This window comes from Schistosoma haematobium, chromosome 3 (assembly GCF_000699445.3).
Source record: "Schistosoma haematobium chromosome 3, whole genome shotgun sequence".
Taxonomy (NCBI): Eukaryota; Metazoa; Platyhelminthes; class Trematoda; order Strigeidida; family Schistosomatidae; genus Schistosoma; species Schistosoma haematobium.
In genome coordinates this window covers 45,717,348-45,856,655 of record NC_067198.1, presented here as the reverse complement: position 1 = coordinate 45,856,655, position 139,308 = coordinate 45,717,348, and the positions used below count along the sequence as shown (strand labels likewise).

The 139,308-nt window shown below is 35.3% G+C and overlaps 2 protein-coding genes across 4 annotated transcripts; both read right to left on the bottom strand.

Annotated features, from left to right (window-relative positions):
* Window positions 1–312: 312 nt before the first annotated feature.
* Window positions 313–26,127, bottom strand: MS3_00005888 (uncharacterized protein). 2 transcript variants are annotated; one of them, XM_051213981.1, is made up of 2 exons: window positions 25,151–26,127; window positions 313–1,987 (listed from the first exon to the last, which is right to left on the bottom strand). In XM_051213981.1, the coding sequence occupies exons 1-2, from the start codon at window positions 25,374–25,376 to the stop codon at window positions 1,857–1,859; spliced, it is 357 nt and encodes a 118-aa protein (XP_051070002.1). In that variant the 5' UTR covers window positions 25,377–26,127; the 3' UTR covers window positions 313–1,856. The 2 variants fall into 2 exon arrangements, with proteins under 2 accessions (XP_051070002.1, XP_051070003.1); XM_051213982.1 differs by lacking the exon at window positions 25,151–26,127 and adding an exon at window positions 2,056–4,139.
* A 9,134-nt stretch (window positions 26,128–35,261) lies between these two features.
* Window positions 35,262–120,149, bottom strand: FAT1 (long-chain fatty acid transporter fat1; the record flags this gene model as incomplete). Of its 2 annotated transcripts, XM_051213979.1 has the most annotated exons (11): window positions 119,099–120,149; window positions 76,481–76,838; window positions 73,902–74,942; window positions 66,177–66,287; window positions 63,719–63,906; window positions 60,112–60,290; window positions 51,385–51,695; window positions 50,097–50,327; window positions 41,642–43,030; window positions 37,802–37,865; window positions 35,262–35,941 (listed from the first exon to the last, which is right to left on the bottom strand). In XM_051213979.1, coding segments are annotated over exons 1-11 (5,538 nt in total), but the record flags the coding sequence as incomplete, so codon positions are not given. The 2 variants fall into 2 exon arrangements, with proteins under 2 accessions (XP_051070000.1, XP_051070001.1); XM_051213980.1 differs by lacking the exons at window positions 41,642–43,030; window positions 50,097–50,327; window positions 51,385–51,695; ... (4 more) ...; window positions 76,481–76,838; window positions 119,099–120,149 and adding an exon at window positions 38,123–38,359 and having other exon boundaries at window positions 37,802–38,086.
* Between the last annotated feature and the right edge of the window lie 19,159 nt (window positions 120,150–139,308).

The window sequence follows — 139,308 nt, the reverse complement described above, 5'->3', positions numbered from 1 at the left end:
CTTCGGAAGTCACGAGACTTTAATATCATTAAGAAATATTCGTCAACTATGAATGACCCAATGAATCTTCGTATTCTATACAGGAGAATACAGTGATTTAGCCCAATAAAATGTATCCCTATTTTTTTTGGATCGTTTTCTGTTTTCAGATCGAAATATTTGGATCTTAGACGTCACAATTTTTGATTTTTCATTGTTGGAAAAGTGGTTGGTCGACAATATCTAACTTATAAAACATCGTGAAAAAATCGCGAATTTCATACACAGAGTTCCTTTAAAGAGAGCAAGAACGAAGATTGGTGCAGAAGCTTTACCGCTTGGATTTAAATTCCATATCCCTAAAATACATTCCGACAAAATCGACACGGAAACTCAAATTGAAGTTAGTGAAGAGAAGAGAGGCTGGTTTAAGTCTAAATTAGTTGATATCACAAACCAATATCTCGTTTCACCCATACAACAGTCTAAACTTTTATCCAAAGACCACCTAACAGCATTACGGAATATTAAGCGAAATGATAATATAATGATATTATGGTCAGATAAAGGTTCAACTATTGTTCTAATGAACAAAATAGATTATGTCTCTAAGATGAAGTCCATTTTATGTGACCACATGAAATTCAAGTTTGATAAAATTAACAATCACTTAACTGATTCAACTGAAAAAAGAATCACAAAAATATTCAGGGATCTCCTGAAGAAGATTATGATCGATGATTCCACTTACAATAATCTACAACTTCGTGGATCTCGTTTACCAAAAATACATAAACAAACTGTACCAATCTTCGTTCTTGCTCTCTTTTTGAAATCTCAAATTGTTGATTGTTTGAAGTCAGCTCAATAGCATCTACACTGAAGCCTAGTAAGTTAATTATTCACCTTTAGTAACACAATGCTAATGAAGATATATATAGTTAATCTACAGATTTTCTCTATTATTTACTATCTTATTACTTAAACTTTCCAAAATATCTTAATTATTTTTTAAACATCATTAAAAATGATCACAGTCATTTCTCAACCAAGTAATCAAATCAAAAATGGATTTTTCTGGATATTATAGTAAGATAATAGTTGAATTCGTGATTCCATTGAAGCTAGACAATCATGGAAAACCTCAAAGTACTGGATAGCCGTTTCGTTCTACTATGGGACTCTTCATCAGTGCTCACTCACGATACCGCCTCACGAGATTCGAACCCAGGATTGTGAATGTGCACTGCTGAAGAGTCTCATACTAGAACGAAACGGCCGTCCAGTACTTTGAGGTTTTCCATGGTGGTCCAGCTTCAATGGACTCATGAATTCAACTATTAAATTAATCAAATAACAATGAATTATTCAATTGATTAACCTCAATGACAATAATAATAATAATAATAATAATAACAGTAATCGTTAATTATGTATATGCATTACATGTTCAACTGAAGAAAAGAAATCCCAATTCCAGTAATTCAACAATCAATATATAGATTTTATATGTGCATTTGAATTACTTTTTCTAGTTTACGCTTTTTTTACCGAGTTGGAAAATGTTGGCCGGTGGCCTATGCTCCATTGGGAGTAACAGGCATAAGTAAGTAAGTAAGTAAGCAAGTAAACAAGTAGGAGGTAGGTAAGTAGGTAAGTTAGTAGGTAAGTAGGTAGGTAAGCAGATAAGTAAGTAGGTAGGTAACTAGGTAGCTAGATAGGTAAGTAGGTAGGTAGGTAGGTAAGCAGGTAAGTAAGTAAGTAAGTAAGTAAGTAAGTAAGTAAGTAAGTAGGTAGGTAGGTAAGTAAGTAAGCAAGTAAGTAGTATGTTCATTTGTTATAATAAATGCTTTCTTCCAAATAAATATCTCACTTTATTATCTTCTTGTGAAACAACCACATAATTTACTAGAAGTTTTATATGAAGATGATTGATTTTTAATAAAATTCTTTTGATTATCCATACCATTGATACTGAATTCATCAAATGATGCGTATATATTTTGATCTATTGATGAATAGAAAACAAATTAAAGAAAAAAATAAATAATAAACTTCAAAAAATCAATAAATTACATAATCTTGTAGTGACTGTGCATCGTTGACCAATTACCCTCGTAAACGTTATCATATAATCCTCAACGGTGTTTGAAATCAGAAGGTAAAGAGAAACAGCGACTACAGTTTTATTAGCAGATAACTCAGATCACAGCAGAGAGGCAAATGAATGAGTCAGCGAACCGAGGGTGCAGAGGGTGTAGAGTGTAAATGCACATGTATATATATAGGGAAATGAATGGATCATCGAATCGATTAAGCCGTTAATAATAAAGCTAGCACAATGAACATATGCGTAGGCGGTAAACAATGTTCAAGCATACATATTTCATACAAGCACAACAATAATAAAGGCACAATAAGTTGTTATAGTACGAATGACTTTGTCCTCTAAATAAGTTAACAAAAGGTCTTGAGTTAAATGAGAACAAACTCAATTGCACATGAGTTGCTATAATCTAAACAAACGGTAATTGAGATCATGAGTTAATTGAAGTTAGATCATCATGGAATACCTGGAAGTATTGGATAGATATTTTGTTCTATTTTAGGACTCTTTAATTGATTTTGATAGAGTTTTTTTCTCTGATTTGGATGGTTTGGTTGTGAAGTTTTCATCATTCTTCTAAACGATATCATCAGTAGTACAAACTTTATCAAAATTATCCACCTGAACTAATAAATCTTCTCCATTCCTTAACTGGCTCATGATTTCAACTATTAATATCCACTATAATATCCACATTTAGAAAAAAATCCCTTCTGAAATGATAGTCGATTTAAAGTAGTGAAATTAATGAATGAATTATTGATGAAATAATAATAACTGTCGTTTAATTACAAGAAAAGGTTGATAGTGTTGATGATGGCAACAGATTTTAAGGTGATTAAGGTACCAGATATTTTCTAGGTTAAATTTATCAATGATCATTATTAGTTATTATGATTCTACATCTATATATATATACAATAATAAAATAGTACTCATCGACTGGATACGTTACGCGTTTTTTTAGCGAGTTAGTTTCCTACGGGATGGGGTCGCTAACCCCATGCCCAACCCTCCTCCTTTATCCAGGCTTAGGACCGGCAGTAGCCCCCGGAGGGACTCCAGGCGGACTTCGCAGACGATCTGGCCCTCTTATCGCAATCACAACAACAAATGCAAGAGAAAACGACCAGTGTAGCAGCAGCCTCAACAGAAGTAGGTCTAAATTATCACACAAAGGGAAAAGCAAGATTCTCCGATACAACACAGCACGCACCAATCCAGTCACAATTGACGGAGAAGATTTGGAAAATGTAAAAACATTTACATATATAGGCAGCATCATTGATGAACAAGGTGGATCTGATACAGATGTGAAGGCGCGGATCAGTAAAACAAGAGCAGCATATTTACAACTGAAGAACATATAGAAATCAAAATAGTTGACTGTCAAACAACACCAAGGTCAGAATTTTCAATACAAATGTCAAGACATTTCTACTGTATGGGGCAGAAACTTGGAGAACTACAAAAGTCATCATCCAGAAGTCACAAGTGTTTATTAACAGTCGTTCACGTAAGATACTTCGGACCCGTTGACCAGACACTGTCAACAACAATCTACTATGGGAAAGAACAAACCAGATTCCAGAGGAGGAAGAAATCAGGAAGAAGCGCTGGAAGTGGATAGGACACACATTGAGGAAAGCACGCAACTGCATCACAAGACAAGCCCTCACATGGAATCGTCAAGGCCAAAGGAAAAGAGGAAGATCAAAGAACACATTACACCGGGAAATGGAGATAGACATGAGACAAATGAACAAGAATTGGATGGAACTAGAAAAGAATACCCAGGACAGAGTGTGTTGTAGAATGCTGATCGGCGGCCTATGCTCCATTAGGAGTAACAGGCCTAAGTAAGTAAGTAAGGATACGTTACGCAATAATGACATAATGACATATCGGTTATAAATTACTATTGAGTAAGTGGAAGAAAGAGGATTAATAATAATCAAAGTAATTATTGAAAAATCGAGCAGTTGCTATGTTTCATAATATATGAAAAAGAGAAGGAACTGAGTATTTTAATGAATTGTCAGTAGAATAGTAGTTATGTAAGCATCAACAGATGAATGTTGAAAAAAAATACAAAATTCAAAAAACAAACAAAAAATGGAAGAAGTGCAAAAACGGTTCTGCTATAAACGCCCCTATACCGATGGTCAAGGTAGTGAAAGTGGTTGTACAAACTTCTTATGGATGCAAAGGTTAGGTTTATGAACTTGGATTGCGATGGCTTCAGCAATATGCAAAAGACGCACCCATAAACCATGTGGCAAGTTTGATTGAATATGGTGTATAACCTTAAAAGCTGTATTCAGTTCAACTTGATGATCTGCGTCAACCAAGTGAGCGAGAATAGAACTCTTAATCACTCTTACCTGTCCTTTACTCAACCACGATGGATAGTGCTCTGTTATACGATGACGAACTTGCCGAATTGTACGCCCTATATAACTAGCTCCATAGGAGCAGTTGAATCGATAAATACACATGGATTTGGCGAATTCAGGCAACTTTTCTTTATTGGCCGTTCTTGTTGTGGGGTGGTTGCAGAAGATAGCACTTAGTCAGGCTGCCATAAATGTTTTTTGTACCGCTTTTCTTAGTCTCTAAGTCGCAATTTCCTCAATAGTGTCCTTTAGGAATTGTAATTTTATGAACAATACTTTCTTAGAAACGGTAGGTATCTTTGTACTTCTTTTCATCTCCTCCATGTGTTTGTCGATGAATTTCATCGGGTACCCACATTGCCATGATGATAAACTAATTGAAAAGAAATTTCTTCTCTCGATTCGTTTCTTCTTTATTTACCAAATGTCAAAATGGAAGTTTTCACTATTATGATTCTAATTAAGCATCTTATAATTTAAAATTAAACTTCTTGAAGATAGACCCGATGCAACCATATTGAAGTTTTCTAATGTCGAAGAGTCACTTAGTGAAGTTACGCATTATCAATAAAAGACTAACTGTATAGGATCATAGGTTAGGAAAAAGATTATAAGCTTAAAATTAGTTAACTCGGTGACCATAACATACTCATGTTTAAGAACAACAGAGAAAGTTCTAGAAAACTGGAACAAAGAAAAAAAACGCAAAATCATAAAATGGTGGGTCATATGTACGGAAAAAAATGGAGATCTGTTTACCTCACGACTCTCTTTAAGTTCTGATTTTTTGATTTGAAGTAAATTCGATTCATTGAGCATGTTGTATTCACGAATTTATGCCTCGTCACGTAACAATTATGGATAGAAATGTTAATTACCTCAAGGATTTGTGTACTTATTCAAAACATAGAGAGTATCAATCATTGTTAGACCGCCATTGAAAACCTGGGAGTACTGGATGGCTATTTCGTCCTAGTATTGGACTTCTCAACAGTGCTCATCCACGATCCCACGCTCACTACTTGAATATAGTACTTTCTGTTCCGCATGTGAATACCTGACCTCTAGACTGCTGAGCCAATATCCAATTGTATTAATGTTAAAAAAACAGGATTTCAACATTCTTTATCCATTTGGCTAAATAGCGTCTTGGCATTTTAGCTGACGTCAGTTCGTGATGAAAACCCTTAGTCTAATCCGTATCCCTAAACATAAAATGTAAATCATAATCCTTATCCTTTACACAGGTTTAAAACCCTCATTTAACCATAGTTCGTGGGTGGACATTCTCAAGGTCACTTAGGCTTCGCTCTAAGGATGTCCATAAATAATAGTCTCACCACTACAAGTTTCAAAATGACTACTAATAACATTAACTAATGAATATTATTCAGTAGTATAATGTAAAATACATAAGAAAGAAAGAACATGAAAGGAATTAAGCTAAAAAGTATAAAACGATAGCGACCGATGGTTAGAGACCTTGAATGAAATCGCTCAGGTGACGCAGGTGCATCCACTCTTTGTGTTCTCCCAAATTCTAATCTTCTGAATTCTTCATGCCTCTTTTTTCCATACCTATCAGTCTTGCTCACGAGCGCTTAACCACTAGACCATTGAGCCGGCCGGCATCCAATACTGTTAATGTCTAAACTCAACCAATATAAGAAGTTGCGACATCGTCCATCATTATCATTAGTGAATTGCCATCTCACAAAAGACCCGGTTTAACTCCACTGGTGGACTGGTTGAAATTAGACATTAACACCGTTGGATGCCGACCAGCTCAATGGTCAAGAGGTTAAGCGCTCGCGCGTGAGACTAATACGTCCTGGGTTCGAATCACGCGGGGATCAAGGTTGTGGATGCGCACTACCGAAGAGTCTCATACTAGGACGAAACGGCCAACCAGTGCTTCCGGGTTTTCCATGGTGGTATAATTTCATTTGACTAATGATCTCAACTATTGAAATATCCCCATATTATTTCATTCTTACATATTACTAGCGTTTGTTCACTATGTAATCACTTGTTCCTAGCTCACTGGTGTGAAGTTAATATCCATATTGTACAGTGTTCTTGCACATCACATATATATTTGCAATATTTTTATTTAGTATCTTAAATAAATTTACATCTACTTAACACTATTTAAAGTTGTAATCATAATAATTACCATGAATATTTGTTTATGTAAGCATGTTATTTCTAAATTTTGGTCTAGTCCTAATAAGGCACTTCATTTTGAAAACAAATTAGATCGGACGATTATGTTATCGATGGGGTTTCGATTAGCTCATCAACCTAGGTGACCCGGTATCTGAGTCCAGTTGGATTGTGTGAATGATTATTATCGTGATATACATTCGGACTACCCTCGTACATAACTATCAAATTCACTTCTGTTAATGAATAATGGAATTAAATAAGTTAAATACGAGAATGGATTTCGAATAAGTATATTTCATACAATCGTTGATCCGGACAGACGATCAGAGAAATGAAGAGAAGAGGAGAGAGCGAAGCGAACTGACACGCAGTGGAGAAGGCGAGTGAGTCAATTGAATATGATCAAGCATTACTCAATATTTATATTCAGACACATAATGAATTAGGTAAGTAATTAACACGCATACGATCATATAAGAGTCAGGATTAATAAGCGAATAAGTGACGAAAACGAAACTTCAATTCACACACAAATGTTTATTCATAAATTACAAGTAGCCAAACTAAATAGATTGTTCTCATAATATTTATAACGATTACATAACAAATCCCCTTTTTTTTGATTTTCAGAGTAAAACGGTTAAAATACCAAACCAAAACTGTTTGAGGTCAGATTTATAAACAAACAATTTCAAAATTTGAGTAAAACAAATCGAGTTCAACCCATGTCGTATGGAGATAGTTATCCACTTCAGACAATGGATATAGGGTTGCATACGATTATGGCTTGATCGAAGTTAGACATTGACACCGTCGGATGTTGGCTCAGTGATCTAGAATTTAAACGTTCGCGCGCGAGACTGAAGGTCCTGTGTTCGAGTTCCGTGTGCGAGACCATGAATACGCACTGTTGAGGAGTCCCATACTTGAACGAGATGGCCGTTCAGTGCTTCTAAGTTCTCATTGGTGATCTAGCTTACATAAATTCATGGATTCAACCAATAAAAGTAAAGCAAATGTAACCGAAACACAGTGAAATTAATGATATTCAATAGAACAGTTATTTATCAGTCAAATACTTTCGGGTTTCTGTGTAACAAACATTCTTAATGCTTCTTGCAACCAGGATTTCTAAATACTGAACGTTGTAAGTAGCTGTTAAGAACCCTTTGAAATAAAATAAATTCATTCTATACTATTCAAACTTTTATTCTTCTTCGTTACAAGTTAACACAGAAAACTATGTGAGTGAAACGTTTAACAAGCCATCAATGTTTGATAACTTCAGCACAGATAGTTGTTTTTAAGTGGCTTATATGCATAGTGAAGAAGAATAAAACTACATCAGGATTCCTGAATACAACACTACTACTAATAGAATAACAAATAAATCTTCTATCTGCAGTAGTGTGCACTTGTCGCCTTATATTTGGTCGAACTATGGATACTTATGTTTTTATGTGGGAAAGTAGTGAGTCCAGATTTCTTAATTGTTCACATTTGAGATATCTGACTTATGCAATGTACCTTACTGATATTTTATATATATTCTGTACTGTAGGTTGTCCAATTCTCAATGGGAAATAGCTTAGTTCACCTGTTATTTAATGCAATAGAGAATTTTTCAATTCAGAATTTTATTCATACTAAATAGTCACCCAAGCAACGCAATAAATTGAATTATTCTGTTATTAAATACATTAAGGTGAAGTATTCAACAATTTTTGTAGAGTCAATTTGGTTTGGTTAGTGATGTATATGACAAGTTGTATGTTTGTTGAATAATAATAATAATAATAATCTACTTCGTTTACATTGGATAGGACACACATTGAGGAAAGCGCCCAACTGCGTCACAAAGTAAGCCCTCGGTTAGAATCCTCACAGCCAAAGGAGAAGAGGAAGGCGAAAGAATATATCACTCAGAGAAATGGAAACAGACATGAGAAAAATGAACAACAAAGGGATAGAAATGGAAAGAAAGTCCCAGGACAGAGTGTGTTGGACAGTGTTGGTTGGAGGCCTGTGCTCCACTCGGAGTTACAGACGTAAGTAAGTAAGTAAGTAAGTAAGTAAGTAAGTAAGTAAGTAAGTAAGTATCATCATTTACACCTGTTACTCCTCGTGAAGGAGCATAGGCCGCTCACCAGCATTCTCCATACAACCCTGTCCTGGGCAATCCTTTCCAACTCCTTCCAGTTGTAATTCATCCTTTTCATATCTGCTTCTATTATCCGACGTAATGTAATCTTTGGCCTTCCTCTTTTCCGCTTCCCTTCAGGATTCCAAGTTAGGGCTTGCCTCGTGATGCAGTTTGACGATTTGCGTAATGTATGTCCTATCCATTTCCATCGTCTTTTACTAATTTCCTCTTCAGCTGGAAGTTGGTTTGTTCTCTCCCACAGAAGGCAATTGCTGATGGTATCCGGCCAATGGATGTTGAGTATCTTGCGTAGACAGCTATTTATAAATACTTGTACTTTCTTGATTGTGGTTGTTGTAGTTCTCCAAGTTTCAGCTCCATACAGTAGAATTGCCTTGACGTTCGTATTGAAGATTCTCACTTTGATATTGGTTGAAAGTTGTTTTGAGTTCCATATGTTCTTCAATTGTAGGAATGCGACCCTTGCTTTGCCGATCCTCGCCTTTACGTCTGCATCGGATCCTCCTTGTTCATCGATGATGCTTCCCAGGTATGTGAAGGACTTTACATCTTCCAGAGTTTCGCCATCAAGAGTGATTGGATTTTTGTTCTTCGTTTTGAATTTGAGGACCTTAGTTTTCCCTTTGTGTATGCTGAGGCCTACTGATGCAGAGACTGCTGCTACACTGGCTGTCTTTATCTGCATCTGTTCGTGTGTACGTGATAGGAGGGCTAGGTCATGTGCGAAGTCGAAATCATCTAATTGGTTCTGAGCTGTCCATTGTATTCCGTGTTTTCCCTCAGATGTCGAGGTCTTCATAATCCAGTCGACCACCAGAAGAAAGAGGAAGGGAGAGAGTAAACAGCCTTGTCTGACTCCGGTCCTTACTTGGAATGCATCTGTCAGCTGTCCTCCATGCACTACTTTGCACTGTAGTCCGTCGTATGAGTTCCGGATAATATTGACAATCTTCTCAGGAACTCCGTAGTGTCGAAGAAGTTTCCATAATGTCCTCCTATCTACACTATCGAATGCCTTTTCATAATCAATGAAGTTGATGTATAGTGATGAGTTCCACTCAACTGATTGTTCTACGATGATCCGTAGTGTTGCAATTTGGTCTGTGCACGACCGATCCTTACGGAATCCAGCTTGTTGATCTCGAAGTTGGGCGTCTACTGCATCCTTCATCCGGTTCAGCAACAATCTGTTGAAGACTTTCCCTGGTGTTGACAGTAGTGTAATGCCTCTGTAGTTTTCACATTTGCTCAGATCTCCTTTCTTTGGAATCTTGACGAGGTGTCCTTCTTTCCAGTCCATCGGCACTTGTTCCTCCTCCCAAATCTTTTTGAATAGACGATAAAGCATGCTTGTGGTTGCTTCGATGTCTGATTTCAGTGCTTCAGCTGGTATGTTGTCGGGTCCTGCTGCTTTCCCGTTCTTGATTTGTCTGACGGCCATTCTAATTTCTTCCGTCGTTGGTGGGTTGACATCTATAGGAAGATCTATGTGTGCTGCTTCGATGTCCGGTGGATTCATTGGAGCCGGCCTATTCAGGAGTTCCTCGAAGTATTCTACCCATCTGTTTCGCTGTTGTTGAATTTCAGTGATTGGCTTGCCTTCTTTGTCTTTGACCGGCCTCTCTGGTTTACTGTATTTCCCTGATAGTTTCTTCGTTGTATCGTAGAGCTGTTTCATATTTCCTTCTCTAGCAGCTTTTTCTGCCGTCGTTGCTAATTCTTCCACGTATTTCTTCCTGTCGGCTCTAATGCTCCTCTTCACTTGCTTGTTTGCTTCTATGTATTCAGCTTGTGCTTGGACTTTCTCTGCTCGTGTCCGGCTGTTGTTAATTGCTGTCTTCTTGTTCTTCCTTTCTTTGATCTTGTCCAGTGTTTCTATAGAGATCCATTCCTTATGATGGTGTTTCTTTAGGCCCAGAACCTCTTGACACGTTGAAGTCAATGTTTCTTTGATACCTTTCCAGTTGTCCTCCATGGTGGTTTCTTCTTCCTTCAGTAGATCTTGAAAGGCTTGGAACCTGTTGTTGAGAGCTATCTTGAATTCATTGAGTTTGTCAGTATCTCGAAGGAAGGCTGTATTGAACCTTTGTATTGCTGTTTGTCCACTTGTCCAGTTCTTTTTAGCTTCAGTTTTAAATTGGCTACAACTAGGTGGTGATCTGAAGCTACGTCAGCTCCTCTCCTGGTTCTCACATCTTCCATTGTCCTTCGGAATTTTTTTTTATGCAAATATGGTCTATCTGGTTCTCTGTAGTGTGGTCCGGTGAGATCCATGTAGCCTTGTGTATACGTTTGTGTGGAAATATTGTGCCTCCTATGACCGATTTGCTGAATGCACATAGATTTGCAAATCTTTCTCCATTTTCGTTTCTCTGTCCCAGTCCATGTTGTCCCATAATATCTTCATATCCAGTGTTGTCTATTCCGACCTTGGCATTTAGATCTCCCATCAGAATGGTGAGGTCCTTTCTTGAGCATTTCTCTATGATTGACTGCAGCCGCTCGTAGAATTGATCTTTAATGTCGTCGTTGCTATCATTGGTGGGTGCATAACATTGGATAATATTCATTAAGATCCCCTCCTTCTTTGTTTTGAATGATGCTTTGATGATTCTGGATCCGTGGGATTCCCATCCTACAAGTGCATTTCGTGCTACTTTGGACAGCATTAGAGCAACTCCCTGTGTGTGTGGAGCATTTTCCTCTTCGTGACCGGAGTATAGCAGCATCTCTCCCGTAGCTAGCCTTTTCTGTCCAGCTTGAGTCCAGTGGGTTTCGCTGATTCCCAGTACTGCCAAGTTGTATCTCCTCATTTCCGTTGCTATTTGGCTGGTCTTCCCGGTTTCCCACATTGTTCGAACGTTCCATGTACCTATAAAAATTTTTGCTCTGGTTGTTAGAAGGGGCATCGGCCTCGTGGCTTCCGAAGGAATTCGGCTTTCACCATGAAGCGTCATAATTCTTCTAAATGAAGACTTCTAACTCTCAGGGCAGAGTTAAAATGGTTTGAATTATTTTTTCTGGTAAGCGTTTTTTTAGCGAGTTAGTTTTCTACGGGATGGGGACGCTAACCCCATGCCCAACCCTCCTCCTTTACCCGGGCTTGGGACCGGCAGTAACTCTAGAAGAGCTACAGGCGGAGTTAAGTAAGTAAGTAAGTAAGTAAGCAAGTAAGTAAGTATGTAAGTAAGTAAGTAAGTAAGTATGTAAGTAAGTAAGTTCGTTAACAGGTCAAGTGTTGATTTCTAACATACTTGAATCTTAGTGAATCATAAGATACTATGTTGAGAAGCTGACCACTAATTTAGCTCATTATTACTACATAGTGAATTCTCTTAATTCCATAGTATAAATTCACTTCAGCATATCAGACCATAAAATGAATGAAACGTATATTCTCTTATACCATAATATTCGTTCACGTTTATCTTAAACGAAATTACATTCTACATGGCATTGTTACAATCTAATAATTAATCTTAAGACTTAATTAATCATCTTTTCTTTTTCAAAAAAAAAGATTTAATTTCTCATTGAATTCATAATTAACATGTTTATATTCATGATTAGTTTTTATATTTCCCTTTGGTGCAAAAAAAAATTTTTTTAAGAATTGTCATGGTAACAATAATCTTAACTTTAATTTTATTGGTTAATTAAAATTGCTTTTTTCTGATTGGTTGAATTTCAATCCACCAATAACTTTATTCTTTTTTATAGTAGTCTATTTGAATAACAGTAGTAATCTTTTGAATAAATTAAATGAATGTGATATAAAACTTGATTTTATTATTATTATTATTATTATTATTATTATGATAATCAAATGAAATCATTATATGAATAAACAATTGAGTGAATGTTTATTCATTTAACTTAATAAGAAGAAAAGCAATTGATGTTAATCATGCAATAGAAAGTTATGATTTTAACCGATTAAACAAAAGAAATTATTACTCGATATTTGATTTGAATCATTTTCAAGATTATGAGAAATATAAGAAATGTAAGAAGATCAATCAGTTAGTTACTATTTAGGATCAGGTAAATAGATGCATCGATTCAAGTTGTCATTCCTCATTAGTACAACAAGATGAATACCAGATTCATAGAAGTAGTTAATTCAATGGTGGTAATATATAAAGGGAAGATTGCATATAAGGATATAAGGATACAGGAAGAAAGAATTAGTTAGTAGAAAGGAACATATAAAGTAATGTTGATCTCATAATTTAAGGGAAGACAGAGAGTGTATATATATCGATGTCATTGTGATCGATTCTCAGTCATGTCACACAGAGTCTCCAACCATTGGTTACAATACTTACTCGAAACACAACCAAGTAGTCTGCATCTACCAACACGACTGAGACTAGAAGACAGTGATTTCGTGGACTGATGTCACATTTCGGTTTGACCACCCATAAGTTACTTTCAACCTTCTCCAACACTAATGAGCATTGCGCGTCGTGGTTATCGGTGTTCAGGCATACGCAACACGTGGTCCAACCATCTCAGTCGATGAAGATTTACAACCTCATCGACCGATTTACCGTCATTACCTAATGCCCTGTGTCTAACCTCACTATTACTTGCCCTATGATCACAGAAGTTGCTGACAATATTTCTTAGACATCTGTGATTAAATATTAGTAACTTTCGAGTATCTTCTACTCTTAATAGCCACGTTTCGCGGCCGTAAAGTAGAACAGAACGAACTGCCGCACAGTATACTCGTCTCTTAATTGACAGACGAATATCTGACCTTTGCCATAAGTGTCGTGTAGAGATTTCGTCAGATGCCAACCCATTGGGACCGATCAGACTTCCAAGATAAGTGAGGTTGTCGATGTGTTCGACTACTTCATCCATTGAATAGAATCAATTCATTTGAAACAGTTGAATGGTGGGTCACATAGATCAAATTATTACGTTTTGTCTCATCCCTGTATGAATTGGACATTACTAAGGATATCAAATAGATAGGGATAGAGAATATACTTTGAAAGGAATTAATGAACTTGAGAAATGAAAAGTATAGAATAGTATCATGATGAACGATTTTTTGGGAGGGAGAGGGCAAATGAAGAAATGCATGAATATCATTGATAACTTTAAACATGGACTAAAATATTCTCACAAGCTGTATCTATGGGGTGTTTTGATGTTTATTACGCTTCATATGAATAGTTATTAACTTTGTTATCCTGACATTCGCTGATCCGTATCACGTGTCAAGTTACCAGTTGGAATCCTACATACAATTTGATCTATCTATCTATCTATCTATCTATCTATCTATCTATCTATCTATCTATCTATCTATCTATCTATCCACACATCTAACTATCTATCTAACTATCTATCTATCTATCTATCCACACATCTATCTATCTATCTATCTATCTATCTATCTATCTATCTATCTATCTATCTAACTATCTATCTATCTATCTATCTATCTATCTATCTATCTATCTATCTATCTATCTATCTATCTATCTATCTATCTATCTATCTATCTATCCACACATCTAACTATCTATCTAACTATCTATCTATCTATCTATCCACACATCTATCTATCTATCTATCTATCTATCTATCTATCTATCTATCTGTCTATCTATCTATCTATCTATCCACACATCTATCTATCTATCTATCTATCTATCTATCTATCTATCTATCTATCTATCTATCTATCTATCCACACATCTATCTATCTATCTATCTATCTATCTATCTATCTATCTATCTATCTATCCACACATCTAACTATCTATCTAACTATCTATCTATCTATCTATCCACACATCTATCTATCTATCTATCTATCTATCTATCTATCTATCTATCTATCTATCTGTCTATCTATCTATCTATCTATCCACACATCTATCTATCTATCTATCTATCTATCTATCTATCTATCTATCTATCTATCTATCTATCTATCTAACTATCTATCTATCTATCTATCTATCTATCTATCTATCTATCTATCTATCCACACATCTAACTATCTATCTAACTATCTATCTATCTATCTATCCACACATCTATCTATCTATCTATCTATCTATCTATCTATCTATCTATCTGTCTATCTATCTATCTATCTATCTATCTATCTATCTATCAACACATCTATCTCTTTATCTCTCTTTCTTTCTCCCTTTCTCTCTCTCTCTCTCTCTCTCTATATATATATATATATATATATATATATATATATGATCACGAGCCTACTCAAATGATAAGTTTTATTGAGTGTAGGGACTGAATATAAACACTACATATACTTTATTTATCTCTGTCAATGAAGGCTTTAAATTCAATCATTCAGTCAGTTACAACGTAGGAATAGGCATATACATCCATCGGTCCACGTTGCTTTAAATTATATTAACCTTGTTTAATCATTTCATATAGTACTTTACTCTTAATTATATTATCATTCAGTAGATGGCTCCATCAAATGAAAACAATGCTTAAAGGTTATTTATGTATTCAAAAACTATGTGAAGAAAATGGCGTCAGTTTAATATGAATAAATTAAGCATATAGTTATGTAGTAGCACTAATACTATTGATTGTAGTTGAAAGTTTCTAAAACTTGTTAATAATTTTGTTATTATGAGAATGAGAGTTTGTGGAGATTGTAGTGAATCTAATAAGTGAATTCATGATTCGATGTACGCTAGACGAACATTGAAAACCTGCAAGTATTGGATGGCCGTTTCGTCCTAGTATAGAACTCTTCAGCAGTGCACAAGATCATGGATCGATTGAAGTTAAAAAATTAACACCGTTGATTGACAGCTCAGTGGTCTAGAGTTTAAGCGTTTATACGTGAGATCGGAGGTCCTGGGTTCGAGTCCCTGTATAGAATCGTAGTTGTGCACTACTGAGGAGCCTCATGCTAGAACGAAATGATAATCCAGTGCTTCTAGGCTTTCATTAGTGGTCTAGCTTATATTGGTTCATAAATCGAACTATTAAAATGATCTTATCATAAAAACGAACGATATATCTTAAATGGTGCAGAATCAAAGCATTTCACAGAATCTTACTTTATGGTTTGTTAACATGTGTCGTGAACTTCTATTACCTGACTAGATATTCTGCTGTTTAAGAGAATAATCTCCAGTATTTCACTTTGACCTATCCTAGAGATGTAAGATATGCTTATACTCTGTATATTTTCTAATGGTAGGTTGCTGTAGTACAAACGTTGAGCAAAGTTAGATTCAGATGTAGTATTCAAAGTTAAGGGAGTCATCTGATCGAACGTAACATTAAATATCAATAAACTCATGTCATTGCAGACGCTGAACTCTAATATTAGGTCAGAAAGTATTAAATACAAGTGAAGGCTATGACTTTAGTTCTAAGTCGCTTAACAGAAGTACTGATGTCATTCTTAACCGTTGCTGCTACCCTGAAATGGTGGTACGGCTTGCTTATCCTGATGAACCAATAGACCTACCAAAATTAGTAATTAATTTGGCATCGCTCTAATCAGATTAAGGAAACATCTAAAGATATTTTTCCAATTTTCTTCAGTACTTTGCATAAATAACGAGCAGCCGAAAGTGATTTAGTTCTATTTGAAGGCTTTTATGGAGATTCTCGATATTATACACGTTCAATAATAGAAGTAAGAATTCATAAGATGTTGGTGTTACATAATCTCCACCAATGGGTTTCAATGTAACAGTTCAGTAGTAACTTGCTGACTAGTTTTTGAAGTCGTTCGTCGAAGAGTTAAAGTTAAGTAGTGTTCATTTAAGTTTTCATGAGATAGGAATTCCGTAAAACGTTACTGAAAACCTTTTGACCGAATCGTCCAATTTAAAATACATGTGTGTGAATAATGTTTAGTGTCAAATGAATATACCAGTGAACGATATCATGAGACAAGTCAATGGAAATTTACTTAAATAATATAATTATTATTATGGACATGTATTAGTTAGACAAACATTGAAAACTAGGAAGCACTGGACAACTACAATCAAATCTTGAGATTGATGAGGAGCCGTGACTAGAAGAGTCCAAATATGTTGGATGGAAATAGTTATCCACAACAGGCGATAGATGACAGCTCAATATTGCGAATCGAATGAAGTTAAACACGCATACCGTTGAATGCCAGAAAAGCCGTATAAATGTGAATCGATCGACGCGTAACCGAGTTCCATCTCCAGTCCCGACCGTTGTTGCTACATTGACATGGTGGTCGGGCTTGCCTATCGTGATGAACCAATCAAAATACACTGGCCAGAACAACCGTTCCTGAAGGTCATACCATGCCAGATAGGTCGGTTGAAGAGCGGTAAGAGTAAAAGCAGTAAACCCAAGGTCTGAAGACGAAGTCGTACTGCTGACTTTAAAGAGGTGTGACAACCGTAAGGTGTTTCCTTCAGACAACCAGCATAACAGCGATGCTGCCTTCTCACAAGGAAAGGTGGGGTTAGAAAATGTCGACCCTAGAAATGCACACCTCACCTTATCCCATGGATATCCGTCTCCGGCGATAAGGTCTCAACAAGTACGGAGCTAACACAAAAACTAATCCTTAAAAGTTCTTGTAAAACTGATATCAAGCAGCTGTCCCTTGGGCACTGCAGTCACACTCTCAGGTCATTAAGGCCACCTCTAACCCAATCTCTTTTTCATGTACTTCCAGAAGATTGTTTCCACGGTGCGGCCAACCGGGAAGTGATAACCGCCTTCATACCTCTAACAACACTCAAGATCATAGTATTCATAAACAATCACTCTTCTCTGACTGACTAATATCACTAGATTAACTTCTTGATATGATTTAAAAACTATTCAAAACATGACTTAATTATCGGTCATAATTAGTTGTTTTTTTTAAAAAAATGATCGTTTACTAATGAGCTATAACTTATTCAATAGAAAACATCTCTTCTTATTTACCTATACAATAAACAACAACAACAACAGAAAAACAAATAAACGCCCTATAACTTACTTCATTTCAACAATTTCAAGTTCAATATGTAATATACACTATTTTATCATTAAAATGACCACATTCATGTAACTAATTAGTATACTGATGATGATGATGATGGTGGTGGTGGTGGTGTTGTTTCTAAGTAATGAGTTGTATACTACTTAAATAACTAACAATAGTAATCATATTGTATTATTAAATAGGTTGTCATCAAAATTTTTTTAAAAAAAGGCCTCATTAAAAAAGGTAGTTTATTGTTTAAATACACATTAGTAATTACCTTGATTGACCTTGATTAATAAGTGATACATATCTTAAATGATAAATCTATTTATTTATTATTTATAAGGATTTAAAAAGGAATTAAAGAAGATAGGTAACATGATGATGATGATAATGATAAGTTCAGGTGACCCTGATGGGAAGGTGGTGATGATGGCGATGAAGGAGGGGGGGGGAAGAGAAGATGAAGTAAATATATATATATATATACAATAGATGATTTATGTAAAGAAAGATGGAATAGTTGAATGGAACATTTTTTTTTAATGATATGATCTATATAATTGTATATAGAATATAATTATTTTAGGGATATATATATATATATATATATATATATATATATATATATGACATTTACCCTGATCATTACTATACATGGTGATTATGACTTATTCACTAAGAATCCATTAGCGTTAGTAATTAATTAATTATTTATTTGTTTTATATATATATATATATATATATATATATATATATATATATATCTTCTCACAATAATAATAAATGTTATTTATTTACTGTGTGTTAAAGAGCTATATTATTATTATTACTAATAGTTTAGGGCAATTCACTTATTAATAGTTAATGATTATCATTGAACATAATCTAACTATTATTATATTATATTATGAAAAGAGTTAAATAAACAAACGATCAAAATACATCTATCCCATATATATATGTATATAAACACACACACACACAAAGAGAGAGAGAGAGAGAGTGAAACAGATTTAATTACAAAATAGGATGATAAATTGCACAACCAAATGGTTATCAGGACTTAGTAGTTAAGTGAATAATTTTGATGGTGTTTGAAACGAAAATTTGAATAGATAATAATAATTTCAAAGATTGAAATCATGAGTCAGTTGAAGCTGGATCATCATGGAAAACCTGGAAGCACTGGACAACCTTTTCGTCCTAGTATGGGACTCCTCAGCAGTGCGCATCCACGACTTCATCCACAAACCCCTTCTGATAATAATCATCTGCTCACTAGTGACTGACTTCAAGAGATACTCCTGGAGTTCTGGTGAAAAGCCGTTACCAGTGGAGTTCAACCAGGTCTGTTGTGAGATATCAGCTCACTGAAGACAATGGTATACGATAGTGCAACTTCATGGATTGTTTGAAATTAGACATGAATACCATTGGATGCCGGCTCAGTGGTCTAATAGTTAAGTGCTCGCGCGCGAAACCCGTAGGTCCTGAGTTCGAATCTCGCGGGGTGGCGGGATCTTGGATGCGCACTGCTGAGGATTCCCACAATAGGACGGAGCGGCCATTCAGTACTTCCAGGTTTTCATGGTGGTCTAGCTTCAATTGACTCATGATCTCAACTATTTAAATTTAAATTTTTGTAGAAATTTATTTATTATTCACTCGGCGTTGTTTTTACTTGTATCTTCTCATTGATGTTAAGTCTCTTATTAACATATGTGAATCCTGTGTGAATCGCCTTCATGTAGGCATTAGTCACAAGTTTTTTAAACAAAAACGGATAGTAGCTAGCAATGAGATCCAGTTTGACACATGTTTCATCCTATTTGGGACTCGTCAGTTACATGTACCTGCATCTCAGAGTTGATACTCATTTGAGGACTTGAACTTAGTAGTGTTCACTTCAAACACTGTCGCGTTATCCACTTAGCTACTGAGTCTTGACAGCCACTTGCTTGTGCAATGTGGTGAAGTTTAAATTCACTTGGTGTTATTTTACTTGTATCTTACCATTGTTATTTAAGACTGCATTACTATTAATATTATTATTATTATGTAATTAACATTTAACGTTGACAAGTTGGACTTATTTTATCAACTCAGAAAGTGTTGTGCTTATAATGACATAAAGTATATTTATTCATTAATTAACTTCTTTTTTTATATAACGTAATATTATGCTGTGTGCTACTTATATCGATATGAGTAGTATATAACATTAGTCAAGATTAGAATGTCTGGCAGTAGAAGGTCGAGAAGGAAAGAACTGAAACAGAAAGCAATTAGTATGAAAATGCAGAAACAATGAAGTCTGCGACAATTGATTGACATTTACAAATTAAGTATTTACTGTATGGTTCTCAGATTTTACTAAGATGTTCTATAATTTCATGTGTTCAAATACATTTTGACTGTCTCCATTTGTATTGTCTTTCACTACACTACAACGGCTTACATAGAGGTAGGTTAGAGAAAGGTTGTGGATGCAGAGTATAATATTTATATGGGTAAACTACATTAATAGTCCCTGGAAAAAAGGTGTAGGAAGTTGTATACTTTTTCGTTGACATTTCGTGAGTTAATTATCATATGTCTGTAGAAATTTTGAGTGATATATGCTGAAGTTTGTGCAAATGCACTGTGAATGAAATATAGTAGCACTGTTATCTGATCAACTACTGAGTCCATATAATCATTAACATGTTTAACCGGTACTGGATTCAACTTTCAGTATGATAATCGACAGTAGAGTACAAGTCTACCGATGTGATGAGTCCTAAAAGGAATGAAATAGACATTCTAGATTACATTACTAACCTCAATCTGTATACTAAGAAAAAAATTTGTAACGAAATGGTAATATCAAACCTTTTTTCCTCTCGTAATGAACATATGCTAATAGAATGTGATCATTTGCAGTCCTTAATGTCAACAGCTGAAAACGAATAATGTCTATAAATTACTAATGAGAGTCATTATATCCTGAAGATACCACAGGTATTTTGAGTTTAATAACACTTTAACCAGTAACACCTACTACTATAAATCATACCCACCTAGTGAAATTAAAAGTCAGACGTGAAGAGGTTTGAAGATATATTTAATAGGCTATCAATATATCGAGAATCAAATGATCTAGGCTAGCTAGCGATTGTAGAGGATGTTGAGCATAGCATTCCCACTCATGATCTGGTGTGAATGCATGACCGAGCGCCATCTGCTAGATGAGTCCATTAAAACTAACGTGATAAGCATCCAAATGTCGAAGAATTATAGATCTGATTGAAATCATGAGACAATTGAAACTAGACCACCATGGAAAACCTGGAAGTGCTGGACGGCCGTTTCGTCTCAGTATGACACTCCTCAGCAGTGTGCACACACGATCCCGCCTTGCGAGATTCGAACCCAGGGCCTATCAGTCTCGCGCCAGCCGCTTAACCAACTAGACTACTGAGCCGGCTGGCATCCAATTGTGGTAATGTCTAACTTCAAACAATCCACGAAGTTGCGCTACCGTATACCATTGTTTTCAGTGAGCTGATATCTCACAACAGACCTGGTTGAACTCCACTGGTAACGGCTTCTCACTAGAACTCCAGGAGTATCTTCTGAAATCAGTCACTAGTGAGTAGATGATTATTATCAGAAGAGGTTTGTGGAGATTTTAGAAATTTCACAGATTGAAATCATTAGTCAATTGAAGCTAGACCACCATGGAAAACGTGGAAGTACTGGACGGCCGTTTCATCCTAGTATGGGAATCCTCAGCAGATCTGGATCTATTGATTCTGGGGATTTATTAACCTCTACATTACATACGTGAAGAGGGTTCATGTGATTGATATCTTGTTAATCATTTTGAATGTATTACCTTTTTAATGTAAGAACTGCATGTTTCTATTCATGATCATATGTCATTGAACATATCATCAAATAACTTCTAGTCATTTTCATAGATTATACATTTTATTAATTAACAATAATTAGGATAAAATGAAACGAAGAATTACAAAAAAGCCATGTGATTGTCAGTTGTGTATTTCATAAGTGTTTGAGTACTATACAAGTCAATGATTTAGGATATTTGATTTATTCATATTCAATGTACTAGTTATAGGCATAGATACACATGACTAATCATGAGTTTCCGTTTTAGATATTATCGACAAATATTTCTGGTATTGAGTTTTCTGAGTTTTTAATTGAATAATGATAGATGGAAGGAAACCCTTTTCGATCTAAATTTCGGGTTGTTTCAAACATTTGTCAATAAGTTGTACTTACAGTCTTGGAGAGACTGATAATCCCTGTGGAATTCGATCCCATGTCGCATGACTCTATAGACGAAGATTACTTACTTACTTACTTATGCCTGTTACTCCTCGTGGAGGAGCATAGGCTGCTCATCAGCATTCTCCAACCAACCCTGTCCTGGGCAAACCTTTCTAGCTCCTTCCAGTTGTAATTCATCCTTTTCATATCTGCTTCTATTATCCGACGTAATGTGTTCTTTGGCCTTCCTCTTTTTCGCTTCCCTTCAGGATTCCAAGTTAGGGCTTGCCTCGTGATGCAGTTTGACGATTTGCGTAATGTATGTCCTATCCATTTCCATCGTCTTTTCCTAATTTCTTCTTCAGCTGAAAGCTGGTTTGTTCTCTCCCACAAAAGGCTGTTGCTGATGGTATCCGGCCAATGGATGTTGAGTATCTTGCGTAGACAGCTATTTATAAATACTTGTACATGTTTGATGATGGTCGTTGTAGTTCTCCAAGTTTCAGGTTCGTACAGTGGACAGACTAAGATGCTAGCGCTAAAACCTCCGATGTGCGATTGACCACTTGCAAGACTAAAGCATTTATGCCTTGTTAGCACATCCCAACCAGCTATCACTGATATTTACGACACTATCATCATTGTCTGCATTATATAAAGATGATTGTTCAGTCATTATATGTACGTATATGTCAAGTTATTTGAATCAGATAGCCTTATCCATGACTGACTTTCCAAGTAATTTTTATTTCCTTCATTCTTGTTAGTTGTCTTTTACTGTTTATGAAATGAATGAAGAATTTTGACTCTAAGTATAGTAGGCTTTAGTGATGCTATTCAGAATAGAATCAGAAAAACATTTTACTCATTGAACACAGCACTACAGAAAGTATCTCTCATTAAAACAAAAAGCTTTGATGGTTTTTAAATGCATGATATTTATAAAATCTGCTGTCTATCTGAATTCTAATAAATGTAATTTCCTGGAATTCTAGTGAAAAGCAGTGACCAGTGAAGTTCAATCAGGTCTATTGTGAGATATCAGCTCACTGAATACAATGGTGGATGTATCGCTCAATTTGGTGGATTAGTTGAAGTTAGACATTATTACCATTGGATGCCGGTCAACTCAATAGTCTAGAGGTTAGTCGATCTGATTTCGAATCTCATCAAGCGGGATCATGGATATACACTGTTGAGGAATCCCACAATAGGACGAAACGGCCATCCAATACTTCCAAGTATTAGATGATGGTCTAGCTCATAATCTCAACTATTGAAATTACTAATAATATCCACAAAAACCGCTTCTGATATTAATCAACATATGCTCACTAGTGACGGGTTTCAAGATGCATATCCTGGAGTTCTAGTGAGAAGCACTTACCAGTGGAGTTCAACTGGGGCTATTATGAGATAGTAACTCACTGAAAGCAATGGTAGATGTGTTGCTCAATTTGGTGGATTAGTTGAAGTTAGACATTAACACCACTGAATGCCGACCAACTCGATGGTCTAGAGGTTAAACGTTCGTGTGCGACACCGATAGATCCTAGGTTCGAATCTTGCGAAACGGGATCATGAATGTGCACTACTAAGGAGTCTCACAATAAGAAGAAACGGGCGTTTTAAATGGTGGGCCAACTTCAATTGACTCATGATTTCAACTGTTGAAATTATTAAAATCTTCATAAAAGCCCTTCTGATTCAATATGTGTTGTCTTAGATATGCTGTTCAAATTAATTAGGTGAAACATTTAATTGATGATGTCTGGAAGTATCATGCTTATCAATGGATAAAACAAAGTTATATCGGCTCAAGTTGCATACAAGTCCACTATAAGAAACTATAAACAGTACATAGATAGATCAAAGATAATAATATAAGGCGAACAGTTGTTGTTAACAGTTATACAAATATAAGAACTCGACTAAAGTTTACAATGTCTAAACAATATCACTTTGTAACTTGATTGTCTAATAGTATTATAATTCCTAGAAGAGAAAAAAAACAAATAACCTCTGACTTGTGAGTTTTGAGCTCATTTTGTTTAACCCAATCAATTTTGATTATTTCAGGAATTTCCAGTTTCATTTATAATCTACAATCTTATCTAACTCACTATAGAACATCTTGAAGCATTGAACAACCATCTTATTCTAATATAAGATACACCAGAAGTAGTGTTTATGTACAAACTTAAACACAGAAATCAATATATAAACACTTCATTTACACTTGTGAATACTTAATCACTAAAAGATCCTATAAGGTAGGATCATGGATGCTTAATATTGATGAATCTCATAATAGGATGAATTGACCATCTAGTACTCATATATCCTGGGACCATCAACTAAGTAATGCAGTTGTCAGGAAACGGGTACTAGGTAAGGATGGCAAATCAATTGATGACGTAGTGAAACTTCATCGGTTGAGATGGCTGGGACACGTGTTACGTATGCCCAACGACCGACTGCCTCGACGTGCGATGTTCAATGGTATAGGAATAGGTTGGAAGAAAGCTAGGGGTGGCCAGACCAAAACATGGCACAAGTCCATGAAGTCACTGACAAGTAGACTGAGTCATGTTGGTAGGTGTAGACTACTTGGTTGGGGACCGCGAGATGATAGCAACCGATGGTTAGAGACCCTGAATGACACGGCTCAAAATCGTTTTCAATGGCGCAAGTGCATACACTCTTTGTGTTCTCCCAAATTTTGATCTCCTTATTCCTCCTTATCTCTTTTTTTTCTCTTCCCACATTTATTTCACTGTATTATACTCTTTAAATAACATCTCCAAACACTTATCTTCCCGATTACTGCTTATACTCTTATTACCTCTACCATTACGGTATTTCAATCGACCACTGCATCTCTGTGCTAATGTGGTGTGGCAACTCGAACTGATGTACGTACTTACGTACGAAGTTCTACGTTGTTACTGACTGACTGACTTTCTGGTTTTCAATAACGTTATCAATTAGATTCATGATCTCAATGAATAAAAAAGAAAAAGAAAATAAAAGGAAAAAAGTTAATATTGATCACTTACATTGATCATTTTGATACATTTCATCAATAAATGGTAATTGATCTAATCGATAAAAATAATTTTTTAATTTTTCTATTGAAATTGATTTCACATTGATATATTGATTATTAATGATCCCATAATTTGTTGTACTTTTATATAATTTTTTATATGATGATGATGATGATGATGAACATAAACTAACAAATGCTGACATCATAAAAATATTATAACTAATATCAATCATTGAAAATATAATAGATCTGCTTAAAGATCCAAGATAATGATGTTCAACACGAAGAAATGGATCACTTTCTTGATCAACTATATTAGGTGTCTCTATATGTAGATCTAGATATATCAATTACTGAAGATCAAATCACAAATAGAGTAGAGTATAATTTGAATTGGGATTGTATACTATTAGGATCAAAATTATACAGTTAAACAAATCATTCAATGATTCAATGAATGAATGAATGAATAAAAGAAGGAAGTAGTGTTTACACTAGGAAAAATTTAAATTTTATAGATCATGTGTTCAGTGAATTGATTTTTTTTTGTTGGTTGATTGATTATTGATTTTATGCACTCAAATAATTTATATTGATATTAATAGAAATAAATAAATAATCAATAATTATGTAATTTTGGATAAGCGGCCTGTTTGAGCATCTGGGCTACATGTTCCTGCCAAACGAGATCCTTCAACAAGTTATCTATTTTTTGTTTGTTTTAATATATGTCATGATGTCTATTCATTGCATAACACTATTCTGGTGCATTTTTGAAAAGTGTACAACTTTTCATTGTCAAAGTTACAAAAAGCCCAATAACAGATAATGTGGTTGCTGGCAATATGCAGAGAAAAGAATGTACATTATTCAGATGTTCATTTAGTGAACTGATAACATCTAACTGGCGATCATTCAATATGTTATCATCAGGATCGACCAAGAAGTAAGAAACGGAAAATTGTTGAAATAATTTGTGCTGAGAATTCTATATTGTAACAAAAATATAATATTGAATAAAGCATATAATAATAATAATAATCACAATAACTGCTTCTCACTAGAACTCCAGGATATACATCTTGAAGCCTGTCACTAGTTAGCATATGTTGATTAATATCAGAAGCGGTTTTTGTGGATGGTATAGTTAAGATTATGAGTTAATTAAAACTAGACCATCATGGATAACCTGGAAGCATTGGACGTTCGTTTCGTCCTATTGTGAGATTCCTCAACAGTGTGTATCCATGATCCCGCTTCGCAAGATTTCATTAATATTTTATAATAATATTTATTATAAATAATTATAAAATAAATGTAAGTTAATTATTTTATTTTTCACAGGTTGAAATCATGAGTCAGTTGAAGCTAGACCACCATGGAAAACCTGGAAGCACTGAACGGCCGTCTCGTCCTAGTATGGGACTACCCAGCAGTGTGCATCCACGAACCCACCCCCCGCGGGACTCGAACCTAGGACCTACTGGCTTCGCGCGCGAGCACTTAACCACTAGACACTGAGCCGACAACCAATAGTGTTAATGTCTAACTTCAACCAATCCACGAAGTTGCGCCACCGTACACCATTGTCTTCAGTGAGTTCTTATCTCACAACAGACCGGTTGAACTCCACTGGTAACGGCTTCTCACTAGAACTCCAGGAGTTTTTCCTGAATTGGCAAGTTGGTTCATATTTAGTCAAGGCATGAATGGTTTAATTTGTTTATTCTGGCTAGTGATTTGTATTTTTTAGTAAGGTTATTTTCTATGGGATAAAGTTGTCAACTTCATGTCTAACCCTTCTTCTTTATCCGGGATTTGAATTGTGACAGTAACCCTAGAAGAGCTATGAAGCGGTATTAATAATATATAAACATACTGTTGGTTATTAAAGAATAATTAAATTATATTATTAAGGAAAAATAATATTTTGACAGAGAGGGGTTTTCTGGATATTATGGTAATTTAGTAATTGAATTCATGAGTCCATTGAAGCTAGACCACCATGGATGCTGGTTCAGTGGTCTACAGGTTAAGAGTTTGTGAGCGAGACCAATAGATCCTGAGATCGAATCTCAAGAGGCGAGATCATGAATGCACACTGTTGACGAGTCCCATATTAGGACCAAACGGCTTTCTAGTGCTTCCAGGTTTTCCATCGTGGTTTAGCACCAATTGACTCATGAATTCTACTAATAAACTAGATATCTAATTGTTTTTATAGAAAAGATGTATATTAGTCAACAATGGAACTCATATAATCTATCAATATTTTACTTACTTACTTACTTACTTACGCCTGTAACTCCTAATAGAGCATAGGCCGCCGACCAGCATTCTACAACACACTCTGTCCTGGGCCTTCCTTTCTAATTCCATCCAATTCTTGTTCATTTTTCCCATGTATGTCTCCATTTCTCAGAGTAATGTGTTCATTAGTCTTCCTCTTTTCCCTTGGCCTTGAGGATTCCATGTGAGGGCTTGTCTTGTGATGCAGTTGGGTGCTTTCCTCAATGTGTGTCCTATCCACTTCCAGTGCTTCTTCCTGATTTCTTCCTCCACTGGGATGTGATTTGTTCTCTCTCATAGTAGGTTGTTGCTAAAATATTGAAAACGCTAACCAGAAATCAATATTTTATAACAAGTTAATCTATAATAACTACTTAAATAATTTTTTTAACGATATTTATGATACACATATCCATCAGTTAATATATTTTCGTTAATAAGTATTGTCTATTTAGTAAATACAAACTTCAATGTGGAGTAGGTTGTTACTAACGAAGAGCAAATATTCCAGATGATGAGACCATTAAGAAACATTCAACAAGAAATACAGATAAGAAGCAAAAATCCACAGTTTGGTAGGATTAAAATACACTAATTCGTTGAAGGCAAACAAACTTTTGAAATAAAATAATAGTTACTTATAAGTAATATGATGTAGTAATATTGAATTCGATGATGTAACGAATAATCATCGGATCGATGTTGATGGGTTCATTGTCAGTAAATTGGTTGCAGCTTCTGTAGCCGCTAAATATAAAGCCGAGTTAGGTTCAAGTGTAGCTACTATCCCACCGAGAAGTATATATGAGCATTGGTTGCAATTACATAACGCCATGAAAATGATGAACAAAGTCGCTTGCGAAATGTCCCGCTGAATTTCTTCAGGCTCCTTATAACTTATTGAAGCCCGTCGGTCTACACCTGAAGACCACAAGTTTGACTATAAACAAAGATTGTTACGCAATGAAATTGGGCAAAGACCGAGAAGCCTGGTGGTTGGAGTGTGCCAATGAGTTGGGAGCAGTAGCTGCCTCTGGTAACTGCCGGAAGCTCTTTCAATTCATCTGAGGCACTGGTAGCAAGAAGTCTGGTGTGAGCGGAACAATCTGAAAAAATGACGAGATGATAATCACTAACATCTGTCGACGTCTTGGACGATGGGCAGAGTTTTTCGAGGAGCAGTTCAACTGGCCTGCTGCCCCAACAACATCGATCAGACTGTCCTGCCCCCCATGGCCTGTGACGACTGATTCACCTAATGAGGTAGAAATCGTCAAGAAACTTCAACTCTTGAAGCGCTGCAAATCACCAGGTTCATAAAACTTACCTCCTGTCCTTTTTAAAGATAATGGTGACTTTCTGGTCAAGGAACTGTTTGAGTTGTTTACAAAGGTTTGGAAGTTAAACAGTGTTCCAACATCATGAAATGAGTCGATAGTTGTCCTTATCTTTATAAAGGGTTTACGTCTTTTCTGTAACAACTGTCGAGGGATAGGTCTACCCACAATTGCGTCCAAACTATTGGCTTCCTTCATAATTGATAGACTGTTCGAAACCCGAGAAAGATTGACTTTCAAGGAACAGGCTAGTTTTTGTTCTGGACGAGTATGTATTGATCATATCTTCATCCTCCGTTAAATGTTAAAAATCATTTGGAATAAAATGAATCAAACCAAATCTTCCTATCAGTTCAATAAGTTATTGATTTTTGGATGAAATTGTGTTAATAGGTGTATACTCAAAAAAGGAGGTTACAGTTGCACAGATATATTCATTCTATAAATTTTTTAAATACTGAGTCTCCACTTATATTTGAATCTCCTTTAAAAATCCCAATTCTTATGGTTGGTCTTATTAAAAAGATAGGCATTACTATCGATTCCATATATTTTGTGTATACATTGTTCAGATGTACATTTCTAACATAGTTTATATCGTTTTGACAAATTAACTTGTTATTTATGTAATTAATCTGGGAACTATTAAATACACATAAAGTAGATACAAATTTTGTGATTCAATATATCAGTAGTTGAAATCATGAGTCAATTGAAGCTAGATCATCATGGAAAACCTGGAAGCACTGGATAGTCGTGAGCAGTGGCGTTCAACCTGGTCTGTTGTGAGATATCACCTCACCGAATATAATGGTGAACGGTGGCGAAATTTCGTGAAGTGGTTGAAGTTTGACATAAACACCATTGAATACCGACCAACTCAATGGTCTAAAGATTAAGCGTTCGCGCGCAACACCGATAGATCCTGGGTTCGAATCTGGCGAGCGGGATCATGAATGTGCACTACTGAGGAGTCTCACAATAGGACGAAATGGGCGTCTAATAATCCCGAGTTTTAAATGGTGGTCCGACTTCAATTGACTCATGATTTCAACTGTTGAAATTAATAAAATCTTCACAATGGTCCTTCTGATTCAATATGTGTTGTCATAGATATGCTGTTGAAATTAATCATATGAAACATTTAATTTATGATGTTTGGAATTATCATGCTTATCAATGGATAAAATAAAGTTATATTTTATGGAACTATGAAATTTTTCTGTACAATCAGTATGATAACATTTAATGCTTAATCGTTCATAACTTAACTACTTACGCATGTTACCGCTCCACGAGGAGCATAAGCGGCCCATCAGCATTCTTCATACAACACTGTCGTGGACAATCCTTTCCAGTTATTTTCAGTCGCTGTTCATTCTTTTCATGTCTGCTTACATTTCCGGACTCAGTGTGTTCATTTGCCTTCCTCGTTTCCTTTTCCATTCAGGGTTATAAGTTATCGCTTGCCTCGTGATGCAGTTTGATGATTCCCGTAATGTGTGTTCTAACCATTTTTTCAATGTCTATCTCTAATTTCTTCTTCAGCTGAAAGTTGATTTGTCCTCTCCCATAGTAGGCTGTCGCTAATAGTATCCGATAAACGGACAATGAGTATCTTACGTGCACAATTGTTTATAAATACTTGTACTTTCTTAATGATTGTTGTGGTAGTTCTCGAAGTTTCAGCTCCATACAGTAGACCTGTCTTGGCGTTTGTATTGAAGATTGTGACTTTGATATTGGTTGAAAGTTGTGTTTAGTCACATACATTCTAAAATTGAAAGAATGCGGTCGTTGCTTTGCCATTCCTTGCCATTACATCTGTATCAGATCCTTGTTATTTATTGAAGATTCTTCCCAGGAACGTGAACGTTTCCATCTCTCTTGGTATGTGATTATTAAACGGAAAAGTAATAGTAGTAGTAGTAGTAGTAGTAGTAGTAGTAGTAGTAGTAGCAGTAGTAGTAGTAGTAGTAGTAGTAGTAGTAGTAGTAGTAGTAGTAGTAGTAGTAGTAGTAGTAGTAGTATACCTTCATGAATATATCACAATATCTTTAGATGTGTTGTTGTTTGTTTGTTTTCATTCATCAAATGACTCACTAATGAGCAATTGTTTTGTTGTTTTTCTCTTTTTCAAATAAACAATGAACTTCATTGAAGATTCATTAAAGGTCACGGTCAACAATATGAATCATTCAATTAATGATAAATCACAGTTTGACTAGATAGTGATGACCCATTTATTTATTTATTTTCAATTAATAAAATCATTTTCTGTTTATTTGAATAGTTTAATTATGATTAACCTTAAAATTCCTTTTTTGGGGGGTGGGGGGGGTGGTTGGGGTAGTGAAGAGTTGTAGGACAATCACTTATTCAACTGGCGTCGATAGGACAATCACAGTAGTTGATAACTTGAATGATCAATATTCCCTATTGCGTTATTGATGAAATTGACTTTTGACCTTTCTATTTTTTATTTTGAGTGGATTTTCATGTTAATGAATAACGGATGGTTGAATATACTTAAACATGTAGTTAAAAAGTAATTGAAATGGAAGTGAATAAAAGATCGATAATCTATGTTGAATGATTGGAGGCCTACTTGAATTAGACGAGAACGGTGTGACAAACTAGCTAAATTCGAAGTCACATTTTAAGGTCAACATCTGATGTGGATTACTCCATCGACGTATCAGAGTACTATGGCTTCTATAAAGACCGTATAACACGGAAGACGTTTTTAAAGAAATATATTAATAAGATAGTGAGACCACCACCGTATGCGCCAGTCTATGACATTCAATCAACTGATGCGCGTTGGTTGTCCTTGACTTTGATTAGGATCGATGATCTGTTCGATATCCAGTGACACAAACTGCTGGATGATTTGGTTAGGCCTCAGTGACAATTCACTTTCTCTATAATAGCAATACAAACTACTTGTAAGATCCTTTTTTGAAGGTCTTGTGTGTGTGTGTGTGAAAATCCTTCCATGCCTACACTTGTAATTTGTTCCAATTGATTTCTCCAGTATTACATGTTGTTAGTATTTTTGATTCCATTTCAGCTGGTAATATTTGTATTTTATTACTTACTCACTTACTTACGTCTGTTACTCCGAATGGAGCATAGACCACAGACCAGCATTCTACAACACACTCTGTCCTGGGCCTTCCTTTCTAATTTCATCCAATTCTTGTTCATTTTTCCCATGTATGTCTCCATTTCTCAGCGTAATGTGTTCATTGCTCTTCTTCTTTTCCTTTGACCTTGAGGATTCCATGTGAGGGCTTGTCTTGTGATGCAGTTGGGTGCTTTCCTCAATGTGTGTCCTATCCACTTCCAACACTTCTTCCTGATTTCTTCCTCCACTGTGATCTGGTTTGTTCTTTTCCATAGTAGGTTGTTATTGATAGTGTCTGGTCAATGGATCCGAAGTATTTTGAGTGAATGACTGTTAATAAATATTTGAATCTTCTGTATAATGGTTTTCGTAGTTCTCCAAGTTTCCGCCTCATACAATAGAACTGTCTTGACATTTATATTGAAAATCCTGACCTTGATGTTGATTGACAAATAACTGTTTTGATTTCCAGATGTTCTTCACTTGTAGATATGCTGGTACTGCTTTGTGGATCCGCACCTTCACACCTGTATCAGATCCATCGTGTTCATCAATGATGTTGCACAGATATGTGATGGTTTTTGCATATTCCAAAGTTCCTCCGTCAAGTGTGATTCGATTGGTGCATTCTGTGTTGTATCAGAGAATCTTGCTATTCATGCACCTACTAATTAGAATTAAATGAGAGTTATAAATCAATGTGAGGAATTAGAATTATGATTTACAGTTGATGGGTTAAGGTTAAGAATTAGATTTAGGGTTTTTATCTTGAACTGATACCAGCTAAAATGCCAAAAGTCTTGCGAAATCTTCTCAGTCAAGTGTGATTCGATTGTCGCTTGCTTTGTTGTATCGGAGAATCTTGCTTTTCCCTTTGTGTATGTTGAAACTTACTGCTGATTTGTATTTTATTATAGTTTTTAATATTTTCTTCCACTTTCACTGAGTCTCTATGTTTCTTCTTGAACTGTATTTATGTTGTTTTAGTTAATTCGTAGTCTTGGCGGCAGCCATATGTGTTTGTTCCAACCTTTTGATTGTGTTACTTGCATTGACTGGAATTGTGCATTTTTTGATTATGAGTTGAAGCACTCTTCTAGAATTGGAAATACTCTCTGCGTTATAAAGCAACGAAATATTATCTTTCGAACGAATCTGTATGTGATCTATCCAGAATAACATTTATTTGTTTCGATTGGTAATTTTCTTACATCCTTTATCTGCTGATGAAGCCTACAATAGGACGAAACGGCCATCCAATGCTTCCAGGTTTCCCATGCTTGTGATCTAGCTTCAATTAACTCATGATTTCAACTACTGAAATTACTTTATCAAATTATTGATTTGTTAATATCAGATGGGTTTTGTGGATATTATAGTAATTTCAATGGTTAAGATCATGAGTCCGTTGAAGCTAGACCACCATGGAAAACCTGGAAGCATTGGACGAGCGTCTCGTCCTATTGTGGGACTCCTCAGCAGTGCGCATCCATGACCTCGCCCCCTGCGACATTCGAACCCAGGATCTAGTGGTTTTGTGCGCGAGCACTTAACCACTAGACCACTGAGCCGGCATCCAACGGTTGTAATTTAGATTTGGTTAATAATTGAACAATTATTAGTTGGTAATAATTGTTTAGGTAATCATGTACATCTATGATTATAATAAAATTCAGAATCATCATTTACTTAATCAACTTGTTTTGGTTTTGATATGATGGAAAGAAAAAGTCAATTTTCGATTGATTTACTCATTATGAGTATCTTTTCTACGAGAATCGTTTTCATCGTCGTCGTGTTTTGGGGTTAATAAATCATCACTTATACCAGTCTTTATGTTCTTACTTTCGCGTCGTACGAATTGCAGAGGTCCCTCGTTCTGAGTATAAGTGATAAGCGTTTCTGACATAACAATCAGCGACGATCAGATACAAAAAATTAGCATTAAACGAGCCAAGACAATAAACATTCAAACAACAAGTTCTAACAGGTTTCAATTAGTCAATAGTACTTATCTAAACTGCCTAGACATTTATTCTTTAGTCCAAATCTTAGTTTGGATTCTATATTACTATTTCGTTTTATTACAGTTATTTATGTGAACGTTCAATTCAATATTATTATTATCATTATTGTATATTGGCAAGCTATTCGGGTAATAAAAATGAAACTGTAATAAAATGCGGGAATAATTGTATAATTGATTCATTAAATGTATATAAGAATAAAATGATGGGAAATCTATGATTATGTTTTTCTCCCAACATTTGGTGTAAGTTGAAGATTATTCTCACTGTATTTAAAAATGGTATTAATAGTAGTAATAACAGTAGTAGTGAGTTATGTTGTTAGGATTGTTACAAATTAAATATTCTCAAGCTTTCTTAATGATTCCTTAAAATAACTTACTTACTTATGCCTGTTACTCCTCGTGAAGGAGCATAGACCACTCACCATCATTCTCCATCCAACCCTGTCCTAAGCAATTCTTTCAAACTCTTTCCAATTGTTATTCATCCTTTTCATATCTGATTCTATTTTCCAACGTAATGTGTTCTTTGACCCCCCTATTTTCCGCTTCTCTTCAGCATTCCAAGTTACGGCTTGCCTCGTGATATAGTATGGTGATTTCCATAATGTATGTCCTATCCATTTCCATCGTCTTTTCCTAATGTCGTCTTCAGCTGGAAGTTGATTTGTTCTCTCCCACAGTAGACTGTTGCTGATAGTATCCAACCAATGGATGTTGAGTATCTTGCATAGACAACTATTCATAAATACTTGTACTTTATTGATGATTGTTGTTGTAGTTCTCCAAGTTTCAGCTCCATACAGTAGAACTGTTTTGACGTTCGTATTAAAGATTGTTTGACAGACATTTGTTTTGAATTCCATATATTCTTCAATTATAAGAATGCTGTCCTTGCTTTCTCAATCCACGCCTTTACGTCTAACGGTTACAATTCCTGGCTCTCAGCCAGGCGACTTGGTGTTTAACTCCCTGCGCGGCTTAGTTTTAACTCTGCCTATAACTTTTCTAGAGTTACTACCGGTTTCAAGCCAGGATAAAGAAGGAGGGTTGTGCATGAGGTTATCAACCTTCCCTCCCTCCATAGAAAACTAACTCGCCCTCCCCCCCAAAAAAAAACCACTAAACAATTCAAATTTATTATTAGTAATATTATTATATAATCTAATGAAATGAGTTATTTTATCAAAACAAAAATGTACAACTATACAATTGTTTATTTTGATCGTCTATAAGAAAAGAAGAAAAGAAAAGAAGAAAAGAAGAAAAGAGGAGAAAACAAAGAAACCAACAAACAAACAAAAAATCAATAATCGGACGAATTTCTCTAAACAAAATCAGTAGAAACTGATGAAATATTATCATGATTTGAATCATAATGTGAAGAATTCGATTGTTGTTGTTGTTGATTGTTTATCATATACATAACTGTATTAGCATTATTATCATCCATTGAATCCTTAGAATCATTTATTATTGAATTATCTATTATTATATCATATTTAAAAGATTTTTTATCATTTAATTGTTTATCAATAAAATCAATTAAATTAATTGGTGTTATTGATTGATTACCATTTTCTATTGATTTATTGATTTGTTTATGATTAAATTCATTTAATAATAAAGATTGATTATAATGATCAATAATATTTGTTGAATGATTTAAATAGAATACAGATAAATTATCATTATTATTAGATTGTTTATTAAATGTTTGTAATGTATTAGGATATTGGTTAATAATAGTATAATCAGAACAGTTTGATGATGTAGCAGCAGTAGTAGTAGTAGTATTAGTACTAGTACTAGTACTAGTAGTAGCAGTGGAAGTAGTCGAGATAACAGAAGGTGTAGAAGATGTAGTAGTAGTAGAAGGATTAGAAGTCATCATAAAAGATTGATTATCTGAAAGACAATTACCTATTTTATGTTGAATTGTATGTTGTGGTGATAAAATTGTTGTTGATTTACTTGATGGAATACTTGTTTGAATATTAGAAGTCAATGAAACTAAATGAATAAAATAGAAATAAATGAATTGAATACAATTAATAATTCAAAAGTATCACGTATGGAATGTTTACAAATGCGTTTTCTAACGGGTTCTAGGAGACTTGTCAGCCACTTTGCTATAGAATGGTAAGGGGATCCTGACATATCGTGAATTGGTCTAAGAGGTAGGCTAAGTTTGTGTATTTTTGGCAAACCTTATAATCGCGGTATTACTGATGCTGTTGGTTGTTGATCTCAAAACCAATCAATGAGAAAAACAAGACTGAAATTATAGAAAACCAACTGATTGAAGTTCTTAAGAGAATGAAGAATGAGCAGTTAATCAACGAACAGGTCTTTGAGCGCATAAAACTAACAGCATCAATAATATCGCGATTATACGGTTTGCCAAAAATACACAAACTTAGCCTACCTCTTAGACCAATTCTCGATATGTCAGGATCCCCTTACCACTCTATAGCAAAGTGGCTGGCAAATCTTCTAGAACCCGTTAGAAAACGCATTTGTAAACATTCCGTACGGGATACTTTTGAATTTATCGAGCACATAAAAGAAGTGAATGTATGTGACAAAATTATTCTATCTCTGGATGTCGAATCATTATTCACTATTGTTCCACTCACAGAGACCATTAATTTTATCTACAACTAATTATTGTCTATTTTTAATAATGGGGATATGTGGAGATTGTAATATTTTCACAATTGAAATCATAAGTCGATCTAAGCTAGATCATCACTGAAAATCTGAAAGGACTCTTCAGTAGTGCATACCTATAATTTTACAAGTAGGATTCGAGCTCAAGACTTTCGGTTTCGTGCATGAGCGCTTAACCTCTAGACTAATGAGCCAGTTTCCAACGGTGTTAATGTCTTTGATTTAGATCATGAACCGATTGATGTTAGACCACCGTTGGAAACCTGGAAGCACTGGACGGCCGTTTCGTCAAATTGTGCGACTCCTCAGAAGTGCGCGTCCACGACCCCGCTCGCAGGATTTGAACACAGGGTCTTCGGTCTCGTGCGCGAATGTCTAACCTACTGGACTACTGAGCTCACTAGTGACTAGCTTCGTGGGAGAATTCTCGGAGTTCTAGTGAGTAGCCGTGACCAGTGGAGCTAATCCATGTCGGGTAGAGACAGGTATCTGCCTCAGTACAATGGAAGATGGTCACGCAATTTCGTGGATTGGTTGATGTTAGATACTATCACCATTGGATACCGGCTCAATGGTCAAGTAGGTTAAGCGTTCGCATGCGAGACCTAAGGCCTTGTGTTCGAATTCCGCGAACGGGATCGTGGGTGCGCACTGCTGAGGAGTCCCACAATAGGATGAAACGGCCGTTTTTAACCTCGTTTAAGTTTCTTTAAAAGTGAACACCTATGAAATGGTTTTCCGCAAATGATTCAACTTAATGAGAAGTTATAGATAAGGAAGAATTAATTCATTTTTGTATTAGTTGTTTAGATCCTCCTCCTCCTCTATTGTTGGCATATGTACATCCTCTGCAGATTGACTAGATATTGCCTTAAGTCACAAGGATTATAAGCAAAGATGGATGATGGAGTACCAACTCTCGAATGCAAGTATATCCATCTAATGAGTCCCATATAGGACGAAATATGAATGCTGAATTCCATTGCTAAATGCTAACATCTCTGCTTATAAAGGTAAATAAGGTTCTTATTGAATACTCATTTCATATCGATTTACTAAATACTCTCTTTTTATAAATGAAATCTATTCTGAGAATAGAATAATGAAGCATATATATTCTATATAAGTTAAATTTTACACAACTATACTGTAATAATATTGAATGCTTTCTATAAAACTAAATAAAAATTCAAAACTAACCTTGATATTGCTGTTCTTGTGGTTTGTTATGTTCTTCTTTATTTGATGATAAAGGAAATAATGACTTGAAGTAACAGAATAAAACAATAGAAAGTAAGAGAAGATTGGTTCAATATTCAGAAGAAGAAAGAACATTTATAACTAGTTGAAATCATGAGTCAATTGAAGCTAGATCATCATAAAAACCTGGAAGCACTAGATGACCGTTTCGTCCTATTGTGTGACTCCTAATCAGTGCACATCCATGCTCCCGCCTCGCGAGACTCGAAACCAAAACCTATCAATCTTGCACGCAAACGCTTAACCTCTAGACCACTATACCTGCTAGCATCCATTGGTGTTAATGTCTAACTTTAACAAATCCACTATGTTGCGCCACCGTCCATCATTGTCATCAATGAGTTACTATCTCACAACAAATCTGGTTGAACTTCATTGATCACAACTTTACACTACAATTCCAAGAAATATCCCTTGAAGGGGTATATTAATAATCTCAATAGTTGATTGGTTGAAGAACAACAAGATGAATCAACCAATAAGATTGTTCGGATAATCTAGACAAGATTTATTTTTTCAAGCTACCTCCTTTTAACTGTGAATAGTTTAGATCTAAATGGTAACTTTTCTGTTTTTAAGGAAATATATCTAAAATGAAAAGTATCATTTTGATTGACATAAATGATATAACCGGAAATATTGAGATAAGATATTCTATTGTCAGTCATTATATAAAACATTTGTTAACTATTGAATAAGAATTGATCAATATCAACTTCCATTGTAATGAATAAGAACAACAATAGTAGGGATAATCCAATGTATTTTAATACAAACGTATTGAATCACTTAGTTAAAACTGAGTATTCTATAGTAAATAATTCATTTACAATATCACTGGTTGAAATAATGAGTCAATTGAAGTTAGACCACAACCATGGAAAACCTAGAAGCACTGGATGGCTGTTTCGTCCTCGTATGGGATTTCTCAGTAGTGCGCATTCACGATCCCGTCCCCCCGTGAGATTCGAACTCAGGACCTACCAATTTTGCGTCAGGCGCTTAATCAACTAGACCACTGAGCTAGCATCCAAGCCCTCACGCGTGAGATTGATAGGTCCTGGGTTCAAATCTCGCGAGGTGAAGTCGTGTATGCGCACTGCTGAGGAGTCGCATACTAGGACGAAACGACCGTCCAGTGCTTCTAGGTTTTTCATAGCTGTCTAGCTTCAATTGACTCATGATTTCAGCCAGTGAACTTTCTAAAATCTCCACAAAACGCTTTCTGATAATCATTTACAATATGTCAATCAGTTGTTTTAGACTTGATTGTTCTTTTGTTTACACAGCAATTATTCTCTGTTCTCATCCTGTTTTCTTCGATCTTATTAACCTTCTGCTACTGGACATTTCACTCTTGATTGATGATATATATTACTTATATCTGTCGATATCAGTAGCATATATTACATACTAAGTATATTTTCATTATGTATTACACTAATATTATGAATAAGAACTAGTGATGTATTGAATAATCTTCAATTTGTTTTACTAGTGATTATTCAAGTAACGAATATTATTATTTGTGATAGGATTAAATTGAAGGAATGAGTTTAGATCGCCTAATCGATATATCTTCGATCCACATAGTTCTAAGCCTTTAGACTGAACCAATAATGGAGAGGTATAGAATTCGTACTTAAGTAAATAATTCAAGTACTCAGCTTTCAACAATTGAACACTACTTAATCCAATCTGTACAATTAAGTAGTAATAATCAGCATATATTTGCGACCTTAAATTGCAATAAGAATAAATTGCCTACCTCACAATGGTTTGTAATTTACTTTGGCTGAAATTTAAGATTGAGTGAGAGTATAATTTATGGACAACCTTTGGGCGACGCTGAAATGGTCTTGAGAATGTCCACCTACTGATTAGGGTTGAATGAGGGTTTTAAACCTGCGTGAAAGATAAGGATTGTGATTTATAGTTGATGGCTAGGGATAGGGATTAGATTTAGGGTTTTCATCACGAACTGACTTCAGCTAAAATGCCAAGACTCTATTTAGCCAAATGGATACAGAATTTCGCACCGACATTCAAGACCTGTTATCGTAATTCTGATTGGTTTGTTCACACATTATGGTCTTGTCTAAGACTGTTATGCCATGCATTCAACTTTAGTGGATGACATCAATTTAGCCTTTATCATTAATAATCACAGTCCGAATGTTTTGAAACTTATGACTAAATGGGTTTAATCAGGTAAATCATTCAGAATGCACATGAAGTGATAGAGGCTGATTAATCTCAATCTTGAATTTCAACAACAGGAAATTAAAAACTATTCGTCACACTTTCATTCCTATTGAACAAGTGAGTTATTACCTGATCTGAATGTATTAGTAATTAACGTGATTGCGTTTGAGACATTTGGTATCAAGTTCGAGTTCCATTGTGAACTTAACACTAAGATGGAGATTTATCCACATGAAAAGTTTCATATAAGATGATACGTCCACTTTGGCCCTTATTGTCAGGTATAATCTAATTATGTAAAAATACATTATCTGTTTCGGTAAATTACTACAATTTTCAATACAAATGTCAAGATAGTTCTACTGTATGGAGAAGAAACCTGGAGAACTACGAAAGCAATCATCCAGAAGATACAAGTGCTCATTAACAGCTGTCTAGCAAAATACTTCGAATCCGTTGACCAGACACTGTCAGCAACAACCTACCACGGGAGAGAACAAACCAGATCCCAGTGGAGGAAGAAATCAGGAAGAAGTTTTGGAGGTGGATAGGACACAGATTGAGGAAAGCACCCAACTGCATCACAAGGTAAGCCCTCATTTGGAACCCTCAAGATCAAAGGGGGTGATGAGGAAGATCAAAGAACAGAATACGCTGAGAAATGGAGACATACATGAGAAGAATGAACAAGAAATGGATAGAACTGGAAAGGAATGCCGAGGATCGAGTGTGTTGTAGAATGCTGGTCTGTTGCCTATGCTTTTGAGTCACAGTAAAATGATCTTGAGGATGTCCACCTATTTACTAGGACTAAATGATGAGAGTTATAAAGCTGTGCGACGAATTAGAATTATAATTTACTGGTGATGGTTAAGGTTAGGAATTAGAATTAGAGTTTTCATCACGAACTAACATTAGCTATAATACTGAAATGGTATTTGTTATATCCTAGTGAAGATCTTATTACGAGTAACTTCTGAGGCCTATTAATAGACTAATATTATATATATATTCCAACTGTATAACTGTTCAGTAACTAGATTATGTATATTTATATCTCTCTTATCATAAGCTTCATTTTGAACTATAGACTATTTCGATGATACGATTTAATGTCTCTAAGTTATGTTCAGCTTATTTATTACCGCCTCCCCCTCCCCATAATCACAGGCACTTTTGGGCTTGATCATGTACAAAGGTTATTTCCTATTTTATGGTATGACGTGGTCTGTTCAGCCGGTATATGAACTAAGTATATCTGAAATAAATGATTCGCATAGAGGAAGGTGCAATCGGTATTCTAAACTCAACTGGACGGGCTAGGCAAACAAACGACCATTAATGACGCTAGACTATTCATATCGGTTGAACGTCATTGACTGAATAAAGTAAAAGAGTGAATAAGTCATATTTTGATTGGTCAATAAATTATATGATAACTAACCGAATATAAAATCGTAACAGAATTTAACTAAATGATTATATATATGAATCTCGCGCCAAAATCTATGACCTTCTATCTTAAATCTGATTGGTTCACCTATAAATAAATAAACAATCAATATTGTAACTTACCTGATTATTATTATTATTATTATTATTATTATGTGGTATTACAATATATTCCCAACTTCTAGCAGTTTTTAATTGATTTATTTCATTCGAATTATGATCATGATTATTATTATCATCATTCATTGATGCATTCAATAAATTCATTGAATTATCGAATTTCTCTGATTTTTTTAATTTTAACGATTGTGTAAAATAAATAGGATCAATTTTATTATTATTATTATTATTATTATTATTATTATTCATGATACTATTAATCGTATCTGTTGCCATGGTAACATTATTCATATTATTTATCATATCTATTGTTGATATATTCATAGGTAATATTGATTTATTTTTTAAATCTTCATCATTCATCATCGTTTTACATAAATTCAATGGATCATTATTATTATTATTATTATTATTATTATTATTATTGTTACTATGATGAGATTGTTGTAAATAATCAAGATTCGAATTGATCAATGTACTACTATTACTATTACTACTTATATGTTGTTCATATTGATTATATTGTGGTAATGTATAATTATTAGAATCTTGTTTATTAATAATCCAATATTTTTCATAATTTTGTTTTAATTCATTATTATTATTATTGATTGGCATTGTTAAATATATTGATTGTTTATCATTGATTATTGGTAATGTTTTTTGATAATTTCTATATGATATATATTCATTGAATGGTAAAAATGTTTTATAATTTTCATGATTTTTTTGTTTATTTTTTAATGAATTATTTTCTTCAATCAATATTGATTTTAAGGATATATTACTGAATTGATCAATATATGGATTATTTTCATTATTGAATAAGATAGATTGATTGGAATGATATTGATTATTGATTATTGATTTATTAGGATATAATATTGTATTATTATTATTATTATTTGTATGATATTTTGAATTTAATATATTTTTCCAATTAAATTTATTATCAGTTAATTTGATATTATTTAATGAATTATCATTACGTAATAGATATTGCATTCGACCATTTCTACTACTACTACTATTATTATTAGTAGTAGTAGTAGTGGTGGTAGTATTATTATTATTATGATGATAACGAAAACTTTGAAATCCTCGTCGACCGCATACATATACAGTAATCCCTAATAATACAAGTATGATAGCACAACTTAATGCAACTATAGCAACTAATATAGAACTAGTATTTAATGGATTATTTTCATCATAATTATGAAATTCATTGGTTTTCATTAATTTCTCATGATCATTTATTAATGAATAATATTGATTATCTTTGAAACGACGATGTAAATTTAATGATTTAATATCATTATTTAATAAATTTGTAGAATGATGTAAATTAGTAAATCGATTCGAATATATACGTGGTGGTGAATCAATTATCTATATATGAAATGAGGGGGGGAAATAATAGAAATAATCAATTATAAATCATTTAGAATGATACTTGATTGATTTTTCGAAAGAAGAATATATTGGATAGTAACTGTTAAGAGTTATTTTTTGCTAGGGTTGAAGCTATCACGAGTTCACTTAATCTGCGAACAAGAAACAAGACTCGGTGACCAAAGACCAGTAAGTTAGCTATTGATACGTTCCAGCCCTCGTTAACTAAAGGGAGAAGTTCAAGCTTGGAATGGGGAAGTATATTCTGCACACAGCCAGAAACGAGCGATCACAACAAACACTAATTCAATACGTATATATACAGTACAAAACCGTCCTTGGCAAGAGTTACTAAATAGCATACTAAAAGACGCAACGGACCGATAGCATTTAAGATATTTCTCAGTGGGAAATACGACATGAAGGTGACAAGAGCGTCTTTGGTGCGAATATGAAGAAATTCAAATTTTCTAAATAAAACTACAAAAATAAGGTTCTTTCTCAAGTGAGTTCTGGGGATCTAACGTCCCCAACATTTATGAACTATCATTATATAGATTTTTATTGGATAACTACTAAGTAATTAGATTATATTGAAGATGTTATAGGTATTTGTAGTTTGACAACACTCTAACCAGTAACATTTTCTATAAATGAATTGTGCTCACCTAGTGAAATCAAAAGTGAGAAGTGATGAGGTTTGAAGATATATTTAATAGGCTATCAATCTATCGAGAATCAAGTGATTTAGGCTAGCTAACGATTGTAAAGGATGTTGAGCATAGAGTTCCCACTCATGATCTGGTGCAGATGCATAATCGAGCTCCTTCAGCTAGATAAGTACATTAAAACTAATGTGATCAGTATCTAAATGTTGAAGACTTATAGAGCTATTGTTTTTAAGGATTTATTTACCGCTACAATATGTATGTATGTGAATCCTCAAGGCGAAAGGAAAAGAGGAAGACCAAAGAACACATTACGCCGAGAAATGGAGATAGACATGAGAAAAATGAACAAGAATTGGATGGAACTAGAAAAGAATGCCCAGGACAGAGTGGGTTGGAGAATGCTGGTCGGAGGCCTATGCTCTATTGGGAGTAACAGGCGGAAGTAAGAAGTAAGTAAGTAAGTACAATATGTATGTTCGTATTTGTTTTGACATAAGTTTTTAATTCCGTCTATTGGTTACTGTTATATGATTTACTATTCTTCATTTATTCCCATTCTATTCGTTACAGTCTTCTTTACTCATATACACTTTTGGGCTTGAACTTGTATAATTTTTATTTATGGTATGCTGCGATCTGATTTGTTTGAATATAAACTAAATATGTCTGCAATATACGATTCATGTAGTGGTTCCTGATAATTTTGTTATGAATTGAGCTAGGCGATAAACGACTATAAAGAAGACCAATGAAGACTTAGAATTGACATAAAGTTGTTAGGGTTGATTGACATGTTATTGATTCAGCACAAAGACAAGGTCATAAAAGTCTATATTCTAATTACTGTTATTTTATAGGTCATGGCACATGACAGATAGAAGTTTCATTTTAATCAGATAGGAATAAAGTTTGATATTTCCAGATTTAAAGAAAAAGGACATTACCTTGAGACTTATGAGTCTTTATCTTCAAACACATAGTTTGAAGTTGAGTCAATTTGTCATAATACTTAATCATTATTCTAAGCGGTGACTAGTAATGATTTCTCTTAGACTATCGGTATAACTGATGTTTAATAAAATGAACGATCCATATTCATTAAGAGTACTTTCGATTACTTTCAAGAATATTATTTAATGTCAGTTAAAGATATAGCTGATATTGTAATATACACTTCATATTGATAAATCTGAAAATGATTAAACATACAATGAGTTCATGATCTCAATTAAAAACTTAATAATCTCCACAACCCTATACTGTTAATTACCATGTGCTCAATAGTGACTAACTTCATAAGTGAATTCTCGGAGTTCTAATGAGAAGCTGTGACCAGCGGAGCTCATTTGTGTCAGATAGAGACAGGTATCTACTTTAGTACAATGGAAGATGGTTGCCCAATTTCGTGGATTGGTCAAAGTTAGATATTCACACCGTTGGATATCGACTGGTTCAGTGATCTAGAGGTTAAGCGTTCGTGCACGGGATCGTGGATTCACATTGCTGAGGAGTCCCACGATAGAACCGAAAAGCCGTCCAGTGCTTCATGGTTTTCAGTGGTAGTCTAACATCAATCGCATCATGATCTCAATCAAAAACGTAATCATCTTCAAAACCCCTTACTGACAAACATTCAAAAAACACAACTTCTTGATGTTTGATTATTTTCCTGAAGATGTTCAGACAAGACTGTTCAATAGCTGATAGTTTGCAAAATCTTATTCCCGTTTTTTCTTCTTTTTAAAAAATTTAGAACAATTCAGTGACAATCATATGAGTATCAAAATTACTCACATTTATCTACATACAAACATTCCTGTGTATATACACATGGTAATAGACTTACTACTCATGTACTTTAACTACAGAATGATATGTTTTAATGTGTTTTTTTATTCCCTCATAAAACCATATCCGATACAGATATTCAATGAGAAGGTTAAATAAGACAATCACAGAAAGTGAGCGAGAGAAGGGGGGTAGGAGAGAGAGAGAGTCACACACACACACACAAGTTTAGTTACTTGGATAGAAACAGTATAAGTAAAATTATTTTCTATCATAGTAAATAAAAGAAAAAAAATAACCTGAGAATAAGAATAAAACCGGAAATTTAAATGTTTGTCTATTTTGTAAAGTTTCTTTAAAGACTATTATTTGTTGGTGTTGTTGTTGTTGTGTTGATATGTAGTCTACAATGTAACAGCTTGGATACATATATCAATATACATCCTTACTTACTTACTTACGCCTGTTACTCCAAATGGAGCATAGGCCACTGACCAGCATTCCACAACACACTCTGTCCTGGGCCTTCTTTTCTAGTTCCATCTAATTCTGGTTCATTTTTCTCATGTCTATCTCCATTTCTCGGCGTAATGTGTTCTTTGGTCTTCCTCTTCGTCGCTTCAGCCTTGAGGATTCCATATGAGCGCTTGTCTTGTGACGCAGTTGAGTGCTTTCCTCAATGTGTGTCCTATCCACTTCCAGCGTTTCTTCCTAATTTCTTCCTCCACTGGAATCTGGTTTGTTCTCTCCCATAGTAGGTTGTTGCTAATAGTGTCCGGCCAACGGATCTGAAGTATTTTGCGTAGACAATTGTTAATAAACACCTGTATTTTCTGGATGATGGCTTTCGTAGTTCTCCAGGTTTCTGCCCCATACAGTAGAACTGTGTTGACATTTGTATTGAAAATCCTGACATTGGTGTTGGTTGACAGTTGCTTTGAGCTCCAGATGTTCCTCAGTTGTGAATATGCTGCTCTTGCTTTGCCGATCCGCGCCTTCACATCTGTATCAGATCCACCGTGTTCATCAATGATGCTGCCCAAATATGTAAAGGTTCTTACATCTTCCGAATCTTCCCCGTCAATTGTGATTGGATTGGTGCATTCTGTGTTGTATCGGAGAATCCTGCTTTTCCCTTTGTGTATATTGAGACCTACTGCTGCTGAGGCTGCTACTACACTGTTCGTCTTCTCCTGCATCTGTTGTTGCGTTTGGGATAGAAGAGCCAGATCATCATCATACATATAGGTAAATTCTATTACACAATTAGTTATGATTTCAAGTGAACAAAACAAATAATAAAGAAGAAATCATTGATTTAAAATGAAGTGAGAAAAAAAATAAAGAAAAGCATAGTGATAAACATAGACAAGTTAGTAATTACATATCGTTATGACCAAATCTATGACGTTGATAGATAGTAACTAAATCAAGTAAAATAGTGACAGTACTTCATTGATAAGATTAAATATTTACTAATTAACAGTGAATCATGTGATTTAAAACTTTATCGTTTAACGATCTATTCATCTGACATTAAGCCATTAACTGGGAAAGTTGAAACTTCCAGAAAGCAATTCTATCGTTAGATGATGATACCTATTTGGATTCTGTATTCATTAAGTATTAATTGTTGTTTTATAAGATGGTAGTTGAAGGTAGTCAACTGGAAACCTTGGACTTAAGTTTTGTGCTACTTGGTATTTATCAGCAAATATATCTCAGTCTTACAGAAAGTCAGTAATCGCCTAGACAGCTCAGTGGTAACGTTTCTCAATATGAAGCTGTGTAACACGGGTTCGAATCCGTCAGGGAGCATCAGTTCCAACAAGATTACAGGTACACCTTGATGATGAGTTCTAAAATAGCACGAAATCTAAGTCCAGGGTTTCTTGTTGATTACCTCTAATCACTATTTTATCTCAACATAGTGCATGTAATCTCAAGTTATGTAAACTGGTGGCCGAATTGACACTTTGTCGATAGGATTTGATCTGAACTAAAAAGAACCTGGCATAAATGAAATTGATCACTACCGAATGATCGATCAATTGTTATTGTTATTATTTATTCTACTGTTGATAAATTACAGTTAATTAATTATATACCTGATATTTACTTTTGTATCATAAATGACTTAGTTACATACAAAATATGATTTCTTGTCATTGGTTCTTTATGGCCTTAAAACTAATATGCATTATCATAATACTGATTGAGATTATGAACCGAGTGATATTAGACTACCATTGAAAACCTGGGAACATTGGATGGCTATTTCATCCTATTATGGGACTCCTCCGCAATGCTTAATAATCTCCATAACAGTCTTGATTATTATCTGGAATGAAGAGGACTTATCATTAATAGGCTCTATAATTTACTGATCCCGTTTAGTGAAAATAAAAACGTTCCATGGATATGAATTGCTGATGAATATGAAATTTCATTAAAAATTTTTTTTGATGTACAGAAGGTTTTACAGTCCATTATGACAAATACTTATGTAATAATAGTGGATTGATTTTAGATGTTATAAAAATGATGAGTCAATTGAAGCTAGACCACCATGGAAAATCTAGAAGCACTGGACGGCCGTTTCGTCCTAATATGGGACCTCTCAGCAGGTCTGTTGTGAGATATCAACTCACTGAAGACAATGGTGTACAGTGGCTCGACTTCGTGGATTGGTTGAAGTTAAACATTAACACCGTTGGATGCCAACTCAGTGGTCTAGTTGGTTAAGCGCGTAGCGCGAGAGTGATAGGTCTTGGGTTCGAATCTCGCGAGGGACGGGTTCGTGGATGTGCACTGATGAAAAGTCCCATACTGGGACGGAATAGCCGTCCAGTACTTCCAGGTTTCCCATGGTCGTGTAGCTTCAGTTGACTCATGATTTCAATAAGTGAAATTTCTAAAAATCTCCACAAAACCTCTTCTGGTTACAAAAATGATCACAAATGTGTATATATCAATAAATGTACTTTAGATAAAAAGTTATTTAATATGTGGGGGCAGTCGTGGTGGTGTTGGTGGTTCTGATTTCCATCTAGACAGGAATATCAATAGGAATTTCAGAAGAAAAGAAACTGCAGTTGTAGTCATAATAGATGTAGGCTAATATTATGAAATGATGGAGGTATACGGTAGATTTAATTGATAGTGGTTATAATGTAGATAAATTGGAATCATTTCGAATGATCTAATGTAATAGATGAAATAGCATACAAACAAAACTTCAGTTACTTCTATAATTATGACTGATTAGTTCTAATTAGTGTATGGTATTGATAAGATTGAAACAATTTTAGGTTGTCATTGTCAGATTAGATATATTACAGCAGAATTTATGTTGATAATGTTAATTTTACAGCAGCCTTAGCAGCAGTAGGTCTCAACATACTCAAACGGAAAAGCAAGATTCTCCGATACAATACAACATGCAACAATTGAATCACGCTTGATAGAGAAGTTTTGGAAGATGTAAAAAACATTTACATATCTGAGTAGCGTCATTGATGAACAGGGTGGATCTGATACAGATGTGACGGTACGGATAGGCAAAGCGAGAGGAGAATATTTACAACTGGAGAACATCTGGAACTCAAAACAATACAGTTCTACTGTATGGGGAGGAAACCTGGAGAACTACGAAAGCCCTCATCCAAAAGATACAAATGTTTATTAACAGTTGTCTATGCAAAATACTTCGGATTCGTTGACCAGACACTATCAGCAACAACCTACTATGGGAGAGAACAAACTAGATTGCAGAGGAGGAAGAAATCAGCAAGAAGTGATGGAAGTGGATAGGACTCACATTGAGGAAATCACTCAACTGCGTAACAAGTTAAGCCCTCACATGGAATCCTCAATGCCAAAGGGGGTGATGAGGAAGACCAATGAACACATTACGCTGAGAAATGGGGACAGACATGAAAAGCATGAACAAGAATGGGATAGAACTAGAATAGAATACCGAGGACAGAGTGTGTTATAGAATGCTATGGCCTATTCTCCATCAGAAACAACTACTAATTTAATTTAAATGAAACCCTAACAGAAAAACTGTATCATTATAGGGTTGTGGAGATTATTAAGTTTTTGATTGAGATCATGAACCTATAGATGTTAGACCAGTATTGAATACCTGGAAGCACTGGATGGCCGTGACCAGTGCAGGTAATCCGTGTCGGATAGAGAAAAGTATCTACTTCAGTACAATGAAAGATGGTTGCCCAATTTCGTGGATTGGTTGGGGTTAAACATTCACACCGTTGGATGCCGGCTGGTTCAGTGATCTAGAAGGTGAGTATTCGCGCGCGAGACTGGAAGGCTTGGATTCAAACTTTGCAAGCGGGGTGGTGGATGCGCATTGCTAAGGAGTCCCACAGTAGGACGAAACAGCCGTCCAGCGCTTCCAGATTTTCAATGGTAGTCTAACATCAATCAGTTCATGATCTTAGTCAAAAACTATAAAGACAGAATATAGTTTGGTTGATTTCAATATATTCGGATATTGCTGTAATACAATTTATAGACTAGTCAAGTTAAAACTCAAAAAAATTGATTTTGTAAAAGTAAAAACAAAAAAAATCACTTACTCTAACCGTTAGTTTCACTTCTGTTGTACGTGATGGAATACCAGCGTCTTGTATATGTATTACTAATGGATATAAACCAATATCTTGTATAGTTAATTCACGATCAATTATTAATTCCGCTGATGTACTACCAAGACGAAAGACTGAAGCTTGATTGCCAGAATATAAATTGAAATGTAATAACGAATTATGTCCTTCATCGGGATCACGTGCTTCAATTCGTGCTACTATCTGAAAGAGATTAGTAAGTTACATTACAATATGATACAAAAACATGAAAAGCGAGACGAAAATTATACAGTAGTATGTAAACACATAACGGAGGAAGAAATCAGGAAGAAGCACCGGAAGTGGATAGGGCACACACTGAGGAAAGCATCCGGCTGTGTCACAAGACAGACCTTTATTTGGAATCCTCAAGGAAAAGATTAAAACCAAAGAACCCATGACGCCGAGAAATGGAGATAGACATGAGACGAATGAACAAAAATTGGATAGAACTGGAAAGAAAGGGCAAAGACAGAGTGTGTTGGAGAATGCTGGTCAGCGGCCCATGCTCCATTGGGAGTAACAAGCGTAAGTAGGTAAGTAAGTAAAATGTGAACATAAAATTTAATAGTAGATAGAATATCATCATATACCACTACACAGTGACCGATTTTAAACCATGAAACTCAAGGTCTCTAACTATAAAACAGTATTGTATTGTGTCTCTTGAGTACAAATTGAGCTGAGTAGCTTTAACTCGTTCTGAATCATTGGTATTTAATCGAATAATTTGCAAATTGTACAGAACTAACTGGGATTCTAGGAATATCAGGTGTAACGACTCAATTATCACTGTGGATCTTATCTTTACTCACTAAACATAGACTTCAGGGGTCTTCTTTTTGTTCCCAATCGATAATGAAAACTAAAACAGTAGTGAATCAATTCAAAAGTCTAACGATTGATCAATCCTAGAGGGAACAGAGCATTGGCTTTTGAATTGAGTAAACAAATTTATTATAATAATAATTCATCTTGTATTGATTGTTTGGATCTTCTCATTGATTTTTAAAGATTATTATGGATCAGTCAGTTTTGGCATATGTGCATTCTAGTCGAATTGTCTCAATATTTCCAGGAAATCACAAGCATTTGAAACAGAGATGGATAGTGGAGTGAATATCAACTCTTGGGTTCAGATACATCCACCTGAAGAGTTCGAAATCGGACGAAACATGGGTCCTAACCATCATTCATCTTTGTTTCAAAGTTAATAAAAGATTAATTCAATTCTACTTACTTCACCTGGTGGTTCCCGATAAGATACACTAATATTACCTTTACCATTAACTGGAAATACAACAATTGGATCATGATCATTTGTATCAGTTACATGTATATGAACTTTAGCTGTTGCTGAACGTGATGGTTTACCATGATCAATTAATAAAACAATTAATTCATAATTTGCTTGTTTTTCACGATCTAATAATTGTAAAGTTGTTATTTCTCCAGTGGAACTATTCAATCTAAAATGAGATGTTGTACCAAGTAAACGAAAATGTAATTGAGCATTTTCATCAATATCATTATCGGTACCAAGTAGGATACCTAAAAAATATTTAAAAAAATTTGATAAGTGAATGAAATCAATGTTTATTAATCCACTCAAGTAAGTTTTTAAGTAGTCTTCGTCACAGGTTGATCTCAGTTGGAGTGCTATAGAAAGCTGTTCCATCCTAGAAATGGACACCTAAAATAGTTACATCTTAAGTTCGTCTACTGTTACTCGTAGTCCAAAGACAAGGTAAAGGAGTAGAGTTGAGCATGGGTTTAGTGACCACATTCTTTGAGACTATGAAGTATCTGAAATGATTGTCACTATCATGTAAATCTTACAATTGGTTATACTGTAAAATCGTACTTGAAGGGAGGCTCACAGATGCGTTTTAATTTGAGAATAGTGTCAAACGAATCTTCTTATTCTCATTCTTTCTTTTGATGATTGACTAGGTTATGAAATCTCTAAGTCACAGGAGAAGCATGGAATACAGTAGGTAGCTTGGATATAGCTAGACGGTTTGGACCTTACGAGTAACTTAACTTTCCCATCTTATGCACAGTAACCAGTGTAGATGAAGACAGTCATTGTGAAAGCAGCTTCCAAAACAGTAGGTTTCAGTATTCACATAGGAGAAAGTAAGACTATAATATACAACACAGAGGACATTAATCCAATCATATTTGATAGAGAAGCTCTAAAAGAGGTAGAAGCCTAAAACTTAGAGAACTACTTTCAACATCATCAAAAAAGTACGGATATTTATAAAAGACCATCCACTAAAAATACTCCGGATCCTTCGACCAGATATTGTCAGCAACAATCTACTGTGGTAGAGAACAAACCGGCTTCCTTTTTAAGAAGAAATTAGGAAAAGACTCTGAAGGTGAATAGGACATACATTATGAAAATCATCAATTTCTCTCAAGATGCAAACTCTAACTTGAAATATTGACGACAAAATAAAAAGGAAGACCAAAGAACATGTTGCACTGGGAACTGAAGGCTTGATATCAAATAAATGAATAAGAAGTGAAAACAACTGGAAAGTAGAGTATATGATATTGGTGGAGTTTTGTTCTCTGAGCTGGATGGTTTGGTCGTGGAGCTTTCATCGTTCTTCTGAACGACATCATCAGCACAAACTTCAGATAGAAGTCTATCTGAAGTTTGTGCTGATGATGTCGTTCAGAAGAACGATGAAAGCTCCACGACCAAACCATCCAGCTCAGAGAACAAAACTCCACCAAAATCATCCACCTGAGCTACAAATCTTCTCCACCATCTCAGAGTATATTATAGAATAAGCTGTAAAATTGGCAGTCTATGCCCCAAGAGTGGTAACGAGCTTTGATAAAATGTATACATACTTCAGTAATTTTCGGAGCAATTACCTCAAACATCAACAATCAATCCAATGAAGAACTTGATTGTCAAACTGACACTAAATACTTCATCATATTCATTAGTATTAATCAGTCCCCATTTTGTTATACATTTGATGAGTCATTTTTGATCACAAAATAATTAACCATTTGTAATTAGTTGCTTTAAGTTTACCACAAAACAAAAATTAAAAACTACTTTTTATTGAACATGACACAATCATCATTATCATCATCATCATCCGAAGCATCATCATCATCCAAAGCATCATCCGAAGCATCATCATCATCATTATCATCCGAGGCATCATCATCATCATCCAAAGCATCATCCGAAGCATCATCATCATCCAAAGCATCATCCGAAGCATCATCATCATCCAAAGCATCATCCGAATCATCATCAACATCAAGAAAAGAGTAATCAAATAAGCCATAAAGTCATAAAAAAGTATTTATGGTTGCCTTTCCACAATGTCCAAACTATATTTATATATTTACTTTGGTATTTGTACATTGTGTTTTTTGTTAGCTGACTGCCTATGAATGTGTTACGGTCTTTTTAAAGGATTATGACAGATAATGAACATGTATGTCAAGTAGTTGACAAGAACAACAATTTTACAATTCAAAGTTATTTTCAATATAAAAATGCACTTTTATGTTAACTAATTTGATGTTTGTAGTAAACTAGAGAAAACTATTATTATTGATTGTTACTAGGTGACAATGATTTTTGACTGACTTCGGTTAGATAACTGTTGAAAAGTATGAACTGTTGATTGGATCGTTTCATTCTGATGATACGACACTTCAGTAGTGTACACTTGGGAAGTTCCAGATAGATCATACCTAGAATTGATAAGTTTAATTCGAAGGATTGTATCTATAAGGTTTATTTAATGAAAAAATACTATAAAACTTTTTAATATTTCATAGATAACCTCTTCATTATTGGAATTGACCAGTCATTCGGTGTAATAGATAATTTATCTTCAGGAGGAGTTTGTGGAGATTTTAGAAATTTCACAGAACAAAATCATAAGTCAATTGAAGCTAGACCACAACCGTGGAAAACCTGGAAGCACTGGACGGCCGTTTCATCCTAGTATGAAACTTCTCACGAACCCGCACCCCGTGAGACTCGGACTCAGGACCTATCAGTCTCGCGTCAGGCGCTTAACCAACTGGATAACTGAGCCGGCATCCAATCTCCACAAACCCCTTTTGATAATAATCATCTGCTCACTAGTGACTGACTTCAAGAGATACTCCTGGAGTTCTAGTGAGAAGCCGTTACCAGTGGAGTTAAATCAGGTCTAATGTGAGATATCAACTCACTGAAGGGAATGGTGTACGGTGGCGCAACTTCGTGGATTGGTTGAAGTTAGACGTTAACACCGTCGGGTGCCGGCTCAGTGATCTAGTTGGTTAAGCGCCTGGCGCGAGACTGATGGGTCCTGGGTTCTAGTCTCACGCGGTGCTTGATCATGGATGCGCACTGCTGAGGAGCACCATACTGGGACGAAACGGTCGTCCAGTACTTCCAGGTTTTCCATGGTTGTGGTCTAGCTTCAATCGACTCATGATTTCAATCCGTGAGATAATTCATCTGACTAACAATCGTATAGTAAACCGGTTTAATTTTACCATTTATATGAATCATTTAAAAAAAAACTAGGTCAACATGTGATAATTGACATTTTCAACTTTAGTAAATTGACAATGTTACTTAGCAATTATTCAATACCTAATGGACTGTTGTTTTTTTCTTTCAAACTATCCTTAGTTTATAATAAAATAACAACAATTAGAGTACATGAAATACTTTATCAAATCATATAACAAATAACATATTTCAGAAAGGAGGGGGTTTTATGGATATTACAATACTTTTTATTAGTTAAGATCATGAATCAATGGAAGCTAAACCACCACTATGAAAAATCTGGAAGAACTGGACGATTGTTTTCGTTCTATTGTGAGATTCCTCATCATTATGCATCCACGATACCTCCCTTTCGCGGGATTCGAACCCAGGACCTATCAGCCCTATTCATCATTCAGTTCATAATATCTTCCTGTAATTCATTCACATTCAATTTGACAACAAATAGGGTTCAATGATCTTCAAAAAAACTAACAAACAAACAAATTTTAACTAACATATTCTTTCATCTGTGTATCCAACAGCAAACCACTAATGCTGGTGATGGGTATACAAGTTGATATGACAAGACTATCATTTATGGACGAACCAATCAGATAAAAGATAACAGGTCTCAAATTTTGACGCGAAATTTATCCATTTATTTAGCAAAATAATATTTTGGCATTATAGTTGATATCAGTTAATGATAAAAATCATAAATCTAATTCCTAACCTTAATCCAATTCCTTACCGTAGTTTATAATCCTCATTTAGTCCTAGATAGTAGATGAACATTCTCAAGATCAATTTAGTGTCGCTCAAAGGTCATCCATAAGTTATACTCTCATTGTTGATATTGAAGTAACCCTCTTTTCTTAGGCGCATCATTAACTATCAGTTAAGTACATTTTATTATTTTATTTTAACACATAGATATTGGTACAAGGAGGCACCAAATAGATATGCGCCACACAGATCTCATTTGATATGTGTAAGGGCTATGATACTGTTCGGGTGCCCGAACCGAAACAGGTGGTTTCCTTAATAGGCCATACCCGAAGCCTTCAACCTGAAAGTTTGATCCACAAGGCAGTGGAGCAACGTAAGGAGATACAGTCCCATGGTAGCCGGTGACCAATTATTGGTTCATATCCCATTTGTTTCCTTCAGGATAGTGGAGTTCACGTGCACCATTGATTTGGAATCAGGGTTTTCCAACTCCCCTAGATGGACTCTCTATGCCCACCAACCCGGTTAAAGCACCAGACATTTGCTTTTCATTCTCTCAATTTCATGAACAGCACCCTCACCACGAGGAGGCAATGAGTAGGACTTCCCTGGAAGAGACTATATACGCGTAGCCATGTGAGAGCATTTCGAGAGGGAGATTGGACTCTCCCAACTCTCGGCCGTACCAGAGCATTTGGGAGCCGTTAACTACAACATAGAACCAAGCATATCACTAACTATGTTTAGTTATTTACAACATTCTAAATAACCATAAAGCTTTGATTCAATTGGTTGAATATTATATCCTTCTATAATGTATATATATGGCACCATTTTTAAGCACAAATAATAATAATCTATACACATAAATACATACCATATATATACTACTAATAAGAAAGTAAATAATGTGAAAACTACAATTGATTAATTACACACTTACTACTATTATAATAAAACGTTAGTTATAAAAAAAAATACAAATAGAGTATTCAATCCTTGTTGTTGTTTTTTTCTTTTTTCTCTTTTTCTCTCTCTTTTTTTCTTTATTCACCTCATATTAATTTGATACATAAAACTTAAAGGCTACTACTTAAATCAATACAGGAAAAAATAACTGATTCTTTCTTTCTTTTCTTTTTCTCTTTTCTTTTCTTTTCTTTTTTTTAATTATTATTTATTGTAATTTCATTAGTTAATAAGAGATTGGTGGTTGAAATGTATAATTTATATTAGTTTGGTTGTAACTATTGTCTCCTATTATGATATGGAGCCAAAAATCGTATATTCATAGAATAGTAAGTGATAGATATGATATACTTGAAAATGATTTTGAACCAAAAAAAGAAGGAAATTTAGTTTAGATAGTATTACATAATAATAAATTACAATAATAGTGAGATGTAATTAGACTTAGTTATGTAATCAGTTCAATAAATTGCTATCTCTATTATTTTAAATAGTATAAAAATGGATTAGTTGAAGTTAGATACCAATTCAGTGGTCTACAGGTTAAGCGTTTGTGAGCGAGACTGATAAGTTCCAGGTTTGAATCTCGCGAGGTGAGATTGTGAATGTGCACTACTGTGGAGTCCCATACCAGGATGAAACGTTCATCCAGTGCTTTGAGGTTTTCTATGGTGGTGGTCTAGCTTCAAATGATTCAGGAATTCAGCTATTAAAATTATTATAATATCCACAAAACCCCTTCTGATATATATATATATGTCCTCAATGAAGTCTTTGATTGAGAAACACAGGGTGATTTAGAATTAGCGGTATTAACGTAAGTGTTTTCATTCTTCAAGGCTTTGAACGTGAGCTATGAATGTTTAACTATAGTTTTCCTAGACTTATAATATTTCGTAAAAAGGGCTGCTGAAGAAACATATATATTCTGATCAGAAAAAAGGTTTTGTGGATGTTATAGTAATTTAATAGTTGAAGTTAGACCACCATAGAAAACCTGGAAGCACTGGACGGCTGTTTCATTCTAGTATGGGACTCCACAGTTGTGCGCATCCACGATCACGTCTCGCGAGATATATATTCTGTAAATAGAGTCACTGATCGTTAATTTGAGCCACATAAATTTATCTGAACGTCTCGGGTACGATCTCTGACTAGAAATACGTGCGAATGTTTTTATTCAGTGTGCGAATATGAAATGTGACATGTTGAGTTGATTCATAAACTTTATTTTGAAGATAACTTACTAAAATACTTTGCACCATTTCACAATAGTTCTTCACTACCATTGTACTGAACCAGAACACAAGTGGGGACAGTCGGATGTATTTGAATACAAAATTACAAGATGACTTAGTAAAATCTGCGTACAACCGCTGCCAGGGAAGTTCTACTCGTTGCCTTCTCGCAGCGGAAGTGTTGTTTACGAAATTGAGAGGACGAAATGCAAATGTCCAGGCAGTATTCCAACCCTCACACAAATCGAATGATTCATGTGGTGCATATCTATTCGGTGCTTCCTTATATCAATGTTTATGTGTTTAAGTAAATTAACAAATAAATTGTAAAATCTGAGAAATATTCAGTAAATACTTCATTTGCAAAGTGTCAATCAAGCGGCTCAGAATTCATTGTCCCTTTTTTTCCACATCAATCACTCTCTGTTCTCATTCTTTTTCCTTCGATCTTCTTAACCTTCTTCTGCCAAACATTTCACTTTTGATTGATGTTACATACTACTCATCTCTGTCAACATCAACAGCACACACCACATCATCTATTATAATCATTGACACTAATACTGTCATTCAGATCCACTATTAATTTTTACAAACCTAATACTAAACTCATCTGTACAAAATAAACTCAGGTAAAAAAATGACGAAACTCACTTATTTAAATAAAAAGCAAACCTTTTACATGATTTTTAATGAACATACATAAAACTGAATCGAGGCAATCCTCACAGGATGTACATATGCCAATAAGAGACTGATCGGTTCTAAACAACAATTGGAAGACATAAGCAAACAACACCTAGTGAATATAAACTTCGCCCCATTGTACAAGCAGGTGGCTATCAGGATTCAGTAGCTAAGTGGAGAACGTGATGACGTTTCAAGAGAACAGGACTGGGTTCGAGCCCCAGGGTGAACATCAACTCTGAAATGCAGGTATATCCAGCTGAAGAGTCCCAAATAGTACGAAACGCTCGTTCTGGATTCCACTGCTAATCCCTATCCATCTTTGATTAAAAAGTTTGTGACTTAAGGCTATATTGAGATAATCTACACATAATCTGCACATATACCAACAAGAGACTGATCAATTTCAGTCCTAAATGGAAGGATACAAGTAAAACAACAACCAGAATCTAATGGTTACGTAAAAGAAATAAAGAAGAATTTATTCGAAGAAAAAAACACGATTTATATTTTAAATCTGATACGAAAAACCTAGAAAACGTTTGCTGGTTAATTTAAATGAATAGCGATTGGAAACAAGTGGAAAAGAATTGTCCAAGATAGAGTCCGATAGAGAATGGTGGTAAGTAGCCTATGCTCCTCTATGAGAGGTAACAGACGTAAGGAATTAAGTAATCATTGTGAGCGTTAACCTATGTAAAATATATATAACAACTGGAAAAGAATTGTCCAAGATAGAGTTGGATAGAGAATGGTGATAAGTGGCCTATGTTCCTCCATCAGATGTAGCAGGCGTAAGTAAGTAAGTAATCATTGAAAGCGTTAACCTATGTATGATATATATTTTTTGCAATGACATTCAGTGAAGTAAACAAACTCAAATTCATTAGAAGAGTATACAGTTGAAGATGAATAAATGAGTGTATGAATCCAATCAGAAAAATGAATCAAGTTTTCTATTGAACCAAGAATGTGATGAATTTTTAAAAAATAAAATAATTGAATCTCATGGGGTCAGATCGTGGATGTGTAATGCTGAGAAGTCCCGTAGTACGACGAAACGGCCATCCAGTGCTTACAGGTTTTCCATGGTGGTCTAGCTCCAATTGACTCATGATATCAACTATGAAATGACTAAAATCTCCAGAAAACCCCCATCTGATAACAACACAGATATGTACAACATTCATTTATTGGCAACTAGATAGTAGCTGAGATATTTTGGTTTACATCTATATATACCATACGCAAATAACGTTTTCTTTTTAAAGTTTACAAAACATACCCTACTGATGTCTGATAATACAATGATAAAACTCAGGTCGGTATATCAAATAGATTGGTTCTAGATATTTACTTATTCAGAATGAGAATGGTGAATAACAAGAAATGTAAATTGTACTGAGTAAAGAACCAATCATTGTCAGTAATAAAGTACTGGATACAAACTTTCCATGTCAATTTATAGCTCTTAAGTGATGGCGACTCAACATTTCAACATGAAATCGAACCTAATTTGTGATATATTGCAAACTGCATTTTGCATTATCAGTTTACATTATGATGCAATCAAAAAGAAATATTGTATAAACAAAGTGTTTAACAACAACTAATCACAAAAGATCTTTCAAATAGCTATTACAGATGAACTCATCTTGGAGCCACTCTGGGGCTACTATCGGTTTCAAGTTCGGATAAAGGAGGAGGGTTGGACATGGGGTTAGCGACACCATCCCGTAGAAAATTAACTTGCTAAAAAAGAACACTAACCAGATTAACATGTATATATCAAATCTTTTTAACATACCAACATATGTATTCGGTGGTTGATTTTCTGCTATACGGAAATGATAACAATTATCTCGATCTAAACCGACAAACATTGGTGTATTATCATTAACATCAACAATAGTCACTTCAATTGTAGTAGTTGCTGTTAATGCAATCGGTTGACCATTATCATTGGCATAGACTTGAAATCGATAACTTAACAAAAGAAATAAATTAAAGAAGATATCAGTGAAAATCGTTTGATAATTCGACTATGACAAGATGAATTTCGTGAAAAGAATTAGTTCCTTCAGGATTGCGGATATTAACTTGCTGATAACGAGGAGCGAATGATCGGCACTTTAACCGTGTTAGTGGATCTGAAGGTTCCACAAAGGGGAGTTAGAAACCCCTGATTCTGAACCAACGGTGCAAATGAACTTCAAGATCCTAAGGGAGCAAATGGCAAATGAATCAATTATTGGTTTTCCACAGCATTTCGCGATCGTCCTTCATTGTCTTCATTGATTAATTGCCTCACATCAGACACGGTTGAAATCCACTGGTCATGGCTTCTTACTAGAACTCCAGGAAATCCATCTTCAAGCTAGTCGCTAATGAGCACATGATAATTATCAGTATAGAGTTGTGATGATTGTTGAGTATTTTTAAATTGAGATCATGAACCGATCGATGTTAGACCATCATTGAAAACCGGGAAGCACTAAACATGAACATCGTTGGATGCCAGCTCAGTGATCTAGAGTTTAGACGTTCACGCGTGAGACCAAAAGTCCTGGTTTCAAATCCCATGCGCAGAACCGTGGATGCACACTGTTGAGGAGTCTCATACTGAGACGAATCGGCCATCCAATACTTCCAGGTTATCAATGTCAGTCTAAGATCGAGTAGTGGTCTTTAGTGTTAATAATTAAAAGTTCGGTACTAATTAGATTATTAATTATTAGTGATAAAAACTACAAAGTACCTAACGTCCGTCTTGTGACTCATCAATTATACATATATATACATATACATATTGAAAGTATTCAGTATAATATAGAATTCTTAGCACAAAGTATTTCAACAAGTTTCCATTTCTAAATTTCTTGATCAATAAGATAAGATATCGAATGATCGTCAGTTAGATGTTATTCATTCAGGAATCGACATCTAAATAATATTGATTCTCTTCAATGCATATTGGCAGCGACCACGATGTCGCTGATTGTGCTCTTTCCTAACTTCTACAGAGAAAGGTTAAAAACTTTGCACAAACACACCTGAATAGTTTGTGCAATTCATTCATATAATGATCAGTTGAAATAAACAGAAGGCATAACTTTTTGAAATATCTAAATGTCAGAAACAGTTATCTCAGATATTTAAGCAGACTGCCTTTATTTTAATTAAGATCTATAATAAGCTTTGATTTATATTGTTAACTATCAATAAATATATTTTTTAGTGGATTAGAGGGAGGCGAAACCCGCGTCTTGCCTTTTGGATAGTGGGACGGATGACCCATGAAATCCACAAAGAATCACAGCACAATTACTCTTGGATCGAAAAACGATTAAAAATTCACAAAAGTGGTGTATGTACTGTACAGGATTGCTCCTTATGAAGCAAACTCAAACCAGTTGCAAAAACATCTATTCTAGTCCCGGTAGTTGTGCCGTGCTTCGATATGGCCTGTTTCTCTCCAAAACGGCCTACTAGGCTTCACCAACTTGTTTGACTGGAAGGAGCAATCAATGGATTGGAAAGTGATAGTAAATAGTATTGTTTATGTAGTTGATCATCTAAACTAAGTTTGATTGAGTAATAATGATTCACAAATCTGAATATTTGATATGAAGTCACACATTAAATACACTTCAAAAGACAGAATATCTTTTTAGTGAATAGGAGTTGATTTATGTATTTCGAAAGATGTTGGCTTAAGTTGTACATAGGGTTTTCAGTGTACAATATGTGTCTTGAATTCAGTACTTTCGGAACGGAGGGGGAAGAGTATTATGAAGAACTCTTGAATAAGCCACTCCAACTGAACCCGCTGCACATCGAAGCAGCACACACAGACCTTTTTTTAGATGCCATCCCACTAACGATCAAAGAACTCAGGATGGGCATCAGACAAATCAAGAGTGGGAAATCAACAGAACCTGACAATATACCAGTTGAAGCTCCGAATTCAAACATATAAGTAACTGTAAGCATGCTTTACATTTTATTCTGGAATATTTGGGAGGAAGAACAAATTCCAACGAACCGAAAAGAAGGATAACCCATCAAGATACTAAAGAAAGCAGATCTGAGCAAATATGAAAACTGCAGACGCATCACATTGCTGACAGTACCAGGAAAGATTTTCAACAGAGTGTTGCTGATCAATAGACATTCAGCTTCAAGAACAAATTAAAATACTGATGTTTTTTAGAAACTTTGTTGATTTATCGATTCAAGTGTGAATTCTTTAGTTAAAAGTAGCGTAATGCAATCACTTTGCGTTAGATATCTATGGGTATGTAGCATAAATGAGAATCAATTGTATCATTTCCCTGATACTCTGTATCTAAGTAATAGATACATTCAATTTAGTCAGTATAATGATTGATACAGCTCATGTTAATAATTACTGTGTATGTTTTTATCAGAATAAGTAAATTCGAATGGCGAGACTATAATTTATGGATAAACCAATCAGATTCAAGAAAATAGGTCTTGGATTATGGCGCGTAATTCACTCATCCATTTAGCTGATGTCGATTCGTGACGAAAACAATAATTCTAATTCTTAACCTTAACCATCAACTGTAAATCATAATTCTAATTCCTCACATTGATTTATAACTCTCATTTAATTCTAATTAGTAGGTGCATGAATAGCAAGATTCTCTGATACAACACAGAATGCACCAATCGAATCACACTTGACGGAGGAACTTTGGAATATGCAAAAACCATCACATATCTGTGCAACATCATTGATGAACACGATGGATCTGATACAGGTGTGAAGGTGCGGATCCACAAAGCAGTACCAGCATATCTACAAGTGAAGAACATCTGGAAATCAAAACAGTTATTTGTCAATCAACATCAAGGTCAGGATTTTCAATATAAATGTCAAGACAGTTCTATTGTATGAGGCGGAAACTTGGAGAACTACGAAAACCATTATACAGAAGATTCAAATATTTATTAACAGTCATTCACTCAAAATACTTCGGATCCATTGACCAGACACTATCAATAACAACCTACTATGGAAAAGAACAAACCAGATCACAGTGGAGGAAGAAATCAGGAAGAAGTGTTGGAAGTGGATAGGACACATATTGAGGAAAGCACCCAACTGTTTCACAAGGTAAGCCCCAATTTGGAATCCTCAAGGTCAAGGGAGAGGCGGAATATCAAAGAACACATTACACCAACAAATGGAGGACAGAGTATGTTTGAGAATGCTGATCGGCGGCTTATGCTCCATTGAGAGTAACAGGCGTACGTAACTAAGTAAGTAGGTGGATATTCTCAAGGTCACTTTAGAGTCTCATAAAGATCGTTCATATATTATCATCTCATTCAAAAACACTTCTTCAATTGCTTAAATAAATATAATTACTGAAAATGCAACGTACTTTTGTTTTAATTCTCTATCGAATATTATTTTTGTATAAATAGTTCCATCTAATTGATTAATAGTAAAGTATTCTTCACCATCTTGACTAAGTTGATATTTGATATCAGCATTCTTTTCACTGTCTGCATCAGTTGCAATTACTTTATTAATCAATGTATTGATTGGACTATTCTCTTGAACAAAAAACTATTAGAATATTAATAAGGTAAAACAAAAGTCTATATATAACTATATCATAATGAAGTAATGAAGTAATTAGGTAACAGATGATTAGTTGCATAATAAATCTTGTCATATCTAAACTGATATATTCACTTGGTGTCACTTCATTTTGATCAATTTCAGTCCTAAATAACATTGGAATATGTTCATCCTGTGGGGGTCGCCTCAATATAGGCTTAAGTCACAAGCTTTTTAATCAAAGATGAATAGTGGTTAGCAGTGGAATCCAGAACGAGCGTTTCGTTCTATTTGGGACTCATCAACTGGATATACATGTATATCAGAGTTGATGTTCACCCTGGGGCTCGAACCCAGTACTGTTCGTTCGAAACGTCACTGCGTTATTCACTTAGCTACTGAGTTCTTACGGTCACTTGCTAGAGGCGAAAAGCACTGGATTCGATTCTTGAAATGAATATCAACTCTGAGATGCAGATATATCATGTTAACGAGTCCCAAATAGGACGAAACGCACGTCAAACTGGATTCCACTGCTAACCACTATCCATCATTGCTTACAAAAATATTAAGTATTATTAAGTTATATACCCCTGACAACCTATGAACGTAATTCTGTTGGTTAAAGATCGAAAAACCTAAACGTTTTGTATTATTCAGGGAAATTCTAATAAGATGATATAGATAACATGTATGTAATGAAATTTCCAGATAAGTAATCAATGATATACTTGAAGTAGAGGATCATTTTGTTTCATTTGAGTTCAAAATTAGTTAGATGTGTGAGCTAACAACGGTGATATGAATAGAACTTATAGCCTTTAGGCTTTATTGTAAATGAATTGTCTATATAGGAGTATCCAGTGCGTAGCTGCTACCTTTTAGTGATGGTTGGGTTTGCCTATCGTGATGACTGAACTGAGCTATATTGGCTTGAACATATATTCCTGTAGGTTCAACCATGTCAGGCAGTTTGATTGGAGAACGGTAAAACTAAAAGCAGCAATTTCAAGTCTGAGGGTGTAGTCGTACTGCTGACCGTAGAGGGGTGTGACAGCAGTAAGGTGTTTCCCTCGGGCAACCAGCATCTGTAGCGATACTACCTTCGCACAAGGAAGAACGTGGTCAGAAAAGTCGACCCCGGCTGTGCACGACCGGTTTAAGGCCAACTTCACACATGAATAACTGTCTTTAGTTTTCATATTAAGTACAATATTAATTATCCACCGGATCAGTATCCTGGAGGTATCTAACCTGTAAAATGAGTTTATTTCTGATGAAGTATGAGATTGATGAGCTACTGAATTACTTCTATCGTAATTTACTTCACAATGTGTGTGTGACTTCAAATAAGGCATCTTTTAACCAGTAATCAGTAAGCAGGTAACTATTATTTACTTAGATAATCTTATGAAGATTCAAATTCATACTACATAGCAAACTAGTGGATTTCGAATAGGAAAACCGTTAGATAATTATTGTATGTTATCACAATTACAAATGAGGAATCGCTGAAGTTACTTTTCCAGTGTTTCATCAACAATATCCATCTTTGAAATTCCAGTTTCATAAATAGTAGTGTATTTGAAACTATGTTAATATTGTCTTTGAAGACTAATTATCATGACTACTAGTTCATTCAAAGAAACATAATTCGAGCTAATCCGATTTAAGATGGCCAGTCTTGGACTATGAACCGAAATTTATCCATCCGTATATTTAAACAGTATTTCGCGATTATAGTTGTTACTGGATTGAACGAGATCACAAATGGGAACAGTCGAATGTGTTCGAATACGACATTACAGAACATCTTAGTAAAATCTGAGAATCATACAGTGAATACTGTCAATCAATCGTCTCAAACTTGTCTGCTTCTTTTGTAAATATCAGTCAATGATCTTAGACGTCATTGTTCCTGCATTTTCACATCAATTTATTTTTGTTCCCGTTCTTTCCGTCCTCGACCTTCTGGACTCTTTTCTGTCAGACATTCTAATCCTGACTAACATATATATATATATAAGCAGTACACCACGATATCACTTCTTGATGAAAACCCTAACTGTATTTCCCTATTCATTATAATAATACATTTGATGAATATACTGTCTAGGACTGATTTCAAACTGTTTACATATATATATATATATCTATATTGCATAACTAGAAACCAGAAATACAGACACCTTTTCTCCTCAAATATGTTTTACACATAAACAAGAAAAAAAATCCACATAGTGACTAATTCAGATTAACAATAAAATGCAACTTACATTATGATAATCTTTTGTAAAAACTGGTGGATTATCATTTAAATCTTGTACAATAACTTTAATCACATAACTGGATGTAAGACTTGGTATCCCATTATCACTGCATATAATCTATTGAATGTATTGAGAGAAAACAAAACCAGAAAAAAAAACAGAATGAGTGAAAAAAGAAACTGTGTCTATGAAAGATAAGAGGGGAGAAAAAAGAATACCAAATTGTAAGTGAAACAAAACAACTCCACCTGGAGCCTCTCTTAGGCCACTACCGATGTGTCAGGTCCGGATAAAAAAGTAGGGTTGGGTATTGGGTTAGCAACCTCATTCTGTAGTAAACTAACTCGCTAAAAAACGCTAACCAGAAAGAGTTAAATTCAATTTTGAAACTTTTTTAAAAAAAAATAACGTAATGAAGTAAATCTGGGTTACATTTAATGAATTACTAACACAGACTATTGGTTGGATGGTAGCAAGAAATATGAGATAAGTATAGTAACCATGGCTAAATGAAAAAAGCACTTAGTTTATTTCATTCGTTATTGATCTATGAAATATTGTTCAAATTCATATGGTTTCAATATCTTGATCCTTCAGTGTGTTCTAGTTTGGGTTATTGAAATAGTGTCTGCTTATTTATGAATGTTTGACATTATGAATTGATTGGATGTTATTTATTAGGGTTTATTGGTTAAAGTACTTTAAGGAAATCTGAAGATTTTGTATTTGATATACGGTTTATTTGTTGATATATAATTGTTGAGATCATGAGTCAATTGAAGCTAGACCACTACCGAAAACTTGGAATCACTGGACCGCCGTTTCGTCCTATTGTGTGACTCCTCATCATTGTGCATCCACGACCTAGGATATATCAGTCTCGTGCATGAGCGCGTTAATGTCTTACTTCAACCAATCCACTAAGTTGCACCACCGTTCAGGTTTACATGGTGGTCTAGCTTCAATAGACTCATGAATTCAACAATTAAATTAAATTACAAAAACCTTCTCTGATTATAAATTGTTGATAGAAAATACGAAAGAGTCTCATATTATGATGACACAACTGTCTAGTGATTTTCTATGTTCTATGGTTTTCTAACTAAAATCGGTCGATGTTGTAAAACTACACACACTTGCTTACTCAGATTCACTTGGGATTGTTTGTTTGAATCTTCGCATTGATGTTTACGACTGCAATTGATCAGTCTCATATTAGCATATATGCATACTATGCGTATTGTCTAGACATAGTCTTAATTCACGAACATTATATGTAATGATGAATATTGGCTAGCAGTGAAATCCAGGACGCGCTTTTCATACTATTTGGTACTCATCAGCTGGATAATGTACCCACATCTCAGAGTTGATATTCACTCTGTGACTCGAGCACAGTCTCGTTTCGCTTCAAACAACATCTCATTATCTACTTAGCTATTTAAGAAATTGATCAAACTTTCATAAATAAACAAAACCATGACGTGTAATAGTTTTTTTAGCGTTACATTTTCGTAGTAATTTACGTTTACATTACGGACATTTTATATGATTACGCAATAACATAAACCAACAACAACAACAACCACCACCACAACAACAACATACATAACAATCCAACTGTATCCCATATCTAGTATATTCCAGTTTATACATTGAACATATATCATCTCTGTGTCAGTTTTTTTTTCATTTTTTTGGTTCTACAAATTACTACAATCATATAGAATCAGTTGAATTCATCTTATTGAATGTACTTTTTTGTATGGACATATCATGATTTTGTTTTTAATGTAAGTGAATTGTAGATTTCCGACAATATTGATCACTTGTATTTGTGTGTGTGTACGTGCGTGTGCTGTATGTGTAGGTGTGTGTGTGTATGTGTGTGTGACAGATCGAGATATAAAAGAAAAACAGAAAAAGATATATATATATGGCATAGCAACTAATATTAAGGATGAAAGAAAAATTTTGGTACGACGACAACAACAAGAACAACAAGAATTTTGACTTAAAATTTATACATGTGGTTTAATTAATTATCAACCAAATTTTTTTTCAATGTTAATCAACGGTTCAATATTTTATGTTTGTCAATTTATACTACTACTTCGTTTGAAAAAGATATTTCATGTATTTGTAAAAATTGTTACTCAGGTTGTAAGAAGGGGCACCGGCTTTGTAATTTCCAAAGAACCTCGGCTTTCATCCTAAGGTATCATCAGTCTTCCGTCAACTCGAAGGGCAGAGTTTAAATGGTTTAATTTGTTTAATGAGGTTGACGTTCTTTTCTTCTTCTACGGGATGAATAACAACTGGAGAGAGAGAGGTGCAAAGGATTGCTCAGGACAAGGTTGGATGGAGAATGCTGGTGAGAAGTCTATGCTCCTTCACGAAGAGAAACAGACTAAATGTAATGGTCTGAAAAATGTGTTTCTTTTATTTATTGGATAAATCACTCTCTTGTTGACCGAATCGTTGTGAAGCATTAAGGATAAATTTTTCATTATTTGTTTAAGCCGGTTATCGAATGTATGAAAGAAGTTATATTTTGTTCAATTATTTTTTACTAGAAAGGGGTTTTGTGGAGATTTTAGTAGTTTAATAATTGAATTCATGAGTCAAATAAAGCTAGACCACCATAGAAAACCTGGAAGAACTAGATGATTGTTACGTCTTAGTATGGAACTCCTCAGTAGTGGATTGATTGAAGTTACATATTAACACAATTGGATGTACAGAGGTTAAGCTTTTGGACACGAAACCGAAAGTCCTGGGTTCGAGTCCTGCATACATGATCGTGAATACATACTTCTGAGGAGTCCTATACTAGGACGAAATGGCCACCTAATACTCTCAGTTTTTCCATGATAATCTAGCTTTAATTGACTCATAAATTCAACTATTAAATCATCTTTATTTATACTCGCGTATTAAACCTTGTTTTCTAGTGTTACTCTATCATTATCAGATGTAGATTGATTAAGAGAATCGGAGATATTTATTGATCGATTATACAGCTCAAAGTTATTTGTGTGCTTTTATCGATTCAGTTTATTCAATATTAATCAATATCATATTCACATGTTGAAGAAATAAAGTTCTCATGACTGATTTAAATGAGTAGGAGAATAACTTAGTAACTAGAGAAGGAAACCACGTTCATTCTATTTACAAGTGTATTATTTATTCAATGATATATACTTCGTTATTAGACAATTTAGCTCACACACAAAAAAAAAAGTATTTGTTGCTAAGCTTGTTAGTTAGTTAGTTGGTAAACTAAATATTGATAAAACGTGTTCTTTTATTCAGGATCAATTTCATGGAAGCCTGTACATTTTGTTGGTTAATAATACTTAATGATTAACTTATCTCTCAATGACTCTCTTTTTCTTAGTTATAATGAGTATATTCGTTAGTTTCAATGATTAATAGAGGGTAAATAACAATTATATAAGTGTTACCATGATGAAAAGCTGGTTGTATTGGCTTATTCAAAGTTTTCCTCATAATCAAAGTAAGTGATTTCTATGTTGTAATTTCAATTAACTAACTACAACTTTATGGATAGAAGTTAAAATAGTGTGCACTTCATTATTGTCAGAAATAGTTTCATTATCCTATATGTTTTTAAATTATTGCTTACTTATTTACTTACGCCTGTTACTCCTCGTGAAGGAACATAGGCAGCTCACCAGCATTAGCCATCCAACTCTGTCCTGGGCAATCCTTTCCAGCTCTTTCCAATTGTTATTCATCCTTTTCATATCTGCTTCTATTATCCGACGTCATGTGTTCTTTGGCCTTCCTCTTTTCCGCTTCCCTTCAGGATTCCAAGTTAGGGTTTGCATCGTAATGCAGTTTGATTATTTCCGTAATGTATGTCCTATCCCCTAACAACGTCATTTTTTAATTTCCTATCCAGCTGGAAGTTGGTTTGTCCTCTTCTACAGTCCGGTCAATGGATGTTGAGTATCTTGCGAAGACAGCTATTTATAAATACTTGTACCTTCTTGATGGTGGTTGTTGTAGTTCTCTAGGTTTCAACTCCATACAGTAGAACTATTTTGACGTTTTTATTGAAGATTGTGACTTTGATATTGGTTGAAAGTTGTTTTGAGTTCCATATGTTCTTCAATTGTAGGAATGCGGCCCTTGCTTTGCCAATCCTCGCCTTTACGTCTGCATCTGAACCTCCTTGTTCATCGATTATGCTTCCCAGGTATGTGAAGGATTCTACATCTTTTAGAGTTTCGCCATCAAGAGTGATTGGACTGCTGTTCTCCGTTTTGAATTTGAGGACCTTGGTTTTCCCCTTGTGTATGTTGAGGCCTACTGATGCAGTGACTGCTGCTACGCTGGCTGTCTTTATCTGCGTTCGTTCGTGTGTATGGGATAGGATAAATTATTGCAGCATAATTATAATTTAGCTGAATTCGAATTCAGAATCATCTTAATTCAATTGTACAGACTAGTAACTTGTAGTTTAAGCTAACACCTCCCTAAGTTATCAAAAATTACTCAGAATAGGAAGTTGATAGTAATTTGTTGACTGTAAACTGTCTATTCATTCGTTTAACTGAATTTTGTATACATATGGTGTATTTAACAAATCTTAAGTTTTATTTCTTCTGTTACTTCCCATCTTAACAACTTGTAATTGACATATCTGTTATATCCCGATGAGAATAATGAATGGTAACTGATTGGACCTAGTTCTGGATTAATACTAAACATGTAATCATTTATTGTATAGCTGTTATGTAACTGAACTATACATATTCATATTCCTCTTATTATAAGCTTTATTGTGATCTATGAATTATTAGTATACGATTTACCATTTTTGAGTTATACGCAGTCTATTACTTACTATCTTCCACTGCGATGCGTGCTAATTATATTGACATAAGTAGTATATGACACGAGTCAGGAATGTAATGGCTGGCAGCAGAAGATTAAGAAGATCAAGAAAGAAAGAGCGGGAATAGAAAGCAATTAGTATGGAAATTCAAGAACAATGAAGTTCGAGACAGTTATTGAACATTTTGCATATTAAGCACTATAGTATGGTTTTTTCTATTTTACTAAGTAACTCTGTAATGTTGTGCTAAATATAATTCGGTTGTCCTCACCTGTGTTCTTGTTAGGGATGCAGAGGAATATACCAATCAATATCTATTGATGTCCTTGGACTTTAATGGACATTCCCTATTGGCCATTATTTCACTCGTTAAATATTGTACAGATGTTGTTTTCTATTTTTATGGTACGATGTGGTCTGTTTGGTTTGTATATAAACCCACTATGCTTGAAATATAAGGATCCATATTGCAGAGGCTGAGATTAGTGTTCTGGACTCAACAGGCAGGGCTAGGCAGGATGAAGAACCGATAAGGGATCTAAACTGCTCGTATGGATTTATACGTCATTGGTTCGGTTGATAATTCACTGTTTTCTAGTTGGCGTTATTGTTACGTTATACATCGATAAGGGCACAAGTTATAACAGTATCCTATTTTACCTTCACGACTTACTTACATGACGCTTACGTCTTCTTTAATGTTATAATATTTGTTATGACTTTAGGTTGTTGTCGATTTTTACCCTGTGCTAATTGTTGTGTCCTTGACTGGAAAATTAGAGAGCAGAGTACTTATCGATCGACTACAGTGACACGTAAACACGAACGAACGGCCTACAGTTCCGATTAGTCCTGCTTCCCTGTCCAGCCCAGCCAGTTGAGTCCAGAACACAAGTCACAGCCTCGGAGATATGAATCATTATAAATCGAGTTCTACTCTAGGCTTTCTCTCGTCTGTTTACAATCTATCCGTATCCTATTCATCAAAAAGTTCAGAGGAAAACCTATCCGAGTATACCTACAATTAATTATGTAAATCATCAACTTCTAATGCCCTCACTGAGGATCCTCACAGCCAAAGGAGGTGAAGAGGAAGACCTAGGAACACTTTACGCTGAGAAATGGAGACAGACATGGGAAGGATGAACAAGAATTGGATAGAACTAGAAAGGAAGGCTCAGGACAGAGTGGGTTGAAGAATGCTAGTCGGCGGCCTATCCGCTATTGGGGGTAACAGGCGTAAGTAAGTAAGTAAGTACAAGTAGCATAGGTTAGTCAGTGACAAGCTAATCGGTACATCTTTTGCTAGCACAACAACTTCAAAAATATGTGGATTAAGGATTGTTGATTGAACACTTATCACATTAGTTTGGCAGATTAACATTGCGAATATCAATTAAAACATAATTTCTCACAGTATTGTTGATCGAAATTTCAGTTAGATAAAACATTCGATCCCAGTTACACAAAGAACACACATTACTCCACAACATTATTCAATGTCTCTCTAATAAGCGATAAAAAAAGAAGTTTGATGAAAACACAAGCTCTCATTCCAATTAACCAAGTTGGCGAGACTGTAATTTATGGACAAACCAATCAGGTATAAAATAACAGATCTGGCATTTCGGCGCGAATTTCACTCATTTATTTGGCTAAATAGAGTTTTGGCATCATAAATGATGTCATTTCATAATACAAAACCCTAAATCTAATTCCTAATCTTAACCATCAACTGCAAATCATATTTCTAATTTCTCACATTGGTTTGTAACCTTCATTTGGTCCTAGTTATTACGTGAACACTCTTAAAGTCACTAGCGTCACTTAAAGATCATACATAAATTTATAGTCTCGCCTACAACAACATAAATGAGTTCAATAGTTGAGATCATGAGTTATTTAAAGCTAGACCACCACCACCATGGAAAACTTGGAAGCACTAGACAGCTATTTCGTCTTAGTATGTCCCCCAAATTCACTGGTATGGCCGAGGGTGGGGTGGGCCCTCCCTCTCGAAATGCTCTCACACGGCCATGTGTATACAGCCTCTGCCAAGGAAGTCCTACTCATTGCCTTCTCGTGGCACCGGTGTTGTTTATGAACATGACAGGACGAAAGGCGAATATCCGGCGCTCTAATCGGATCTCAAACCAATGGTGCACATAGGCACCAGTATCCTGAAGGAACAAATGGCTTATGAACCAACTGTTGGTCACCGGCTACCATGGGATTGCATCTCCTCAAGATGCCCCACTGCTTTGTGTGTTAGACCTTTAGGTCGAAGGCTCCGGGTGTGGCCACCTAAGGAAACCACCTGCTTCGGTCTGGGCACCCGGGCATTATCACAGCCCACACACAAACAGAATGAAATGACAATACTTAGGGAAAATACTATACTTGGTTCGATTAACAGTCAAACGATTCACGTTATTATTATTATTATTTACTACGTCATTTACTCACTCTCTTTTATTCCCACTTTATGTATCCTTATTTTCCGACTTATACAGCAACTCGCCTATGGTGGAAACTCGGTTCTATCTAAACGTTCTCGAGTCATTGCCTGGTTGAAAATTGTATGCTGCCGCCAAATACGTTTTATTATTCTACAGTGTGGCGCATATATATTTGATGCCCTCTTTTACCAATATTTATGTGTTTAAATAAATAAATAAATAAATAAATAAATAAATAAAATGGCCCTCCTCAGTAGTGCGCATCCACGATTCCGCCACACAAGATTCGAACCCAAGACCTGTCGGTCTCGCATGTAAGCGTTTCACATCTAATATAAATAACCTTGATAAACACTATTTAAAACAAATAAACAACAAAAACGACAACACCATTTAACTTACCTTTACTGATTCTGTTTTACTAAATTCATAATCAAATCCATAAATTGTATTTAATTCATAATTGAAATTAGATATTGGATTTAATTGAAACATTCCAACAATTGAACTATGACTTATAGTACCAGTAGTACTACGAATAGTATTAGTACTAGGAGTTGGAATGAATGACAAATAATGATTTTGTTCATTCAATGTATATTGTGTTGGATAATGTAACTTGGATCTAAATGCTTTATTATTATTATGATTATCATTGTTATCTATTGTATTTGATTCTAAATGACATTGAAATGTACCACCGGGACCAGTATCTGGATCATTTACAACTACAAAAGCTAATAATTGTATCATAGTTGGTAATAAATTATCATGACTAGTATATTCATTTTCTAATTTATAATTCATTATATTATGTCCAGGAGTTTCATTGATATACACTTGTAATATATTATTCTTATATTGATTATTATTATGATGATGATGATTATCAATAATCGATTGATTTGATGAAATACGATTTACTGATTCTACTGTAATCTGTGGTGCAATATCATTGATATCTGTAATATAAACACTAATGATTGCTTCATCAAATCCTGGATGATTCGATTGATCACGAGCTATGACACGTAGAAGATGATGTTTTGATATTTCATAATCTAAATGTCCATTTATAATTAACCAACCAGTTTTAGAATCAATTTCAAATAAGCTTTTCTTCATTTCATTACTATTATTAGTAGTATGAGTATTGTTATGTAATTGACGTTGATTGGAATGATCATTACTATTCGATAGCGATGATGATGATGATGATGATGATGATGATGAGGAGGAGGAGGAGGAGGATGATGATGGTGGCTTAATGTTGACATCATTGTTTATTAAACTATAAATAATTTGACCAGATTTTCCATCATCTGGATCATCAGCAATTAATTGTATAAGATGTAAACCTTCAGGTGAATTTTCTGGTACACTAATCATTAAACTTTTATTACGAAATATAGGATGATTATCATTTTCATCAGTGACAATGATCTAAAATTAGAATGTAAATATATAAGTAACATTACATTATTTAATAGAAGAAATCATACATTCATAATTGCCTAGTATTGAGCTTTACCATTCAATTCATGTAGAAACTATACAACTTATGAGATGTCGTTTTTATTTGTTTATTTAGACACATAAACATTGATACAAGAAGGTACCAAATAGAGGGGTGGGATAGTGCCCAGGTGCTCAAACCGAATCAAGTGGTTTCCTTAGGGGACCACACCCGAAGCCTTTGACATAAAGGTCTGATCCACAAGTTAGTGGAGCAACGTCAGAAGATGCAGTTTCATGGTAGTCGTCGACCAATAATTGCTTCATATGCCATTTGTTCCTTCAGGATTCTGGAGCCCATGTGCATCATTAGTTTGGAATCAAGGTTTTCCAACTCCCCTAGGTGGATCCTCTATATCCACCAACTTGGTTAGACCCCGGAAATTCACTTTTCCTTCTCTTCTTTTTTTAGACAACGACCTCTCCACGAGGTGTTTGTGATTAGGACTTCCTTGGCAGTAGTTGTATGCAAGTGGCCATGTGAGATCATTTTGAGAAGGAGAGCTGACTCTCCTCACTCTCGGTCGTACCAGGGCAATTGGAGGCTAAGTGTAGTATTAAGAGTGGGATGTGTTGTACTTACTATACTGATGAGAAGACTAAAATGAGAAGTGTTTCATTATTAAATTGAATCACGATATACACAAGTCATATTTAAGTTTGTTTTCTTCAAATCTGAACAAAGATGTACAGTTTGATATTAATCAACATCTACTCACTAGTGGCTGACTTCAAGATGCATTTCCTGGAGTTCTTTTAAGAAGCTGTGACCAGTGGTGTTAAACCAGGTCTGTTGTGAGAGTGTATTTAGTAAATATTCTGTTAAAACGTTTCATGAGCTAATCAACCCAAAAATCTTTACTCCTTAACAAGTCAGTTATTCACAATTTTAAGGTGGTTACATTTAAATTCACTTGGTGTTGTTTTACTTGTACCTCTAGATTGTTATTTAGGATTGCAACTGATCAATATGTTGTTAGCATATGTGCACCCTGTGTGGATTGAATTGATATAGCTTTAAGTCACAAACTATTTAAGCAAAGATATACAGTAGCTAGCAGCGAAATCCAGGATATGCGTTTCGACCTATCTTGGACTCGTCAGCTACATACATCTGCATCCCACAATTGATGTTCACTCCGTGTCTCGAACCCAGTACCATTCGCTTCAACACACCATAACGTTATCCACTTAGCCAATGAGAACTGATAGCCACTTGCCTGTGCGATGGGTCGCGGAGTGAACATTAACTTTGGGATACAGGTACAGTCAGCTGACGAGTCCCAAATAGGACGAAACGCGCGTCAAATTGGATTCCACTGCTTGCCACTACCCATCTTTTCCTAAATTTTGCAACTCAGTTTCCATAGAACTGAGACAACAGACGTATAAACCGATATCAGGGATTACATGAAATATAACAAGAACTTGATGATGATCACTTTTTTGTATAAATAAGAACTTACCATCAAACTCATTTCACCGGTAAATGCTGGTGATCCATTATCTTCAGCAGTTAATATAAATTGATAGCTACGTTTAGTTTCCCAATCTAATGGTTTCATAACTTTTAAATATAATTGTTCTGGTCGATTTTGATATGGTAATAATTGATTTATTGGTGATAATGTATTCGATTGATGATAAGTAAATGGATGTTCCATTTGTGTATTATAAGATAAACTATTATAATTTGAATAGATTAGTTGATTATTATCATTATTAATTGAGGTAGATGGAACTAATGAAGGTAGATTATTGATTAAATCATTTGATAATTGAATCAATTCAAATGTATCATCACCTTGTGTAAGTAGTTGATAACTAAAACAAAGAAAAAGAAAAATGAGTACAAAATAACTATGGTTTACATCATTGTGCTTATGATGTTGTTTAGAAGAATGATGAATACTCCACGATCAAACTATTCAGTTTAGAGAACAAAACTCCATCATAATAGTTGCCATATTCTTCAATTATATTTTTTAGTTTTAGGTACGTATACTTTCAGCAAGTTTCGTTTTACAATCGACCATGAAAGTGAGAGGACTCAGTCAGTCAGTCAGTCAGTCAGCTACAACGTAGGACCAGGCACATATATGCATCGGTCCAAGTTGCCACACATGATTAGCTCAGCAAAATGAACACCGGATTCATAAAAGTAGTTGATTCAGTGGTGGTAATATATAAAAGAAAGATTGCATAAAGGGCATAGTACTGTATTATACTCTTTAAGTAACATCTCCAAACACTAATCTTCCCGATTACTGCTTATACTCTTATTACCTCTACCAATACGGGATTTGAATCGACCGCTGCATCTCTGTGCTAATGTGGTGTGGCAACTGGAACTGATGTACGTACGTACGAAGTTCTACGTTGTTACTGACATAGTACAGGAAGAAAGAATTAGTTCGTAGAAAGAAAGATATTAAGTAATTTTAATCTCACGGTTTAAGTGAAGACAAAGATTGTACACACCTACACCATTGTGATCGATTCTAAGTCATATCACACAGAGTCTCCAACCATTGGTTACGATAGTCATGAGGACGCCAACCAAGAAGTCTGCATCTACCCACACGACTAAGACTAGAAGTTAGTGACTTCAAGCACTGATGCCACGTTTTGGTTTGGCCGCCCCTAACTTTCTTCTAACCATCCCCAACACTGGTTAGCATTGCGCGTCGCGGTATTAGGTGTTCAGGCAAACGTAACACGTGGAAGATTCACAACCTCATCAGCTGATTTATCAGCATTGCCTAATACCCTGCATCTAACCTCATTATTGCTTACCCGATGATGTGAGCAATATTTCTAAGACATCTGTGGTCAAATACTAGTAGCTTACGAGTATCTCCAACTCTTAATGGCCACGTTTCGCATCCGTAAAGTAGAACAGAACGAATTGCTGCACAGTATACTCATCCCTTAATTGACAGACGGATATCTCGCTTTCATCCTAATTGATGACGTAAGTTGACAAAAGCCAAACTAGCCTTCTGAATCCGTGCTGAGATTTCGTCAGACACCAACCCATTAGAGCTGATCAGACTTCCAAGATAAGTGAAGACTCAGAAACTATTAGAAAGCTTAAATTAGTAAACAGAATAACCTTCTAACCCAGAGAAGAATATATAGGCTGAGACCATAACTAGATGTAGTGCCTGTTTTTTTCATTAGCATATCTTATTTACAATCTCAGGCCTTTAAATAGAATGTAAGCACAAGTTTGTTATCTGTCTAAAACTTGAGCAACTTGTTAGTCACTCTATAGAATAGTTGTCCATTATACTAAGTTTTTTGTTGGGATTATAAAGGAGTCAAACTTTAACTACATCTCGCGTTACATGACATTCGTTAGCATGGCGTATTTGTAATCGCAAGCGACGTTACTACTGAGCTATTTTAGCTAATACTAAAATTTTATTAGACGAGAAGTTTATACTGATTGTCCATTCAACAAAATCCCAGTGTCGTACGTAATTAGTTCATAGTACTGAAAAAATTCTATTGCACATTTTGTTATATGATTAGTAGTTAGAATGACTTGGTATTTTGATGGAGTTTTATTCTCTGAGCTGGATGGTTTGGTCGTGTTATCATTAAGTGTACCATTTTTCTTCCACTTCGCACAGATATTCTCCATCCCATATGGCAGTTGATTGGAGGTTTGTATCTTACACTTGTTGATAGGACATACTGACGAAAACACTCGTGGAGAGAATACAGTTGTTCTCGAGTGGAAGCCTGCTTTTTGACGAAATTCTTCCATTTTTGAACAATGAGAAGCGTAATACGCCCATATTGATATGATCTAAATCATCCATTTCAGCTACAAATCTCCACCATAACTTAGTATTGCTCATGTTAAATTGTCATATTAAGTAGTTGATAATGATTGTTTGACAGCTTTAGACGTGCATTTTTTTCCTTATCGACATTCAACTGCAAAACGGATCTCTAATTGATATCCTAAGTGATTAAAACATGCGTCATTGAGTGCTTGACTATACTCCCTAAGCTATTCTGTAATCAAACAACGTTAATGATCAAAGCACAGAACTAACGAGAAATCACAAAACAACCGGTTAGAAATAATTCCCATAATACCTCGATGGAATAAGATACTGATTAGTTGTAGGTAATATGTACATTATTGATGAAAACCATTTTTTGATCTAAGTAATCAAAAAATAAACTAACATAAATAATGATCTGATCTCAGCTAGGTCACTACTAAAAAACTGAAAGTACTGAACGGCTGTTTCGTCCAAATATGGGATTCTTCGGCAGCGCGCATCCACTGTTCCACATCCAGAGATCAGACCGAAGATCTTTGGTCTCACTGACAAACGCTAACTACAATCAATTCGTAAAGCTCTGCAACCTTCATTCATTCTATGCGGTTGATAACTATCTTACATCCATTGGCTCTCAGCTCAATGATCTAGTGGTTAAACGTTTACTGCTACTATCAAAGGTCTTGAGTACGATTCCCGAGTAGGATATCGAGATGCACCCTATTGAGAAGTCTTAAACGTAGATGTAATAGTCATTAAGTGTTCTCGAATTCTCAATGAAAATCCTACAGTCTCTACAAATCCGCTTTTACTGAAAATAATGATGTGTTATGTTTATACAAAAAAGGTCATATAAACACTTTTCAATTTTAATGAAGATTAACCATTCACTTTAAGTGGTTTCTTTAAAAACAAAGTGTTAAATATTCATTATTTTTGTTTTAATGGTTTCTAACCTAAAAAATCATAGATTACTAGGTTAAATATTTTTCTTTAGAAGAGAAAGGCTTCGACATTAACACTGATGGATGCCAGCTGGTTGTGTGGTCTAGACATTAAGTGTTCATGCGCGAGAACGATAAGTCTTAGGTTTGAATCTCGAGAAGCGGGATCGTTTATGCGCCCTGATGAGGAGTCCTATACTAGAATGAAACGGCCGTCTAAATCGTCCAGATTTTCAATGATGATCTAGCTTTAAGTGAATCATGAATTCAACTATAAAATAACAAACAAGTTCTCCAGAAGCTAAGAATATTCTTTGTACATTGATTCATGTTGTTAAACCTTATTATAACGCAGCGAAATGAAATTCTCAGGTCAAATCACAGTGTAGTAAATGTATTAATAGTGTTAGTAATAATAGGAGAAATCATGCATCAGAGATATGATACGGGGAAAATTAGATTTGAGAAATGAAAATAAAATTTATGGCATTTAGAAAAATAGAATCTAAGGGGAAACGAAGAGTGAATTCACTTGAGCCCGTAAATGCCCTGGTACGGCCGAAAATGGGGAGATTCATCTCTCCTTCTCGAAATGCTCTCAAATGACCATGTGCATACAACTACTGTCAGGGAAGTCCTAATCAGTGCCTTCTCACAGCGAGAGTGTTCTTTAAGAAATTGAGTGGACGAAAAAAGAATATTTGGCGCTTTAGCCTGGTTGGTGGATATGGGGGATCCACTTAGGGTAATTGGAAAAGCCTGATTACACGCCGATGGTACACATGAACTCTATGATCTTAAGGAAACAAATGGCGTATGAACCTATTGTTGTTCACCGACTACCATGAGACTGCATCTCCTGACGTTGATCCACCGCCTTATGGATTAGACCTCTGTGTTGAAGGTTCCAGAAGTAGCCTCCTAAGGAAACCACCTGTTTCGGCTTGAGCACCCGGACAGCATCACATCCAACACAAAAATCAAGTGGCGTGTGTGGCGCATACGTATTTGGTGCCCCATTTGTACCAATATTTATGTGTTCAAATAAAATAAATAAAAATAAAGTGTCGTACTACTTAAAGTCTCTAACCATTGTTTACAATGATCACGCAAACCTCAAACAGGTAGTCTACACCTGCCTACGTAGAATCATATGGTCATCTACAACTTTCTTCCTGTTCACTACCACACCAGTCGTCAAAGTTAGTTGGGGACATTGACAGGTAGGTTGATGTAACTAACTAACTATTGTAGTCCATAAAAGTTCACTACCTCATCAATCGATTTGTCGTCCTTAGCCAAAACCCTGCATCTAAATTCAACACTACTTATGCAATGGTCTCAAAATACAGTATTCAATAAAAACTATCCAATTAGTTCTATAAAGACGATGACTAATTAGAGTTTTGGCATTATAGCTGATGTCAGTTCGTGATGAAAATCATTCTTAATTATAGTCGAACCCCAACAACTTCATCTATATTTTCATCGGTTTAATCAATGAGTATCACCTAATGGAGTGTAACTTTCCTCAAACATTCAATTTCATACATCTGAAGTTAATAACAAGTGTCTGCTACAAAAATAACAATGTAATACAAACCGAAATTATGAATGAAAAAAAAACAGGGTTCGAAATAAAATCTTGTGTAAATGACATTGTTAGAAGGGGTTTTGTGGAGATTTTAGTAATTTCAATGGTTGAAATCATAATACTGGCTCAGTGGTCTAATGGTTAGGCCCTCGCGCGCGAGACAGATAGGCCCTGGGTTTGAATCTTGCTGTGGGCGGGATTGTGCGCGCGCATTGCTGAAGAGTCCCACACGAGGACGAAACGGCCGTCCAGTGCTTCCAGGTTTTTCATGGTGGTCGAGCTTCAATTGACTCATAATTTCAACCACTGACATTGTTAGAATTGGATGGCTTAGTTATCAAACTTTCATATCCCTTTCCAACATATCATCAACATGTAAAATGAAAGAGAAGAAAATGACAGCACAGTGATGCAACACTGAATGTACTAGATTTAATAAACGTTGAATAGGTTGAGGACAACCTCTGAAGTTGTCTACTTAAAAATCTCTTCAAATATGTATATTCATGTATGGACTTTTAAATTCTCTAAGTAGTAGTATACAAAAGTAGTCAGTAGTATATAACTGTAAAGCGATATAAACGAGCAGTGTTAAAGGTACACATAAAGTTAAAGAAATTGGATAATGCATTAGATGGAGTTATTTTTAAGAAATTGTTATCGAGCTACGTCTACGCAACCACCTGGTAACCAGTCCATGTACATTACACATGAGTATCGTGCTAGTGCATTACATATATGTATAATTTATAGATATGTAAATAGTATATAAAGGTTTCCTTGAAAAATACTATCTGTTGTATCTCATCACATAGTTAGCACTAATATCCATGCCATTGTGACCACCATCAATTCCTAGATAATTCCCCCCTCCTCGTATTCCATTCCAACTTGTTTTGTTGTCTTGTTTAATTCACAAAAGTACTGTCCTCTTTGTCCAAAAAGGTGTCTTTTTTTTCATAAAACTTAATTACTTTGTATTTGTCAATGTGTACGTGATGCTGTCGTTATCCTTGTGTTTATGTGTGTGTGCGTGTGCTTACATCTATGGTTTTATATGATTAAGAAATTGTTCCTCACTTACAGTTATGACTTCATTCAATAAATATCCTTTCCTTTGTTGGCCCACTCTCTCTCTCTCTCGCTAGCTCGCTTACTCCCTCTCTGTATCGATGTAAGTCACGAAAACATGACATTTTATAACTGTTTAAGTAATACAATTTTGTTGTTTCTATCTCTTACAAATAATATTAATAGTATTATCACAGCTAGTCATACCCTCACACACAGACACACACACACATAAAACTAAACACGTTTAAATGTAAAGTTTACTTTTAACAAAACGAATTGTTTTTCTACCGGAAAAATTAAGAAAACACAAACGAACACCATTGCAATTCATAAGAGTCAAGTAATTAGTTAATTGTAAAGAGAAGTTTAAATAAACACCATATCGACAAAATAGAGTTTCTTATGAATGGTATTCATTATTTCTTTGATAAGGATAATAAAAACATTATCTTAATGTTATCAGAATGAGTTTTGTGGAGATTTTTAGAAATTTCCCTGGTTGAAATTATCAGTCAATTGAAGCTAGACAACCATGGAAAACCTGGAAGCACTGGACGGTCATTTCGTCCCAGTATGTGACTCTTCAGCAGTGCGCATCCACGATCCCACCCAGTGGAGTTCAACCAGGTCTGTCGTGAGATATCAACTCTTTGAAGACAATGGTATACCGTGGTGCAACTTCGTCGATTGGTTGAAGTTAGAAATTAACATCGCTGGATGCCGGCTCAGTGGCCTAGTTGGCTAGGCGCCTAGTGCGAGACTGATAGGTCCTGGGTTCGAATCTCGCAGGGTGCGGGATCGTGGGTGAGCATTGCTGAAGAGTCCCATAGTGGGACGAAACGGCCGTCCAGTGTTTCCAGGTTTTCTGTGGTTGTCTAACTTCAATCGACTCATGATTTCAACCAGTGAAACTATCTTAATGCTTGAGATCATGAGTCAATTGAAGCTAGATCATCAGAAATAATTGAACCATCATTTTATCTAAATATGGAACTCCTTAGCAGTGCACATTTACCATCCTACCTCACGAGATTCAAACCTAGGATCTATCAGTCTCACGTGCGAGTGCTTAACCACTAGATCACTAAGTCAGCATGCATTCAACGACCATCCACCGTTTCCAAGTCTTCTATGGTGGTCTAGCTGCAATTGACTCATGATGATCTTAACCATTGAAATCACTATATAATATCCACAAAAACACTATTGTTGCTTATGATAGAGTTTTATTCTCTGAACTGGATAATATTGTCATGAAGCTTTTATTGTTATTCTAAACAATATTATCAACACAAACTTCAAGTAGAAGTGAAGTGTTCGAACTTCATTACATATAGAAGTCTACAGGAGAAGCTGTAAGCTAGATGTGGCGAAATTCGAACACTTCATACTATCATTACTATACAATTAAAATTATAGATCACAAATAGTTTTATCTGTAGTTGAGACAGTCAAAAGCAGATAGTTTCCAGTTAATATCAGAAGGAGGATTTTTTTGGAGATTGTAGTAATTCAATAGATGAATTCATGAATCAATAAAATGCTAGACCATCATGAAAAACTTGGAAGCACTGGACGGCCGTTTCCTCCTTGAAGTTATGAGTCAGAATTGTAATCAGTCAGTTTCTATTAGATTATTTATACCGTAAAAGGATTACTTCAGTTGATCCTTGATGTCAGCAATGTATAATGAAAAAATATATTCTAGATCTCTTGGCAGTGTGCTCCTCGGAGGATTAAACGTGAAACTCCTGGTTTTATGACGAGCGTTTAACCTCCAGACTAATAAGTTGGCATATAGTATTTTACATATCTAGCTTCAGTCCATTCGTGATATTACACAACCATCATTATTTGTCCTAACGGAGTAACTTATAACATAGAGCATGGGTGAGCCTCACTAATCACAGATTACCACTGAAACTCTTATTTGAGTCTGTTACAAATGAGAAGTCAAGTAATATTAGCAAAGGAGGTTTTGTTACATATTGTTGTATTTCAATCGTTTACATCACATACCGATCCAACATAATTAACTACATGTCAAGATACAATGTGCTTACCGAAAGACTTAAAGATTCTAAGTTTAATCTCATTTGAATTATTGAGTGTTCACAATAGTTCACAATATAAACCAGTTAGTTAAAATCAGTTTAGAGCTGGGTATAAATGAACATCTACCCAAGTCAACACACCACACATTGATGGCCTAAAGAGGAAAAATGAAGCTATAAAAAAGGGTTGAAAGCGGGAATATAAAAGTTTCTTAAGAGTTGAATAAGGGGTTTGATCGGGATTATGATGATCTTTAATGCTATGAAATATATCATCCAAAGTGTCGAAATCGATCAGTCACTTATTGGTAATTGTGCATCCTGTACGGATTGCTTCAATAATGCCTTAAGTCACAAGCATTATAAACAGAAATGGATGGTGGCTATCAATAGAATTTACGACGCGGATTTCGTCCTATCTTAGGACTCATCAATTGGATTTACCTGCATTCCAGAGCTTGAACTTAGTACAGTTCACTTCAAATGCCATCGCATCATCCACTTAGCCACTGAGTTCAAATAACCACTAGGTTGTACAACGGGATGAAGTTTTATTCATTATTTGTATTGGTTGTTTGAATCTTCCCATTAATGTTAGGGATTGCATAATATCAGTCTCTTATTAGCATGAATGCAGTCTGTGCAGATTGAATCCCGAATTGAACATCAACTCCGGGATTCAAATACATCCAGTTGATGAGTCCTATATAGGAAGAAACGCATTTCCTGAATTACATTGCCAATCACTAGCCATCTCTGCTTATGATGAAACAACTGTTTGAAACAAGTCACATATAACGCTTCTGTAAATAGATCTTTGTGTATTAGGTCAGAACTTTAAACGTAGTACAATTGTCAACAAAATGAATGAGGTAAAGTAAGTTATTATCTAACTACAGTCAACTTTTCCCACCATTCTCCTTTAGTTTGAAGGAAAAAAACCCTTAGTATAATCCCATCTAAAAAAAGCAGTCAGTAGTACAGCATACATTTCTACTTTTAATCATTCTTTCTTTCAATCAACTTGTCTAGTATGATAAAATCTAAATGGATGTATAGACTACTATAATAGACAAAGTTATTTTCATTTTAATTAAATTAACATGATTACTTTAACACCCCAGAATAGGTGTATTTCAATGGTTAGTTTCGCAGTTTACTAACTTTTTATTCCATTGAACATAATTCAGTTTAATTGAATTAAATTTAAAACTAAATTAATCTGACAAATAAACATGAATGAAACAAATAATATGTGCAAAATAAAGGGAAAAAAGGTACTTCTGTTCATCACCATTATGCCTCTAAATACCCTGGTACAGCAGAGAGTGGGGAGAGTCAGCTCTCCCTCTCGAAATAATATCACATGGCCACGTGCATACAACTCCTGTCAGGAAAGTTCTACTCATTAATTACTCGTGGAGAGGGCGTTGTTTAAGAAATGTCCAGCACTTTAAACGGGTTGGTGGATATAGAGGATTCATCTAGAGGAGTTCGAAAACCATGACAACACATCAATGGTGCACATTGGCTTCAGGAACCTGAAGGAACAAATGACGTATGCACCAATTGTTGGTCATCGGCTACCATCAAACCGCATCTACTTACATTGTTCCACTTCCTTGTGGATTAGACATTTACGTCAAAGGGTTGAGGAATGACTCCCTAAGTAAACCACCTGTTTCGGATTGGGCACCTGGGCAGTATCCAAGCACTCACATAAATCGAATGATTTATGTGGTATATATATTTGGTGCCTCCTTAAACCAGTGTTTATGTGTTTGAAAAAAAGTCACAATCATCATCATCACCATCATTATCATCATCATAATCATCATCATCCGAAGCATCATCATCATCATCATCATCATCAAATTCATCATCCAAGTCATCACCATCATTATGAGATTAATTCAGTCAAAAAAAGAAGTATGTTTTAATAGACCAAAGAAAAGTCATCACACACAAATTTGTAGCAGAAATGATACATCACTCTTATATTTCTTCTTCGTCTTATTTCTTTTTTATCTAATCAACCAATCAACTAACTAACCAGAACTACTTAAAACTAATCAACCGAGTAGTATCGACAATAAAAGTGGCCACTTTAATAGAATCGTTATCATTATTACTATTATTATTGTTATCTTTATGATTCTCCTTATTTTTTTTCATTTCATTTCACTTCTTTTTTATTTTACTTTTCAAACCATCTCAAGCGTCCTACTGTGTTTCTTTCTTTTTTCTTTTCTTTTTCTTTTTCTTCTTTTTTTCTCAATAAAGAAAAAAGAGAAAAGAACTTGAAACGGTTGTTCAGTTCTATTTTCTAAAAGGATAATTTTCAATATGACCACCTATACGATCATATATATATATATATATATACAGGAGACAGAGAGAGAGAGAGAGAGAGGGAAAAACAACAACGAATGTCTATTGAATTCAGTTACTGTTTCAATTATAATTGTAAACTTATCAAAGTGATCATACGGTAAAAGTAAAACAAAATAGTAAACAACAAAACCACTGATTGACTACTTGAATTAATAAAGAATATTGTTTGTTCATTTAGATAAGAAAACAGACATAATCATTATAAGGAAGATAATGATATCATGAATATTTTGTTTTTATTTGGTATATACTACTTATATGAATAGGTTGGAAAAAACAATAACAAAGCATATTGGAAAACTGTCTACTAGTGAAATTGAAGAAAATTAATTTAGTTTATTTTCAAAATCCTCAGTTAGATGTGTTTGTAAATGCCCTGATATAGACGAAAGTGGGAAGAGTCAATTTTTCCTCTCGAAGTAATATCACATGGCCACATGCATACAATTAATGTCAAGGAAGTTCTACTCAATGCCTTGTCGCACCAGAGGTGTTGTTTAAGAAACTGTAAGGACAAAAAACGAATGTTCAGCACTTTATTCGAGTTGGTGGATATGGAGGATCCATTTAGGGGAGTTGGAAAACCCTGATTCCAAATCAATGGTGCACATGATCTACAGAATCCTGAGGGAAAAAATGGCGTACCATGGGGCTACATCTCCTGACGTTGCTCCACTGCCTTGTGGATTAGATATTTAGGTCAAAGAATTGGAGAATGACTCCCTAAATAAATCACCTGTTTCGGTTTAGGCACCTGGACAATATTCCAGCCCTTACACAAATCGAATCCATATGTTGCCTCCTTGTATCAATGTTTATGTGTTTAAATAAACAAATAACAGTTAGATCTAACTGCAGTAGTGTGTTACAATGTTTTGAATAAGATTAGAACTCAGTACTCATTAATTTAAGTCAATGTATTATCTATTAAAATCACAAATTTAAAGATGGTGGGGAAGAATCGTAGCTCAGGTAGTTCAGGACGACCAAACCATCCAGCTCAGAGAATAAAACTCCATCAAAATCACAAGTTCAAAGCGTCACATGCTTTGTGGAAGTATACTGTAGTCAGATCCTGGATTCGAATCTCGCGGGGGGCGGGATCGTGGATGCGCACTGCTGAGGAGTCCCATACTAGGACAAAACGGCCGTCCAGTGCTTCTAGGTTTTCCATGGTGGTCTAGCTTTAATTAACTCTTGATTTCAACCAGATTTTTATTATTTTTAATATTGACATTCAAATCTGTATTAGATCGTTTACTGTCGACATTTAAGCTTTATGAATAGAAGTCGTTATATTGCTTATCGAGTGAATTGTTAACATTGCAATTAGCACTAAAAATTAGACATAGATAAAACTGGCTAGTATTCAACTCTACAGTAGTTAAATCGTAAGCCAAATAACACTAAGGAAACGTCCTTTGATTTTACTACTGAGTTACACTAGTTCATAATCCATAAAGAGTATCAACTACTTAAATATCGTAATTAAACTTAGCTGATTAGTGGCAACTTGCATGAAATCTAAGTCTATCAAGGTTTCCCACAGATTATCTTTAACCACACAAAATGTCGTCATTAAATGTTTTACAACCACACACCAGTGAATTATTGGTTAGCAACTAGTCCTATGGGATATTAACTCGTATTATCCAGATTTAAAGTTTAAGACGTTTCCATGGAGAGTAGTGTTAACCAACTACTTAAGATAACAGGAAAATACCAGTGATGAATATCATCTAGAATAAACCTACATCCAAATTGTTTTGTCACCTACTCTCAATCATATGATAGTTCAAGTTAGTGAATATATACTTTAAAAAAACGATGAAATTAGAACAACCATGTTCGAATCTCATGGGGCGGGATCATAGATGCTCACTGTTGAGGAGTCCCATACTAGGACGAAACGACCATTCAGTGCTTTCAGGTTTTTCATGATGGTGATCTAGCTTCAATTGACTCATGATCTCAACCATTGAAATTACTATAATATGCACAAAAATAAACTCCTTTCTGATATGATTGATATTCATTCATAACAAAATGATTAATCTCAATTAGAAGGTTTCGTTCCATTCATTTTATAAGGCAATTTATGTTAGAAATAATCAGAAATGACTTTGTTATTCATTGTACAAATCAATGACTACCTAAGTAATTGACCGTAGTCATTAAATATATATATATATATATTGAAGAGATTCTTAAAACAGTGGAATATGTTATGGTCATTGATTTTGATTGTTCGTGACTAAATATGACCTTTTAATAAAATACATTATGATTATGATTATGTAAATCACTTATAAAATTTTAGCTTTAATTGATTGAATTTACTTTCAGCATCAAAATACTTCTAATAGTGAGATAGGATTTTGTGGCGGTCGAACTAAAACGTGGCATCAGTGCTATGTTGGTAGATGCAGATTACTTAGTTGGGGTCCGCGGCACTATCATAACCAATGGTTGGAGACTCTGTATGATATGACTCAATTCCGTTCTACATTACGGCTGTAAAACGTGGACATTAAGAGTTGAAGATACTCGTAAGTTACTAATATTTAGTCACAGATGCCTTAGATATATTATTACCGGATAGGTAATAGTGAGGTTAGACACAGGGTATTAGGGAATGGTGGTAAATCAGTTGATGAGGTTGTAAATCATCATCGACGTGTTACGTATGTCGGAATACCGATTACCACAACGCACAATGCCGACTGGTGTTGGAAACAGCTGGAAGAAGGTTAGAGGCGGCCAACTGAAGGCGTGGCATCAGTGCTTAAAGTCACTAACTTCTAGTCTGAGCCATGTTAGTAGATGCAGACTACTTAGTTGGAGTCCGCGTGGCTATCGTAACTAATGGTTGGAGACTCTGTATGACATGGCTTAGAATCGACCACAGTGATGTAGGTGTATACACTCTTTGTCTTTTCTCTTAAACTGTGAGATTAAAATCGCTTCACATCAAATCATGTTCGGATATATCTATAAAATCTGATCACCAATTCCCTTGGTACCTATAGGCAGATTTATTCTAGCAGTGCGCATCCACAACACAGTTTAACTTCTCCAACCATTGAATGCGAGTACTCCTTGGATATAATAATAATAAGACTAGTAGTCAACCACATAAATAAGTTGTTAATTCTAGGTCATTCTAAATTGCAAGTATCTCTAATTTTATGTCATTGTTAGCATGAAATTCAATTATCCAGTTGTTAATATTCAAGACTAAAGTTTGATCATTCGTTGTTAGCATATGTGTATTCTGCGCAGATCACCTCTTCGTCACTATTATTATTATCACTACTACTTTTTATGAGTGTTTTTCTTCAACATAGGTGAACGTTGACTATCATCGTGATTCAGAACGAGGATTTCACTCAATTTCAGATTGATCACCGGAATATACTCAAATCCTAGTATTAGTTATATCCATAACTAACCAATCAAATTGTCGCTTAAACGTCCATTAAGTCAACCTGGTCTGATGTTTCCGTAGACTATCCTTGTTGCATGTACCCTAACAATTGAAGGACATTATTATCCTGTTATATTAGTACAGATCATAATTTTTATCCATTTCGATAAGACAAGCAATGCTGGTCAGTATATTCGCGTGTTTCACTTAATGACTGCAATTCCTTTAATTATTGTACTGATAAACTTACTTTTTACATTTAGAAAGAGATGAAGTTGTCATTATTCTAACTATAGATTTCACATAGACTCTGGGATCGCCAGCGTCGCGACCGAACCTATGACCTCCAGTTTCGCGCGAGAAAGCTTAACATCTAAACCCTTGAGCCGGAAACCAATAGTGTTTATTTCTAATTTAAATTAATATACAGTGTTGTACGACCTTTATACATTTTCTTCAGCGAATCACTGTCTCATTTGACAGTGGGTTGAACTCCACCGGTCACGACTTTTAACTAAACCTCTAGTAGTTGTAGCTTGAAGCCAGTCATTAATGAATACATGATCATTATTATTAATATTGAAGATTCGTGGAAATTGTAGTATTTAAATCACGCAAGTCTTGAGTTCAATTCCCGAGTGAGCGATCATGGTTGTGCACTACTGAAGGGTCCGATACTAGAACGATGGTGCTCTAGCTAAGATTATTCCGTGATTTTACTTATAAAAATGGCGTTAGTTTGACATATATTTATCCTGTGAAGTTATCAATGAGTAAGTCAGTTCATCTAAAGTTTTTCATTTATTAACCATAATTTCCCTTTCCTAAAATTTGCTATTTTTATATTAGATGTGTTGCTCAATTTTGTCGAGTGTTTGAAGTTAAAAATCAACACCGGTGGATGCCGGTCAGCTTAATTGTCTAGTAGATAAGCGCTCATGCATAAGACTGAAGTCCCTGGGTTCGAATACTGCGAGCGTGACCAAGGACATGCATTATTGAGGAGTACCACATTAGGACGAAACGACCGTCCACTGACTCCAATTTACTCATGATCTCAACTATTAAAATTATCATAATATCCACAAAAACTTCTGATATATCACATAAGTTTGTTTATTTTCCTGAGTTGATAACAAAATCCAATAACTGACCCCTCTTATCCATTGCCCATGTTTACACTATCATTCCTTTTTTGAAAAAAATTCTATCGTTTTATCAAAACAAAAACAAACAAAACAAAAGAAACGTGAAACCACAACCACACATTTGCTAAAATGATAAATTTATTATTAACTTTAAAGCTTAGTCTTCTCGTTAACACAAATACACACACACACACATACCATCACCCTCACCCTCATTCCCCTCCCCCCGACCAGATAAGTAAAGTGCGAAAATCTCCACCTTTGTTTACCGTAATAAAAATTAATGGATGAATAAATAAATAAATTTAATTAATTAATTAATTTAATAATTGATCAGTGAATAACCCTATTGAATGATAATAATAATAATAATAATAATAATAAAGTTAAATTACGTCACACCCCTTAGCTTAGAAAAAAGGAACGCAATTCATCCTGTGAAAAGGCATGGTGATGAATTTCGATGGTGATAAAGAAGTAATAATAATGATGCCCAATATCATTATTATTATGAAACTACCTATCTATTTATGGATTATAATTATAATTTTGATAAAATTCATAATCTAATTAAATTTATTCAAAATGGTTTTTCTGTATAGGCAAACCCTAACTTGGAATCGTAAAAGGGAAGAGAAAAAGAGGAATGCTAAACGATTTGTAACTAAGGTGGATGATTTTGATGGAGTTTTGTTCTCTGAGCTGAATAGTTTAGTTGTGAAGCTTTCAAACAAAAAAAAAGTAAACAATGACAAGTTTAAGATCAACATAAACCAAATCACATTGAGGTTTACAAGACAAACTGTGAACCATATATGGAGAAATTTGAATGCTTCACTTCGATCTGAAGTTTATATTGATGATGTCGTTCAGAAGAATGATGAAAACTTCACAACTAAACCATCCAGCTCAGAGAATAAAACTCCATCAAAAAGGAATATCAAAGAATGCATTACATCGGGAAATGGAAGCAGATATGAAAACGATGAATAACAACTGGACAGAGAGTGTTAGTGGGCGGACTATAATTCTCCACGAGGAATAACAGACGTAAGTAAGTAAGTAAGTAAGTAAGTAATAGTTTAAAATTAGAAAGGGATATTAAAAAATGGGAGTAGGTGTTGTCCATTAACAATTTTGCTAAGCTATACACCTATTAAATTATATTGGGTAGAATATAAAACAGTTTCTATTAACGAATAAATTCATAGTTGAATGAGATTATAAACAAAGTTGAGTAGCGGCTAGCAGTAGAATTCAGTTTGACGTGTGTTTCGTCCTATTTAAGACTCTCCAACTGGATGTACCTGTATTTCAATATCAAGGCGATACACACATTATGAATATATACTAATAAGAGACTGATTAATTATAGTCCTAAATATCAGTCGAAAGATTCAAGTAAGTAATACCAAGTGAATTTGAATGAGATTTTGTTGTTTACAATATTACAAATGGTAGGGATTCAATCCTCTGTTGGTTTCGATTTCATCTCATTCAACTTTACTGTTAGAGACATGAACACTGAGCTGGTTGGGCAGAGGCTGACCTCCTGTGTAAATGAGATTTATTTACAACCGATTATTCACTGAGTATTAATATAACAGTCACTAGTTTACATTTCTAACTTCAGTGGTTTCATGAATGTTGAACAATCATCATTCCCTTGTATCTGTGTTATTTCTACTCAACTCTACGTTACCAAAATTAATCCATAATGAAAAGCTAAATTAAGTTCCGTAATTGTCACCCACCCCCCTTATATTAAAAATAAATAAGCGCGGAAATGGTTAAAATCAAGCATTTTCTTATCATTATTGATTATCTGTCATTCATTTATAGATTTCTAAAGATTTGAGATTCATTCTGCCTATTACATAATTTTTCATCATATATACCCAACAAAATAGTATGGAGTGCTTGTATTACTTTGTATTTATGCTTGATATCGGTAAATATGATAAACAATTTGGAGAAATATACCGTCCAATGCGTTATTTTCCATAGTTGTATAGGTTAATGGACACAGTCAATTAGTTTAATTAGAGAAAAGTAATATAAAACTTACTACAGTGTTTGTATATTAATAAACATAAATAACGTAAATCATGAATGAAATAGATTAGATTGGTTGTTTCAATCTTTTCATTGATGTTTAGAAGTGCAATGGATCAGTCTCTTATTGGCATTTGTATATAGCTGTGTACATCCTACCTTGGTATTACCTTAAGTCATAAGTATTATAAGCAAAAATGGATGGTGGCTAGCCGTGGAATCAATGATGCAGGTACATGTAGCTGACAAGTGTCGAATAGGATGAAACACGCATCTCGGATTCTATTGCTAGGTACCATTCATCTTTACTTATAAGGCTAGATTAATATTTAGACAATAATAACCATTATTTTAAAATATTGACATTATGGTCAAAGACATTGAGTGATCTTAAGCAAATGATTAGACATTTCAGATTGTAAAGTTGATTAATAGAATTTGTTCATTAATAAAATCAGTAATTCATTCATATAAATATGACAGTTCTATCAAAGGTCAGTTACATTTCAAACAGCTCATTGATAATCTTTCTACTATTCATACCGTAGATTGACTAGTTCTAATCACTGAACAGATGATAGCCCCTTCATTACTTACTTACTTACTTGCGCCTGTTACTCTTCGTGGAGGAGCATAGGCTACCCACTCTCCATCTAACCCTATCCTGGGCAATCCTTTCCAGTTCTTTCCACTTGTTATTCAAACTTTTTATATCTGATTCTATTTCCCGACGCAATGTGTTTTTTGGCCTTCCTCTTTTCCGCTTTTCTTCGGGATTCCAAGTTAGGGCTTGTATTGTGATGCGGTTTAATGATTTTCGTAATGTGTGTCCTATCCATTTACATCGGCTTTTCCTAATTTCTTCTTAAGCTCCTTCATAATTACAGAAAAACCCGGTTGATGACTAATAGGCTTGTAACCGACATTGGGGTTTGGATTTCTCGTAAACTTTCAGAATTAAATCTATATTTTATTCTGCTCTTATTAACCTATCTTTATATGTTTTCCATCTGTCAGTTATATGACTTTTGTATTAACATTTTAGTCTCTGTTGTTAGAAAACGTCATTACTAATAAAAGCGAGCTTCCCAATTCTTCCATAAGCTTGAGATGGTGGAGAAGAATTGTAGCTCAGGTGGAAGGTTTTGATTGAGATCATGAAGCGACTGATGTTAGACCACCGTTGGAAACCTGGAAGCACTGGAAGACCGTATCGTCCTATTCTGGGACTCCTCAGCAGTGCACATCCACAATCCCACTCATGGGATTCGAACACAAGGCCTTTAGTTCCGTGCGCAAACGCTTAACCTCTAGACCACCGAGCTGGTCGATATCCAACAGTGTTGATGTCTAATTTCAACCAATCCACGAAATTGTGCGATCATCTTCCATTGTACTGAGGTAGATACCTGTCTCTACCAGACACGGATTAGCTCCACTGGCGTTAATTCAGTTTATTTCTGATGGTCCAGTTTTTCATTTACTGCTTCTACAGATTTTATTATCTCCATATGTTCTTGTATTCCCGCCAACTTTTTTATTCATTCACTTTTGGCCATACGAATGATTGATTTATTCCGCTTGGATTGATAAACTTTATCTACATCTATATGCTTTTTGATTGCAGGTTGACTGGAATGTCATTCTCATGTAAATTCTCTGTTGTTATTAGAGTTTCTTAGATCCAAAATTCTGATGCTTTTTACTGATTACAGTCGTTTCCCTTGTTATTTGTGTACATAAATATAAGTAATAGGACGTCATAAATTTTGACTCATACTATGCCAGCAAAATTGAGTGAGATCCACTTGGTATAATGTGCTGTTTATAATGTTTGATCAAAATTATTTTGTAGTAGATGTTTCATTTATCTTGCTTTATTATGGTTTCCTTCAGTTAGCATAGAATGGAATAAAATAATTCTGGTTTAGAGGTTAAACATTCGGGGGTGAGAACGTTAGGTCTTGGGTTCGGATCTCGCGTGGCGGTATCGTTGATGCGCACTGCTGTCCAGCGCTTCCAGGTCTTTCATGATGGTCTAGCTTTAATTGACTCATGATGTCAACTATTAAAAGAACTGTGTTGGCTTACAAGAATTTGTGTAAGATTTTCTGTATATGAAAAGACAAACTAGTGTTTTGGAGTGATTTAATAGCACCTCAGAGGTTAGCGTTTTTAGCGTTTTTCTAGCGAGTTAGTTTTCCACGGGATGGGGTTGCTAACCCCATGCCCAACCCTCCTCCTTTATCCGCGCTTGGGACCAGCAGTAGCCCCCGGAGGGACTCCAGGCGGAGTTAGCACCTCAGAGGAAATAACACTAATTTTCTGATAGAGTTTTGTTCTCTGAGCTGAATGATTTGATCGTGAAGCTTTCATCATTCTTCTGAATGACATTATCAGTACAAACTTCAGATAGACTTCTATCTTTTCTTTAACTCCACGACCAAACCATCCAGTTGAAAGTACAAAACTCCATCAAAATCATCCACCTGACCTAAAAATTTCCACCATCTCGAAATAACACTAAAAAACGGCCATCCATCTATTCAATGGAACGAAGTTTTCCCCTTTTCTTTTGTTCATTCATAAATCTCATTTGAAATTCTAATACAAATAGGAATGACAGTTGATTTTTACGACAAACCATAAGAATAATATAAAACCATTGAATTAATTCAATTAATTAATATTCACTGCCAGAGGTAGTAGATTTCTTTATTTAGTATTTATTTAAGTAGTATCAATAATCTTAATAGAATACATCATCATAACAATATTATAAAACAGTTTATATGTGGTATATACTACTGATGTCAATAGATATAAGTAGTTTTATATCATCAATTGAAAGTGGAATGCCTAAAGGCAGAATGTTAAGAAGATCGATAAGAAAGAACAAGAACAGTCGTTTGAGACTGAAAATATTAAAAAAAGCATAGATTATAGGAAGATCGAAGATAAAACATCTTTGAATAGATGATAGCCATGCGAATGATATATAGTTAGATATTTCAACTAATGGATGTTAAGTTAATGGTTTAAATGTTAAGCGCTCGATATGAGGTCTGAAAACTATGGATTCGACCTTTAATGGAATCATGAATATACTCACAAGACAGGCATTTTTCATAATAACTAATCAGTATCTCCTGGTTTTCAATAGTTGTCAAAAAAGATCACTGATATGAAATTGTAAAATTCAACAATGTCCATTTCAAATAACTTAGTGAAGTTCCTGATGGCAAAGAAGATTATGAGTTGACGCTTAATTATTGAATTTAATAGTAAGTTCATTTTGAATAAATAAACACTGTCTTGATTTAACGGTAGAACATGGATGAACCGATAGAACCGATAAAACTCTTCAACAAGATATATCTGCAATTTTGAGAGAACTAATGTTACCTAACGGATTCGATCCCGTGTGAGAGATGTTATCACTGAGGTATCCGGGTGCGAATGATCTCCTGTAGGACTCTGATATATTTACAACTGATTGATCACTGGGTAGTGATCAGTGACATATAGGATTAAATGAAATGCATATTCAGAAATTTTCAATGTTCAATCAAACAATTCCAGTTGAACAAATAAGCCTTAATAAACTATCTAAATAATTTGACCGATATTCTAGTTTGTATAGAAGACAATTTGGCGAGAGTATAATTTATGGACCAAACAATCAGATATAAGATAATGAATTATGAATTCTGAGTAACTTTTTCTGGTTAGCGTTTTTCTAGCGAGTTAGTGTTCTACGGGATGGGGTCGCTAACCCCATGCCGACCGCTTCCCCTATATCCGTGCTTGAAACCGGAAGTAGCCCAAGAAGGGCTTCAGGCGGAGTATGGAACAATCAATTGAATGAAATTCATCACTCTACATCAACTTCGTTGACTACGAAAAAGCATTTGATAGCGTGGACAGAACAACACTATGGAAGCTTCTCAGACACCACGGCGTGTCTCAGAAGATAGTAAATATCATACGGAATCCACATGGTGAATTAAACTGCAAAATTGTGCATGGAGGACAGGTCAAAGACTCGGTCGAGGTAAATACCGGTGTCAGGCAAGGTTTCTTACTCTCACAGTTTCTTTTTCTCCTAATGAGCGAATGGATCATGAAGACATCAACATCTGAGGGGAAGCACGGGACACAGAGGACATCTAGGATGCAGTTAGACGATCTAGACTTCGCAGATGATCTGACTCTCCTATCACACACGCAACAACAAATGCAGAAGAAAACGACCAGTGTAGCAACAGCCTCAACAGCATTAAGTCTTAAGATACACAAAGGGAAAAGCAAGATTCTCCGATACAACACAGCATGCACCAGCCCAATCACAATTTACGGAGAAGATTTGCAAGGTGTAAAAGCCTTCACATATGTAGGCAGCATCATTGATGAACACAGTGGATCTGATGCAGATGTGAAAGCATGGGTTAACAAAAAAACAGGAGCATTTCTACAATTAAAGAACATCTGCAACTCAAAATAACTGCCTGTTGATTGACAACAAAGTCAGAACATTTCAATAAAAATATCAACACAGTTCTACTGCAAAGGGAGGAAACCTGGAGAACTACAATAGTAATCATTCAGAAGATACAAGTGTTTATTAATAGTTGTCTACACAAAAAACACTTCGGGTCTGTTGACCAGATGCTATCAGCAACAATCGACTGTGTGAGATAACAAACCAGATCCAGACGGAGGGAGAAATTAGGATGAAGTGCTACAAGTGGATAGGACACACATTGAGGAAAGTATCCAAATGCATCACAAGTCAGGCCCTCACATGGAATGCACAACGCCAAAGGAGGTGAAGAGGAAGACCAAAGAACACATTAGGCCGATAAATGGAGACAGACATGAGAAGAATGAACGAAAATCGGATAGAGTTAGGCAGGAAGGCCCAGGACAGAGTGAGTTAGGGAATGCTGTTTGTTGGCCTATTCTCCATTGGGAGTAATAAGCGTAAGTAAGTAAGTAAGTCATGAATTTTGGCGCGAAATTCATTCATACATTTAGATAAATAGAGTTTCGGCATTATAGTTGATGTCAGCTCGTGATAAAAGACCCATATCTAATTCCTAACCTTAATCATCAACTGTAAATTATAATTCTGACTGGTTTATAACCCTCATTTAGTCCTAATCAGTAGGTGTCCCTTCCGAAGTTCACTTCAGCGTCGCTCAAAGGTCGTCCATAAATTATTGTCTCACCGATCATTTCTTTTCAAATATATACTGAATTATATTGTATAACCACTGACTAATGAATTATATCATCACAATTGATTGATCACTGGGTGGTGATCAATCTCATGCTTGTCTAGTCCCTATTAGTGCAGATCGAATGCTATCGATCATGTTGCAATGTGGCCACCAGTCTAGGTGACTCGACACTGCGGGCACTATGTATTGAGATTAGATGGTGGTTGGAGGTAGTCAACAGGAAACCCTGGACCCGGGTTTCGTGCTACTTGGCACTCGTCAGCAAGGTGTACCTGTAATCTTGAGGGAACTGGTGCTCCCTGGCGGATTCGATCTCGTGTCACCCAGTTTCACAATCAGAGACGTTACCACTGAGCTATCCGAGCCGTGACTAACCTCCTGTAGGACTGAGATGTAATAGGGACTAGACAAGCATGAGATTGATCACCACCCAGTGATCAATCAATTGTGATTACATCTCAGTCCTACAGGAGGTTAGTCACGGCTCGGATAGCTCAGTGGTAACGTCTCTGACTGTGAAGCTGGGTGACACGAGATCGAATCCGCCAGGGAGCACCAGTTCCCTCAAGATTACAGGTACACCTTGCTGACGAGTGCCAAGTAGCACGAAACCCGGGTCCAGGGTTTCCTGTTGACTACCTCCAACCACCATCTAATCTGAATTATATCATGTTTATCGTTCGTAAGTACTGGACGGCAGTTTCGTTCTAGTATTGGATTCCACAACAGTGGTCATTCATGACCCACACACGGTATTCAAACCAAATACCTTCGCTCTCATGAGCGAACGTTTAACTTCTGGATCACTGAACCGGCATCCAATGGTGCTATTGTCTAACCTCAACCAATCCAGGAAATTGTGCGACCATCTTCCATTCATTTTTGAATATTATATCTGTATATCTATACTCAGTAGTTGAATAGATAACTCTCTGGATTTTCAATAGGTATCCAAATGAATTCAACTGTTTGTAAGAACATTAGTTGGCACTATGTCAAGCCCATATAGGTTATTCAAGCTTGTGAACAAACCAATCTATTCATTGTACTTAAACCACATTTTTACCTTGTCACTTATTGGCTTATTAACTAACTGTGACTGGTTTTATGTAAACGCATGTATCTGAATCATTACATATCTTTAAGTTATTTTTGTTTGACTATAAATATTGGTAACTCTCGAATTGGTTTACATGATTTGTTCACTGAATGTCATTTCGCTTTCTTCGTTTCCTTTATTTGACCGTTTGCCTAAACCAACGATCGTATGATCATCATTCATATAATCCACTTGGAATCAGATACTTGGCGACTAAAATTTATAATCATCACTATCTCAATAAATACACATTGAATTCAGTCTGTTATTGATTGATCAATTGCAGTCTTAAACGTCAATGGGAAGATACAAGCCAAACAATACCAAGTGAATTTAAATTCACCCCATTGTACAAGCAAATGACTATCAGGATTCAGCGGCTATGTCGATAACGCGATAGTGTTTGAGGTGAATGGTACTACGTTCGAGTCCCAGAGTGAACATCAACTCTGAGATGCAGGTACATCCAGCTGACGAGTCCCAAATAGGATGAAACGCGCGTCCTGGATTCCATTGCGAGCCCCTATCCATCATTGCTTAGAAGATACACATTGTTATTGACTTAATACTTATCAGAGTTTTTCAATGTTAAATGTTTCTTATAGAATTTGATTAGCGTTTCACAGTCATTGAAAAGATCAATATATATATAAAACGTCTTAATGAGTAAAACAACAAATTTATGACGTATTTTTAATTAACTCATTTACGTAAATCTTACAGAGAATAATAAACAATGACGTGATTAGTATGAGACTGTAAAGTGAATTGGTTAGTTTTACATGAATACCATCGGAGCACCGTTGGATGCTGGCTCAGTGGTCTAAAGTTTACACCTGTTACTCCCATTAGAGAATAGGTCACCAAACAGCATTCCCTAACTCACTCTGTCCTGGGCCTTCCTGCCTAACTCTATCCGATTTTCGTTCATTCTTCTCATGTCTGTCTCCATTTATCGGCCTAATGTGTTCTTTGGTCTTCCTCTTCACCTCCTTTGGCGTTGTGCATTCCATGTGAGGGCCTGACTTGTGATGCATTTGGATACTTTCCTCAATGTGTGTCCTATCCACTTGTAGCACTTCATCCTAATTTCTCCCTCCGTCTGGATCTGGTTTGTTATCTCACACAGTCGATTGTTGCTGATAGCATCTGGTCAACAGACCCGAAGTGTTTTTTGTGTAGACAACTATTAATAAACACTTGTATCTTCTGAATGATTACTATTGTAGTTCTCCAGGTTTCCTCCCTTTGCAGTAGAACTGTGTTGATATTTTTATTGAAATGTTCTGACTTTGTTGTCAATCAACAGGCAGTTATTTTGAGTTGCAGATGTTCTTTAATTGTAGAAATGCTCCTGTTTTTTTGTTAACCCATGCTTTCACATCTGCATCAGATCCACTGTGTTCATCAATGATGCTGCCTAAATATGTAAAGGTTTTCACATTCTCCAAAGCTTCTTCATCATGTGTGATTCGATTTGACTTCATAGACTTGATACACTTACTTACGTACTTACGCCTGTTACTCCTAATGGAGCATAGGCCGTCGATCGGAATCTTCCAACCCACTCTGTCCTGGGCCTTCTTTTCTAATTCCATCCAATTCTTGTTCATTTTTTTCATGTCTATTTCCATTTCTCGGCGTAATGTGTTCTTTGATCTTCCTCTTCTCCTTTGGCCTTGAGGATTCCATGTGAGGGCTTGTCTTGTGACTCATTTGGGTGCTTTCCTCAATGTGTGTCCTATCCACTTCCAGTGCTTCTTCCTGATTTCTTCCCCCGCTGGAATCTGGTTTGTTATCTCCCACAGTACGTTGTTGCTAATAGTTTTTGGCCAACGGATCTGAAGTATTTTGCGTAGACAACTGTTAATAAACACATGCATCTGCTGTATGATGGCTTTCGTAGTTCTTCAGGTTTCCGCGTCATACAGTAGAACTGTGTTGACATTTGTATTGAAAATCCTGACCATGGTGTTGGTTGACAATTGTTTTGAGTTCCAGATAGACTTGATACACACTTGATCTATATCAAAAGTGTATACAGTTTATAAATTACACTATTTGATAAATATTTCAACAATCAATAAATACCGGAACTCCATTTTTTTATGATGTGAAAATGTCATAAAAATCTATTCTATTGTTAATTTTATAGATCATGTTGATTGCTGAATGTCATTGTTAACGGAAATCAAAGAACATTGTTTAGGATTCTTTTTATTTTTGTGGGGTAGGGTATTGGTGGTGGTGGTGGTGTTTTTTGAAACATTTATGTTTTCCTGTTGTCATTGTTTGAAAAAAATTCTCTGTTTTCTTTTTATCTATCGTACAAGACATTTAGATCATTTCATTGATGAAACTGATTCATCTGATTATGTAATGTTTTTTATAAGTGTTTTATCTAGAGCTTAGGTTCTTGATATACCATAGACAACTTGAACAATCGAGCGCTAGAACTTTCCGAGCTGGAAATGAGATGACAGAATACGAGTGAGAAGGAAAGCCAGTCCTGTTAGGTACCGATAAGTATAATGAATGGTAACTTTTGGGATCCATTTGTGGACCAATACTGAATGTATATTTCTATCGTATAATTGTTAAATAACTAAACTATACATATTCGTGTCTCTCTTATTATGAGCCTTATTTTGACCTATGAACTATTATTATACGATTTACTATTCTCAAATTATGCCCTGTCTATTAATCACTACCTCCCTCATTTACAGTCACATGTGGCCAAATCTTGTATAAATGTTATTTTCTATTTCAGAGTATGTTGTGATCTGTCTGGTTGGTATATAAACCCAGTATGCTTGAAATAAATGATTTATATCGCAGAGGCTGAGATTGGTGTTCTGCACTTAACTGGCTGGGCTAGGCGGAAAGCAGGATCAATTAGGACTCTAGATCGCTCGTACGTGTTTTACGCGTCATTGGTCCGATCGATAATTCACTTCTCCCTAATTGGTGGTATTATTACGTAATACATTAACAGGGCACACAGGTCACAAGTTAAAACGATTCCAAACAGTGTCATATATGGTACAAAACTTTCAGGTATTCATAGTTCTTAATAAAAACGAAATCATCATTATAGTCAGAGGTTTCTAGTATATGTCTAATAGAGAAGTTAAACGTAAAGATTCTGGAATATCTTTCTAAAAGATTATTGGATGAAATATCTTCGGCTAGTTTGTGAACTTCATTGAGTTCACCCTTGAACCATCCTCACAGTAAGAATCATAAGAATGTATATTAGGTAAAAGTCTACTAACAAGATAATATTTTGACAGAATATCAATCCAAACATTTTTCATACGATCATAGTTTTGATCTTGGATATTAATATGTTTACTTTATCATTTATTGTATTTATTGATCCAAAGAACACTGCACTAGTATAGGGGTTGTGGAGATTATTAGGTTTTGATTGAGATCATGAACCGATTGATGTTAGACCACTTTTGATCTCAATCAAAAACTTAATAATCTCCACAACCCCTATACTAGTAATTAACATGTGCTCACTAGTGACTAGCTTCGTGAGGGAATTCTTGGAGTTCTAGTGAGAAGCCGTGACAAGTGGAGCTAATCCATGTCGGGTAGAGACAGGTATCTGCCTCAGTACAATGGAAGATGGTCGCGCAATTTCGTGTATTGGTTGATGTTAGACACTATCACCATTGGATATCGGCTCAGTGGTCAAGTAGGTTAAGCGTTCGCATGCGAGACCTAAGGCCTTGTGTTCGAATTCCGCGAGCGGGATCGTGGGTGCGCACTGCTGAGGAGTCTCACGATAGGACTAAACGACCGTCCAGTGCTTTCAGGTCCTCAAAGGTGGTCTAACACCAATCGGTTCATGATCTTAATACTGCACTATTGAGATATTATTCTGGTAGCGTTACATACATAATACTATACTTCAGATGTTTAACTAACAATCTAACTATATATTTGCTGATTTTACTAAGAAACCAAGTTTCCACACATTTTCTTGTTGTCTTTTCTCGTTGCCTACATTTACCATTAGATGGTATTAGGTTTTTCTCAGACGGGAGTTTTTGTGGATATTATAGTAACTTCAATGTGCCGCTCAATTAACACCGGTGCATACCGGCCGGCTCAATGGTCTAAAGGTTAAGTGCGGGCGCGGGAGAGTGATAAGTCTTGCGTTCAATTCTCGAGAGGCGGGATCGATAATGTGTACTTTTAAGGAGTCCTATATGAGAACGAAACGGCCATCCAGTTTTTCCAAGTTTACCATGATGGTCTAGCTTCAATTGATTCATGATCTGAACCATTGAAATGATTTAATTTCGTTATTCACTAATGAGATTTAAGTCGATGATTGTCTACAAAGATTAGCGGTTTGTATTGTGGAAGGATAAGGAGGAAAATGTACTGACTATTATGGTTGTATATTATCAGTTTATTGGTTATTCTATTCATAATAGATTGAATGATTATATTCAGTTAACTAATATGATTAGTCAATTACGACACTTCAGCAAGACTATAATATTTATGGAAGAACTAATCAGGTATAAGATAACAGGTCTCCGATTTATCCATTTAGCTAAATAGAGTTTTGCCATTATAGCTGATGTCAGCTCGTGATGACTACAATAAATCTAATTCTTAATCTAAACAATCAACTGTAAATCATAATTCTATTTCCTCACACAGGTTTATAACTCTGATTTGCTGCTAGTCACTAGGTGGACAATTTCAAGGTCAATTTAGCGTTGCTCAAAGGTCATCCATAAATTAATGATGAAATTCAACAAAGTTGTTCTTTTCAAATGTTAAATTCATTTGACAATCATTAAATCAAAATATGATTACAATTTTTAGCTTTGTCAGAAGGGGTTTTGTGGAGATTTTTGTTTATAAATTTCACTGGAAGGACTGAACGGCCGTTTCGTCCTAGTATGGGACTTCTCAGCAGTGCCCAGTGGTTATTATTATCAGAAGAGGTTTTGTGGAGATTTTTGTTTAGAAATTTCACTGATTGAAATCATGAGTCAATTGAAGCTAGACCACCATGGAAAACCTGGAAGGACTGGACGGCCGTTTCGTCCTAGTATGGGACTCCTCAGCAGTGCACAGTGGTTATTATTATCAGAAAGGGTTTTGTGGAGATTTTAGTAATTTCGATAGTTTTCCATAGTGGTTTAGCATCAATTGACTGATGATTTCAATCAGTGAAATTTTTAGTTTATTTTTATTTTATAATTTCTTAATTATTATTATCAAACATTTAATAATCAACATAATAAAGATGATAACATTACATATCAGTTATGTAATCGGATTACTGTATATACACGCCTTGTATAATTTATTTACATTTCGGTATCATTAATTATTTAATTTACCGAAGAGTGAGAGAGACACGGAGAACACGAACAAGAAGAAGAAGAAGAAAAAGGGGAAGAAGAAGGAGAAGAAGAAAAAGAAGGAGAGGAAGAAGGAGAAGGAGGAGGATACCGTAGATGTATATATAATCAAGCGTCTACAGGTAACTAAACTTTTAGAAAAATATCCCTTTTTATTTTTTTTGTGTGGTTTTATTTTTTTTTTACTTAAAACTGGACATTAGATCGATTGTTTCTATGTCAAGTCATGTTGATGAAAAAATAAATTGAAATAAAAAAAATACATCGTTTTTGGCATTGTGATCAATGTTGATTTACATACTGGAACAAAAACAGAAAAAATAACTTTAACGGTATAAAGAAATAAAAATTTAGTAACTATGCGCTTAAAGTTTTATTATTATTATTATTATTATTATTGTTATTATTATTATTATTATTATTAGTAGTAGTAGTAGTAATAGTAGTATTGGAACCACGTAGTCCATCATTCAAAAGATACATGTGTTTATTAATAGTTGTCTACACAAAAAATACTTCGGATCTGTTGACCAGATACTATCAGCAACAATTGACTATGTGAGATAACATACCAGATTCCAGTGGAAGAAGAAATCAGGATGAAGTGCTACAAGTGGATGGGACACACATTGAGGAAAGTATCCAACTGTGTCACAAGACAAGCCCTCACTTTGATTCTTCAGCGCCAAAGGAGGTGAAGAGGAAGACCAAAGAACACATTAGGTCGATAAATGGAGACAGACATGACAAGAATGAAAAACAAGTGGATAGAACTAGAAATGAAGAATACTGTTTAGCGGCTTATGGTCTATTGAAAGTAGCAGTCATAAGTAAAGAAGTAAGTAAGTAATTATTAGTATTATTATTAGTAATATTAGTATTTTTATATAGTTTGAATTACTTCAAGAACTTTTCTCTATTTTTTCTTACGAAAATTAATTTTTATTACTAAACGATTAAATTTTCACATAAAATCAAACAAGTCTCTGTCAGTAGACTCAGTAGCTAAGTGGGTTACTTGATGATGTTTGAAGTGAATGGTACTGAGTTCAACACATAGAGTGAATATCAACTCTGAGATGTAGGTACATCATCCAGCTGACGAGTGTCAAATAGGACGAAACACGTCTCCTGGATTCCATCGCTAGGCACTATTCATCTTAACATATAATCAGTTTCATGTATATGCAAACATGAGCATTTACTGATATATATATATATATATATATATATATATATATATATTTAATCATTATAAGGATTTGTGGAGATTGTAGTAATTTTTAATAGTTAAATATTCATGAGTTGATCTAAGTTAGATCATCATTGAAAACTTGGAAGCACTGGATGATTATTTCGTTTGAAGGTCTTGGGTTTGAGTTTCATGTATAGGATAGTTGATGCACACTGTTGTGACCGTTTAGTGCTTCCAGGTTTTCAATGGTGGTCTAGCTTACATTGACTCATTAATTAAAATATTTAAATAAACATAAGATGAATAATTCTTCATATAATAAACATTGATTGACATAAGTTTTTAAGTTATATTTGTAATCTTGAGGAAATTTAAGTTTCGAACCTCAGATGAATCCTATGTGAGATTATAATTTATGAACGACCTTTAAGTGACGCTAAACCGACCTTGAAAGTGTCCACCTAGTAACTAGCACCAAATCAGAGTTCTAAACCTGTGTGAGAAATTAGAATTATAATTTACAGTTGATGATCAAGGTTAGGGATTAGATTTAAGGTTTTCATCATCTAGAATGACAAAACTCTATTTAGTCAAATAGATGAGTGAATTTCGCGCTAAATCTTGAGACCTGTTATCTTATACCTAATTGGTTAGGCCACAAATTATAGTTTCGCCGAATCCTACAGAGTTTATAAGTGATAAGTTATAGTTAATTTGATGTTTTTAGATCCAACAGGTTTACCTGTCAATTGTCTGTGTTAATAAAAATATTCAGCTAATGAAACCAGAGTTTATATAAAGAACTTGATTGTTAAAATCCGATTAGCATTAAGAAGTAGGTAAACATATCGTTGGTTGATACTCAATGGTCAATATCATTAAGCCAATAATGTATTTTTAAAGAATTGTGTTTCCTTGTTATTGGTTTCAACGACTAAAATTAGTCAGTTACTACTAGGATATTCACATTCTAAGCGAATCAATTTCAAATCGTTACTTATTCAGACAAGTTTATTTAATGTCCTTCACCTCTAATGAAATTCTTCAGTAGACACTTTTTGTATTCATTTTAATATGATCAACAACACAAGAATGGTGGTGGATCGTTGTAAAGATTCCTGGAATACAACAAAATAGATGTTTTGTATCCCATAGGTAGCCCTTATCCGTTTTTAGTAAAAGCATTACAGTTGTATTGATAAGTATATGACATTAATCAGATTGGCAATCAACTGAATATATACACTCTATAGAGTGAATTGTATGCCTTAAGACCCTTTTTCCTGTTATAATTTATTAAAGATAGTCTCCTAAAAGTATAATATCCAGTTGTTTTTGAAAAATATTTCTACTTCTTTACTGTTTTACATTGTTCTCGCGTTCGTATGCGAGACCAAAGGCCCTGGGTTCGAATCCCGCAAGCGGCATCGTGCATGCGTATTGTTTAGGAGTCCTACAATAGGACGAAACGGTCGTTCAGTACTTCCAGGTTTTCAATGATGGTCTAGTATTGATCTACTTATAAATTCAACTGTTAAAATTGCTACAATTTCTACAAATTTCCATCATTTAGTGATAATCGAATTGTGTAAATGAAGTTGTGATCTGTCACTAATCTAAATGATACTACATCTCATGAACTATGTTAACACAATAAGGATGGATTCCTTTACCAATCCAACTAAAGTCAACTGACTAGTCCATACTAAAACAACAATAAGGTTCAGTGTTTCTTCACGAATAACTTCAACCACATATCAGCATTAGGACATAATTAACACTAAAAATCTTTGATCATTTGGAAAGTTGATAGTTTATTTATAACTATGGTGATCGTTCAATTTGCAGCGTACACCATGGACTAACTTGGGCTAGACTTGAAATCGTTACTAGTAGTCAATAGTGCTTAGCTCTGTCAAGTATCAAATAGATATTACTGATGTCTTTTAATAATGATAACGTAATATCATGAATTTCCTGATACCATGAACACAAATTATCAAACAAAGCTCAGCGTTATGAAGTGAATACATTCACTGTGACGATTTAAGGTCTAGAATATGATTCCATGAAGAGATTGTAGGTGTATGCTTATAAAAATTCATGAAATAGAATGAAATAATTATCCAGTACTTCCTTGTTTCATCGTTAAACTGTGCCCTGGTACGGCCGAGAGTGGGGAGAGTCCGCTCTCCCTCTCGAAATGCTCTCACACGGCCACGCGTATATAGCCTCTGTCAGGGAAGTCCTACTCACTGCCTTCTCGCGACGGGGGTGTTGTTTACGAAAATGAGAGGACGAAAAGCGAATGTCTGGCGCTTTAACCGGATTCCAAACCAGTGATGCACATGGGCTCCAGTAGCCTGCGGGAACAAGTGGCGTATGAACCAATAGTTGGTCACCGGCTTCCATGGGACTGCATCTCTTTACGATGCTCCACTGCCTTGTGGATCAGACCTTTAGGTCGAAGGCTCGGGGGGTGGCCCCCTAAGATAACCACCTGCTTCGGTTTGGGCACCTGGGCATTATCACAGTCCTCACACATATCGAATGAGATTTGTGTGGCGCATATGTATTTGGTGTCTCTTTGTACCATTATCTATGTGTTTAAATAAATAAATAAAATAAACAACATCTTAATTCATCTTTTAAAAGCTGGTTAATGTAGATGAAATCATATTCATAACTTTAAACATTTCATTGACTAGTTACTCATTAATCCCTTTTACAACATTCACTAATTTTATTTTGTTGGTTCACTTTAAATATATTTTGTATTTTGGTCAGTGAGGAATTTTGTAGATATTAAAGTTACCTTTTTTTAATAGTGGAATTCATAAGTCAGTTGAAGATGTTCCACGATCGAAAACCTGGAAGCACTGGATAGTCGTTTCATCATAGTATGAGACCCCTCAACATTTCGCATCCACGAACTTGTTTCGCAAGATTCGTACCCAAAATCTATCAGTTTTATGTGCGAGCGCTTAATCACTAGACTACTGAGCCGAACGTCATCCAATGGTGTTAATGTCTAACTTCAACCAATTCACGAAGTTGCACCACCGTCCACTTGGATTCGAATCTTGTGAGTCAGATTCATGGATGCACACGGCAAAGGTGTACTATACTAGGACGAAATGATCATCCAGTGTTTCCAAGTTTTCCATGATGTTCTAACTTCAATTAACTTCTGAATTCAACTATTAAAAAGAAACATTTTCAATAATATCTGTATTTGATTAATAACTACTATTCTACATTGGTTCAATGTTCAATGATTACCTTTTTCTCTTTCTTCCCTATCCCCCTCATAAATAAATTTTGTTTATATTTGTAATTTTTAATGTTTGCAATGCACTTGGTTTATTACCTTTACTAAGTAATCAGTATTAAACTATTTACTTTATTCATTCAAATTATACCCCATAATCATTGAACACATAAAGTTAAAAAAGAAGAAGAAAAAACTAAAGAGAAAAGTTTCAATTGAACATTTTATAGCGAAACGAATAATGAAGAGAGAGAGATAACCTACAGAAAAAGAAACTGAACAAAACAAGACTGGTTTTGGCCTAACTTGGAACAGTTTTTTTTTTTTTTGGCAGTATAGGTATGGTTGTTATGAAATTACTAAATTAGTTTTATAAGCAGAAATGAATGTTGGTTAGTAATGAAATTTAGGCTGTCTATTTCTATTTATTTAGGACTAGTCAGCTGGATGTACTTGCATGTGAGAGTTAATGTACATTCTGGGACTAGAACCCAATACCGCTCGCTTCAAACTTCATTGCGTTATCCACTTAAATACTATGTGCTGATTCCACAACTAACCATTATCCATTTTTGCTTAGAATGATTGTGAATTAAGGCAATATCAATGCAATTTGCACAGTATGTACTTATGCCAAATAAGAGACAGCTCAATTGTAGTCCTAAACATCAATGTCAAGATTCAAGTAAACAATACCAAGTGAATTTAAACTTCACCTCATTGCACAAGCAAATTTCTATCAGGACTCAATTACTAAGTGGATAACGTGATGATGTTTGAAGCGAACGGTACTGGGTTCAAGTCCTGAAGTGGACATTAACATTGAGATGCGGATACATCCAACTGACAAGCTCCAGAATAGGACGAAACTCGCGTCTTGAATTCCACATCTAGTCACTATCCACTTTCGATGAATAGAGAATGGTTGATGAGTATAACTGTCTATATTTATCATACCTAATAACATTACTTAGTTGAATGTTCATGTAATCGTAACAAATGTACGGTAAGAATGACAAAACTATAATTTATAAATGAACCAATCAGATTTAAGATATATGGTCTTGAATTCGGGCGCGAATTTCATTCATTCATATGGTTTTTAGCATTATAGCTTATCTCAGTTTATGATAAATAAATAAAAAACATAACCTAAATCCAACACCTAACCTTAATGTTCAGCTTTATATCCTAATCCTCATCCTTTACAGTAAGTTGTAGCCTTTCTTTAACTCTCTTAAGTAAAGGGAATTCTCGAAGTCAATGTAGTATTGCTTAAATATCGTTCATAAACTATAGTCTCCCTGCGAAAACTATGAGAAATCACTTACAAATAAGTTAATGATCAAATGACAGAAAACATGAATTCTTAGAATTGAAATCCTTAGACCCAATTAAAATCTCTATGTGATCATCCTACTTTGGAGATTAATCATTTATTTTAACAATATATTAACTAATAAAGAACATAGATCAGTCAGTAACAACGTAGAACTTCGAACATACGTACATCAGTTCCAGCTGCCATACCACATTAGCACAGAGACTTAGTTGTCGATTCAAATCCCGTAGTGGTAGAGGCGGTAAGAGCATAAGCAGTAATCGGAAAAACTAGGATTTGAAGGTGTTATTCAAGGAGTATAATCCAGTGGAATAGATTTGGAAAGAAAAATAAGGACATGAGGAATTCAGAAGAATAGAATTTGGGAGAACACAGAGAGTGGATGCACCTGCGTCATTTCAAACGCTTTCCAGTCATTTCATTCAAGGTCACTAACCATCGTTTGTTATCGTCTCGCTGATCCCAACCAAGTAGTCCACAACTAACAACATGGCTCATTCCACTTGTTGGTGACTTTTACGGATTTGTGCCATGTTTTGGTCTGGCCACCCCTAACTTTCTTCCAACCTATTCCTACACCATAAACGATCGCACGGCGGGGCATTCAGTGATTAGGCATACGTAGCACATGTCCCAGCCATCTCAACTGATGAAGTTTCACTTCTTTATCAATTGATTTGCCATCCTCACCTAGTACCTAGTACGAGCAATGCTTCGAAGACACCTATGATCGAATACTAATAACCTATGAATATCCTCTACTCTTGTTGGCCATGTTTCACTGCCATAAAGTATGACGGGACGAACTGCTGCACAGTAAACCCGTCCTTTGGTTAATAGACGGATATCCCGCCTACACCATAAATGATGCAAGTTGGCAAAAGCTAGTCGAGCCTACTTTATCCGTGCTGAGATTTCGTTACACACTAGACCACAAGGGCTGATGAGACTTCCAAGACAAGCGAAGCGGTTGACACGCTCAATTACTTCACTCCCTATCATTAGTTCGGGTGTCAATGCAACCCAATCCTGAAGCAACATTTTACATTTCGAGGGGGAGAATCGCATGCCGAACATGCTTGCATTGTTGCTTAGAGTGGTCATAAGACTCTGCATTTTGTCAGCGTCTTCACCAAATAAAACGATGTTATCGGCATATTCTAAGTCAACAAGTGAACCTCCCGGTAGAAGTTCAACCCCTGGAAATCTAGACGAGGAAAGTATCATTTCTAAAAGTACGTCGACGACAAAGTCGAACAAGAATGGAGAGAGTGGACAGCTTTGACGAACACCGCTTGAGGTAATCAATTCTGATGACAGTTAGCCATAAGCTCTCACTCAACCAGTTTTTGTTCGAGTAGAGAGCCTTTATAAGGTTAATGTACTTCTTTGGTACTCCTTTCAGTGATAAACACTGCCATAAAACTTCTCGATCAACAGGGTCAAAGAATATAGGTACATCAAAATGATCATTATCTCCCTGAATATCAGTGAAATACTTATTCTAAGATAGGACAATTCAAATGTTCTATCAAAACATTGATGATGAATGTACTGATTATGTAACATAATAATAGTAGGTTTGATCGTGTATGATTTTGACAACACAGTCCAGTGATTTAACAAATTAATAGAAAAGAGATGAGCGTAAATTGATTGGTTATTAAGTAGTAGATATAAATATTATATTTATATTCTATAAATCATTCTATAATAACTTGATACTGGGTGCAATATCTTTGATATTATTTATTAATTAGTGATCGATCATTATGAGTAGCTGAATAATTTGACAATTATATCTCTTGCAGGTTTTCCATGGTGATCTAGCTTCAATTGATTCATGATCTCAACTATTAGAATTACTAAAAATCTTCACAAAACCTTTTCTGATCTTGATTAACATATGCTCACTAGAGAATGGTGTTCTAGTGAGAATCAGTGACCAATGGAGTCCAACCGGGTCCGTTGTCAGATGGTAACTAACTGATGATAATGGTGGATGGTGGCTCAATTTCGTGGATCGGTTGAGGTTAGATAGGTTAGATGCCGGCCAGCTCAGTGATCTAGAGGTTAAGCGTTCGTGCGTCAGACTGATGGTTACTCATACAATACAATAGTCCAAGTTTACTAAAATACACTTTGTTAAATAAAATAAGTAGCGTATATTTATATGATTTAAGTAGTATGTTTTGTTCTATTCTTTCTTATGAGGTATATGTACATCACAGGAAGTACATTCATTCATTCATTCATTCATTTAGCCTATCTCTTCGAATAAAGCAACATTTCCTGCTTTCTTTTTATATAAAAATAACAGTATAAATGTATAAAATATTGTCAATAACATACTACTTAAATATTGTTATTGAATCCTTGAATTATTCAAATTTAATCGAATACAATAATAATATGATTGACATTAGTTCTTCTTTTAAATAGAATGTTCCTTATTGTTATTGGTTCATAGTTAGAAAAATTGGTAATCAGTAGTATGATTATAATTATTAGTAGTAGTAATAGTATATGTAAAAAGTAAAATTCTCCAATACCATACAACATGCACCAATTAAAATCACACTTGACAGAGAAGATTTCGAAGATGTAAAAACATTTACATATATAGTCAGCATCATTGATGAACATGGTGGATCTGATGTAGATGTGAAGACGTGGATCAGAAAAGCAACAGCAGTATTTCTACAATTGCAACTCAAAACAACTGCCTGTCAATTGACAATAAAGTCAGAACTTTTCAATACAAATGTCAATACAGTTCAACTGTATGGGGAGGAAACCTGAAAAACTACAACACCAATCATCCAGAAGATACATGTGTTTATTATTAGTTGTCTACACAAAATACTTCGGATCCATTGGCCAGATACTATTAGCAACAATCGACTGTGTGAGATAACAAACTAGATTACAGTGGAGGAAGAAATTAGGAAGAAGCACTGGAAGTGGATAGAACACACATTGAGGAAAGCACCCATTTGCGTCACAAGTCAAGTCCTCACATAGAATCCCCAAGGTCAAAGGTGGGGCGGATGACCGAAGAACACATTAGGCCGATAAATGGAGGCAGACATGAAAAGAATGAACAAGAATTGGATCGAACTATAAGCGAAGTCCGAGGACAAAGTGAGTTGGAGAATGCTGGTTGGCAGTCTATTCTTTATTGAGAGTAACAGGCGTGAGTATTTATATCCAGTTTGTGTTGAATTGATGAAAGGAACACTATAAGAAAAATATACTGGATACCTCATATATATATAGTGAAGATTGAAAAGCAAAGTCACTTACACATATCCAATGTCATAACCACCATTTTGATGACTCAAACATTAAGGTCAAATGTTTTAAAACAAAACAGATAAACAAACAAATATTTAGGTCATTAATGTGCCAATTTTCCCCTTCTTTGGGACTAGATTTATTGAGTTCATTTGTAAATTGTTTCAAAAATTCATGGGTTAATGGTAGAGGGTTATTATTATTATTATTATTATTATTATCAATATTTGTATAATTTAGAAAATCATTTCTGATCTAGGAAGTATTGAACAGCTTCTTTAGTCCCAGTACAAGACTTGTCTTATGGTCACCTCATTATGTAACTTATTACATTCAAAGATCAGTGTAGGGTTGTGAAGCTTGTCAAGCTTTTTTTCTTTTTCATTTTTCTTTTTTTGATGGTAGATATTGCCACCGTTCGTTGCTGGCTCAGTGGTCTAGAGGTAAAGCGTTCACTCACGAGACCCAAGGCCTTGGGTTCGAATTCCACAAGCGGGATCGTGGGTGACCACTGTTGAGGAGTGCCATACTAGGGTGAAACGATCGTCTGGTACTTCCGGTTTTCCAATGGTGGTCTGAAATCGATCGATTCATTCTCTTAATCAAGAAATTCAAAGATGTCTACTAACGTTTTACACCAATCATCACTATTGCTATTATATGGAATTTTACGATTTAGTGGAAAGATTACAAACATTTCACAGTTGTTTCTTTACCTTTCTTGTAAAGAAAGGATCAATGTTTAAGTATTTCAGTGTAGTTACACTTGTCCTTCCATCTCATAGTTATGTTGTTGACTTTTAAAGCTATAGGTATTTCATTCTAGTCTCAGGTAGAATATCCTAGTTACTAATCAAATCAATAATCTAAATGCAAACTGCTCCCCATCTAACCAAAATGTATTTCATTCAATACTTTCTAGTTTCATGAATACAAAATAATTACTAATCAAATACTGTGAAGAAACAAGTGAAATATGTTCCTTTTTGATCTCATTGATCATTCCATTGATCGACAGTACCTATCAACAACTAACTATAACCAGCTCAGTGGTGTTGAGGTTAAGCACTCGCGCGCTCAAGTTCAAACGAGTCTGCTGTCAAATAGTAACTCACTGATGACACTGGTGAATGTGTTGCTCAATTTCGTGGATTAGTTGAAACTTGATATTAACACGATTGGATGCCGGCCGGCTCAGTGTTGTAGAGGTTAAGCGTTCGCGCGTGAGACTGATAGGTCCCTAGTTCAAATCTCGCGAGGAGAGGTCGTGAATGCAAACTGCTAAGGAGTCTCATGCTAGGACAAAACGGCCATCCAGTGCTTCTAGGTGTTTCATGGTGGTCTAGCTTCAATTGACTCATAATCTCAACTATTGAAATTACTACAATATCCACAAAAACTCCTACGAAATCTATCTATAAGATAAACAAATTACACAAAATTTCTACAATAACGAAGATTCTGAATTTCTAAGTTGTTATTTTTTGTTTTGCACTTCAATCAAGTTTCATTATAGTTTACTTCTCCATATCACTCATCCACTAACATCACTACTCATTCAATCAAGTAAACAGTTAAATACTTTCCAGATATACATTACATAATTTACCCTCTACTGATATGCATTTTTTTTACGTTTTGTTTTAGCCTACTGAATTGAAGAATGAAGGATCATTGTTATACTGATTACTTATTAATTCAATTTATTAGGGGAAAAAAGAACAACAACAACAACAACTAACATATAGTACAAAGTAGACTAGACAAGTCATATGACATCTTAAATTTACTTAATAAATTAAATGGGATATATAAGTAAATTATATGTAAATTATTTCATTAGTTGAAATCATGAGTCAATTGAAGCTGGATCAACATAGAATACCTGGTAGCACTGTACAGCTGTTTCGTCCTAGTATAGGACTCCTCGGCAATGCGCAGTCACGACCTCGCCTCGCGAGATTTTAATCCAGGACCTATCGGTCTCACGGGCAAGAGCTTAACCTCTACAACACTGAGCCGGATATAGTTAGTTGTTGTTGAGATCAAGGAACATATTTCATTGGTTTCTTCACAGTATTTGATTAGTAATTATTTTATAGCCATGAAACTAGAAAGTATTAAATGAAATACATTTTGGTTAGATGTGGAGCGGTTTGTATATTTAGATTATTGATTTGATTAGTAACTAGGATATTCTACCTGAGACTAGAATTTAGTCAAGATCACACACATATACTTATGCACGCACGCACGCGCCCACGTACGCACACACACACATTCATACATACTATGATGAGATTAGAATTTATTTGTATCCTCAATAATACAGCAGATGCATCAAGTTAATGAGTCCCATGTAGGACGAAACTTGAGTCCTGAATTCTGCTACTAAGCATCGTCTATCTTTGAATGAATTTCAGTGAATTTCACAATACAATACTTAATTCCTTTAGGGGATGGTTATTAGTAGTATATTATATTGCTCAATAAATTATATTGTTAAGTAGATAGTGTAATTGTAGGTAGCTCATTAGGACAAAATTGATGTGAACAAACTTACTGTTAGGTATGTAAAGTATCTTGATAATATTTTCATTCGATGTTACAGTATAGAATGGATCAAAACTTTTAATCAAGATCATTTCAATATCAAATTTACAATGAATAGGATCTATTTACAGTAAGTATTTGTAAAAGAAGATACTTACAATCGGACAAAACTGGACAAAATTTTCAAACTTCTATCCACTAACTTATAAATATGATGAAATCAAGTCGTTGAAAAGGAGGAATTAGGAAGTAGATTTAAGTAGTATACTTTACACTGCTAATATATTCTCCATGATGTTCAATACAAGAAATCATACTAAATACATATCATAATCAACTGTATATATCGATTTACAAGTGATAACATCGATGAATAGGTGAGTATCTATGGAATTTGTCAACTACAAACCTCAAAAGCCTTAGTCAGTCAGTTAATCAGCTACGACGTAGGACCAGGCACATATATGCATCGGTCCAAGTTGCCATACCACATTAGCACAACAAGATGAACATAGGATTCATAGAGGTAGTTAATTCAATGGTAGTAATATATGAAAGATTTTGTATAAGGATATAATACAGGAAGAACGATTTAATACGTGGAAATAACGATATGAAGCGATTTTAATCTCATAGTTTAAAGGAAGACAAAGTGTGTATACACCTACACAATTGTGGCTGATTCTGAAGCAAGTCTCCAACCATTAGTTACAATAGTCACGCGGACCCCAACCAAGTTACCTGCAAATCAGATCATAAACTATCACAGTTTATTGATTCTTATTTTGATCAACTTTGAAATGATGAATATCTATTTGTTTCTATGTTTGATACTGAAATTGATAAGAACGAATTCACTTACATGCATACATGCACACATACATACTTACTACATACAAACATGGACATATAGATATGGACATATATAATGATGATTAATCTCAATGGTTGAGATCATGAGTCAACTGAAGCTAGATCATCATGGAAAATCTGGAAGCACTGGATGGCCAACTCGTCCTATGATGGGGCTCCTCAGCAGTGCGCATCCACGACTTCACCTCGCAAAACTTGAACCCAGGACCTATCAGTCTCGCACACGAGAGCTTAGCTATTAGACCACTGAGCCGACCGGCATCCAACGGCGTTAATATTTAGTTTCAACTAATCCACGAAATTGAGCGACACATCGAATCCTGCGAGGAAGGGTCATGGATGCGCGCTGCTGAGGAATCCCACAATAGGACGAAACGGTCGTCCAGTACTACCAGGTTTTCCATGGTTGTCTAGATTCAATGGACTCATGATCTCAAATATTGAAATTACCACGATCTTCACAAAACCCCTTCTGATGATAATTAATCTGTTTTTGTATTATTCAGGTGGAAGTTTATTAAATGAGAAGTGAAAATTAATAAATCTTTTATATCACCATGATTATTTCAAATTTAGTACTCAAAGGTAAGTCTAGAAAGACAGTGAAATTTTTATACTGAAATCATCTAACATATAAGTTCACAATTTCAACAGAAATAATCTACTTAGATAAGATGAATTGAGGCGGTGAAGAAGATTTGTAACTCAGGTGGATGATTTTGATGGAGTTTAGTTCACTGAACTGAATGATTTGTTTGTGGGGCTTTCTTCGTTCTTCTGAACGAAATCATCAGCACAAACTTCAGGCAGAAGTGAAGTGTTCGAATTACTCGAATGATAAAAGCTCCATGACTAAATCATCCAGTTCAAAGAGCAAAACTCCATGAAAATGAAGTACAGTTAATAGAAAAATTCAGGAAACAACCGGATTGGCCGGCATCCAAATGTTAATACTATCATTGAAACTCAAAACTGTACTCTTCATACATATACTAATAAAAATTCGTCATAATTCAATCGTGAATATAAAAGAAAAACGGGATGAAAACAATTCTTGTCACATATTGAACTCAAGGAATCAATTATGAACAACTTAGCAATTGTATTGTTCTAGTTAATTAGACCACAATTGTGATTTGTTAACGATCTGGTTTCGATTCTTGACATGATCATGTATGAATAAGGTCTAAGCTTTATTAAACTCACTATTTCCATTAAAATAACATTAACCATGTCAACCATTGAAACATGATACGTGTACGGCAATGAATATATATATACATATATATGCTTTTAAATATTACAATCAGACTCACCGTACAATATTATAGTCTACACAATCTAAATCTTCCGCTAATGGTAAAGGTAACCTGGATCCAACATGTATTCCTTCTGAAACATGGATTGTATATTGAGGATTTGGAAATTTTGGTGCATTATCATTGATATCAATTAGTTTTATGTTAACTGTAAAAAATTTTGAACGTGAACTACTACTTACAACATCAGCAATATTACCATTACTACTAATACTACCTATACTACTAATATCAGCGATTGCAGTATCAGTAATAATGGATGATCCATGATTAATTCCTTTGTCGACTGAATGTTTAGAAATGGTGTTACTACTACTATTAATACTGTTAGTAGTAGTAGTAGCAACCGTATCGTCTTTACCAATTCTTGTCTGTACAAGTATATTCAATGGGAAAATACATTCCTTTCGACGATTTATACAACATGTTAGTAAAGAATCCGGTATAGACGATGTATCAGTCATTAGCATTGCTTGATTACATAATTCTTCACGATCAATATGTTGACTTGTATACAATGTATAATTATTTGGATTAATATTAAAATATTTTGCCATAGGATTTGCTGTTGTAATAATTTTCATATTAAGAAATAATTTCTCGAAATTTTTTGTTTGAATCATTGCTATACTCGATAATGATGATAAGGAGGAGGAGGAGGATGAGGATGAGGATGATAATGATGATAATAATTGGCATGTATTTCCATTAGTTTCATCAAGTAAATTATATTGAGCTGGTGTTTCATCATAGACTATACAATTATAACTAAGTTGAATTAATTCCGTACCTAGAACTGTTGTTATTGCTGACGGTGATGAAGATGATGATGATGACGACGACGACGACGACAATAGTTGTGTGTAACGTGGTAAACGATGAATCAAATCCATCTGTGTTTCCATATTGAAAATGTTTCCATCAGAATTAAATAATAAATTATACTTATTATTATTATTGTTACTACTATTACTTGTTGCCATGGTAACATGATTTGCTTGTATCATTTTGAAAATCCATATATTCGATAAGAAAATCATGAATTGACATAAAAAATATAAAAAATTATTTATTTGTAAATAAAACTTGAAATGAATTATTAACATAATTAATCAATCAAAATAAGAATAATAATTCTCATTTCAAAAAATAAATAAATAATAATTTCCCTTGGAAACTGGATCAGTTTAATTGAGCGGTATTTTCATTTTATTTGTAATTATATGATACAGTGCAAATGATTTTGTATATGTGTCTGTATGTGTTGGTGTGTGTGTAGGTATGTTTGTAGGTGTGTGTGTGTGTGTGTAGGTGTGTAAGTGTGTATGTGTACACCAGACAGATGTAGGGTAAATGGAACATTTTTCCCAATTTAACAATGTCGTTTTAGTGAATAATAAATAAATAATTCAATGAATGTACTACTAGTAACTATGTCTATCTGTAGTGTGTATCCATGTATAAGTATCCAAGTAGAATGAAGTAAAACAATTTTGTATGTATAATGATAATTGACTTTGACTATAGAATTGTTATATCAATAGAGATAATATTATTAAATGTCTAACTGTCATACATATTCATCGCCATCATCGTCAGCGGTATAATCATCATCATCATTATCAATATCATCGACATAACTGATTTTTATTTTGTTTATTTTATTTGTCTAATATACTCTAGAGGTAGATAGATAGATAGATAGATATAGATATAGATATGTCGTCAACTTGGTGGTATATACAATCTGGTAGATGAAACAGTTGACTTTTCGCTCCATTTACTGCAATTTATCCTTCTTGTCATACATATATATGTATTAACCATGATGGTAGACAGGTACGTATCCCTATATTACACACACACAGAGAGAGACTTCTAAACGAATGAACCTTCAGATAAATCCCTATTTGCTTGTATGTGTACGCATCTATAAATGTAGATGTACGTGACATGAATTAACCCATTAGTAGTATTTGCATATTCACACAATACACAAGTACAATCATGATTGTGACATTTTTCATTGGATATTTCATAAGTTACATTGGTCTAATGAATTTTAAATCTAAATGAATTTCAAGTTTAGAAAAGAGAAAAAAAAGATTAGGGTTATACATGATGGGTAAACTGTACATTTTAGTAGACAAGGAAGTTAGAATGAAAGAAAAACAATGACTTCATATTCATGAAATTACAGAAGAGTTGAATGGAATAAAACAGTTGTCTTATGTGAAAATAGGACGAAACGCTCGTCAAATTGGATTGCACTGTTAGTCACTATCCATCATTGCTTATAAAAGCTTATGACTTAAGGCAATATTATGACAATTCACAGAGGATGCACATATACTATCATGAGATTGATCAATTGTAGTCCTAAATAACAATGGGAAGATACAAGTAAAAGCAACATCAAGTGAAAATCAATTATATTTGTAAATTATGTTAACAAGTTTGACGAAATGATTCACATAATGATTGGTAATTACGTCGTAGTATCGAACTATTCAACAGTGCATATTCATGATTGTACAAGCGGATATAGAACTCAAGACCTGAGCCAGTATTAAACAGCATTACAGATTAACTTTATTCAATATATGATTTTATGTAACTATTCATCTATTGGATGTGACGGCTAACTGTCTTGCACCCGATATGGATTGAACTTTATTCATCACAGCTTCCCGCTTATATTTGTTAGGCAGTTTAATGACTATCTGAAGTCAATAGCTCAATGAATAAAGCGTCGAGTATTTAAAAGCATCATTTACTTGGTTAGAGTATAAGTGTTCACATGAAGATTGGTGTGAGACTCTAATTGATGGACGAGATAATCAGAAGCGTTTATGACATTTCAAGGTCACGGCGCCAACTTCAGTGCTTAATGGCAACATACGATCGTTTCATAGGGAATTTTGTACAAAACGTGATAATTGAGCGGCTATAACGAATAAAACAGCGAGACTATAATTTGTGGATGAATCAATCCGGTACAAGATAATAGATCTCGAACTTTAACGCGAAAGCCTTTCATCCTTTTGGTTAAATAAACTCCTGACATTATAGCTGATGTCAGTTCGTGATGAAAACCCCATATATAATTCCTAGCTAAGGCAAATTACGACAATTAATGCGAACTGGATAATAAGAGCACCAGTAACACTGGCTGCAGCCAGGTACTACAATATATTCGGATGTTTGGAGAGCGTACAGACTCCTACATAGACTTGTTTATGTGCATTGTGTCGTTATCCACAAGTAGCATTTGGTGCACTCATTAACCGGAGTGCAAATAAACAATATTGAAACTATGTGGTCAAGGCCGAAAGATTTTTTGAGACTTTATCATGGCTCCAGAGGCCGACTATTCCGTAGCCATATGAATGATTTCCTCTTTTGCATGCTTTACGATTTTACAACCTCTGAACCTCTTTCTAATCTTGACAAGTTTTTGAACCACGTATAAGAAGTGTATCCATTTTATTTCCTTGGTCTTGTATAATATATTTTTACTGTATACTTACTGTTTGCTGATTGGCTAATATTCCCCAAGGTCACTTGAGATTCGTTCAAAGGTCGTCCATAAATTATAGTCTCGCCAACATTGGGATTGCGAGATACTACCATTACTATTGATGAGTTTTCAGTAGGATGAAACATTCATCATGAGTTTCGTATTATTACTCCCTTAGAAACTATTTTTAGTAAATTTTATTTAAATTTTAAAAAACAGGTTTATGACTGAAATTTATCTTATTTTTTTACACATAGTGATAAGTGAGGATCATTTAGAATGGTTGATAATTGCATTGCATTGATTACATTTCTAATAAAACAATTTTGTATAGACTAGTAATTAACTTTCATTAAGATTATGTAATAGATTATTTGGAAAAGATGAAGAAAAACAACAACATAACTTCAGTGTAATTTTGAAATCTTTCAATTATTTTTCATCGTTAACAATGGTGTGTGTGTGTGTTTGAATTTGGGTAATTTGTGTAAATATATGCCGAGATAAATGGAATTATCAGTTTTGAGTTGTGGAAATTATTATGTCATTAGTAACTAGTTTCGTGAAGGAATTTTCAGAGTTCTGATGAGAAGCCATCACCAGTGGGACGAATCTGTGTCTGGAAGAGATAGGTTTCTGTCTCAGATGATGGAAGATCGTCACGCGATTACGTGCATTGGTTGATGCTAGACATTAACACCGTTCGATGTCGGCCGGCTCAGTGGTCCAGAAGCTAAGCGTTCGCACACAAGACCGAAGGTTCTGGGTTCGAATCCCGTGAGCTGGATTGTGGATGCGCACTACTGAGGAGTCCCATTTTAAGACAATGGTGGTCTAACATCAGTCGGTTCATGATCTCAACCATGAATGGGATTCTGTAAAATAAACTGAATTATTACACATGATTTTATTGTTATCGGAACGGGAAACTTTTAGAGACCGATAACATATTATCTGTTGCGAATGATAGATTTTATTCCATGTCTTCCGCTCATAATCCTGAAACAAACCTAATGAATTCGAACTGTTTTCAGGACTGACTAACTATAACATCTATTTTCTACTGCAGAAAGATAGATCGACGTGAACATGTTAGTTATGTTCAATAAACTATCTCTAAACGTTAATATGGTCATCAGAACAATATTAAATCCATCGCTTTTAGTATTACGACTATAAAGTCGATCTGCTTGTATACAGCTATGGGCACATTTGACCATTCATTCAGCATAGCAGCTACGTTACCTGGATAGATTATTCGGTTTTCATTAATAAATTTGTATAACCAATCTGTCTTTTAATTACATTATTATTACCATAACAATGTAAAGATGTGAGCAGTGGAGTCCACTCCGTTGCTAGTAGAAACAGTTATCCAACACAGACAATGGATGAAGGGTTGCACAAGAGAACAAATCGATTCAAGTTAGACAATAATACCGTTAAATGACAACTCAGTAGTCCAGAGGTTGAGCGTTCATACACGAGACCGAAGGTCCTGGGTTCAGGCCCCTCTTGCAGGAGCTTGGATGAGCATTGCTGAAGAGTCCCATACTAAGACAAAACAGCCGTCCATTGGTTCCAGGTTTTCAATGGTGGTCCAGCTTAGATCGACTCATAATTTTAACTATTATAATTATTAAGTAAAGATGGATAATGGCTAGCTGTGAAATCCAGGGAGCACGTTTCGTACTATTTGGGACTCATCAGCTAGATGCACCTGAATCTCAGGGTTGATGCTCACCCTAGGACTCGAACCTAGTACCGTTCGCTCCAAACACCATCATGTTATCCACCGAGCTACTGAGTTCTCATAGCCACCTGCTTGTGTAATGGGGTGAAGTTTAAATTCATTTGGCGTTGTTTTATTTGTATCTTCCTATTGTTATTTAGGAGTGCGATGGCATTTGAAGCGAGCGGTACCCAGAGTGGACACCAAGTCTAAGATGCACGTATATCCAGCTGATAGGAAGAAACGCACACCAAACTGGATTTCACTGCTAGCCAGTATCCATCATTGCTTATAAAAGCTTATGACTTAAGGCTATATTGAGGCAATCCGCACAGGACGCATATATACCATCATGAGACTGATAAATTACAGTCTTAAATAACAATGGAAGATCCATATAAAGCAATACCAAATGAATTTATTATAATAATTATTATCACTCTTTCGATGATCACATTAAGTGAATGAATACATTCCTTACTTACTAACTTACGCCTGTTACTCCTCGTGAAGGAGCATAGGCCACTCACCAGCATTCTCCATCCAACCCTGTCCTGGGCAATCCTTTCCAGCTCTTTCCAGTTGTTATTCATCCTTTTCATATTTGCTTCTATTTCCCGACGTAATGTGTTCTTTGGCCTTCCTCTTTTCCGCCCTCCTTCAGGATTCCAAGTTAGGGCTTGTCTCGTGATGTAGTTTGATGATTTGCGTGATGTATGTCTTATCCATTTCCATCGTTTTTTCCTAATTTCTTCTTCAGCTGGAAGCCGTTTTGTTCTCTCCCACAGAATACATTCCACATACTATAAATACTTTAAATCGTATATCAGCTTACACAAATCTAATTTGTTCCCTTTTTTCTCAGAAAAAAAAGAGAAGAAAAAGACTGATAAAATATATTCATATGTATTTTTCATATGTATCCTTTAGATAAACAGATGTTTTATTCTTCTTTTTTTATATTTTTCTCTCTTTTTTTCTTTTTTAGAAAACTGAAATAAATTACTCATCCACACACACCCCCACACCCAAATACACAAAAAAAAGGGGGGGGAACACTTTTACAGAAAAAAATAAGAGGAAAAATTATTTTTCAACTATCAACAGGTATGATTATTTTAGATAAAAATTAGGCGATTTTTGAAAGGGGTGAACATCTCATTATTATCTATCCTAGTTACAAAATAGTTAATGAATACTTTCATAGGATTAGTGAAATGTTATTGAGTTCTAGTGAAATCAATTATTAGTTTGATCGATCCCCTTCAAGGTTAAGGATAACCTAGCGCGTGTCAGTTAATTATATGCTATGGATTGACTTATGCGATAATGTATTTTTGTAATAACGTCATTTGTATTGTACGCAGTAATTCACGTCAGGTGCTGACTGTGAAGTATGAAGTCCTGTGAAGTCCTCTTGTGACAATCACAGAGGAATCAGTTTGAATAATATAGTGTCTAAAATATTAGCTTCAATAATACTTCGACGCCTAATCAAAGCTCGTGAAGAGCAGATTAGAGAAAACCAGGCGGTTTTCGACCTGGACGTGGTTGTATAGATCAGATATTCACACTACGTCAGGTTCTAGAACACACACACGTTCAGACTCCCCACAATGGTAGTATTTCTCGACCTTAAGGCGGCATTCGACTCTGTTGATCGTGAGGTTCTATGGCAGTGTTTGTCACTGAAAGGAGTACCAAAGAAGTACATTAACCTTATAAAGGCTCTCTACTCGAACACAACTGGTCGAGTGAGAGCTCATGGCGAACTGTCATCAGAATTGATTACCTCAAGCGGTGTTCGTCAGGGCTGTCCACTCTCTCCATTCTTGTTCGACTTTGTCGTCGACGTACTTTTAGAAATGATACTTTCCTCGTCTAGATTTCCAGGGGTTGAACTTCTACCGGGAGGTTCACTTGTTGACTTAGAATATGCCGATAACATCGTTTTATTTGGTGAAGACGCTGACAAAATGCAGAGTCTTATGACCACTCTAAGCAACAATGCAAGCATGTTCGGCATGCGATTCTCCCCCTCGAAATGCAAAATGTTGCTTCAGGATTGAATTGCATCGGCACCCGAACTAATGATAGGGAGTATAGTAGTTGAGCGTGTTAACCGCTTCACTTATCTTGGAAGTCTCATCAGCCCTTGTGGTCTAGTGTGTGACGAAATCTCAGCACGGATAAAGTAGGCTCGACTAGCTTTTGCCAACTTGCATCATTTATGGTGTAGGCGAGATATCCGTCTATCAACCAAAGAACGTGTTTACTGCGCAGCAGTTCTTCCCGTCCTATTTTATGGCAGTGAAACATGGTCGGTAAGAGTAGAGGATATCCGTAGGTTACAAGTATTTGATCGAAGGTGTCTTCGAAATATTGCTCGTATATCGTGGGCCCATCGAGTAAATAACGCAGTTGTTAGGAAACGGGTACTAGGTAAGGATGGCAAATCAATTGATGACGTAGTGAAACTTCATCAGTTGAGATGGCTGGGACACATGTTACGTGTGCCCGAACCAACGACCGACTGCCTCGACGTGCGATGTTCAGTAGTATAGGAGTAGGTTGTGAGAAAGCTAGAGACGGCCAGACCAAAACATGGCACAAGTCCATGAAGTCACTGACAAGTGGTCTGAGTCATGTTGTTAGGTGTAGACTACCTGGTTGGGGACCGCGAGATGATAGCAACCGATGGTTAGAGACCTTGAATGACATGACTCAAAATCGTTTGCAATGGCGCAGGTGCACCCACTCTTTGTGTTCTCCCAAATTTTGATCTAACTCCGCCTGTAGCTCTAACAGGGATACTGCCAGTCCCAAGCCCGGATAAAGGAGGAGGGTTAGGCATGGGGTTAGCGTCCCCATCCCGTAGAAAACTAACTCGCTAAAAAAACGCTTACCAGAAAAAATAATCCAAACCATTTAAACTCTGCCCTGGGAGTTAGGAGGTCCTCAGTTAGAAGAATTATGACGCTTCATGGTGAAAGCCGAGCTCCTTCGGAAGCCACGAGGCCGATACCCCTTCTAACAACCAGAGCAAAAATTTTTATAGGTACATGGAACTTTCGAACAATGTGGGAAACCGGGAAGACCAGTCAAATAGCAATGGAAATGAGGAGATACAACTTAGCCAGTACTGGGAATCAGCGAAACCCACTGGACCCAAGCTGGACAGAAAAAGCTAGCTACGGGAGAGATGCTGCTATGCTCCGATCACAAAGAGGACAATGCTCCACACACTCAGGGAGTCGCTCTTATGCTGTCCAAAGTAGCACGAAATGCACTTGTAGGATGGGAGTCTCACGGATCGAGAATCATCAAAGCATCATTCAAAACAAAGAAGGAGGGGATCTTAATGAATATTATCCAATGTTATGCACCCACCAATGATAGCAACGACGACATTAAAGATCAGTTCTACGAGCGCCTGCAGTCAATCATTGAGAAATGCCGAAGAAAGGACCTAACTATTCTGATGGGAGATCTAAATGCCAAAGTCGGAATAGAAAACACTGGATATGGAGATATTATGGGACGACATGGACTGGGAGAAAGAAACGAAAATGGAGAAAGATTTGCAAGTCTGTGTGCATTCAACAAATTAGTCATAGGAGGCACAATATTTCCACACAAACGTATACACAAGGCTACATGGATCTCACCGGACCACACTACAGAGAACCAAATAGATCATATTTGCATCAACAAAAAATTCCGAAGGACAATGGAAGATGTGAGAACCAGGAGAGGTGCTGACGTAGCTTCAGATCACCACCTAGTTGTAGCCAATTTGAAACTGAAGCTGAAAAAGAACTGGACAATTTGACAAACAGCACTACAAAGGTTCAATACAGCCTTCCTTCGAGATACTGACAAACTCAATGAATTCAAGATAGCTCTCAACAACAGGTTTCAAGCCTTTCAAGATCTACTGAATGAAGAAGAAACTACTATGGAGGACAACTGGAGAGGCATCAAGGAAGCATTAACTTCAACGTGTCAAGAGGTTCTGGGCCTAAAGAAACACCATCATAAGGAATGGATCTCTATAGAAACACTGGACAAGATCAAAGAAAGGAAGAACAAGAAGGCAGCAATTAACAACAGCCGAACACGAACAGAGAAAGTCCAAGCACAAGCTGAATACATAGAAGCAAACAGCAAGTGAAGAAAAGCATTAGAGCCGATAAGAAGAAATACGTGGAAGAACTAGCAACGACGGCAGAAAAAGCTGCAAGGGAAGGAAATATGAAACAGCTTTACGATACAACGAAGAAACTGGCAGGGAAATACAGTAAACCAGAGAGGCCGGTCAAAGACAAAGAAGGCAAGCCAATCACCGAAATTCAACAACAGTGTAACAGATGGGCAGAATACTTCGAGGAACTCCTGAATAGGCCGGCTCCAATGAATCCACCGGACATCGAAGCAGCACACATAGATATTCCTATAGATGTCAACCCACCAACGACGGAAGAAATTAGAATGGCCGTCAGACAAATCAAGAACGGGAAAGCAGCAGGACCCGACAACATACCAGCTGAAGCACTGAAATCAGACATCGAAGAAACCACAAGCATGCTATACCTTCTATTCAAAAAGATTTGGGAGGAGGAACAAGTGCCAATGGACTGGAAAGAAGGACACCTCGTCAAGATTCCAAAGAAAGGAGATCTGAGCAAATGTGAAAACTACAGAGGCATTACACTACTGTCAATACCAGGGAAAGTCTTCAACAGAGTGTTGCTAAACCGGATGAAGGATGCAGTAGACGCCCAACTTCGAGATCAACAAGCTGGATTCCGTAAGGATCGGTCGTGCACAGACCAAATTGCAACACTACGGATCATCGTCGAACAATCAGTTGAGTGGAACTCATCACTATACATCAACTTCATTGATTATGAAAAGGCATTCGAAAGTGTAGATAAAAGGACATTATGGAAACTTTTTCGACACTACGGAGTTCCTGAGAAGATTGTCAACATTATCCGGAACTCATACGACGGACTACAGTGCAAAGTAGTGCATGGAGGACAGCTGACAGATGCATTCCAAGTAAGGACCGAAGTCAGACAAGGCTGTCTACTCTCTCCCTTCCTCTTTCTTCTGGTGGTCGACTGGATTATCAAGACCCCGACATCTGAGGGAAAGCACGGAATACAATGGACAGCTCAGAACCAATTAGATGATTTGGACTTCGCACATGACCTAGCCCTCCTATCACGTAAATACGAACAAATGCATATGAAGACAGCCAGTGTAGCAGCAGTCTCTGCATCAGTAGGCCTCAGCATACACAAAGGGAAAACCAAGGTACTCAAATTCAAAGCGCACAACAGCAATCCAATCACACTTGATGGTGAAACTCTGGAAGATGTAGAGTCCTTCACATACCTAGGAAGCATCATCGATGAACAAGGAGGTTCAGATGCAGACGTAAAGGCGAGGATTGGCAAAGCAAGAGTCGCATTCCTACAATTGAACAACATATGGAACTCAAAACAACTTCCAAACAATATCAAAGTCAGAATCTTCAATACCAACGTCAAGGCAGTTCTACTGTATGGAGATGAAAAATGGAGAACTACAACAACCACCATCAAGAAGGTACAAGTATTTATAAATAGCTGTCTACGCAAGATACTCAACATCCATTGACTGGATATCATCAGCAACAGCCTTCTGTGGGAGAGAACAAACCAACTTCCAGCTGAAGAAGAAATTAGGAAAAGACGATGGAAATGGATAGGACATACATTACGCAAATCGTCAAACTGCATCACGAGGCAAGCCCTAACTTGGAATCCTGATGGGAAGCGGAAAAGAGGAAGGCCAAAGAACACATTGCGTCGGATAATAGAAGCAGATATGAAAAGGATGTATAGGAACTGGAAGGAGCTAGAAAGGATTGCCCAGGACAGGGTTGTATGGAGAATGCTGGTGAGTGGCCTATGCTCCTTCACGAGGAGTAACAGGCGTAAGTAAGTAAGTAAGTAAAAATTTTGATCTCCTTATTCCTCCTTGTCTCTTTTTTTCTCTTCCCAAAATTATTTCACTGTATTATACTCTTTAAATAACATCTCCAAACACTAATTTTCCTGATTACTGCTTATACGCTTATTACCTCTACTACTACGGGATTCGAATCGACCACTGCATCTCTGTGCTAATGTGGTGTGGCAACTCGAACTGATGTACGTACGTACGAAGTTCTACGTTGTTACTGACTGACTGCGTATGACTTCGACGTTAGTTGTTGGTTACATCATTCACGTCTAACTTGAGTAGGTCCCTAATCATTCGACATAGATTATCTCGGTTGATGATCTACACTTTTATTATCTTAAGGGATATACAAATTCATATACAGTTTTAATCATTGCAAGACTATTACTATACTACATGACCACTTATAATTTATAGAGATAATTCCGTTTTTATCAGTATAGGTTTGTGGAGATTGTTGAGTTCAGATTGATATCATTAGTGAATCAATGTTAGATCATCATTGAAAATCTGGAAGCATTGAATAGCCATTTCATCCTGCGTTCAAGTCCAGCGAGAGAAATCGTGGATGCGCACTTCAGAGGGGTCCTATACTAGGATGAACTGGCCGTCCAGTACTTCCAGGTTTTCAATGATGGTTTGACGTTGATCCATTCATAATACCAATCTAAATTCTGATTGTTTTCTTAGCTATAGTCCAGAAAGTAATGTTGTGTAACATTCATTTAGGAAAGGTAAATAGACGTTTTAGTAACACTAGAGAACAAACAAAGGACTGATCAGGTGGGAAAATTCGGTTTCAAGCTTATGATAGATCAATCTACTATAAATGTTTGCTATTGATTTCGACGAGAACCATAGTATTAAATTGATTACCCAAGAGAAGGTCGTTTCGGCAAATCCTCATATGCAATTGTGATAAAGCAGCAATGTCAATGGAATGTCAAAGTTTAGGTGAAAAGTCCATGAAACCTAATCGCTTATTTGTGAAATGTAAAGTGACTCTTAGACTTCTGATGCAGATAATAATAAATTAAGCCATACGAATGCTATTCTGTGCTACCGCTCTTACCTGTGTGCACGAAATCACAGTCTTGCATTGAGACTGATACCTTAGGATTTCGTATTTTAAAATCTTGATCTGAATAATATAATATAGATGTTTCAAGATGATTTTTTCTATTCTAGTATAGTTTCACAGTAAATACTCTCCTAAGTAGTAATTATAGCCTGGACTTTCTTTCACCATTAGTTTAGATACCTTATTTACTTACATAACCTTGTTATACCTCTTAGAGCAAAAGTTAACGACAAACGATCTTTAAGCATATCTTCTCTGTGGTCTCCTTTACAGTTGTTGGCAAATACTATTTATTGATTTCTAATTCCTGTCACCATATCTTCTTTAGTCTGTTTTCTTTTATCTTTTCAGATTTTAGGTTAAGTAGTTCCTTGTAATCTAATTTATTGCTTTCCGTGAACTGTATCTTATCTACCATCCATAGTCTTCAATTAATTTTCTCCGTAATTACTTTATTCCCTAATATAGTTGGTTATTGCCGATAGTCTCTAGCCTATGCATTTGGAGTTCAGGTATACTGACCAACAATATTATTATTTCTTTCGTTTATGGAATAGAATCTATTTTGATATGTACTTCAAATACAACAGAATGGCGACCTGCTTGAACATCTAGGCTATCTGTTCCTGTCATATAGATATTTCAACAAGTTAACTAATTTTAGAAGTTTTGTGGATATTATAGTAATTTGAAGAGTTGAGATCATGAGTCAACTGAAGCTAGACGAATACAAAAAACCTGGAAGCATTGAACGGCTGTTTTGAAGGCTGTTTCAGAAGGCTGTTACTGGTGGTAGTCGGTCAGCGGATATTGAGTATCTTCCGTAGACAGTTTTTATTTATAGATACTTGTACTTTGATGATGGTTGTAGTAGTTCCCTAAGTTTGAGCTCCTTACAGTAGGATGGTCTTGGCATTCCTATTGAAGATTGTGACTTTGATGTTAGTTGACAGTTGTTTTGAGTTTCATATATTCTTCATCTGTAGAAATGCTGTCCTTGCTTTGCAAATCCGTGTCTTCACATCTACATTTTATTCACCTTGTTCATCGATGATACTTCCCAGGTACCTGAAGGTTTCCACATCTTTCAGAGTTTCTCCATTACTTCCTATCAGGTTGGTGTTCTCTGAGTTGTATTTGAGTATCTTGGTTCTCCTCTTGTGTATGTTTAGGCCTACAGCTGATACACTAATTGTCTTCATCTGCATTTGTTCATGTGTATGGGATAGGAATGATAGATCATCTTCGAAGTTTAGATCGTCTATTTGGTTCTGAGCTGTCCATTGTATACCGTGGTTTACCCCAGATGTCGGGGTCTTGATAATCCAGTCGACCACCAGAAGAAAGAGGAAGGGGAGAGTAGACAGCCTTGTCTGACTCCGGTTTTTACTTGGAATGCATCTGTCAGCTGTCCTCCATTCACGACTTTGCACTGTAGTTCGTCGTACGAGTTCCGGATAATGTTGACAGTCTGCTCAGGAACTCCATAGTGTCGAAGAAGATTCCATAATATTCTCCTATCTACATTGTCAAACGCCTTCTCATAGTCAATGAAATTGATGTGTAGTGACGAGTTTCTTTCAACTGATTATTCGACGATGATCCGTAGTAACGCAAGTTGGTCTGTGTACGACCGATCCTTACGAAATCCAGCCTTTTGATCTCAAAGCCGGACAATGTGTTCAAGCTTTTTCAAGGAAATATAATAAAACATCAAAACTATTGAACATAAATAGGTACATGATACTCCGGTTCACTATAAATATTATTAACGTTGATTGGATGACCTATTCAGTATATAATGAACCGCAGTACCATATACCTTATTTATATTCGATAATTTTGATGTTTGATTCTATATTACCTTGAAAAAGCTTGGACCAGATTGTTAGGCAAAACGTTAGATTTACTTCAAATTCATTCGCTGAAATTTTCACAAATGGATTCTTTCTCTTTAATGTTTCACATCAACTCGGCGCTAAAATAATGTGAAACTATTGGATCAAATTTAGACGAAAATATTAATCTTTAACACTGAAATAAGATGAATTATATTTACATATGGTAAAAGTATAATGTAGGGAATAAGTCAATTAGAATCGGGGAACACTATTCTTAGACTTTTGCGTGTAATTCTAATATCATGTATAACGAGTCCCTCCGGGGGCTACTGCTGGTCCCAAGCCCGGATAAAGGAGAAGGGTTGGGCATGGGGTTAGCGACCCCATCCCGTAGAAAACTAACTCGCTAAAAAAACGCTAACCAGAGAAGTTAAAATATCAGGAAAAAATCACTTTTTTTTACCACCGTAGAGTAGAAACGATAGTGTTCAATGTTACGAATCCTCATTACTGTCTCTATAGATGATAAATGACAACCAAATCAAAACTAATTCTAAACCATTATAAGCAAAGATTGACAGTGGCCAGTAGTAGAATCGAGGACGTGCGTTTCGTCTTATTCTGGGACTCGTCAGCTGGATATACGTGCATCTTAGACCTGATGTCCACTCTGGGACTCGAACCCAATACCGTTCGCTGATTAATTGCAGTCCTAAACAACAATGGGAATAGACAAACAAACAATACCAAGTGAATTTAAACTTTACCCCATTACACAAGCAGGTGGCTATGAGAACTCAGTAGCTAAGTGGATAACGTAATGGCGTTCGGAGCGAACGGTACTGGGTTTGAGTCCCAAGGTGAACATCAACTCTGAGATCCAGGTACATCTAGCTGATGAGTCCCAAATAGTACGAAACGTGCTCCCTGGATTTCACAGCTAGCCACCATCATTCTTTGCTTATAAAGCTTGTGAATTAGAGCAATATCGGGGCAATATGTACAGGATGCACATATACCATCAATAAGAGACTGCTCAATTGCAGTTCTGAACATCAATGGGAAGATTCAAGGAGACAATACCAAGTGAATTCTAAACGAACATTAACCTGATATTATTCTGTTGTATAGAAAAACTAATCACTAAGCAACTCTTAGATTTTTTTCCAACAAATCCATGTAGCTACAGGGTATTTTCGGATTATAGCTCATGTTAATTCACTTGAATAAGTGAACTAGTTTGTTTCATTGTCAGATATTTTACTTCATCATTGAAATTAGACAGTCTACTAGTCAAAAATGAATCATCAACAACCTGGTGAACAAGAATAAAAGCGATGAACATGCAATATTCACACTCATTGATGTCAGTTGGTTGTTGGTAGTTGATCTTTACTAGATTTAAATGGATTTCGGGAACTTGTCGGTGCGATGTATCAGCTTTCTGTATGAAATTGATACCTTTTATATCACCTATGTTTAAATATTTTAGGAATTTTACCAATGGACTGATCAGTGACTGATCTCTCTTTGGGATTACACTATACACACTAACTGATCATCAGGTATTCCTTAAATATGTCGTATAGAACCTGGAATATGTGTACATGGGTTCAAGTTTCTTATCCTTTTAGTTTGTGTATAATTTTGACTGCAAAGACTGTTATGTTGTACATTGTGTCAATCTTAGTAGAATATACCTTATTCAGTTCTTAAGATGCTTAAAATTTATAAGGGTGTAGTAGATGTAGAGTCGCGTTTGACTATGATCATCACTACACTGAAACTACGTGCCAGTTACTAGGTTAGATCCTTCCATAGGCCAAACATCAGAAGGCAGTTGAAGATTGTAGTAAGATGGATTTGTTGGCGATTTCGTGGTATCGAAATAATACCGAGGTCGTACCAAAGTTTACAAGTGGGACGACTAAGCTTACGAGAGTTCATTCAAGGTTACAGAACAACGGAAGAGTATGTATCTAGTACAATTAAACAAACAATTACAGTAAAACAATCACTGGTACAGTTGGTTATAATAATAATTGCTTCCATTATACCAATTGCGTTCTCTTGGTAAAAATAGGTCACTACAAGAGTATATAAAAAAACAGATGTTACTAGAAAGATGTGATGTTCGCTGATGTAAATATTGGTTAGAAAAAAAAGCTAGAAGCTGCTAAATCTAATTATGGTATAGATTCAAAATGTTGGTACGTATACAATATCTGGTTGGAGTCGGTCTGACTAGTTTAACATACGGTTAGAGATGATGGATAAAACAGCTGACAATTAGTCGCGGTGGTTCACAGTCTTTCATTATATATTGTCTTATGCTTGTTTTATTCTGCGAATTCATTATCACTTCTCGACTCATACGGTCTATGCCTATTATGTCCTGATCTCACTAATTTAATCGTTGTTTCTAATATTCTAGAATCGGTCATGATAAATTCATTTCAGTGGACCAGGTTCTTTGTTATTCATGAGCTTGACCCTTTTCGAGTTGTTAAATTGTGGAAAATAATCTTAGTTGTAACTTTATTTTATTTTATTTTAACACATAGATATTGGTACAAGGAGGCACCAAATACATATGCGCCACACAAATCTCATTCGATATGTGTGAGGGCTGTGATACTGCTCGGGTGCCCAAACCGAAGCAGATGGTTTCATTAGGGGGCCACTCGCCGAGCCTTCGGCCTAAAGGTCAGATCCACAAGGCAGTGGAGCATCGTAAGGAGATGCAATCTCATGGTAGCCGGTGACCAACAATTGGTTCATACGCCATTTGTTCTCGCAGGATACTGGAGCCCATGTGCACCATTGATTTGGAATCCGGTTAAAGCACCGGACATTCGCTTTTCGTCCTCTCATTTTCGTAAACAACACCGGTGCCACGACAAGGCAGTGAGTAGGGCTTCCCCGACAGAGGCTATATAGGTATGGCCATTGTAGTACGTTTTAATAGTTGGATTCATGGGTCGATGTAAGCTAAATCCCCACTAAAAACCTGGAAGCAATGAATGACTATTTCGTCCTAGTATGGGACTCCTCAGTAGTGACCGTTGATGCTCACTACTAAGGTGCCACATATTGGGACGAAATAGTCGTCCACTGGCTCTAGGCTTTCAATGATAGTTTAGCTTAGATCGACTCATGAATTCAACAATTCAATATTAAACGTCACTTTTTCAGGTGCAAAAAAATCATACAGCTTTTTCTAGACAAAACAACGTTTAGAATGAAAAAGGTATCTAATTTTTTCTTTTTTAATTACAAGATATATGCCCTTAAGCAACTGTTAAAATAACTATGACAAATTTTTAGCCAATTGTTAATTAACCACAAATCAGTAGTTATAAGTAGTTTGTTTGAATTTCCTTTAAACTAGTTGGTATTTGTGATTGATAATGAGTCTGCCATCATTCTAATCTGGAAGTACATTTTTTTCAATTCATTAGTTATCTATTCTGAGATACTTTTTCCCGATTCCCCCGCCTTTTTGATCTCTAAAAGGTGCTCTATTTTATATTCTTAAAAAAAGTATTATGATTAAATAACGAGCTAGTTACCTATTCTGACTGTTTCGTCCCATTATGGGACTCCTCAGCAGTGAGCACCCAAAATAGGACGGAACGACCGTCCTGTGCTTCGAGGTTTCCAACCCTGGTCTAACATCAATCGGTTCATGATCTCAATCATAAACTAATCAAAGTATATTATGAATCAATGATAACAGTAGAGTGAATTACATAGATGAACATATACGATAAAACATTGTAAACCGATAGTTTGATGGCAGTTACGCTAGTTGTGATAACAATAATAATAATAATAAAACATAATATAAATAGTCAGTGTACTAAATTAAAACGTGATAACTATTTAATTGTAAATAATATTATTCGCTTTTATATGTTTAGAGGTTAGAGATTAAACGTCTATGAGGGACCGAAAGTTCTGGTTTTGAGTTCCACATGCTGGATCGTGGATAAACACTGTTTAAGAGTCTCATACTAAGACGAAACAGCCATCTACTGCTTTCAGGTTTTCAATGATGTTCTAACACTGCTTAGTTCATGATCTCGAAGGAAGCTTTTATAGATGTTAATCTTATTTAGATTCATTTTATTCTGGAGAATTTTTGTTCAAGTTTTTAATTAGCCTAAGTAATGGTGGTTAATTTACAAGGTACTTCCTTTTCTCAATAGGACAGTTGTATGTGTGTGTGTGTGTAAATGTACATTTATATATTACTCCTCGTATTTTAATAATATCAGCGAATAATTGCCGAATGTTCTTCTGTCACGTAAATTGAAATCACATATTATTAGTTCTGTTATTCATGAATGATTTGTGGAGTTCAACCATGTTGAGTTATTTCATGAAGTCAGTTCTTTCGCTGATTGAATCCAGAGTTTGTCATCTTCAAGGAAACAAACGTGATACAAAATCTGTGAGTTCCTTGTACAGTTAATGGTAATCACTTCTATGAAGTTCCAAGATGATTATTAATATAAGGTCGTGTTTGGATGTGATCGAAAGGAAACCCTGAGCTTAGATTGCGTGCTGTTTTTATCATATAAGCTTGAATAGTTATGAAAGTCAATTCAAAATTTTATGCTAGAACGAAGTTATCTAAATCAATATTTATAACAAATCACAAGTTATTGTCATTCGAAGATAATGTCATCAATATGACAACTAATATAGCAGCAACCTCTGCATCAGTAAGCCTCAGTATATAAAAAAGAAAAAGCAAGATTCTCAAATACAACTCAGAGAACATCAACCCGATCACACGTGATTGAGAAATTCTAGATGTGGAATGTTTCACATACGTGGGAAGCATCATCGATGAACAAGGAGGATCTGATGCAGACCTTAAAGCGAGGTTTGACAAAGCAAGGACAGCATTTTTACAAATGATGAACATATGAAACTCAAAGCGACTGTCTGTCAACCAATATCAAAGTGAGAATCTTCAATACGAATGTCAAGACTGTCCTACTGTACGGAGCTGAAACTTGGAGAACTATTACAACCATCATCAAAATAGCTGTCTACGCAAGATACTCAATATTCGTTGACAGGATATCATCAACAACAGTCTAGTGTAGGAGAGAATAAACCAACTTCCAGCTGAAGAGAAAGTTGGGAAAAGATGATGGAAATGGATAGAACATACATTACGCAAATCATCAAACTACATCACGAGGCAAGACCTTACTTGTAATCCTGAATGGAAACAGAGAAGAGGAAGGCCCAAGAACAAACTGCGTCGAGTAATAGAAGCAGAGATGAAAAGGATGAATAACAACTGGAAGGTACTGGAAAAGATTTCCCAGGACAGCGTTGGATGGCGAGTGCTGGTGAGTGATCTATGCTAAGTTTTAGTTAAATAAAGAATGCTTGCAGACGACCTATGCTACTCAATGAGGGGTAACAGATGTAATGAAGTAAGTATGAATCTTTAGGAATTAGGAAAATTTCTTATTAAATTAAATTTATCAACTTCACTTCTTTTCTAAATCAATCATAAAATTTTACTAAAATCAATAATCTGAAGCGCGGTTTTTTGTTTTTGAATTCAGTTTTGAACATTATCTTTGGCTTGTTTTTTTCTTTGCTTGTTAGTTGTTTATATTGTTAATTTGTTAAATCTCCTACTTATTAAACATCATATTCACCTAATATAAACTATCTTCGCTTTGTGTAACCAACTAGGCGTTAAAATGTTGTATGTCGTACTTTTTGAAATGTACAACTATTGAACGACTGTTTCATCCTAGTATGGGACTTCTCAGCAGTGGCATCCACGAATCCGCTTCACGAGATTCAAATCCAGGACCTATCATTCTCACGCGTGAGCGCTTAATCTCTAGACAGCTGAACCAGCTAGCATCCAAGGGTGTTAATGTTTAACTTCAACCGATCAACGAAATTGAGCCATCGTCCACTATTGTTTTTAATGAGTTACTATCTCACAACAGACCCGGTTGAACGCTACTGGTGGAT

What these genes read in the sequence shown, in the direction of transcription:
- MS3_00005888 (XM_051213981.1), bottom strand. Translation starts at nt 25,376, where the DNA reads ATGATTGATATTAGTTATAATATTTTTATGATGTCAGCATTTGTTAGT. An exon ending in AATGTATCAAAATGATCAAT is followed by an intron (nt 1,988 to 25,150) that starts GTAAGTGATCAA and finishes ATTCATCAATAG; the next exon opens with ATCAAAATATATACGCATCA.